Here is a 144,179-nt window from a genome sequence, read left to right as displayed (position 1 = left end):
AAGAGAGGCAGGTTGTAACAGAGGGGATTTGTGCTGCTCCTCTGCCATGATGAGTGCATGAGAACAGATAATCCTCATCTTCAGTGCATTTTTCTCAGAGTAGATATCGATATGAAAATGTTCTGACTGTCAGACAAAGGAAAAATACACTGCTGTCAGCTATTGATTGGACTTCATGATCCAAAATACAGATCAGGGGACACCATGCCAAGACTTAAGGCAAGGGCTGCTATTGCTTCATGATGCAGTGACAACTAAAAGCAGCCTTAGATGAGCTGGATAAGAGCCATCTAACCTACAGTCCCCTCTCACCTCTGAGGGACCCCTCTGAAGGAAATTCCTTTGCTTACTGTAGCCTGTGAACAATATAATTTCTAAATTCTCCTATGGAAAGAAATTCTAGGACAACGATCACATGGTGAAATCCTCTTCCTCCATGCACAGAAAGGAAATGGAAAACTGGGTTCCACAGAAATAAATTAGTTCTTACACACTGAATGTTTTTAATGCTCAGCTTTTAGGGTCCCAGCTGAAGAATCCATTACTCTGAGCTTCAAGTTCTTTGCTCTCTAGGAAAAGGGTAATGTAAGCACCAAGACACAGCACAACTTGTGGAAAGATCTCCTCAGTCTCTCAAAGATTTTCCAGTTTTTCTCACTGTCTGATAGCTCCACTGGCACAGGAAAACTGCTTTCCAGAGCTCTGGAATTATCCTTCTGTGCACACTATTGGCAGAGGAGCACTTTGGACACCCCTCCATTTATCTCTCAAGCCTTACTTACAGTGAGGTCAGTTCACCTTTGTGTGACTTTGTACAGCAAGCAGGTGTGCCATGAAAGGATCAGGGAAAATATCAGCAGTTCTTGCTAGATGCCAGCACAGAGAAGAGTTCTGATCAAGCTTATCAGTCATCACACCTTGCACAAAGTTAGGAAAATAGACACATTCTTTGAAAAGCACAGATTCATCCTCCCAATGCTAAATGTCACCCAGAGTAGAGTAAAATAGTTGATCTCTACATGAAAACTTTCTCTTGGGAATATGAGAGCTTGCCTTTAGCCTCAATCTTTGTTAAAAGGTGGAATTTCCAGGAGGAAAATTGGACATCTTTCCCATCCTTGCCTCATAAAATATGCAAGAGAATGTTGGCAATGAACCCTGCCTCAATTCGCCAACACACCATTCTTGAAGCTTAAACTTTCACTGTGCAGCAAAAAAAGTCACCATCTGATGGTAGGTTAAATCCATACTGATGCTCTCAGTGCATCAATAATTAAGCAGGACCTTCAACCACATCATTTAATATGACAAAATGTTTCTTAAGAATTTTGAAATTATCACCCCTCAAAAAAAAAAGAAAGAATCAGCAAGATTATAAAGAACCCATCATGCTCAGTGGCCTATGTTCAGAGACATAGAGCATTCCTTCCACTTACTTTAACACAGCAGTAGCACTCAATAGCTTCAGGCTGTAATTAACAGCACAAAGCTCTCTTACTGGGAGACAGGATAACAATTCAGCAAAGTATATCTATATTCTGCAGCAGGTTCCTGAGATGCTCAGGGTTTAAATAGCTTTTAAAGCAAAGCTAAAGGAAGTTGCACAAATTACAGTTAACACAGGTGAAGAGAAGGCACAGAAGCCAAGGACTAATACAGGAAATTAACACCCTTAATTAATTCTGCTGGCATAGCCTGCTAGCTCCAATCAAAAATGCTGCAGTGCAAGTTGTTCTCCACAGTTCTGGGGCTTTAGAAACATTATGTACCAAGCTACTTCTAAAGCAAATGCCATCCATTCTCTTGGAATAATACTCCAGCATTAAAAAATAGAAGCTGTAAGGATGGTCTTGGTTTTAGAGTTCGTGAAAGAGTTTAGAAAATTTTTCTGCACATGGAACCAAAAACCAAGAGAATTCAGGATTATTCTCCAAAGATCAGATTCTCATCCTTTAACCTGCAAACTCTGTGCAAGTAAAGGACAATTCCTACAGCTTTTAGTCCATTCCTAGAGACTTTTTAGGGCAACACACTGGTTAAATAAATTGTTTTGATGATGATAGCCTGCTATCAGACCTCATCTTTCCTGCGGTCTTATCTTCCATGTCTGTGTAAAAAGAAAGGGATAGGTTACAGAACAACTGTGCACTCACAGGTCTAAGTGTTTAAGGATATTTTCACTTGATCGCAAATATCTGAGTCATCCCAGGTCACCACAATTGTAGCAGACCTGCAGATCACTCCTATGAAAATTTTCTCAGATAGTGTCAGTTCACTGCATTCAAAAAACACTGCAGAAAAGAGCCTGGCTGCAACAAATAAGCTGGTCTGCATTTCTACCTTGTGCAAGTTGTCTGATGTCTGGACGCCCAGGACTAACTGGTGGATTTTTTTAAACAAAATTACCACAAAGGAAAAAGAGCAGCCTTGTAAAATTGTTCTGGTCAGGAAGTTTATAACATCTTGGATGCACTCTGTGGTGGCAGAAGTGCCCTTTCTCATTAAGTTGCACTCGTAGTACTGTGTTAGACTGAGTTACCAGGTGCTGGACTGCAGAATTATACCCAGCTCTACCATTTCCAGGTGAGAAAGGGAATCTCTCACAGTGGAAACAACTGAGCAGGATGCACAGCAAAAAGCCAAAACTGTAGATTTCCCATGAAGCAGGAAAGCCCTGCCTCCATCATTTCAGTCTTTCTCTGCCTTGGATCATCATGCCTGAAAATGATGCTAGAAAAGTTTATTATATTCAACTTGGCTATTTTTAATGCAAATTCACTTGGGAAGGAATTTTCTCCCATCGTGTGTGTGTATATCTGGTGGCTGTCACAGAGGAATCCTGTTAGCTCAGATCTGGGGCATATGTTTTTGATGCTACTAGTACTACTATCAGTAAAAATGTCACTTCTCTTGTCAGCAGCTTGATCCACAGTGAACTTTCCAACACACAGTCCCACTAACCTCCCTTTTTTCCCTGGGACTTATAATGGAGATCTCAAAGCAACTGCTGCAGAAAATTTAACATTTGTTAAATCACAATCAGTGTAATACAGAGACTACAGCATTTCTTTCTTGTATATAAATATGGATTCTTAGTATATAAATATGGATTTTGTTACTAGCTAAGTTGGAAGGAAAACCAATAAGAAAATTTTAAAACTGTGCAGCAAATCTTCTTTTACATCCCACCTGGAAAAGGTAATGGATCAATATTTAAAACAGAAGGTGACTTTTTTAAAATTTAAAATCAATGTTTACTCAAAGTGCTTGAGACTAATTAAATTACTAGTAGTAAGGAAAAAAGGTATCTTGAGAAGTCAGCTTTTCTGCAACCAATCACAATGACAAGAGTATTTTTCTGCAGTAGCTAAAAAGCAACCTATAAGATCCCTTTCTGATTTATTTCTGTTTACCATAGGTGGGTTCTCTCTACTCTCCCTCCTAATAAGGGAGTAAAAAACAAGCTCAGAACAAGCAGCAGCAGAGCCAAAACTGCTGTAACATACCCTCAGATCTCTGCGTTTGGGGCTGGCTGCAAGTTCTTTGCCTTCATTCAGATATGCAAAAGTTCTGGTGGGAAGCGTCACCTCAAAAGCGCAACAAGCTTTGAAGCAGCCAGGTCAGTGTACACCCTGGGGACTGTGGGGAGGATAATTTCCCCTGCATGGTTTCTCCAGCATGCAGTTCCACAAGATGCCAGCTCCACAGCAGAGTACAGGACAATCCTACCCTGCCCCATTCCTCTCCAAATTTCTGCTCCTACCTCTGCAGCTCAGAACTCTCAGTTTGCCAACTTGTTTTTCATGGTCCCACAAATACCAACTGTATTATTAAACTTAAAAACAGTCCTTTATTTATTCTTACACCAGTTTCACATTTGCATTATGGGTATTCATAACTTAAGATTCAAAATATATGAAACCAGGAAACCAGACTGCTGAAAGATGTGCTTACTTATCCCTACATACCTCTCCATATTAGCCATTTAACCAGTTTAAATACTCATGCTCCCAAGATGGAAGGCAGCAAAACAAAACCCTCTCCTCAGAAAAATATTACATTGAGTGTCTAATCTATTAACATTAATTATTTAAAAAAATAATCAACTTTTTTTTTTTCTTAGTGTGATTAACTACTGTTTAAATCAAAGTGAAGGCAATTCAGAAACAGTGTCCTGCATTGTCAAAAAGAGACAGGCCTGGTTTACAAGAGTAAGATTGAGGCTAAATAATAAAATACCCATTAGAGAACAAATTCAAGACTAGGATTTTTCTTATCTCCTGGTGTTAGATAAGTGACACATCAGATTACACATCTATCCCCAAAATGAAAAGGAAGTAAAAGTTTTGGAAAACTCAGCCTCAAGTTTACTGAGGCAAATGAATTATGGATCTGTAATGGTAGGGTTGTCAGAGATACATGTCAAGGGTGACATTAAAAACTTCTTTAGATAAAGCCTGGATGGGTTTGTTTGTTGACCAGCAATCCTGCAGAAGATGCAAGAGGCTGTAACAGCAGCACAAAAAATACTTGAAGAATGGTTCTGGAGAACAGTTAACACTTGAACCAACCATCATCTCCCCTGAGTTAGGTTCAGAAAATGCCAGTATTGAAAAGCTCGGCTTCTAACATTAATCTTTAAATACAGTGCTCATGCTGGAAATGTGTATACCTTGACAATCTATGGCTTCTAAAAATCTAAAAAGATTGATGGCAAGAAGACAAATGTTGCTGTGAAAAAGAGGGTCTTAATCACTTCTGCAGAATAATGATGGACTCCATCCAATTTAAAAACCTGTCTGACCAACGTGCTCTACTAAATGTGTTTTGGGGGCATAAACTAAAGAGAAGACTTTACAACAACAGAAAAAAAAACCCAAAATACAACCATATGTCAACCACTTCCCAGCAGGCACTTGAGGGTAACATGTTCACTTGGAATCTGTTTCTATATTGTGCTGCATTGCCAGGAGCTCAGCTCCACACTGACACCCTTTCTCTCCCCTAGTGGGATGAGGGAGAAGATCAAAACAGTAAAAGTGAGAACACTCCTCAGTTGAGATAAAGACAGGGTAATAGGTACCACAGCAGTAGGAAAGACCACATTTTATGTTTCATATGTTATCTTCTTACTAACACATCTCTTACTTATGCAATAGCCCAGTCCAGATTTCAAAGATTTCCAGGAACTGCAATAACCTCTGGAGAAAAATGCAATAGGGCAATGAAGTATCCCTACAAAAACTGCAATAACCTCTGGAGAAAAATGCAATAGGGCAATGAAGTATCCCTACAAAAACTTCGTTCTAGAAGTGTTGAAAACATCTTTAATAGAAGGAAATTACTCCCAAGGTGGTTTGTTTAAAACACACTATACAGCCACTCTAATTTTATATTCTTTAAGTAACAATATTGGTTTATATGAAGGAATAAAACTATCAGGAAGCTACTAGAAAAATCAAAGAGTACAGGAATTTAATTTGTATTATTGACACCATGAGAAAGCAGATTTTAAAAAAATGCTACATCCCTATCTACCTCAAATTTGTGAGGCTGAGAGAGTGACTGAATGCTAAAATCCACAGGTCACTTGGTGCTCCCTCGGTTGTGGCTGCCAATGTTGATACTATTTCTGTCCTCTGAGCAGAATAGCAGCCACAAGGTTATGGTCACTCATTTTTGGAGATAATAAAGCCAGACAATCCCTCATCTGGCCTAATTAGAATAGAGCAGAGCCCAGCCATAAGGGGTCACTGGGGAAAGCAGAGCTGCTGCCATGCAGGAAGCTGGTTCCTGCAGCAGAATGTCCCATTTGTGAGCTGGCTGCGCTCCACAGCCCTCCTGCATTCTGGCACTGCTGCCAGGACCTGCCTGGGGTGACACAAATAGAGACAACTCTCTGGGCCAGCCTCCATCAGAGGCAATTTAATTGATTTTTTTATGATGGAGCAGCACACTATAAAATTGAGAGCAGGGGGAAAGGACCATTTTAATTTCTCAGCTAGGCAGGAGAAATGACACATTTGTCCGTGTGAGGCCCATCAGTGCTGCAGCTGTGGCCAGCTCTGCCTTCCCATGTGTTTGCTAACCATGTCTTAACAAAGACATTGCTGAGGGTTTTTGTGATTGAAATCTGCTGAGGATAGGATATAAAAGGATCAGCATGAAGGTTCTGCTTCTACATTATCCTCCTGGCTTAGATCTCAGCTTTCTGGAGGCTAGGAAATGAGGATATTTTTCAAGGCAGAACACTTCTCTGCATTTCATTACTAATTTCCTACAATAAGGATAAGGAAAAGAAATAATCAAGTTGGTTTCATAGTTTCTTACAACTTTGTCTCCTACTAGCAAAGGATCAGCTTGGAGCTTAATATCTGGGCATTTGGTCAGCACCTGCCTTTACAGAGGACATATATTGCCTTGAAAATTGAAGGAACCATCAGACATAATGGTGTATAAACCAAGCTGTAATTCTCCTGGCTCATAAAAGTATAACAGAAGACCCAAACTGGATAACAATAAAGATTACAACAGGACAAAGAGTATGTCTATATCAGGAGAAAGAGCAATGCAACTCAACTCTCCCCTCTCTGTCCTCCTCAAAATATTTCAGAACTCCCCTCTGCACACTTGGTCTCCAAAAGGAAGATGAGATGAAGAGACAGCTTAGTATCCATGTCACCAAACAGTAAGCAAAGCATACCACAGCAATGCAATTTATTTTACTTCAATTACAATGGTTAAGCCTTGGTGCAACACTTACCTTGCATTTCTCTCTGCTGCAGTGCAGAGCAGCAGTGAGTGGGGGGGTCATTGGATTGACTGTCACAACTACTGCCAAATATTCATTGGTGCTGGGTGGAAAATGCAACAGCCACCAAGGGCTTCAAACCTGCCTGTTTGATACACCCTGAGTAAATCACCTGTCTGCAGTTGTTATGCTGATGGTGAGCTGATCCCAGAGCAAGGGTCACTACAGGATGGAAAACTCAAGTAGAACATCAGAAGGAGCTGAAACCCAAGTATGGAGAGTACCAAGGTGTTTTTCAGTCACTGAATTTTTATAGACTCTGGTAGCTTTGCACTTCTGCAGCCAAAAAGCACCAATTTTGAGCATAACCCTGTGCCAACATTAGCTTCTGGTCCCAACTGTTTAAGTTTGGAATAATCCTAGTGACATCAAACAAGTATTTGCTAGGAGAGTGTTTCTCTGAGAAATACTTTAAGATTTATTCAAGAGCAAAAGAATAACTTGTGAAGAAGGCTCATATGCTACCTCTAGTTCTGTGTCAGCTTGAATGTTAGACTGTCTCCAGAAGGTAACTTGGACTCAGGTCTGAAGATGGGATACAATGGGCTCTGAGTATAGGGAAGTTCACTGCACAGAATTGTAGGGAAGGAAAAGGTGTTACTGCAGAGGAGAAGTAAACATGAATTATTAAATTTTCAGTCCTCTTCTTGTTTTACAGTGAGTTTTGACCTAGGAGGTTTGGGGGAAAACATCCAGCAATCACAAATCATGAAGTGCCTGCTTTGCTCAAGTGGTCACGCTGAGCATCACAGTCTGAATGCAGCACCTTCAGCTGCAGAAATTTGAGATACTTGAAACTGTAGAGAAGATAGCTGAAGTCTGTTCCTTGTAAATCTTAGGGCACCAAATGTACTGAACTACCCAGAAGACCTGGTGCAAAATTATCAGTGAAAGAGAACTCAAAATCCTCATTGCTCTTCCCCGGTTTTTCTCTGCTCTCTTTCAAAAGAAGTCAGGACTGTACCTCCCTTCTGCACTTGAATAATGAAGGTCTTGCAGATCCTCTTTTCAGATTTTCTTGTACAGTTGCCAATGAAATAAGTCTCCAGCCATCACCCCACCAAATTCTTGTTCAAGAGAAAAAAAATTGCATTCCTCAAACAAGGAGACAAATCTTGGTGAGCAGGATTATGTGTTTCCTTTGATTCTGGGAAGGTGAAGCCAAAATATTATCTCACATTCTTCCAATACAAAAAACAGGTTTTATTTCTTTGGGATTTCACCTTTTTCATTTTTTACTATGTTGCTGGGGAAAGCTAGCAGTGAATACCCATAAGGTTGAGAGCTCCAGGAGGTGAGAGAAAAACTTCTGTGCTGCACACATAATAAACTGAGCAACTAACCCCCATTTCCACCCAACCAGGAAAGCTGTCAAGCTCCAGCAATCCCAGCTTCAGAGTAAAGTCATTTCCATATCACCTAATGAAGGATGCACAGACATGTTATTACCATTAATTTATTAAATGGGCAAGGGCACCAGCAATCATCAGCCTCATTATAACCCTGAGAGAACTTGTTGAAAATCATGGGAGGGCAGGGCAAGGGGAATTAACTGCCCACAGAAACCTCAGCTGCATACTAGGATTCTGAAGTGTCATCCTTCTAATGCTATTTGTGACCACAGTCAGATTTAATTAACTGCTTAATGCTCAAGTATTCCTGCAAGCACTTACTTTGATGGGAAGAAAAAGAAATACACGCACAAGAAAACCCCACGGTTCCCAAAACCTGACTAAACAGAACTTTTCAGAGTTGGCTAGCAGAAAATAATACCTCTATGGACATGCACAGTTTGATATGAGTTTCTTCCATACTCCTTATGCTATTAGGGGTATTCCCTATATAGGATTTCCCTATTTTTTCTCCTGTCTGTGAAATATTTTTCCAGCCTTTCACATTTGTTGCAAACCTCCAGACATGTAAAAAGCTCTTTAGATTGCTACCACACAGCCACACACATGTACACACTGCAGAGAACTGCCTATCACAACTGTCTTGTATTGGAAATTATTTTGAGCACAGACCATGGTGGGGTGGAAGGGGCCCAGCTGCCCCAGTCACTGGCTGGAGCCTGCACTTGGAGGCCACAGAGCAAATTCTTAAATGCTTACAACCTGCTGAAGGGGTTTAGCCCCTTGCTGTAGGTAACCCCTGAACAAAGGGCTGGGATGATAAGTTCAAGGACAATATTGCTTCAGGCACAATGTAACCCATTAATGGCACAGATAAATTGCTATTCCTGCACTGTTAACCCAGAGCTTTCATGCTGGTCCACAGCCTGCTAGTTATCTGACAGAAATGTGCTGCTTTCTTTCAAAGTGGTTTCCATTTTTTTTCACCAACGTCCACCCAGCACCAAGACAGATTTGTCTGTAAAGACACTCCATTAAAATAATTTTTCATTAAAGCCTGAGAACCATAACAAACCTTACCCAAATGAAAGGGTATTCCATTCTTACATCAATACATAAATTGATGAGTTGTTTCTGTCTCCAAACTCAGCTGAGGATGCAGTGACTTCTTCCAAGCCACAGGAATTTAAAACTTGGCAGCACCGTAGGGCTTTATCAACCCAAAAAAGGCTAACGCCTTCATGTCACTGGCCCTGAGGGGAATTTCACTAGGGGACATGCAAGATCTTCAGGGGTTTCCGAGCACAGCTGGGAACTGCTGTGTGAGGTGACTGCCTTTAAAGCAGAGGTGCTTTAGAGCTCAGCACACTTGAAATCAGAATCTCCAGGGAGAGGCAAGCACAACAGGGGGAGTGGAGCTGGAAGCACACTTCACTCTGGGCCCTTTGTGTTCCTGCTGTTTTTTCAGAAAGGTAAAAACTTTTACAGTCATACTCCATATGCATAGAAACATATCTGGGAGAGAGCAATAAAATAAGCCATTCTCTCTGTCACCTCCAATAATTCCTGCCAAGTATTAAAAACAGCTTCATTTTTATACTTTCTCTCTTTTCCTGCTTTCAGACTAACTCAGAGGGCACCTGGGAACTTTGACTTGGAATTACTCCTCCCTCCCTCTAATTCATCTCTCTTGAAGATTCTTACCTCTGCCATCCCAAGCCCCCCATCTCAGAGTCCTTCCCTTCCCAGGCTGCTTTCCATCAGCACATCATCCAGGAACCATGTTTTATGGATGACTCACTGAGCACTAAGGTGCTGCTGCTGCTTCCATTAATTTGCTGCCTTGGTAAATAATTTACAGCTTCTTAGCTAAAGGTACACAGCTGGAACAAGGCTGCCATCAGTGGAGTGCCACAGGTGGATTACCCACCCAAACAAATTCTCTATGCACCAGGCTTTTTTTTTTTTTCTCAGTTGTAGGCACTAGCAATTTTAAGCCCATCAGATCTCAAGTCTCACCCTTTCTGTTATTACCCTTTCTTCTGCGACAGTGCCTAGAAATCACATTTGTTGATTACTGAAATACACTGTTTCAGGCAGCACAAGTGCATTGTCATATATAATGCAAGAGTTCTATTGTCATTACATGGCAAGGGTTCCATATCACTAGAGTTTTGTACCTCCTTGATGTTTCTTGTAGGCAGTTCCTCTAGGCACTAACTCTTCCTTATCCTCACAGCAGCCAAATGAGTCTTTTATAACACTCTTCTTGTTGGCTACAGGTGTGGCCTGTTAAGATCAGGCCTGCTCCTAATCCTTAATTATTGGTTCAGCTGCAACTCTTTAGGGGATAAGATTCCATTCTATATCACCTTCATTTACCCATACTGTATCCCCCTACACAAGTGGAACAAAACATCAAGAGCACAGTGAAAAGCCAAACTCACCCCTCCGCAGCTAGTATAGAAACTAAGAATGGCAAACGAGCATGGCCTGCTCTCTCTGCCTTTTTTCTCTATCTTCTCCCACTCAGTTGCCTCCTTGCCATGCAGTACCCAGGTACTTATACACAGATATTCATAGGAAATTTCCTGAAAATATTTGTTAAAGTCAACCCTTGTCCTTATCTTACTCCTATTTCTCTCTGAATCATACTCTCCTCACCACCACAGAAGCAGGACATTTATGAAAATGCACCAGTAGGAGAAAGGCAGGGTTGAGGTAACAAACAAGGAGGCTGTGAATTTGCAGTGTGTTGGGGGAAAAAATTACCACCAGAGAAGTAGAAAAGGGAATTAAATTGTATGCCACAGCAACACCTGGAACTTGCTGAAATCAAGAGGGGATATCCCAGGAGCATCACTCCAGTGACCTACATGGCACACTCCATTCCTTTGCTCTCTTCCTTGCTAGTGGATGTTCATCAAGATGCATCCAGAAGAAACTCCTCATCTGATTTTTTTCCTAACTTGGTTTTCTCTCCTCATTTGTGTCCTTAATGCTGAAGGTGATCTTGGGGCTTAGTGTTCCCTGCTTAGCATCGTGCTGTGGACTGATACAGTGGAGATAATTGCTGGAGTATCTGCAAATGAGCGGGAAAAGCATGACCTGTCTGCTTCATCTACAGCACTTTAGCTGTAGGAAAGCATACACCTTGAGAAAACCTAAACACAGTTTTCCCTGGAAAAACCAGAAACATCAGCCCTTGGCCCCATCATGGTGCAATGCATGGGAGGTGAGTGTGCCTGCAGGCAGCAGCCCACAGCAGCCCTGCCAAAAGACTTCTCCTGTCATTGACCCGAGGTGCTGCCCATGGCCCAGCACAGCCCCAGCTCCACAGACACCCTGCCAGTCTCACCCTTCATAGGGAGCCCAACCCCAGCAGTGCTTCAGCCCAACACCAGCCACGTGTCAGCCTCCTGCTGTATGAGCCTGGATGTCTGCAATGTGTGTGCCAACATCACCACCTGAGCCAAAGCTCTCCCCAGGGAGTTACAGCATCCTCTGATGGCAGCCAGGGATGCTTGCCCAGCTCAGGGACATCCTGCTGACTGTTGATTGCTCTGAGTGCTGAGCTCTTCCATCTCCAATACCTAATTTGGTGAAACGATGCTTTACATTACATGGGAAGTTACCATGACTTATAACAAAACTACCATGAATAATGGTATTACTCTGGATTTAACCAGTGCTTTCCCCAGGATCACAGCAGGACTAACAGAAAGGAGCTGATCAGTCCAGCTCATGTGCTGGTAAAATACCCCAAGTCTTTTCTCAGCACTGTGGCAGGATGGCAGAGTCAAAGGATTGTCATCATGAGACAGTAAAGCAGCAACATTCACTGAAATTGCTAGAGCTGTAAATGTCACTGTCCTGATGGGGAAAAGTAGCAGACTCCCTGTGGACTTTGTCTCATATGGATTACATCTCATCATGAGGAACACAGGTAAGAGTGAAATCTAAATTTCTTGCACCAACTTGCACACCAAAAGTTTGAACCATGGCCTCTTAGCACTGGTTCCATTCTGAGGCATTTTCCATTTGAGTGACATCCTCCCCCCCAGCTAAGCAGGGTCTTTGACTCAGAGCAGTACAGGACTGTCACACAGGGCTCCCATGCTCCACTAGCTGTGGGGACCCCATTTGCACTCTCGAAAGAGGTATTGTTACTCTGGAAAAGGTGCCTGGATGAGCTAAAGGAGTCAGACTGAACCTGTGCCTCAACAGTGCTTTAAATGAAACTGAGATGTCACCTAAGATAAGGCTGAGCTGTAAGGGAGTTATTTCAAAATAAAAACAGCAAGGGAGCAAGGGCACCAGGGTACACACAGCACCTTGCCATGGGGCTGGCCCGTGTGAGGAGCAATGTGCAACCCTTCACTGAGATTCCTTACTGGGGGCAGAGGTGAGATTACTTTCTGGAAAGGTAATCTCTACACTAATGTTTAGAAATAATAGCACTTTGCCCTTAAATTGCATGTCCCAGCTCAGGACCAGACTCAGTGGAAATAGCTGTGTAACAGCTTTGAGGGAGGAAGCACATTTATTAATTATACAGCATGACTGGCAGGCAGTATCAAGGGTGCTACCCATGCCTTCTCTTGCAAGGCTGCTTGTGATCAGGGCTATATTTGACCAGATGCTGTGCAATTATGCAGTTTAAGAACATGTTTTAATCTGAACAAGCCTATAACTTAGATGCCCTTAAATTATTTGAGCATCTAATTCAACACAGGCACTCAACAATTGCCTTTGGCTTTCATGTACACAAGCTAAGGCTCCAAATATCTTAATACATGTGCTTTGATAAATTCAAGAAGCAGAAAGTTATCCCATGTAAGGACATTGCACAGAGAATCGATTCCAAATGAGTTCCAGGGTAAACTAGGTCAATAATGTACAGTCAGGATCACAGGCTAACTGGTGCAAGACTATGTTGTAGTCAAAAAGATAATTTTCCTACAAGTCCCTCACAGCTCAGAGGAGCAGGAATAAGGCTCAGGAGTCCTGTCTGGACAGTATTCCTCCCTCAGGCATGCAAACATCCTCTTCATCCTGAAACCAAGAGTCAGAGGGTACTTTAAGCCAAGTACAGCATGTGGAAAGACAGCCCAAAGCCTCAGGACACCAGAGGGATGTTTTACTATCTTTGCTCAGTTTTGACAAGTGTGAGTAATGTGAGCACTGGGGCATCTTCCAACCGCAGGGAAATTATTTAAAAGAAGTTCTCAATAACCACAGCATGACACATTGGGGACAGCCATGAGAAGGAGAGAGGGACAGAGCCTATCTTCAGCAGGGTAAAGACCAGGCTGTCTATACCTGGCTTTGCTGGATGACAATTACACCTGGCAAATGTGAGGATTTATTGCCTTTTAGGCAGTTGCACAGAGATGCTGATGCACCTGCTCCTGGGGCTGAGTGACAGCCAGGCTGGGGAGAGAGGCAGGCAGTTAACAGGAGCAGGAAAGCATATGATACTTGTCAGGGCCAATCTGGCTGACAACTGTGTTGTGCCAGGTCTTCCCAGGCTGGCTGGAGAGACATGAAACAGGACCCATTCTCCAGCTGCAGCCAGCCTTTGCTGGGCCCAGGGAAGGGCAGGGCAGAGGCAGATATTTGCAGCAGGGCTCAGGCAGATTGCCTGTGGGAGACACCGTGCATATCTCTGCCAGCAGCAGGGATGCGCCCTGTGCTGCCATTTCTCACCCAAACTGTAAAATTCAGAGCAATCCTGTGCTCTTTGAAATGCTAAAAGATAGCCTGGAGATGTTTTCCCTTTACAAAGGCCAAGATATGCCATTGGCACAAAGCATCAGTGCACCCAAGGCATCTGGGAAGCTGAACATCCAGCTGCACACAGCCCAGCCTGGAAGATGTGCTGCAGGAGTCCCACTTCTGCACACTGTCAGCTCTGGCAAGGCAGGCAATGTCAGTCTCTTTGGTGGCTGGTGAAGAAGCTCCATCCCAAGTGTGCTTTCATTTGCTTGCCCAAGAGATGGGAAGTTTATCCAAGACAGAGCAGGCAGTGCAAAGCCAACCTTTTGGCTGTCCCAGCTCTCAGAAGAATATGGAGTGGTGTGGACTTTTCTTACATGTACAGACCAGTCTTTCTTTAAGCTAAACTATCAGTGGTTTTCACTGTCTTCTTGGACTGCAGTTTCAGTAAAACTGAGAATTGAGACTCCCTGAGCCATAGGACTGGTTTCAAAAAGGAAGCAGGGAGAAGTTTGCTTGACTTGCCTTCTGGGTGATAGATTTTGGGCTCAAGGACTTCAACTTCTCCCCACCAGCCTGAGCATTGCAAGGTTCCTCGAGTAAAACAAAAGAAAAAAAAATATTAATCAACCTGCTAGTTCTATTGCAGCACAGCCTAATCAGAGTCCCACCACATCTCAGTCTGCATACAAATTGAAGCAGCAAAAAGCCAGGAAAGAAAAAGGAGAGGAGAGGACAGAGAGTGCCTGCAGGTCACCCTGGAGCAATGGCAGGATACAGGCCAGCTCTGTTCAGTGTAGACCACAATGCCAGTGAAAGCCCCATGCAGTTTTTAACTGTTCATTTAAAATAGCATTTGTATTCTTCCTGCTGAATACATTTCTTTCAGTACCTATAGACACATTCCCTGATACACCCCAGTAAAGCATTGTGGTACTCTGTGCCTTGCACATGGGATTGCACTTTATCAATGGGTTAACACCCATGATTTTCTTCAACAGATGCATGAAGAAAATATAGGTAAGAATTGGAATTTATATCTACCAAAAACCAGTTTGGTAGCAGTTTTTCTGACTGCTCTCAAGACAGATTTTTATCTTCCAGAATTCATGAAATTCTTTGGGATAAATGCAGTAATAATTAGGAGAGGATTAAATATGTTTATTCTGGGTTTACATTTAGGATCAGAGTGTTTTACTACAGATTCTGCAAGCAGGTAAGATCTGACCCTGAGTAGCTAATGCAGTAAAAATACAACCCAAGCAACAGTAAATCTCTGGGTTAATAATGGACAGGGAGGCCGAAAGGGACTGCACAAAAGCTGAGCTCAATTTTTGTGCAGAACCTGGATGGAGAAATAATGGATGCCCTTCCCACAGGTCTGTAGGTGTGCTCTTATTTGTTATGGCAACGTGGCAGGTGGAAAATAAAGTTGAGCCATTTCCAGAGCAGAGGTGGGCTCATTTTTATGGTCCTGCCATGCTGCTGTGATGGTCTTTGGCTGTTTTAATGGTTTTGGTTTGTATGCTACTGCAAGGTGAAAAATGTGCCACATCCTGCACCAAGAGAGAAAAATATCTGCTTTTCTCAAAATAGACTGAAGGGGGAAAAGGAAGGACACAGGGACAGCAAGAGGCCATACATATGCTCCCATAATAGCCATCAGTTGAGAAAGTCCCAGTTTATTGGCAGCTGTTTTTCTCTCCTCTCTCTTTCCAAAGCCAAAGTCTCCCATTAAACTGCCATCCTCATTCCAGAGACCCTGATCCAAACCTACTTAACAAAAAAGGAGAATTTATTTTAGTCTTGACAAATCAAGACCAGAATTCAAGTGTAACAGGAGAGATGAAACAACATTTGCAGGTGACCAAAAGAAACAGCAGTGACCTGGAGGTGGAAGATGAAGGACGTGCAGGTCACTGATTTGTCACTGGGGCTATAAAGGGAGCTCAGTATAGGGTACCTGAGGTTTGATTGTGCGCTATCTTCATTTACACTTTGACTCTTAGATGTTTAAGGCAGTACAAGAGTATTAATAATGAAAAAAATTCATTAAGGCTGTGGTTCAGCCCTGTCCTGTCAGCTCCCAGCAGGCTGAGTTGAAGGACTTCTGGCACTTTGCAGAAACCATGAGCTGGAGTTGAGGCTGTGAGTCCTGCTGATGCAAGCACAGCCCTTTCTTTCCTGTGATTCACTGTGTCCTCTTTTTCCCCAATCACCAAAGATGGTAAGACTCCTTCTAGATGAACTCCATCAGGGTACAATAAGATCCAGCAAGATCTCCCTGTATTTTACTAGGCCTTTTGCTCAACATCAAGAGGACAAAGAGAAGTGAGAGCACCACATACTGGAATTCTTAGTTTGGGGGTTTGTTGTTATATACTTTATTAGTGTTATAATTCTCATTAATGCAATAAGTAAACAAATACCTTTAAAAGCTTCATGTGTGTCTGAAATATGGAAGACTGATTTTAATTATTATCCCCTGTAGGGGTGGAAGAACAAAAGAAAGTATGGTTTAAAACATTTGTCTACTCTGGAGTGACTCATATCAGTAAAAAAGACCAAGAATAATTCATTTTTCCTTCATATACATACCTTATTTTATGTTCAAGCTTCTACTATGACTTCTCCCAAAGCTGAACAGATGTTGTTCTTTCAGCATATGGAGAAAAATGTGCTACATCTAGACCATTTTGACCCTTCACTTGTTTTCTTATTATACTCTTGTACTCTTGCATATTACTCTCTTTTTTTGTTGTTTGGTTTTTTCTCTTCTATTTGCAATGCAAGAAGCAGAACACAACCACCCAGAGATTTGAATGCAGATAGATAGAAATCCATGAGCTGTGGCTGCTGCCTAAATTAACAGCAAATGGACAGGAGTGTCTCAAAGCTCTGTCTTTCATCAGCATTTCTCATCTAAGTGCCCAAATGTCTTGAAGGGATGGTCATTTATAAATGCAACAGGTGTAATTCAAATGGGGAAAGTGAATGTATGAGAGAGGAAAAAAACCCCTGTGTTTTCCTCGCATCAATAACAACGTAATACAAGAAACCACCTGTGAAGAAAGGCATGATTAATGAAAACAAATGCAAGAAATTGGAAATATAAACAAACTATGGCAATAACACTTTAGTTTCAACAATTTTGAAGTTCAGATCCACTAGTAAAGCACAACATAAAAGCTTGTAATATATGGAATAAACGGGAGTTTGGGAGATGAAAAGATGTGCCATAAAATAAGAAGGTTTTTTAAAAGAGATGCACAATGCTTAAACAAAACAGGCAACAGTTCTACAGACACTGAGGGCAGATCTCTGCTACAAACATTTTTCTGGCAATTAATTACTTCTGTGGTTTGTAACCTAAAGTCCTATAGGACTGCATGGTGTTTCATTCTGATCCGTTGAAGGATCAGAGATTGATGGCAGCATCACTGGCAAGGCACACCCAGCCTGGGCACAGCAGGGCTCTGGGATGCCTCCATTCAGTAAAGCTTGCAGAAGGTGCTGTGAGGAACTCTGGTGTCTGGTGAATCCACATCCCAGCTCTCTGGGCTTCTTCCCAGTTCCCAGGAGCCACTGCCCTTCAGGGATGCAGGTGATCTCCAAGGCTGCAGACTTCTGCTCTGGTTTGATCTCAGGACTTCTGGTTTTTGATGAATTTTTAGCCCAATTGCACAAATTTCTGGATTAATCCTACAGGGAACTGAATATGCCCAGCTATTAGCAGACGTCTAATGAATAGTTACGTGTTCATTCAGCCTTTGGGAAGGGAGTTAACCATGAAGGGAAACAATTCCCACAGTACCTTTGGTTCAGCATATCTCAGCTGCTCTGCCCCAAGGGGATTTCTCAGGCTAAACAGAGCCTGATTGCCAGGTGTTAAACAATGCATTTTAAGAGAGAACTGTGGCAAAATACAGTTCACTGTTTATTTCTTTGATACATATTGTAAAGTCTATTTGGTAAAAGTAACAAGGACATTCACAGAAAATTCTGATGGTGAATAATTATAGTACTCTAATTTTTATTGTCATACTTATGCTATAGCAATGGACCAAAAAGTGAAATCAAGACCTTGTTGTAATGGATGCTATACAAACACAACGTGAGAGCAATGAGTCCCCGCTGTGAAAAATTTTATTCTTCACTGAAGACATGAATTCACTGACACGAGGCTCCACAGCACAATGGCTAATTAGTCAGTGCAGTAGCATTCGTTAATTAAAACGTAATAATAGACAAATCATGTACCTTAGACAGCCTCAGATAGGAATGTGTATTTTTTGCTGCCAGAGTTGAGCATTTCTTAGTACGAGTCAGTCCCCAAAGGGACCCAAAGCTATGGTTTAATTCTGAGGAGAGTACCCTCAGGGTGGTGGTAACCAGTATTTATGATAAAAAACACCCACCCTAACAATATTACTTCCTCACAGAGAGAAGTATGGGGGTAAATTTCTTCTCCCCTCCTCTCTGAGGATTGCACTTGCCTCTCCCCAAATTCAGAATCCATTACTGGATAATTTCTTACTCATTTAGAAGAAATCGGTATTCGGTTTTATCAGAAATATTTCATGGTCACAGAAAAGGCCATCCTAATTTTTTAACTTTAGAAAAGAACTCTGATTATGCCAGGTCCAAAAGTTTTGTCTTAATGAAGTTCAAAACCTTTTCTTTCTCCTGAGCAATACTGTCTTAAGTCAGTTATTCTTTTCATGACAAATCCCCAATAAACACCTTCAGTTATCCTACCTCCTGGGATAGATGCTAACAGCATTCTTAGCACATTTGTTTCCCTGCTAATATGATTCTAAGGCATCACTTTACAAGATGATCATTACACTGGTTTTCTCTGGTTGATGCTTTAAGTGTGAAAAAAATACACCAGGATATCACTCCAGATGGCTGGTCCTGACAACTTGTCAAAAACACACTCATGTGGAGTTTACATGGCCACAAAACATAACCCTATCAGCAAGGAAATCATCTGGCTGGAACAGGGGCTGGTGATTGGCTTGAAAAGATAGAGGTGCTCTTCCATTTCTTACATCAGAAGACATTTTGAAAGAACATTAACAGAATATAATTCTTGATTCTTGACATTCACTTGCATGTGGATTTTCAACTACTGTTTTAGTATAGAAACAATGAAAAAAAATCAAAGAAAAGAGGGAAAGGTAAAAGCATAAAAAATACAGCAAAGCAGAACATAAAGTAAAGCAAAGCAGAAAACCCCATAGGATCAGTTCTCAGAACCACTTAAATTGAAGAAGGAATTAAAGATTCGGTCCAACTTCTCCAGTGTTGAACTTGGAATAAAACAAAAGGTTCACTAGAGTCAGCTAAAGAGATATGTTGGTCAGCAATAGTTTTACAGTCATGCAGCTCAGCTGGGACAATGTCATCTGCAGGAAGGGACAGAGCTGGACATGAAGGACTTGGTGCACAGGGCTCGTACTCTAGGATGGTGTCAGAGGGATTTGTGCCCTTACAGGCAGAAGGACTCAAAGACTTTTGGGCAAGCCATAGGCTGCATGAAGCCTGTCCCTAGAAGAAAATCTGATTTCTTTCAACACAGCAGCTTTACTTTCCCCTTGTCCTTCGACATTTAAGAGTGGGGTTCATGACCATGCTGTCTACACACTTCTCACCATGAACAAAGGACAGGGGGATAAAAAGTCTTTTTTCATTAAGCGCCATTGTTGGAAAAAAAACATGTTCTGTTGTTGATTCCTGCAGGATTACTTGGATTGCCCAAGTGATAGCAGGGGAGGGCTTCTGAAAAGAAGATCTAGGAAAATTTCCATAACCCCTTTCCTCTTGGCTAATTCTCATGGGAGAGCTATTCTTACTTGCTTCTCTCTGGCCTATTTATTCCCATGGACAAAAATACACATGAATGTGAAAAATACGAGTGTCTTCTACATTTATGGAAAGTGGCTCCTTTCATGTGGTCCCAAAGCATTTCCTTGGATTTCAAAGGCAGTAGAACTGGTTGCTAGCATCTGCAAAGGCAGTACAAAAATAACCCTTAATTCAAGCCCAGGATGATCAGTGAGGCTTGTAACCATCATCTACGACATATTTACATCTCCTGTTGCCAATATGTTCCACAACATGAGTGACATATTTACCCATCACAATATATAAAAAAAAATCAAACAGCTTGTTTAGCTGAGCATATAAGAGGGGAGGCAGTTGATCAAAACCTACCTCACATCAAAAATTATCCCTAAAGAGGTGTGAAAGAGATACAGATAAAACTGTCAGCTCCCAGACAGTCTGTCTGCTGTAACAGGGGCTGTCAGACAGACAGGTTTAGAAACATCAATGGCAATGAATTGCAAAAGAGTTTCTGGTGTGATGGAAAACTCAGGCAACTTCTGCAGCCTGCTGCCTGTGGTCCCATGGGGTAGGAAGTGGTGTCCTTTATAATTGTTTCTCTTGAGGCACAGTAAGATCCTGTATTTTATTGAGCTGCAAATGCTCAGGACTCCTCGGGATACAGGCACATGAGTGGAAATGATGGCATTACCACAGCTCATCAAGTTGCCATCTGTCGGTGAAGACGTCGAGGCACCAGGAGTGACCTTGTGAACACTCCTAACCTACCCCTGTTAGAAGGGAAAAATGGAACATAAACCATGGTGCTTTGAGTTAATACATTTCATTTTACAGCCGAAGCAAGCGTGAATGTGTGCTCCATCAGTCACACTGGCTCTGCTGATGGAAAGGACTTGATACATTGCAGGTGGCAAATGCCTTCCATCATGTACTTTTGTCCTCAGTTTCAGTCCATCAGTCATTTATCAAAGCTGTTGTGCCCTACAATTGACAATTTTCATTCCAAAACAGGCCATGTCCAACACCTACAAAGCCACCCCTCTCTGGAGACAGCTAAGTCTGTGTATCATGCACTTTAATCTTGCACTGCACTCTGAGCACTAGTAATTCATTAATATTTAGGTTTTTAGGCAGGGCTGCCTATGCAGTTTCCAATAAAGTCCTTGGAGCAGAAGTCTACTGTTGACAAAACTGGATGTGCAGCATCACAAGTATCAGCTGCACAGGGCTTTAAGTGCAAAACATACAGCTGGCCTTGCACCACATGCACAGCAGGATGTGACAGCTTATATGGTTTTGCAAAAGTCTACCAGAGAAATTCCTATCTCATGACAAAGCTCAAAGGTTAGAGAGCTCATGCTGAGGAAACTCAGACCCACAGCTCCCACTTACCTGACAAGTGCTGTAACACTTCAACCCATGAAAGGGAGGAAGAAGACTTCTGGATTGAAGTAGTTGGTGTTCTAAATTGAACCTTAGATTAAAAATCTGGATCTACTTTTCACCCAAAGACAGCTGTCATCCTATCCCCTCTGTGCCAATATATTTTTCTATAAGGAACAAGGTCTGTATTATCACCCTAAAAAATACAACCACGCAGTCCTGGCCCTGACAGTGTTTTAGTGAATGGGAAACACCTCTCCCTGGGCAATACTGTAAAACTTGCCCTGCATTTAGAGGATTGTTTCTCCTGAAGCAAGGGGCTTTCCATGGTAAGCTGAGGAGGAATTGTCTTCAACAGGTCTGGGCTTTGCCCAAAAAGAGACCAAAGCTGCAAATTCTCTCCTTCTCTTCCTACCTTCCAGTAAGATGCATTTATTTGCATGATCATAGTCTCAAAAAACCTTGAAAAACTATAACTTGGCCCATTGCTGACAGTTCCTCACTGCTCAATGTGTACAGGTGCTCTTCTGTCTAAATCAATTACCTGGTGTCACAGCTTGGAGTTTTGATTTTGGTGCTGTTGCCTTTTTCCTGATAAAGGTTTATGTTCATCTGTGCCATATGCTGCCTTGAATTTATGCTGCTGTGTTTTGTTAAAGATCAGATTTTCCTTTGCCATTAAAGGAAAAATAGAACATTCCAAATGGACTGTGAAATAAGGTAAAGAAAAGTTTAATCATGCTAAAATCAATTCAGTGGAGTGGCTTTATTAATAGTTATTGCATTCTGCATCACATTGCTTATTAAATATTGTGTAGTTTGGAAACTGAACTATTTTGTGCTGCAGGTAGATTGTATTTTAGCAAGCGGCCAGTTCCCACTTCATGCAAGATTTAGAGAGACACGCTTTTAGTTCATTGACAGACATCACTGGAAACACAGAAATCATCTTGCTGGAGAAGATTATGGATGATTAATACAGCATCCTGCCTCTGGTACAAAGTCTGGTACCAAATTCTGAGGAGGAAAATTCTCCTCAGAGGAATTTGCAGTTGACAGCTATGCATCGTCTTATCTAACTCCTACCCATTAAATGAGGGTTTACATAATGATTCATAAACTTTTCTATTTATTTTTCACTTTTATGCATCAATTTTTGTAATTTTGAAAACTATGTAAAGAACCTATATGTTTATAATTTGCACTAGAAATTACATTAGTGTATCTTGAAGCAATGAGTTACTTAGCTTTAACAGCTTTATTGTGAGCATTGGAAATAGTAATTTATTTTTTTTCTTTAATAACTTTGGTTGCTTTTTTGTTTTGGAATAACCAAGACATCTCAGGCATAAGTCAACACCTCATTATAACTAGACTTATATAAATCAGAATAAAAAGTTCTAACCATGTGCCAAATACCATTTTTCTTTTCACTTCCCTATATCACCATCCCCAAGTGTGTCCCTTCACTCTTCTTTCTCAAAGAAGAGAGCCTAATTTTCAGCTGGTCTTGTAATATAGGAGTTTTATTTGGAAGGAGGGACATTTGGAAGTCTCAGCAGGGACTTCACAATCCTTTGTGAAGTATCAACTAAAATAGGATCAAAGCTAGGCTGGCCTTGTCTTATACATTCCTACCTGTCCACGCTTTTGATCATCTAAAGAAAGGTTGGTTTCAACCTGCCTTAATTCCTGCCCAGTGCTGAGAAATTATCACTCTATGAAAGATTACTGTAACTCTCTAGTATCTGCTTCACCCTAGAGCCAATAGAAAAAGTCATTAACTTTTATCATTTGCAACTGAGGACGATGCCTTTCAACTAAGGCAGAGGACTAGTGATGCAGATAGATATTACCTCCTGGTCCTTCTGATCACTCACCTGAAAATGCTGTCTCTTTTTTGAGCTCTTAGGTTCCTGTGTAGTAAAATATTTATTTATTTATAGGAGGAAGCGGACTCTGATAGAGAAGGATTAATCTAGGAGAAAGTCTGAATATGTAACAAATATTGCTGCAGCTTCAAAGAATGGTAAATCTATTGGCTGCTAAGAATGGTGATAATTCAGAAATATCTCTTTCTGTATTTACCTTTAGGCTCTTTCCTACCAGGAAAATCTCCAAGGGAAAAAGACTTAATGTAGCTACATTGGATGGGGGCTGTCGTTGTACATCTCTGTTAGTTAATGTCCTGTTTCCAAAGAACTTTTCCCTTCTTGGACTATTTAAACACAATTTGAGAAACGTATTCAGTGTTTCCAAAAGTAAACAAAAGGAATATCATTGCACCTCTACTTTTATTTGCACCTTTCATTTTTTCTTTGCTCTCCCTGACTTTGGTCTATTTCTCTCTCTCTCAATGCCCCTGTTCCATCTCCCCTAAGTGTCAAGAAGCACCCTGCCTGTGCTACCCTCAAGTTCTAGGAAAATAAAACAGCCTGGAAAATGAAACAGACTGTGTAAGTATTATCAGTTAAAGGAAAATTTTCATATCACTGACTCCACGATGATTCCTTGCTGAAAATTGCAGGTGACAATGTTTGGTGAGTAATTGTACAGCTAGTCAGGCTCAGTTATCACCCGAGTCTATTCAAGGCTCAGAAACCATCCACCCATCCTAAGTTACAGTACGGATTTTATTATATCATTGATCTTCATAAAATCCTGGTACCTTCCACATAAAGTTAATTGGTAATCATGAATTGTCTGGTACATGCACAATATGTCTTCACAACGAATTAAGAATGCTTCACATCTGATTTGGTTTCTTTATCTCATTACAAGCGCCAGGTCTTTAGTGAATCTGAGATAATCATGTGGCAAGGAGTGTGAGAACCATTCCTGTACAGGTAGAAAGGTTTTATCACAGAATAAAGATTTTTAAATTTACTGGATTCAGCTGGTCCATATAGTTGGTAAGGACATGACAAATTTTCCTGATCTAAAATCTAAAGCACCATACTTAGCGTCCTCCACCTCTGCCTTTATTTGTACCTCTTTTCTACTTTTCTAATTTGAACCCTCCAAAAAAAAAGTTCAAATTTGCCTAAACTGGACAAAGCATTGCCTTGTACATTTCACCTCAGTTCCCACTGCTATCTGTTCTCTTAAGACCTAGAGAGGTTTCTCCTATGGACATGTGCTTGCTATATTTGTTAATCACCTTGTACCACAGGACTCCAATGCTGAGTGTGGATTTGGACAACTTGAAACACAAATATGCAGTACAACTGAATAATAATAAAAAGAAATTAAAAAAAAAAAGAAAAAGAATAACTTGGACTACAGGTTCTGAAACTGATCAATGTCCTTTGGTTCTCAGAGTCTGGTAGCTCATGGAATGCTAATTCCAAAATCTCATGCATGAAATTAAAAGCCAAGTGAGAGAATTTTGTTGCATCAAAATGCAGGAAATGTTTCCAAAATCAGAGAAGAACTTTTGGTGTGGACATTAGGGAAGGTCTTCACTTTTCCTTAGGAAAGTTGTGAGATTCTGTTCTTAAGAAGCATTTATTAATTTACATAAATACCTTTCAGATTATGACCTGTGTAATTTATTTTACTTTCTTGCCGCCAGAAGAATGTGGTGACTTCTGCAGGTTGCATCCAGTTGGACATGTCTAAACTGCCATGAAAAGCCAAAAATGCAGTTATAGTCAAGTCTCCCTCACCATCCTATAACCCTGTCACTTCTGTGTGACACTAGAGACCAGGAATGTGTAAGCACACTATCCCTCTGAAACCCTAACACTCATCTCTTTGAATCATAAAGTTAATGTCTTTTGCCCTTCCCAAATTCTTGATAATATATTTCTCCCAAATGCAAAATTTGGACCCCAAGTTGAGAGAAAGTTGGAGACTTCATATGCAGCATGTATATTCAAAGTTTTAAATTCTTTGCTGTGGAAATTGCTCAGATCCTGCATTGATAGTTGGGTCCCAAACTATGTGATACACAGATAAATAGAAACCAGCAAGAATATTCATGGATCCAGACTCCATTATATATTGATTCAGACTCAGATTCTGACTCATGATGAGGAATTAATGCTAAAGTGTGAGATTTTTCAGAAAAGCTAAAGGATGCTGCTCCTACCCAGCGTCCCACGGGGTAATCCACTCTTATTATTAAGTACGTTAAGAGGCAGAGAAAAATGTTCCTCTTTTAATGAAGAAGAAGAGATAGTGCAAAATAGTTTACTAAATTTCAGCCATGGCATTTAAACCTATTCATGTGATTCAAACTCATTTACTTCCCCTGAAGTTTCCTGACAAGAACATATATTTCCCTGGAAATGTAGCATACTAAAGCCATTGTAAATAAATTGCATGAAAAATAGTGCTTTTATTTACATTATGATTTACCAGTCTTAGGTCCTTATCAATCTAGGCTCCCTGTATGCTTGCTATAAGGCTGAATATGAATCAATGTTTTCTCTGTGTGTTTCTTCAAAACCTTATGAAAATCACTTTCAGATCATGGGGACAGCTGTTAAACTTCATACCTGGTAGTTATTTCCTAGTAGGTGGCAGTAAGGAAATGAAACCGTATTCTAAATAGGTTTTATTGACACGCACATACAATATATACCATCAATGTTCTCTGTTGGCAATGCCTGAAAACAACAGCTTGCAATTGGATACAAGTTCAGGCTAGAATAAAATGGAGATATGGCTCATAAACCCATGGTCTTGATGGCTGATGGTCAATACAACTCCTGCAGAGTTATTTTTGCAAGTTGAGACATGCATATCCTGTACATTCCTGTATACATATCATCAGCATTTTCCCCTGAAGAGCTTTCCCTTCTCCCACCTGCACAATGGATGTGCCTTGAAACAACAGCCTCTTTTTGATTCTGACACATCTACATCTACATCTACTTTCTGCTTTGTTTCAGGGTGAAACACTGTATAAAGTAAATGGGTCTGATTATTCCAGATAAGAAATTGGTATTTCTTCACACGATATAACTGTAATTTAAAGGATGCAAATCTTAAATGGAGATATACAGGAACACAGAAAAAGGAAGCTTTAGTTTCACTAGCAAGTGTTAAGTTGTACTAAGTTCATATGAAAACAATGTGATTATTGCTGTGTTTTTAGACAAAAGAGATGGCACGCGTTTTTAGGAAGTTTCAATGCAGTGCTTGTGTAAAAAACCAATAAAGGAGAAAAATGTATGCACTAACCAAATTCAGACTCTCCTTATGCCAGGTTTAAGCAGAGAAATAAGATTCAAAATGTACCAAAAGAATTGCCATCTAAATGGGAAAGACAGAGGAAGTGTTGATATTATCTCCATAACAAGAAAATAAAAGGTAAATTGACCAAACCACAGAACTCAAAGCCAGACAGACATGAACTGAACTGAACCCTCCCGAGTGCAAGAGTAACACTGAACTGTTCCACGATGGCAAGCTGCCAAAAAGGGAGTTAAAAGACAAAGACAGAAATTCTGATTTCAGAACAATGGACTCCCTTGTTGCTGTTTTCATATGTAATTAGAGTTTCCTGTTCAATTTGCATTTGCAGATATTAACCTGAACATGTACCCATCCACCTGTTGCCCTTTGCTCCACATCCTGTTCTAGGCTACCACATATTTCAAATTTCAGACTTTCAAGACTCTGCAGGTTTTTTCAACAGCGTTGTCTTCAGCATTTTCTCTACTCACTCAAATTGCCTTATCTTGCTTAAATTATGTAGTTTTCTGCACTAAGGTAATAGATAAAACTGATCCCAAGAAATAAAATATATACAAAAACAAGAAAAATTTCCTTTCCCTTGTTTCTTGAAGTCATCCCACTTTTATGTATTGTGTTTCTGGGTATCATTAGAGCTCCCCAATGTATTCTCTAACTCTAACTGATGAGACTGTAGTGAGCAAAATCCTTCATATTTTCTTCTTTTTTAACATGCTGATTCCGAAGATGACATTGTTTGTTTGATTTATCAAGTGCAAGTAATACTTTGCAAACTCTCCAGACAGATGGCTTGCATTTGCTTCACTTCCCTACATCTCTCTTCAACCTGACATGCATGGCTTCACCAGGCACCCCAGGGGGGTCTAGCAGTCAAAACAAGGTGTTTAACAAGAGTTTTCTCATTGTGCAGTAATTAGATCCCTTTCCCTTATGATTTCCAAATATGATCGAGTTTGAGCTGGATTTTAATAGCCAATGACTGTAGGGAGATGACTGAAATAAAAGGGTCACTATGTCCCCTGAGCATGTGAAAAGAATTATACAAAAGCACATCTAAAACACAGCTTTCTGAGATGGTTAGAACAATGATGTCCACGTCTTTTGTGAAATTTGTTTGACTAAAAAAATGTGGCTTGTTTGACTGAACAATATGAAGACCAGGTAAAAAACACTTGTTCATTAAAGATTCTTTCAGGAAACTAAGACTGCAAAAGAAGAGCTATTTCTGATACATATTGGTCATAGGAAAAAAGAAAAAAGCAAAATGCCAAAAAACAATTAACACAATAAAGTAGATGTGGAAGCTCTAAAAACTCGTCATGTTCTGTGGCACTCTTTGACAAGGACATGCAAAAAAAAAGGTTTATAACTATTTTGGGGCAGGGGACATGAAAATATATCAGAATAAATGTTTCATCTGCTACTTGAGCTTAGCAAGAAACTCATATCAGATGTGTTTTTTCCAGGCCTCCACATGGGACATGCTTTCCTTGAGTCATTTCAGAAGCAAGTCACTTAATTCAAACCCATTCCCCAGGACTGTGTCTCTCAGCAGGATGAACATGTCCAGCAGATGCCACAGCCCTGGCCATAGGTTAGGCTAGACTCCATCATGTGGAGCACCACAAAAGTCTCGATTTCTTTCTGTATATTTTCCCCAGAGGAAATGGAGATTCCACCAAGAGCAAATGGATATTTAGTTCAGAGGAGGACTCCTTGGCACATATATTCCTGTCTCCAAAACACTGGCAGCTTCAAAGGAAGTTCCTTGGAGCCCTATAAATTTAAACTGGAATATAGGGGCAACTTCTGGCCAAGCCTTTGTTAATGGAAGGTGTTATGCCCTAAAGCACAAGGATTGATATCCTAAGACTTTCTTTTCCCACCTTATAAATGTGCAATGAAGGGTCTATAAGTTGTCAAAATACTACTGTTCTTCCTATCAAATTGTTCTCATGGGCAATGAGCTCATGAGTCTAATGTCAATGAGCTCCAGTGACAAATTATGTTCTACGAGAAGAACAAGTACAAAATAGATTTCCTTTTGCCAGATACAATTTTAAATGCAACCCACGCTTCAATACCCCCCCTGAAAAATTGCTTTTGTTGAGGTGTTAATTGAAACCATCCACCACACATTTATGGGACAAATAGGTTTTAAATCAGCCAGAGAAAACGACTTATTGTTATTAAACCCATAGGTTATAGCACACCTAAAATGTTCATAGCCCTAAACCCACTGCAATCTCTGTTTCAGAGGATCCTAATTTAAAAATCCAAACATTTGGGTACTATTACAGTTTGTACACAATACTAACCCCTTTGGTTGTCAGAGTTTGCCTATGGGACTTTCTCATTTTTATACAAAAGTATTGAAATCAATAATCCCTGTTGTCCAACAACATTTCCATAATTTCTAGGAAATGCTTTGATTGTTTCCTTTAGTCTTTTAAAAACCTGCATGCCAAGACTACCTGAACATGCTTTCTATGTAGATTTTTGTTTTAAAATACTCATCCAAATGCTATGTAAACAGTAACTTCTCTAATGATTGAATGAGACTCAAAAAACTTTTGTTATGTGCACCAAAATGGTGATATCTAGGCTATCTTTCTAGACAAAAAAAAGAAGAGAGGTGCTTGGCCCTAAACAAAGTGATAAATGGCATGAAAGGAGTCCTCAATTCCCTTCTGAAATACTTTATGGATTACAAAGGTGGTAAGGAACAGGAAGTGAATAGTGGGATGCAGGAAGCCAGTGGCTGAGCAGTTTGTGGCCTTCTATTTCAGATTGGCACCCTAGCCATTTGTATGTCACTGGGACACAAGTAACCCATCCTGCCTTTGCTTCAGCACTTTGAACTCTCTGTGTGCCATGTCTTGTTTGGGAGACACAAAGGAGCAGGAGAGGAGCCGGAGTGAGAGGCAGGAGGCATTGGAAGGAAAGTGGAGTACATGGCAAAGTGTTCAGTGAAACTAAGGGATTGAAAGGGAGGGAAAATGTCTCCTTAATTTCATGTGGAAAAATGCAAATGGTGAGATGAGTTAGCCTGCAAAGTATCGTGCCAGGAAAAGTGATGGGGGCATCAGAGCTTAAGACATTTAAATTACTTTGGATGAAGCACTGGGGTATGGAATATAAAGAGCAGCCGCGAGTGTGCTGCATGTAAGTTCACAGCTCATTTCCCTCTCCTCAGGGCCTAGTTCCTCACTGCCCAAGGACAGGCAGGTCCCTCCAGCCCCAGGACACCGAGTTTCCAGTGCTGTGCTGTTCCCTGACACAGCCATGGGGCTGCAGGCACACAGGGAGGATGGACAGAGGGACAGACTTGTGCTGCTGAGGTACCTCTGAGCAGTGGGCTCCTACCCCAGCAATGGCTGCTGCACTCACCAAAAGCTCTGGACAGCAGGGCCACTGCTATAGGACAGAGAGGGGAGCCTGGGGGCAGTTACACCCCTTCTGAGCCACACCTGGCTCCCTGTCACAAGGGTTTCTCTGGGCCAAACGCCCTCTGCTCGGTCCCAGGACAGACCTCAGGCATGGGAACCACACAGAGCATCTGTCTTGTGAGTCCCTCTCCTTCCCAGCAAGGGCAGAAGAGCCTACCCCTGGGCCATGGCAGCTGTCCACTTGGGAGTGAATAACCCAATGAGAACCCATAATAAGAAAATCAGGGCAGCTCTCAAGCTCTGGCTATAACCAGTCCCTACTGTTCATGACTTTGGTGATTTGGAATGGTACAGGGACGTTTGTGTTTCTCCTATCATCCCCAGGGCCACTGGCACAAGAGGATGCCAGACCCATTGATTTCTCTACCTGAAGACTTTAAACCAAATCCCTGTGGTCACTATGAAATCCTGCTTGCTGGTAAGTGCTAGGGGTTATGGTAGGTGCTGTAACATATTCCAAGAGATCTGCCTAATCTGCAGGTATAATTCTAAGACACAAATAGTTACAGATGCTTTCAGGACTCCATTAAAGCTTTATCCATCCCATTTTATTCTCAGCATCTGTGTGGTAACAGCACAGTGGAGCTTCTATCCATTACTTCTCACTTTGCAGGAAGGTAGTGGTACACCAGAAAATTAATAAATGGCTTCAAAAAACATGCTTTCCTATTCTTCCCCTGGAAAATAAAAGCAAAGCAAGAAACAGATCACAGCCTCCATAACTGAAGTAAATTACAATTGCTAGTAAATGTTCAGAAGGCAAGAGAGGGTAAATTAAGGTGATATGTGAAGTGCATACCCCAGCCCATTTTTGAGTTAAATGTGAATTGGGATGAATGCAGTTTATCATGTGGCTATTTGCTGATTAGAAGAAAATGTCTTGTGGTAATACTGAGCTGAGGGAATCCCTTTTGGGAGTCCTTACACACCAGGCAGACAGACCTGCTAAATCTGCAAAGACTGAGGAGGCCAAGCCAGCATTACAGCAGAAAAGGATCATCCCAGTTCATTCTGTGGGATGCCCTCAAACCTCCTTTGCAGGAGCAGATAATAGCAGGACTAATGTGCTTAGGATCTTGTTACTCCTTTGTTTGCAAGGGACCTGATGGTTGAGCTGGATTCCCCAAACATGAGAAACAACCCTTTTCAGGACTGAATTCACACAGCCTCTGAGCTGGTCTGTTTGACTGATGTGCATTAATGCAAGCATATGGGCACCTCAAGATCCTTTTGCTCCCGTCAGGGAAACAGAGTTCTTGACAGAAAATGTGTTTTTATGCATTTGCCATGATCATATTCTGAATGTTACATTAGATCCTGCAAAGGATGAAGGAACATGCTCCATTCTGAACAGAGGTATGTGACTGTTCTTTCAACTGACCTTCTCTTCTCCAATCTCCTCAGGCATGGCTGGTCAGAGAGCACTTCTAACCTCCACCCCCTATAGCCACAGCATGCCCTGACAAGCCCTATCTCAGCAAGGAGTTAAAATCTCTCGGTATCTGTACCTGATTCATTGTTTAGTTACTTCTGCATCCCCCAAGAATCCAGTCTTGATAGAATGGTTCCTCTCGAGCTGAGGTATTTTGTTTTCAAGAGGACTTCATTTTAAGGATGGCTATCAAAGTTTATCATCCTCACTCACCCTGCTCTACCAAGGTAAAAGTCTCCTTTCCAGTTTTGGCTCAATTGGAAGGTAAATGAAAGAAAAAAAAAGGAAAAAATCCTGAAAGTTCACATTCCCTTACAGAGAGTTCGCACTATAAAAGAGAATTCATAAACTGAGTCCAGAATTGCTCTCCAGATTGTCACACAGTGCTTCAAAACTCTTTGCAGCAATTAAAGTACTGATTCAATATCAGATATTAGAAAATGTGTTTTAATATGCTCTTTTGGAGAATAGTTCATGGTTCCCAGCACCTCCATGGAAACATTCTATTCTGAACTATTATTGTTTGATAAGCCTTGAAAAGGTGCTGCTTTTGGAGGTGTTGAGAGTTTTTTGCAACAGAGAGATAGAGAGGTGCTACAGAGCCCTGCTGACTGAAACCCCTCTCAGATGCTTTGAACCACAGACAAACTCAAATCTGTACTCACTGCTCCAGCAGAATGGCAGGAACTAAGTTTGATGTGTGCATCAATTGCCAGCAATGCACAAAGAGATCTGGATATCCTGAATCCCACATCCAATGAACTCAAAGGATGCCCCTTTCCTACATGCATTATCAGCCCCTTACATCTTTCATTATTTATTTTATGCGAACTGTCATCTTCTTCCATATGTCTTGCATGCATTTTAAACTGAGGATTCATTTTTTTTCTACTCAAGAAACCTGGGCACACCTCCAGCAGGCAGCAGCTCATGGCATGTGAATTCAGCATTGTGAGTCCAGTGGTATCTGGTATTCATAGAAAAATACTGTAATTTCTAGTTGGTTTCTGTAGAGTTTCATCAACATCAAATGACCTTGGAGCCCATCTCCCTAGCTGAACTCCACTGAAGAGCAATGCTGAGTGCACACTGTCAATAAGAGTTGAACATACCGTACAATTGATTTCAATTCATAACTCTGCTGATAGCTCTTAGGAGGTTTCCTCTCTGGTTTCGGTCACACCCGTTCTCAGCAACTGATTAATTTTCTGTTGGATGCCATGCCTTGGAGATTGGTTAGCTACTGTTGAGTGGCAGGTCATTAATCACAGGACAAAGCCAATTGATATTTTAGAGAAAATTTATGCATTGTTTTTGAATGCAGAATGAAATCATATTTCTCCAATGACTGCACCTGAATCTGTCATATCATCAATAATGATAGACTTCTGAAATGTCACTCATTGTAACAGGATTCCCTTGAGGAAGAAAAGGAAAGGGACTTAATACTACTTTTTCAAAATTACATTTTCACTTTTCTTTCTGTCAGGGATTCTAGTATCTGTTCCCACAGTGCCCTAACACACCTCCCACCAATTGCTGGAATTATCTGTGTTCCTTGCTTTATTAAAGCTCAGGCACCTGATATGGGAAAAGCTGGCTCTGTAATGTCTGACATTGTGTGTGAAAAGGGAAAATAGAAAGAAAAGTACTGAGCTTCTGAGAATTAAAGTAGCTCTTGACCCTACAGGTTCACTGATCTGTTTGGTTCACGCATTCGCGTGGGTCGAGCTGTGTAGGCAATAAGCTTCATCCCACAGTTCAGTGTTTATTTGGGGGAGCTGACTTCTTTTTTGTTTCTATCTCCAAAAAATGCAGGAAGGCAGCCCTCAAGATTGTTTTTTTCCATTTTTCTGCAGTATGGTGTAAGAAATGCTGCAGAGGGCTGACGCTGGGTGCAAACAAGCAGAGGAGAAACTTGCACCAGATGTTACAAGCCAGCCTACAGTGGGACACAGAGAGCTTCAAATTTAAACCCTTCTGCCTTTTCACCTGGAAAGGAAAACCAGAGTTTCTGACCCTAGAAGGTCTTGTAGGTCTGTGAGCTCCTCCAGGGCTGTGCATCACAGGCACATGTGAACACACTGGGCTATGAATGCTCCATGAGAACACAGCCACTTCTCAACAGTTGAGCTGTTCCTGCGAGAAAACCCAAGTAAAAAAAGGGCTACAGGGAACATGTGGGTCTGGGAAACGCTGCCAACACCCCAGAGGATGCTATTCACAGCTCTGAAGGACAGCCCTCAGACTGAAGTGATTATAGGATACAATAGGGAATCAGAAAATAATGTAATAATTATTTTTCTGTAAGTCTTCTCCCCCCCCCCTTTCTTCTCTGCTTTTTAAGCTTTGAAGTTATTTAATAACAATGCAAAATAAATTTAGTGGGAAAAGTTCTAGCATTAAATTAACTTTTCATTGCATTTTAGCATTTTTAATCCAGCAGACAAAAAAAAACATTATTTTCTTAAATTTAATTAATTTACTAAACTCCTCATAGTTCATTGAATTCAATCCTGTATCTGCGATCTTTCTAGGTCCATTAAGCTCCTGGGGTTCAACTTCCTCTCTTCTAACTCATAAAAATCTCATCAAAATGGAAATAAAATGCAATTTTGAACTTGCTAATGAAGGGAAAAAATGTTAACTTTCCAGTGCTGTTGAATTAATGGATTATCTTTACCAGCCCATTTTAAAGCAGGAAACTTTTACACTGGGGCAAACTTATGAAAGTGGGAATAATTGCACAAAGAGGCATTAGCTGTGCTGGTATTTGTCACTGCTTTACTCTGCCACTACCCAAGATATTACTACATTAAGATTTCTTTCCCCTGAGCTTGCTTTGTCTTCTACCCAAGTAAGATGGATATGAAAGTTCTTACAGCATATCACATATTGTTATTAACTGCAGAAATAGTCCTAGATATCAAATGTTCATTATGACTTCAAGAAAGCAGAGAAGAACCTGCAAAATTTTAATTCTGGGGAGTAGAAATAGATTATTGGTTTGGAGCAAGGAGTTTTGAGGATGGAAAGTGAAAGTGGATTTTAATTACTTGAAACAGTGAGAGGGGAGAGGAGGTGAGGAGACTTCTGATTTTGGTATTTTTGCAGATCGGGCGGTGCTGTATCACCAGATAAAATTTTAGTTTGCCTTCTATGTAGTCTTGCATTTTTGATCTGGTGGTATCTTCTCCTGATCTTAAATCAGGGGAGAGTTACAAACAGTTGGAGTCTGCTAAGTTCCACTCCTGAAAAATACACTTTCCATTGCCATAGGAAACAGTTTGGGGTTCTTCTAAATACCATGTTTATGAAAGAGAACTCACATCCAGAAATTAAAGAAATTGTCATATTTTTTCCTAGTAATTAGTTTTTTTAATTGACTCTCATAACCCTTTCTTTTCACCTTAGCCTGTCTGGGTTTTACCTTTCCTTGAAAAATAATTTGTATGTATTATTTGCATTTTTGTCTTGCCCCATTATTTGGTACTTTTTTACCTCCTTTTAATAATAATATTTTTCAAGATAATTTTCCATAAGAAATAGCTGGAAAAAATAAGACTTTGGAAAAAAAAGAAAAAACGTTTTTTAAGCCTGAAGTAAAAAAAAAAAAATGCATTAAAAAATTGAGAAAAGTATTGAAATAGGAAAAAAATTAAAAGTGACATGGAAACAAACTCAGAATTCCACAGGGAAAACAAAAGGAAATTTCTCAAATATTTCTAACAAAGTGCAATATACCATTATAAATAGATGTATATAGCTCAAGAAATAGCTGCTCATTTTATTAATTTTACTGTCATTACTATCATGATTATTATTACATACACAAGTGGATCATGCTCATGGACCAAGCCAGACTCCATTAATGCCTGTGCAAATCAAGTGCTACTAGTGACCAGATAAAAGGCTTTTGTATATTAGAGCACTTAATTACCATCCTCTAAACACAAAACCTGAATGACAGACGAGAGTTTCTTTAGGGAAAACACTGATTATCTCTCAGATAGACAAGGAGTTGATATGTTCGCCATCCTGAAGAAATCACAGGCTGGATGAAGGCTTGGTAGCTTGTGGATGCTCTTCTCTGAAAGAATATTCCTTTATTCAGTTCTCATAGAGAGAGATTTTAATTTTCTGCACATGGAATACAGACAATTACTGCTTCTTTTTATGACAGACCTTCAACTTCTCTCCCTACTCTGCCAATATTTCCCTACTGCCCATCAGAGCACATGAGTTTATCCAGTTATTTGCAACCTCAGTAAGGAAAAGCCATCATCCTTCCACACAATTGTTTTCAGGGCATAACTACTACCCTGCTACAAAGTTTTTCTTAGTGTCTAATGTAACACTACACCTCTTGCTATACTTTAAGGCCATTACTTCTACTCCTTTTCACAATGAATGAAGAGAGCAATTTTCTCCCTTCTGCCTTGAAGCTGACTGCTAGATGGATGCCTGCCTTTGGCTATCTCTTCCCTAGGCAATTCACACTCAGTTTCTTTCAACTTTCCTGGCAGCAGCCTTCAAGTTTTCAGCTCTTTCTAGGCTCTCAACATCTGCACCTCCTGAAATACAGTGATAAGACTCCCATTCTGGCACCCCAGAAAGCTTTCACTGAGTCCTGAGAATTATTATCTCAAACAGCCTGCAAGAAATCTTCCTAGTTTATATCCTGGAATGAGATCTGCATTATTTTCATGGTTGGAAACTGTTTGATTTATTATCCTACTCCCACTGTTGTCCTCCCTAAAATAGTACCTGGCTCACGTTTCTTCTCTATATTTACACTGTAAATTATTCCTGTGAGGCAGGGCATATTGCTCCCACTTTGTGGACTTGCATGCTATTTCCTTTTCCATTCAGGTCTCTGTCTTGGTTCTACAGAACATTTGTAGTCTTCCCTCATTCAAAAATACCCACAGCCATTTTTTTATTCCATCAACAAACTGCTAAGCGTGGTGAATAATTTCAGGGCAACAGCTTGTGGGATCCTCCCTAATAGACTCTTTTAATTAGCTACAGAGAGCAGCTCTCTCAGTATGGTTTTCCAGACTTTTATCATTCAGAACACAATACTTGAAGCTAGACTACTCTCTCCTAGACTGTTTATTCATAATTTGGTCAAGTTCTTTGAGTGAGCCAAGGCAATCTAACCCACACCTCCACTCACTTGTTGTAGCATCTCTGCTCCTGTCCCATCTCATTTAAGAGCAAGCCACCCCTCTCATATAAACTGCTCTGTAAATCTTCAGTGTCCTCATAAAATGAAGATAATGAATGATAACTTCATTATATCATTCATATAATGAATTATAATAATATAATGATATCATTCATATAATGAATGATAAATGAAGAAATGAAGATAACTCCAATGCCAACTTATTTAGATACTCTGGGCTGTTAGTTAGTCACTGGTGTTAACACCATGGTTATTAAAGGTGATGCCCAGACCATGAGCTCCACCTGAGGAATGGGTGGTTTCAGAGTTCCTAGCAGCAAGCACCTGTAGTTCATTGGCTTCCTGTTCTTACAGCTCGACATCACCATCACCTCTGCACAGGTCTGCTGAGGACTTTTATTAGGAAACCTATTTTCTGAAACACATTGACCCAGCCTAATTTTTAGTAGTCTGATGTAAATGTTCAGGCAAATATTAGATTATTTACATTCTGCCTATATTTCACATTTATCTCTCTTACCCAAAGTATTAGGAAATGGTCTAATTGGACCCAGCCTCTCCAATCTCTGTTGGTATTGTCTCTTTGCTTCTGACTCCTTCTATTTCTGTACACAAGGCAGAGAAAAAAGCAGCAGATTTTCCAGGAACAGTTCAATTAATCATGATGGATTCTTCTACCTTCACTCACAAAGAGAATGTTTTCTCATAGTTTAAGTACCTGAATGTACCTTGAACAGGACAGACGTGTGTCCTAGTCTGAGGACCATGGCAGAGTATCCCAGGCAGGTAATTTCAAAAGGAGGTGCTTCTCTCACCTGCTTTGTCTCACTGTGTTATCCCTCACCCTGTGTCTGTACAGCTTCCTTCACAATGAGTCCCAGTTTGGATTGGGACAGCAGTACAAATGACAAACAGGAGGAGGAGGAGGTAAAATAGAGTTGCCTGTGATTTAGCAAAGGTGGTACAACAAAACCCCAGGTTACTGATGGACATACAAATCTTACCTTTCCAAGCTGGTGTTGGTGAGGTTTCACCTTATCCATATCCTCATGCTTGGGCTCAGTCCCCACAGCCTGGCCCTTGGCTGAATGTGATCAGCAGTCTGGCCATATTCTTCCACCAGCATAAATGACAGACTCCTCTGCAGGACTACAGTGAGTCCCCATGGTTTCCTGCTTCTCACGTTGATTACAGACATGGGAGTGCTCTCATTCTCACGTTAAATACTGAGAGATAAATCAAATCAATCTTAATCTCTTTGCTGCCTGTCCAGAAAGGTGTGTAACCGATGGAAAGCAAATAAACCATTTGCTCCTATAATATTTTCTGAATATGCAGTTCAGCTGTGTCATTACTCAGTGTCAGTTAAAACCAAAAGTAATGGGGATGCAGAGAATCAGATGTGACACAGAGGTGAGATGGAGGAACACTTCTTCCTGGTGCACTGTGTCTGCAGCTACTGCCACCCTGGCAATATGTGCAACTTGCTTCCCTAATCCCAGCTCTTGGAATACCATGGCTATTTGGGACATTTGTTATTGTTTTTAAAGTGCTATTCAAGACTGAATGAAGAAAAAAAAATCTGGCAGCTGCTATATGAAAGCAATTTTAAGACTCAAAACTTAAAAGGGAAAGAATTATCTAAGTATTAAGTTTTTAGAAACTTTCCTATCTGATAGTGCTGAGAGGCATGGAACAATTCATTCATGATTTCAAAATAATTGTTCCAATACTATAAGTGTGAGAAGTAGTTCAGTGCCCAAACTCCCCATCCAGATAATGTGTTGCAAAAGCAGCAGTTAAAAAACAAAAAAGGCTCTACAAAGCAGCTCTAAGGATCTTTTGCTTATTGTCTCACTCTCTTTTTGATCACAAATAAATTCTTTTCGTCCCTATGGAAAGCCCATAAATACCAGGCATTCATTTCTCCACAGATTTGCTCAGAATAAGTCAGTGATACTGTTATTGCTATTCTATTCCAATTTTTTATTCTCTCCTTTCTTTTCCTGTCTTCTGTCAGAGTATAGTTTTTCTCAGAACATGAGTACTTGGGGAAATCATTAAATTTTGATAATTTACTGCCCTGAGTTTGTTGGAACTCCTATTCCTCCCTACAATCACATACACTCCTGCCGACCACTGTAATTATGTTTGCTTTATATCTTTTACTTTATTAATTGAAGAACTGTGTCAAAATTACCTCTACCCCAGTGGGTGCCATTGTTTGCTTCATGGAGATTTTATTCAGCTGTTGAATAATGTCAATTAACTTGTGCTTTAATTATTAAATGATTCACTGGTATAATTATGTGTTTTATGTCAAGCTGCTGATAAACTGATAATTCATAATGTTACTTGGACAGATAAATCTCTTTTTCTGAAGGAGATGTTTTTTGCATTTGTACTTTTGGTCATAATTAATATTCCATTGAATTTGGATGCAAGCTGTGAATACAGCTAATTTGGTTTTGCTGGCAGTTATCATGCTCTCTGCAGAAAGCAGACTTCTGTAGCTGGCACCAGGATGCCAGCATCCAGTCCTGATGCCACTGTAAAAGTGTTCCCCATTTAGTGTACCTAAAGGGAGCACTCTGGATGAGCTGCACTGCAGGGGAAGCTTCCCCTAAAATGGGGCTCCTTTAGGGCAGCTCAGGCTGAGCGCTGCCAGTCCGGAGACTCTTCAGACTCTTAATTGCTTCCCAAATTCATCTGCCATGGCTCAGAAGGTCATGAGTTTGGCACTGACTTGGGATGAGCTTCCCAGAAGTCTGTATTCCACTTATCTGACATTTCTGGGGCAGCTGACACCACAGAGGGAAGCTGCCTTCCCCTGGCCCTGCTTGCACAGCTCCCATCCTGCACCCCTCAAAGCACCACCAATGGAGCAGGGAAGGTGAAAAATTTCTCCCTTCTTGTGCACGTGTGCACAGAGAACCAATGTTCAGGCCAAAACATTACTCATGGCTCAGGGCATCATCTTCAGCAGCCCAGGGTAATCTCCCAAAATCCAGCAGACATGCTGTCCCTGCAGAGCCTGGGTCAGGTGTACCCTGTACCACAGCACCAGCTATTTATCACAAAAAGCTTTCGGTCAAGTTAATTCAAGATGTGTCTTGATGTACTGTCATTTAAAAGCAGGACTATAACTTTACATAAAATCACTCTGGCAAGTGTATAATGCTGTGTTAAAATGCATTACCTTAAATCATATCCACTTACACACGGCACTGCAATGTTTGAATACATTAAATCTCTATTGCCTCAGTCTGGCAGCCTTCACTTCAGAGAGTGAAGATTGCACATATTTCCTTGCCAATTCTCTTAACAGGCAGTATTTGTTATTGTGGCTTATATCCACATGGGATAGAGACATCCCTAGCCCCTTAATATCAAGAACTAAGGCTATACTAACTACTCATTTCCTGGGCAGGAGATCTAAAGCCTCAATAGCCAGCCCAAAAGCTGTGTCTCTTTCCTAAAAGAGTGGAAGCCAGGGGTCAAAGAATTTGCCCAAAGACAAGAGGATCTGTGACAAAACCAAAAATCAGCTAAGTTCTCCTGGGCAGCCTGCCCATGCTTTCCCCTGTGGGAAGCATCGCTGCAAATGCTTTTAGTCTCCAATATTTGGGGATAACTTTTCTTATTTGTCCTGTGAGAAGTCTTATATAAGGACAAAAAAGACAGACTGATATTGAAAAGTTTGTCACCTGAGTGAATAAACTCTTTAAATGTGATGACTACAGTTAGACATTTATTTGAACATTTAAATGGCCTCCTCTTTAAGATTTATGGCATGGCAAGGAAAGACAGAAACACAGACTGGAGAATGAAACAGAAGAGTAGTGATGCACAGCTTATCACAGCAAAATTTCCAGCTATTTCTTCAAATTGACACTGTGGTGGTTTAACAGCAGCCAAACTCCAAATAAGCCCCTCCCCTTCCCCAGAACCCCTCTGGTAAGAGAGGGACAGAGGCAAAACTTGTGGGTTGAGATAATTTACTGACAGAAAACAGCAGTGGAATTAGAGACATACATGGACAGCAGCAAAATTAATAATAAAAATTTACCAAAGAAAAGGTGCTTTACAAACAAAAGGTGTTCACCACCTCCACTTCATTCCATGTTGGCAATGGGACAAAGGCAGGGTGGTGGCTGTTCCCTGCAGTGCTCTCCCCTTCCTTGAGCCCAAGGTAATGGAAAACAAGGATGGACAAAGCTCCAAAACTGAGATCATCTGCATCTCACTGCTGCTTCTGACCACTCTGCTCCACTGTGCTGGGCTTGGGCACTTTCCTGAGGGATGGGAAGGGACAGGCAGCAGCAAGAGAGGAGCAGGGTCCTTTAGGCTGGTCCCAGCAACCTCCTCAAGAAAGAGAGGCATTACAGCCTCTCATAGCTCTAAATCAACATCTGAAACTGATTACATCCAGCATTTCAGTTCTGAAAATGTGTATCATCTCAGAAAATGCACAAATGAAAGACTTTCACTATCCCAAAAAAATTTGTCTAAAATATTTCAAGGGGAACTAATTATCAAAAGCCTCTACCAACTTCAGACCAATCAAGGTGTTTGTGTGGAAAACAAAATCTTGGCTCCCTGAAAACATTTCCTTTCCAATTCTGTTGGAGGTCAAGACTGAAAACACTTAGAAATGAATAAGGTGGGCAGAGCTGATGGGAGCAAAGAGGTTGCCCTCATAGATGCATGAACAGCTCTTTCCTGTTTAAACAAATTTCTGATACAAATTGAAATGTTTGACCTGATTAAGTTCCTTCTGCTTGACACCTCCCAGTTGTGCTGTGTGCTGGGGGACTGTGCAAGGTGAGTTTTGTTCATGAAAGTAAACAAAAGCTCTTTCACTCAGGCAGAGCTCCTAAACCTGTGGGCTGATGGTTCCTGGGACCTTTGGATCTATGACTATGATCAGACAAATGTGCTAAAATTGGAAGTTGTACGGCCTGGCCCAGAGCAAGGAGCAAAGCTTGTTGGTTGTACAATGTGACTGACTCAATGCTGCTGCAGGAACATTAATACCTCACGGGTTTTGTGTTTCTTGGCTGTTTTTAATGTTAACTCGTCAGTCTTAATGGAAGTGTGATGAACTCTTTGCTAGACTGCATTTGCAATGCTGTGCTACTAAATCTTTATTTCACACCTTATTACAGTCCTTGCTGCATGAATCTGCCCAAAGTCATGAAGCACAAAGTGGTATTATTGTGGAGACAGTACAGCTTAACAAAAATGGCCTGAATAGTAGGGCTGATGGTGGGTGCATTACAATATGTGCTTTAAACAAACAAACAAACAAAAAAAAAAAAAAAAAAAAAAAAAACCAAAAAAAAACCAAACCCCACTGACTTGTTCTTGTGCATATTGGCATTTCCAAAAGGCATTCTCAAGTGCATCAGAGCTTGATTTCCCACATCAATAACCAATGCACAACTTTGGGTATAGGTTTCCATACAATTGCATTAAATATTTTGTGTTCTTATTGGAAGATTTTCCCACTCTCCTCACGAAATATGAAAGCTCTGTATATCATATTCAGGCACAAAATATTTTCAATTGGAAATTCTGAGTTTCCAAATGCCTGAGATACCAGGAAACTCCACAGAAGGAATCCATGGGTCCCTTCCAGGTCAGTATATTCCATGATCCTATGATTCCATGAATCTGGTGGAGCTGGCACTGTGGCAATGCAGGACTAATCCCATGGAATAGTTTAGAAATGGCCAAGGTATAGCATAGAGCTGAAGAGAATTGACAGAGGATGGCATGTCACACTCATTAGCAATGTGTCATAAATATGGTAATTTCTGAAATGCCTCCTTTTTGCCCCATGGGATGGTAGATTGTGAATGAAAATCAGCCCTCATGTTCAATTAAAATTTCAAAGAAATACCATTGGGTATTGCTGGTGCAAAAATGAATTTTTAGTTAAAAAGTATAAAACATGAAGGAAAAAATAAATTAAATAATCTCTCATAAGGATAGAAATGTGGCCTCTGTTCATTTAGTTATTTGGGAAGAGAAGAATTCATCACCAGGTTTTTGTGTTGCCCTTCTTTTTAAAACTAAATCTTTCTTAAGATGTAGATTCAAACATAATTCACTGCAGGTAAAAATGAGTTCTGAAAAATGAATGTAGTCTTGAAATAGAATTGTTGAAACTTCTATTGAGGGAAAAGCAGCCATTACTTGAGGCAAGTTCTATTCTTTCTGTGTAGAAATAAGCACAAGCAATTTGTGGATAATTTCTACTTTTTTTATTTCTGAGACTTCTGTATATCCAGCCAGCATGAATTTTAACAGATCTGATCCACATTCAGAAAAATCCAGGCAGTTTCATAATATTTTTGCAAATCAGCTCTACCCTGGATCTGTAGTAAGAATCACACTGTTGGGAGATGTTGAACAGAAATATGGGATTCATACTGTCTAGCTATTCAATTTACACACAGTAAATCCAGCTGAAAGCTCTAGATAGATTACACATGCTCCAGATAATCAGGACAAAATGATGGAAATTGTTTGGTAGCATTTCCAATTTAGAACTAGAGATTCTAGCAGCCCATGGTAGAGGTTATTTGTGATTTTTGGCATTTTCTGTAAAACCCTCATTTCTGGCCATTGAGTCACTTCTTATCAGAAAGAGAGATGAAAAATAAAATCTTGAAAACTAAAGAAAGTTTTAAAAGATGACAAACACACTCTATAAATGAAATCTGATTTTTAAGTCACAAATTATCTTTTACTGTTTTGAGTTGGTAAAGCCCTGCATCCTTGCCCCTGATTTTATACAGTCTGCATGGTTGTTTTACAGGTAAGAGCTAGCATTAAATGTTTTTTAAATCTGCAGAAAGTCCTGGATTTTTAGTGTTTAAAAAATCACTGTGGTGATGGATGAGTGGGCCATCTACAGGTGAAGAGATCAAAGTTCCACGATAATTGCAATTTAGCAACAGAGGACAAAACAGAGGCACAGGAAACTTTGTGAAATGAGAATAAAGGGAAACATATTAAAGGAGCTAGTTAATATCTAGTTTCCTGGGTTTCTAATGAGTCAGCTTGGTGCAGGATGATGAATTACCTGCCAGCTTTGACTCTGCAGATAGAGCGGCATCACGCCGAAGTGATATCCATCCATGACAGGGAAGAGAGAAGGTGGTTCTTCTTAGGAAGCAGTTTATTGCTACTTTCAAAAGCAGTGGTGCTGTGGATATAAACCTGGGAAAGCTGATTTGCATTTCACTATTGCAAAGACAACCCTCCTTTTCAAGCTTTGAAACAGTTATAAAGCAGTGACTTTGAACTGACACATCAAGGACACTATTGCAAGATATCTCCATTACTAGTTCTGGAAAGAACAATGGCATGGGACCTTGAGGGGAGGCAGGATTTGGGTGCAAGCAAAGCTGTGTTATGCTGTGACATAGGCCATGCAAATCCCATCAGTGTGGTTTTTCTCCTGTGTTGATAGCAAGCACAAACCTTCCATGTTGCATTTCCATTCACTTTAAATAGCTGCTTGATGCTTCTCAGAGGCAAAAGCCACAATGAGGAGGCCTCTGGGCAATTACCTATGAAATTGATATCCTCAGAGGTTTGCTCCCAGTCACTCACTAAAGTCAGAGGTCCAGATATAACCGCAAGCACGTTTCCAGTCACCAAAATTCACAAAGCAATAACAAACCTCCTGTACATGTTGCTGTTCCAAAAACTCAGCATTAATATGACAGACCCAGATTCTAGCTCCTGTTGGTACAAATGTCACAAACACTACTTTGCTTTCATTGTATTCATAACCTGGCCCTTCCCTCGTATTTCTCCCTACATTCCCTAACCTTGTATTCATTTTTACAGTTGAATACCTTCGGAGTGAATGCTCTTTTTTTATTAATATTTTTTCTCTAGCATTTCTCCAAGGACTGCCCTGAGAAAGAGCGAGGACTGAAATATTTATGTATGCCGATGAAACCGTTCTTCTAGTTGCTGTTAATTTTGTTTGTTTCCATTTCTACTATCCTCTCTCCCAAAATGACATGGACAATCATCAAGCTTAATAATATTCATCTCTCTCAATCTTAATAAAACTCCATATGTTAGCACATTTAATCCTTCTAATACCTTTAATGCATCTGACCCTGTCTGTTCAACCTGGGTGTGAGCAGATTCTGGTTTTGGACTTATGAGTGTCTTTGATAAATTTACACTCTAGATATTTAAAAATACTCCCCTCCCATAGTAAACATCCTGGTGATTAGTCTGCAAATAGAATTAAGTTATTCTCAGCAGCTGGTGTTGGGCAAAAGGCAGAGATGTGCATATCAGGATGAGTCCACTTTTTATTTTGATATAATCTGATCACGAACTTGCCCACATATAGCAGGAAGTAATGTGTGTCTCCCACGATTTTGCTTGGGCTAATTATGCTCTTAGGCTTTGTCAGGACACTTGATGTCAAAGGTTTGACAACTTTGCTCTCTTCCCTACGAAACAACACAAAGGGATGCTGGAATTGTCTGAAGGTTTTCCCTTGTGTTTGTTCAGGCAAAGTTCAAATTCTCACATAATTAAATCTTTCTGAACACAGAAGGGCTGAGTGAGTGCTACTTTTCATGATGTCTTTCAGAGACATTGAAAAGTTCAATCCTAATATCCAGCATCTGTGAGCTCTGGAGATGTTCTGGAGTGGTGCATGGCTGGCAGCCATGGGGTACCAGAGAAAGCATCCAGGAGTTTCTTATCCTTGAATTCATCCTGTAGACCCAGAAACCAACACAATGAAATTTGCTGCATGAGAAGAAAGCTTTGTGACATTACAGCAGATGCTGCTCTAAGCAGGAAGTTGGACTGGATGACCCCCTGAGATTCCCTCCAGCTTGAAACATCCTTTCACACTAAAGCTCATCTCTGGGCATTTGTAGGGAAAATGTAAGGGATTAGCTAATGCATTTTGAGCACTCCTATTTTGACAATTCCCATACATAAGCACACACATATGCAGAATATCTAAGCAGTGCTGTCAGCAAACAGCTAGAATGGAACTTGGTCAAGTGCTCAAGCAAAATGGCACACAATGGGAAAAGAAGAAAAACTGAAAGTGTTGTGAAAGAGAGATTGTGGCAAAGCAATTGGGATTCTTGCCTTGCAAGAGACAAGTGGTCAAGAATATGGGAGGAGGCTGGAAGATATTAGATAAGAGGTTGTAGCAGAAGATCAAAGCTTATTTTGTGCCCACCTGTTCTGGAGCAGCATAAATGTCTCTGTGTAAAGGAGATGTTAAAATGGCTGCTTAGGCATTTTAGTCTTGCAAGGGTTTCTTCAGGCATAATGATAACTTCTACCAAAAACCTGCCCACATGTCATCTTTCCCTTTTCCAAGTATGGGAAAGCCTGTCCTGGACAGACACATGTGATGTCATGGCTTTGGAAATGAAGCAAAATTTTCCATTGCCTATTGGGAACTAATTTATACTTTCCTGGCTTTGTGGTCTACACTCAGGCTTGCCAAGGACCTTTCTTTTGCTGTTAAGGGGGTTTGCAGGCATTTGTTTCCTTTACATTTGTTTAAATGAGCAGGGAGTATAAAGTGGTTTTAAGTGCAGAATAGCTGCAAGACCATCTCCATTTTTGTACAAGACATGTTTTTTGTCCATTTTCTGTGTATGGGTTTCAGGCACATCCAGCTTGATCAGGGTGCTGAACCACCAGGAGGCCATGGTACCCACCTCTGTCAATTTTGTATTCAAGAGGCACAAATATTAACTAAGTTTTCACGATCAAATCTGTTTCTTTGTCTTAAACAAGTTCCAGATAGGTTTGAAATTGGATCAATTTTCACCAAAAAGAGGAGAAGATGGAGAAGAACTTACCAGAAAGCAGTATATCAGCTGTGGGTTGTTTGGGACAGAATAACTGACAGCCCAGAAGGCTTTTTAAATTAAAACCCATTTTCTGAAAACAGATTTTGCATGCTATGTGTTAAATAAATTCAAATTGGATAAAAACAACACCATCTCCAGATTATTTTTTCTTCTTTGTGCAATTTATTAAGCTGTAAACCCTAAACATCTTAATAAAAATACAGAAGTACAAAAAACCCTCTGTGTGGCTCATCTTTTATTCAGGAGCATTGCTAAATAAGAGGCATCTCCTTTAGGGCAAAAAAATGCCACTTCTATTTCATACTGTACTTATTTCTCTAATGTCTCCTAAATGATTATTTGCCAAAAAGCATCTTACAGGACCATCATTTCTCTGTCTACCTCCTGGCACAAAGGCTGTTTCTGCTTCTCAGCAATAAGAGATCTGCTGCCTCTTCCCATCTTTTCTTTGTGTGTGTGTGTGTATGTGTGTGCATGTGTGCTGGCAAATTCAATCTGCATTATAAACAGCAATTCTACATGCCAAGCAAGATGCTCTGCAACCTTAGCCCTGTGCTCTTTCAGAGCAGCATCCCCAGAGGAGAGGCTTTACAGGTTATTCCTAGCACACACAGAAGTGGCAACAGATATCCCTGTTCCTTCCCATGTATTATTCATAAGGCTGCAGATTTGTCATGATAATTCACTGGGTAAATCACAGACTCCTCTCACTGGGGCCCAGAGTCTGTGGACCTGGAGGAGAATAGCAAGTTATGGACATTGCATTTTATGTGTGTCCAAGTTTTAAGTATTACCCCAAGTTGAAGGGAATGTGCACTTGAGTTTCTCTCCTTAAAGACAACACAAATGAAAATGAAAAGAGACTCTGCATGTCAAGGAGAATTTATTCTGAATTTTTAATTTGAATAATCATCTGTTGGAAAACAAACTGAAAATCATGAAGATGTCAGAGGAAATAGTAGGTGATAACTTTCCTTTATTATTGGACTAGGATGTAGCTCAGTCTGGAAAGGAAGTGCATCAGATCCCATTTTCAGTTTACCAAATCATCAAGAATTGACTTTTCCAAAGACTGAGGTGCCTTTGAACCGAGCATCTAAATTCCTTGTGATCTCTTGAACTTCCTTAGCCACAGTAAATGGAAATATACTTTTAAAACTTCAATTGTTCAGGAAAATATAAGGGATAGTATACATAAAAATAATGAAAACAGCATGCAAAAGGAAAAGGAAAGCATACATATATGTAAGAAACATACATACACATGAAATTTAGTGACATTATGAAATCAATGCACCTCCAGTGCTATCAGGTCTTGACCCCTAACCATTTACATTTGTTTTATGCCCTGTGACATTAGAGACAGTAATCAATGGTGTGAATGTATTAGTTCTCTGTTCATCTCCTGGATGCCACGTGCAGTTTCAGTCACCTGTTTGAAAGGGTCACAGAGAAGAAACAGAGAGGAAGAGTGGAGCTACACAGATACTCGGTGGTTTGAAGTAGCTTCTTCAGAAAGCAAAATTAATAACCTGTCTCTTCAGCCTGGGAAAAGATGAGTCAGGAGAATGCAGCAGAGTTCTATAAAATCATCAGTGGCACAGCCAAGACCAATAGCAAGTTATGTATTTGGTATTTCCCAGCACATGACAACCAAGGAAACAGTCAGGCAGTGGGTTCAGAGCAAACAGAAAAAAGAGCTTTCTCAGTCAGATGTATTTGTGTGTGAATCTCTTTGAGGTGAAGATGTAAATAGATTCAAAAAGAAAATAGGCAAATTCAGGGAGGAGAGGCCCATCAGGAGCTATTGAGACTGCTGATCAGCTGAATTCTACAGCTCAAAAACTCTTATACCACACTTTCATGGATGTTGAATAGGTGTATCAGAGGAAGGCATCTGTATTCTAGTGCAAGAATTAAGGAGATTCAAATTAAACTAGAAGGAAATAAGCTCAAAACAAATGTGTAGTTCCTCTAGGAATGAGCTATCAGGCTGTGAAACTAAGGATGTTAGAGATGAAAACAGTTTAATTGGATTCAAGGGGAGAAGAGAAAAAAACTAATGAAAGGCAAGTCGATGGAGGAAGCCACGTATTAATAAATGCTTGAATAATATTCAGTGTAATTGCTACACAAACTCACTCTGCTCTTACTCACTCCTGCTACCCCCACTACTGAAAACAAACCTTGCAGGCTGTGACCCCCAGGAGCTGCTCAGATGCTTGGAGTGGCCACAGGTCTGCAGTGCAGTGAGCTGGGCTGGGTGGTTTGATTTGGTACTGAAAGGGTTTAAGAGGAGTTATATTCAGTTAAGGGGAGTTATATTCAGTGGTCAACCCACTGCACATTCCCCCTGTAAGTCAGTTCTCTGCATACATAACACACCTGCTTGTTGCTCTTGGGCATCAACAAACCCTTCAAAGAATTGAGGCACAGAGCTCCTGCAGAGCTAAAAAAATGGCAGTTTATTTAAGAATTAAATGCATCACAAAGGTAAGTTATTAAGAAGATATATTCTCTATGCAGCTTAGGATCAGATCCATAAAAATATTTGGCCTCCTAACTCTCACTGACCTCAGTAGTTAGGAATCAAATTTTGTCTGTAGCATGCTCTGGCCAACTAGGAGGAAAATAATGATCTGGTAAATAGTAAAAGCAATAAATATATATAAAAGAGAATGATCAATTCTTTTTTGTCAGACTTGGTCAGATGCTACTAAATGAAGATTTCATTGTGCTGCCTAGCAGTGAATATTCCAGGAACAGAAAGCTCAGGACTGACAGGCAATGCTCTAATTCTTCACCCCACACAACCTCTCCAACAAGCGAGACAGTGAAGCACAAAGGAATTCACTAAAAGTCTGTAATGTAGCACTACTATTAAGTAACAAGAAAAGCAAAAGGAAATATGGGTGAAGATATTCTTGCATCTGTGGTCAGGTTTCCATCCTGGGCTCTGCTGGGAAAACCATCCAGCCAGATCCCTTGGGGCTGGCCATCACAAGGCGTAGAGTTGGTCATGGCTCCTCCCATAATTCTGCTTTGCTGAATTCTGCTTTGGACTGGAGTTCCAGTCCACATTGTGGGCATTTTGGCATCTGCCAAATCCCAGCCTGAGGATTTATCAACCCCTGCAGAACAGATGGTCCCACAGATGGTCTTTGCTGCCCCAGATCAATGAGCTGGCACTCATCATCTTTTCCAAGAACAGGGTTTTCTCCTCAGATTCTTCACAGGGGGGATAGTGCAGGAGGTGTTTGCTCTATAGTGCCCACAGCAGCTTGTCTGTGACAGTAACCTGGATGCATTTCCTGGCTGAGAAGTAGATGTTATCTTTCACATTCACAAAGTCTACATATTCACCAGGGAAATCTTTGCCCTCAGGCTCTGAAATTATTCTGATTCCAAATATTTGGAAGAGTGGGGTGATATCCCACCATCTCCCACTCACAAAAAATCAAAGATATCTTGTTTATTTAATACTTGTGAGCTGAGATAAAACTAAGACAAAAGTTCAAAAGTTTATAACATTACACTGAAATACCCTAACCTTAAATATTTCTTCTGAGTTGTAGCATTCTTTGTAATTTTTCTCACTCTCACATTCAGATGCTCTTGTGAAATGGAAACATTGCCTTCTGGTTTCCCAGATAGTCATGGTCTCACTTATGAAGCACAGTGTCTTCCAACACTTGTGTGTTTTCAAGGGAAGTGAGTATATTTTAAAAGCACATGTGACATCTGTGGAGGGGAGAAAGTTAGTTCTGCAGTTCACTAATCCAAACAGCAGCTCTTCTGTGCACAAAAGTTTTGTGGTTTTTTTTTCCCCTAGCCAAATTGCCATGCCCTGTATATATTTTCAGGTGTAAAATCTGCAAAAGGTAATTACTTTCCAAGAGTTCTATCAAGGCTCAGGCACTCTCCTCAGCACATAAATCTGAGGCAGTCACTAATCTCTCCAAACTGAAGGAGGCTGCTTGAAGAAATATAAAAACTCTGAATTTAGCCTTCCCTTATTTAAACTAAACACCTGCAATTTCCTCACAGAGGCAATGAGTCCCACATAAATGGTTTGTAATGCAGTTCTGAATCAAGCCCTTAAGGATTATTAAAGTAATCCATCTTAATTACAGTGAAAATCTCTTACTGGTCTTACATAATAATGCTTCTTTTATAATTTCCACTTAGGTCTGCTTTCTTCCTTCTCATGTTTCTCTCCTTATCCTACAGTATTTTTTCTTAACTGTCTTTTAACAGAATTATCCAATACCTTTGAAAAGTGAGAGAATGTTCTTTGGGTGACAGTGTGACCATGTATTTAAGGCAGAAGTCTAAGGAAAAAAAAACTTTATGTTTTTATCCTAGTTATGTCTTCAGCCAAGCCTTTATAAGCAACTTTCTGGTCACCTTTGCAGTCCCAGCCAAGACCAGAGATTAATGAAGTGAGATACCATAAAGGCTCATCTCTACACAGTCTAAATACTTCTGCCTACCCATCCTATGCCTTGCATTCCCTGTGCTATTGGTGGTAACAAGCTATGGCTTCCTCAAAGGGAGGATGTAACTCTTAAAGGATAGTTGATGCAATAAAACCCCAGAAGAGTTTTGTGTTAGAAGAGCAATTAGAGGTACAGGTGTATCAGTGTTATGATAAAGTGCATGAAGACATGAATTCCAAGTGTCTCTATCAACACCAAATTTTTATTTCCCCTTCATATTCGAGTGGGGTTTTGTATTCTGAACAAAAATAGCTGAGATGCTGCTTTGGTTTGGTGTTTAGGAAGTGACATGCTTGCACCCCAGCTTCAAAACCTATGCATTAAATGCTTTCTTAAGGCAACAAGCCTGCACCCAGAGGCATCCTCATTTTGGAAACACAGGCTGACACTGAGACAGGAGCAGATGTGAAGTTTTCAATCAAGCAGTTTTGAATGCAGAATTCTTTGGTGAGCTATGCTTCAATTCTCCTGTTTATAAAATTATCAGAAAAAAAACTCCTTTGACACTCTGAATAATTTTTAGCCACACACTTCTTTTGAAACCTCTTTTCTTTTCCTCTGGCTCAACCAGAGCACAGCACAACTAAGTGACTTGCTACCAATCTCCAGCTCTGTCATCTCAGAATTTATCTTTTAATTGCTAGTTGAGTCCTAAAATCTTGCATAAATCTCAATTTTCTAGCTTTTATTCCTCTATATTTCCTCTATTTCTCTATAGATCCAGTAAAAGACTTGCCTTTAGTCCTGCTAATGCAGAAGAATAGGATAAGGCACAGCAGAGCCTCTCCCAGCCCAAAGGTATTTCTTGCTCAGGGACCTCACTGCTGGCAATACTGAGTATGCAGCATCAGTCACAGCACAAAAGCTTCAGTCCCTGAGTTGTTCAACAGACATGGGCTACTTAACTTTAAAAAATACAAAATAATTAAATAATAATATGCAAAACTGTGAGGTCTGTTTTTGTTTTTACACTTGGATAAAATAATGAGCAAGAAATTTTAATGCTCACAGACAGCTCAGCTGACCACAAAGGAATCTGCTCCTTGTCAATTCAAGCAACCTCAGGAAATATCCCTTACTTCCAGTCAATTGCAACATTTGCATTTTTTATATTAATTTCTCTTATAATTCAAGCAAAGTCATCCACTATCTCTTTACCATGTACAGCAGAGACCTGAATGAAAATAATTTTCAGATAAAGAGACTTCTTTCCCCATTTTTTCTCTTTTGAGGGTGTTGTTGATGTGCTGTATAGAAAATACATTATAATCTCCTTTCTATGCACATGATGCTTTGGAAAATAGGAACACAAAACTAATACCCTTGGGTGAGCTGATCTGCGTACTGTTACACATAAATGTCTACCTTGCAAAATTTCTGGGCGTATTACAGTCAATATTAGTATGGAGACTTCAAGTTTAGATGTCTTGCCTCATCTATATGGGAAAGGGAAACCTAGTCTGTGGCAAACCCAGTTACAGATCAACATATCCAAGATTAAAATTTAATTGAGGCAATTATTCTTCTTTTCCTCTCCCACGGAAGAAAAGGTTAAGCTAAATTTAAATAAGCCATGTTGATCTCTACATTATTCATTCAGTTGCTGATATATCACTGTCTTGATAATTTATGGGTTCTAAAAACTACCTAGATGTTCACCGCCCATCCCAACATCTTGGGGAATCATCAATTAAGATATCCCTTGGTTCCAAATCCATTTCAACTGTCAAAGATTTGTAGGAATTGATCAAAATTACAATTCAATCATTTTTTCAGATGGAGCTCTCTGATCTCACAGCATGGTGTCACCTTTCCTTCCTGTGGTGATGTGGATGTCTCCAAGCACAGACTTCTCAAATTAAAAGCCCACTATTAATTCTAGAAGTGATTTAATACTGCTGCCTTTGTAAATCTACCCTTTTATGTCAGCTTTACATAAAATCTCCTTTCTTTAGGATTGTATGACATTTTCTCTTTTTTTAAAGTGCATTTTAAGCAGTATTTTCAGAAATGAGAAAGGAACACAGCAAATAAGCACTATTTTCAAAATAGTGAGACCCATGAGACCCATGTTCTGCACTGCATTTTGTCCTGGTGAAATCACTTTGGAGCTGCTTTGGTAATCTTTGCAGCCTAAAATAGGGAATCAGAATATCTGTATGGAAGAGTCAGCATGAAGGGCAGCCACACTGCCCAGGCTGTCTCTGAGTTCAGTGAATAGAAAGGTGAGTTCTCCTTGGCATTTCACCCAACTTAAGGTGTTTATAAAGTAGGGGAAGATAAACTGTCTTCCTGACAGAATTTACATCTCTCCTTTGACAGCAAAGGGAACATAGACAGGGATCTTGGACCAGAAGAACAGTCCAATGTGGACTCCTTAGTAGCAAAAATACATAAGATAGTTTATAAAGTTGATGCTGTAACATTTACAGCAAGCAAAACTACATTAAGTAGAGAACAACAGTTCCTCAAACAAATGAAAGAATAATATTTTTAAGGTGACTTCAGCAGCTGGTAATTCAAGATCAATTGCCTTACAATGATACTGGGACTTCCAAGGACTCCCTTCGTAGACCTATCTGAATTATATTCTGCTTTTTGTTGTAAGATCTAAGTAATGAGAATAACTAAGTCCCTCTTTCAAGACTGACCTTGGCACTGGGAAAATGTTTCATCTTCTTGAACTGTACTTCTCCAAACCTAGATTTTTGTCACTGCCTTATCATGCACTCTCACATTGAAAAGGGATTCCTTACTGCACTGCTCACAATTTCACAACTACCAGAATAGCCAAATTTGTCTTCTATGCACTCCTCTGAATGCCATTGCTAAAACACAAAATAGAAAGAGAACAATTAGAGAGGTAACACATCTACTCAGCATAAGGCAGTCATAATAATTTAATTCCTCTATCACATACCCTTCTATTAAATGATTGTTAAAGTCCATGATTCAACACAGATACCTAAATTTCATCAATAGGAGTTCTAGAGGGGGTATAAGAGAGAGTGGAGAGACAGAGGAAGGTAATTTTGGAAGAGTGTGGGGAACTCCTCTAGTAGGTCTTAATAACAGATCAAGTTCTGTAAACCACCTTCCATTGCTGCTGCTTTCTCAGCTATCAAACAGCATAGGCAGGAACAGCCTTTAAAGACAAAAATGTGGAGACCAAATATATAAATGATGGAAAGCAGCACTGAAGCCATCATGAGCTCATTGTCATTTTCAGATGCTCAAGAACAAAAGCCAAAGTAAATGGCTTAACAGTGCAAGTCATCTAATGACTTACCAGTAGTTTGCAATTACTTCCCAGTGTAAATTATTTACACCAGTAAGTGAGAAGCAATGGGAAGCAATGGTTCTGAGCTCTGTCAATTATTTACACCAGTTGTTTAGCCACAAGACTACCCAGACACCACTAACAGAGCTCAGATTAATTATTTCCCACTGTTGATGGATCTTCAGGCTAGAAATTAGAAAGGCAGCTGTCCCTGAAGGACCTAAAAGGCAAGGAGAGAAAGAGAAGTGTCCACACCCACCAAGACTGAGGTGTTGTCTGCTCTCAGCTAAGAGAGGACTCACTGGAAAGAAAGCACAGGCTCAGCCCTGCCACATTCCAGAAAGGGATTCAATTTTGACACCATCCATGAGGTCTGACTTGCTGGAAGGGGAGGACACTGCTATCAGGATGGGCAGCTTTTCCTTCCAGCAGTCAAAAGGATAAGTCCAGTATGGGTTTCAGAGATGGTCACTGCATGGAGGAGGGAGCAAGGGAGGGAAGCAGGAAAAGGGACTTGCTGTGATTGTGCCACATGCAGAATTGCAAAGGCATACTCTCAAGGGCAAAGAGTATCTCTTCTGCTCTCTGCCCTGATTTGCAAAAAACTTCAGTTATACTCACACAGAGAAACCCTGGATCACAACATGTTCAGCTACTCTGCTGTGTTCAAGGTGTTAATAAATAATTGACAGCAGCTCCCAGAACAGACAATGTCACTTTGGGTCCCTGTCAAGTAGAAGATATTTGGGAAGTTTTTGTTTGTGTTCTTTTTTGTGTTTGATTCGATTTTCTCCCTTCCTTCTCCCTCCAGTTGCCCTAAAGCTACAAGAATAATATAAGATCTGTCTCATCCAGTCTCTGTGACAGGTACAGCTCTGCATGCCATGGCCCTGAGGAAGCAAGAGGTCCCTGAGTCTCCTGCAGCTAGCTGGCAAGTCTGAATTAACTTCATCTCCATTGGCAGGCATTTCAGACCTAAGATAGAATTGCTGCTCAGTAGGATCCAGGCTGCCCTTTTCCTCATCCTCCTTGGTAATTCATGGGCTCTATTTTCCTACTTACTCTGTGCTGCAGGATTTGGAGGTGGTAGTAAGGGAACATGAGAGCCGAGTCAGCACTGGCATACAGGATCCTAGTGCAATTTGGCACCATTCCACTTCCTGTGAATGGCAACATCTTGTGAACTGCTCAGATGGTTAAAAAATCTGATCCCAGATCCCTCCTTCCGGTTCTCCTTTGCTCATTTGTTCACAGCAGCAAAGGATGTAGTAAAGGTGCTGTGAGTTGAGACAACCACTTACTGGGAACAGGATGGTACTGGTACAAAATGAAGAATGTCAACTTGTTCTCTAATGGCAAAAAGGGCTCCATAATGGTGCAGTCTAATACTATCCTTGTTTTCAAGCTCCTGTGGTTACATCTATGCCCTTGAGCAGTACTGCAATGGTAGAAATCACACAGAATCACAGAATCATAGACCATCTTGAGCTGGAGCTGACCCACAATGATCATGGAAGTCCAACTCCTGTTCCTGACCACTCCAAAAATCACACCCCATGACTGAGAGTGTTATCCAAATGCCTCTTGAACTCATGCAGGTGTGATGCCATGACCACTTCCCTGGGCAGCCTGTTTCAGTGCCCACAAACAGTAGCACAGGATAATGATGGGTGCCTCAGCCACTACCCCACCATATGTCCAAGGGCTGCCCATCTGAACACCCAGGGACACTTCATCTGTCCCTCAAATTGTTACAGCTCCTGTCACCTGAGTGAAGTGTCTCTGGCAGGTGCCATGGTGCTGTTCAAGACACTAGAGAAGGAGATGGTACTTAGTGCTTCACATCAAACATCAATTTCCCCAAACTGGGGCATTTGGAATGTCTGGAGACCCCTGGAAGGCACAGCCAAAAGCAAAACCAAAGGTGAGTGCAGTCAGGCATCTGGTCCTGACTCCTGAGCCCCTTCAGCTGAGGCTGATTCTCTCAGAGGCTTCCAGAGCCATAATGAGACTGTTGCTAAGCTGAGAACTGCAGGTGCATGTCCCTTGTTATTTCAGGCTCTCTCTGCAGTGAGGGCACTGTGTTTGGGGAAAGCTCAGGTGCAGAGGGGGTCACTGCTTGCTGCTGACAGAGCTGCTCTGGTTTTTCAGTCTCCATTTGCTAATGGAATTTGAGACCCAAAAAGACACGGGTAGTTGTTCATTAAAGTCATCTCTTCTCTCGACTTGTTTATTTCCATTTTTAAAAGGCCACCTTCATAACTCAGAGCAGTCTGCCTGCCTTGCTATTACTAAAGAGGATTTCAAGCAGGCTTAGACTTTATCCTATTTTCAGACTAATAGATCCTCAATTTCAAAACACCACTCTGCACTCTACAGGACACAGGGGAAAATTGCAGCAAGAGGATGCTCTAGGAAAGAAAGATTCTTATTTTCCAGAAGCATAAATACCCAGCACACAGGCTAGAACTCTTGGCTTTTCTCAACTTAGATCGAGATGGTTTTTTTTTTGAAAATTTATTATTGCATCTTTGGTACCAAGAGCAGCTTCTTGGCCCCCTTTTTGTTGTTTTGGGGGGTTTGAGTTGCTGGGCTTTGTTTCTCCCAGGCAACCAGATATCTGCCTACATCTTTTGCCCCTGGCTCTGATTTAATGTTGTCTTTGCCGGTCAAATTTAGCACCTGCTCATTCCAAGAATACTGAAAGGTGTGGGAAAGCAGATTTGAGTTGTAGTGTGTATTTTGTCTCTGCATGGCTCCTGTCAAGGATGCCAGGTAGTTACACTGTCTGATTCCCTTGGTGTCTTTTGCAACCGACTAAGAGAAGAAAACCACTAATAGGGAAGAGCTTCAACTCAGATTTTACTTTTTGTTTCTTTTCTCCTCAACCATTCCACAGCATGAGGTGCTGCTGGTTTCAGAAGAAAATGGCCCAGGTCCTTGGTAACATGAGGACAAGTCTAAATGAGAAGTAATGCAAATCATCTCCTGTGTGTTCTTGTTAACCTGTGAAGAAGAGCAGAGGGGCTGCTCATCCTGCATGCATGCTTTGTTGGGGAGAAGTTGGTTCACAGCTGTGAAAGCACTGGATAAAGTGCTTTGGTATGAAAGTGACAACAGTAGGAAAGCACTGGATAAAACAAACAATCCCTTCCCTGCCATGCAGCCCTGGGGTTTTCAGCACACTCAGTGGAAATTTCCTGAGCCAAAGATTTTATGCCTGTCTCTGTGCCCAGCCTTGGATGGAAAAATGTGTCCAACTGTTTGAGGATGTTGACCCATTACTAATTGGTAAAACTTATAGTGGAAATAATTACTGTTCTACAGCTGAGCTGTGTTATTCTGTACCTTTGTTCTACCCCTGTTGCTTGACTATTCCACTGGATACTCTTGTGTGTTGGTGAATTCCCTGTTCTGCTTCACTCTTCCCATTATTTCTCATAGATCTGTCAAAAGTCCAACTTTTTTCACCTCAGTTCTGTGTTTTGATCTTTCCTTTCAGATCCAGACAGCTGGAAAGGGTCTGGCTCTCCCCACAATAGAAATAGGCAGAGAATTTCCCCTTGGGAGGAAAGGATTTTTCCAAAGGAAGAACAAAATTCAACCTCAGAGACAAAAGATCACAGTGTGGGAGGACACATCAGAAAAATGGGATCCCTTTGGCTGGGTTAGGACGTGGCAGGTGCCCTTCTGGGAGGCTCCCTCCCCACAGCACTGTCCCAGGCATCTCAGGCTCTCCCTGTACAGTAGCAATAGCTGTCAGCTCTGTGAAAAGGTGACTCCTGTAGCCAGGACAGCCTTCTTGGAAAGTGTGTGGTTCTTTACGTAGAAATAATGCAAGTTAAATTCAGACTAAAGTGGGCAGTTTGTGTGAAAAGAGGGAGCGCTCCTAATTCTGGGGCAAAAATGTACTTGCCTGGGGATGCTGTTAAGAGGGGCTTATAGAAAAAGATGGAAAGTGACTTTTGGCATGGGCAGGTAGTGGTAAAACAAGGGGTAACAGTTTTAAACCAAAAGATCAGATATTTAGATTAGATGTGAGGAAGAAATTGTTTACTCAGAGGGTGGTGAGGCAGTGGCACAGGGTGCCCAGAGAGGCTGTGGATGCCCCATCCCTGGACATGTTCAAGGCCAGGTTAGATAGAGCTCTGAGCAACCTGGTCTAGTGGGAGGATCCCTGCCTGTGGCGTGGAGTTTGGAACTAGATGATCTTTAAGGCTCCTTCCAACCAAGACCATTCTATGATTCCATGACTCTGTGCTGTCATGGAAGGTGTTAGGGAACTTGCACTGTTGGGCAAACTCCTACAGACACCTTCCATGGAAGGATCAATCACAAATACTGTTTTTTTTCTTTAAATATTTTTCCTTCAATGCAGTACTGGCTAATTTCTTACAACACATCCAGGTATTTTTCATATATTTGTTGCATGGCACTTTGGTCCCAGTCCATCTCTAATAAGCACATGAGAGAACAAGCTTTCAGTTTCCTGCTTTACAGTCACTATAAGGAAACATTAGGGAAACTCATAAGTCACTATAAGGAAACTCATAATTCAGCCTTCATGTACAGCAAAGTTCTGATGAGATTTAATGAAATTCTAAGTTCTCTTTATGTACATACTGGGAATCAATGGCAAGGTTGTGAATTCATTTGCTGAGGGACATTTGCAATCCCTTCCCACAAAATAAAAGCAGAACATATCATGCTTCTTTTGGTAGGAGACTGATGCTTACTTCAGCAAAAAGTGAATAAGTAAGATGAAAAATCTATTATTTATTTCTTTTGGACGTCTTGCAGTGTTTAATGTATATGTTATCTATTATATATTTTAGGCATCACAGTTAATGCCAGAGAAATGTATACACACCTGAAATTCCTAAACAGGCAGGTATTAACCCTAAGGTGGTTAGAGAAAGTTCTTGTTCACCTCTCAAAATCTGTTTTGAGCATGAAGATCACAGACCTGAAATGTTTGATCAGCCATGATCAGTATAGGTGTGGAATGCATTTTGGAAAGCGTTTTTTGCTGGATGTCCCTCTGTTACATGCTTTACAAAACCTACCTACTGGAAAAGAGGTTTGGAGCTTTGAAGGTTTGGTTTTGCTAAAAGAATTTTGGCAAAGAAGTTAAAATAAGAGCAGTTCCTCTCTTCTTTCAGATGTTTTCACATCATGGAATCCCATGCAGGGATGGAGGGGTGGAGGCAGAGTCTAGACATGCTACTGATCCTGAGTAAATGGCCTGAATCATGCAAAGATATGAAGAGACACTTTTTGCTCATTGGATAAAGTTAGATAAATGCCAGCTTCTTGCTGAAGGGGTTCCACCAATCATCCATAAATGAACCCTCCTCATCTGGAGGGACTTCTTTGCTCCCATTGTAATTTTTGAACTTCAATGTGTTCTGAAATCACAGCAGCATAAAACCAGCAGAGTAGAATGATATCCTAGGTCTGCTTTGCCCTCATCTCCTTCCCATGAAAGTAAATTAATAAGAAATTTGTCTTATCCCTCCAAGCATTCAGGGGCAAAGCACGACATTAGAACAAGAAGGATGATAAATTACCAAAAGATCTGCAAACCATGTTTGTGAAGATTGAAAAAGATGGTGTTACTTGATGTTATCTGCTAACCTCACGATCTGTGTTTAGTGCATGCTTGGGCCTTTCCATGGAGGAATTTTACTAGTTCCCTATCTATAATGGATTTCTTCAACATTAATTTGATCCTCCACCCACATTCTGCATTCCAAATATATTTCATTAGCACTCCATCTCTAATAATTTCAAGGAAATATATTTCAAGGAAATAAGTGATCACCGCTTGTTCAAAACTGACTCAGTGAGAGTGAAATTCAGCAGCAATTTTCTTGAAAGTTGCTAAGATGTTCAGCATCAGGGTTTTTTTTTCCTGACAGGAATATAGTGCTTGAGTGATAGGAGAGCAAAAGGTCTATTTGCTGCATGGTCCAAGTGACAGGTTCTAAGTGAGAAGAGGTGGAAGGTGAAGTTGATGTTAATGAAGTATATCTGGTGGTAATGTGACCTCGGAGCCCATGCTCTTGTCTGACATGACAGCTGAGGGAAATCTTCATCTCCATCCTGCTGCTGAGAGAAGGACTCACAGAGAGAGGGTGTCTTTGGTGAGCACAGAAACACCCCACACCACCCAGGCCAAGGGGCCTCTCTTGGCTGTCTCCCCTCGGGGGGATGCTCTGTGCTCTTCAGAGCAATATGATTTTGCCTGTGCTGAAGGCAAACAGCACAACATGAAGCCACCCCAGCCTCAATTCCCACTTGGATCCCTGCTGGGGGAGCAGAGCCCATAGAGGAGGTAGCACAGAAGCAGTGTGGATGTCTGGAGGAATAATACAGTGGAACAGCACTGCAAGAGAGGGAACACACCTTACCCAACCTCAGGTGATGGTGGGAGAGCACAAGAGAGCAGAGCCCTGACCTCAGCCCCTGGGCAGGGATGGGCAATCCCACTGGCAGGGGCAAGGAGAGAATTTTCAGCTCCAAAAGAACCACTGGATTTCCCAGTGCTGCAGAGCTGGAAGAAGCCTTTTTATCCAAGGCCAATTCAGCCTGCTCAGAAAAGGTTCAGCGTGGTGCAATTGCCTGTGTCACTGGCAGGCTGATGGGTCTGTGTGTTCATTCAGGGCTGCCAAGCCAGCCATGTTCCAGAGAGGAGAGATTTGCAGAAAAGCAGGGATTTAACATCACATTAAGAAGCTATTTACTGAAACTATGAGACACTGACTGAAACTTGGCATGAAGCAGAACTGACTGCATCTCATCCCCTAAATGCTCCGACTAATAACGGTGTTTATCTGTTGAGTACAATGCAAATTTTTCATGCAGGGCACAGCAGAGGCCTCAAGTACAGCATGTTCTGCAGCAAACTCCAGCTATTTCAAGGCTTCAGATTTGTGAAGCAGTTTGCTGAAAATGCAATGAGATATTCCTCTTAATCAAAGTCTGAAAATCTTTTTTTTACTTTGGCCCAAACCTTTCTGAGAAGCATAAACAAAGATAGTGAGAATGATAAAGGGTCAGATTTATTGTGATTACTGTTATTGCTTCAATCATCATTACTGTTATTATTTCCCTCTACCCAAGATACCCACTCAAACTAAAGCATCATATTTGAATGTTATCACCCTCGTCAGTATTTTAGAGGTTCCCATTAATGATGGCTTTGGAAGGATGTTTATCCCACAATAAAACCAATTTCTAATTGACATCATGCTGATTTAATATTCCCTCTGGCCTTCTGCCCCCTGGGATCCCAGTGTGCTGCCAATGGTTCTGTGTTCCAGATTTTCTTCAGCTCCTGTCACATTTCTCAGTTCCATGTTGGTTCTTCAATCAAGTTTAAACATACACCACACTACTCCACTCCACTGTTCCTTCTTTTCCCCTGCCACATCTCCTAGGATGTATTACAAGGCAAACTTCTACTGGAAAAAAAAGGATTATAATTTTAAAATCTTGCTTTTTCAACTCTATATGATATGTGTTTCTTACTTAACCTTTCTCAAAATAGAGTTTCAATAGTCCACACAGGCTACAGAAGAGGAAGGCTAGTGCCTCATCTGTTTGCTTTTCCAGACCCACATCCAGACAGGATTACCAAAATGGACACAGGAACTTCAGCCCATGCCCCAGCCCAGCTTTCCCTGACCTTTCTCTCTCCACTGGGGATAAGTATTGCAGACAAGGTCCAAAAGAGAGACCATTTTCCATATAATTATACTTTAGCAGGCTAAGGAAATGCCAAAAATATCTTAGAAATTCCTCCACCTGTTTTTCAGGTAATATTTTCTAGTTTGCTCAGTTGAAAATTCCGTTTTCCAGTTGTTTTGGTTTGGCTTGGTTTCTTTTTAAACATATTGCTTCTGCCTGAAATATAAATGCTGATTGGTTTAATTAACTTCCTCAATAAAGAGACAAAAACAACAATAACAAATAAATAGCACAAACAGCCCAAAATTGAGGCATCAGTCAATTAGGCTAAATTATTTCACATCACAGACTTCTGACTTGTCTGGTTTCCCTTGATATTTTTGAATTCAATACATTTTCTTCCAACTTGCAAGCTTAAATGATCACATAGTGCCCGATGAAATACCCTCCAGAGCGGATGATACTGCAAAGTGCTGAGCACTTAGATGAATAATTTGTGGGTTTCTTCAGGGCAGTATGGACTGTGAATTCCCAAAGAATCTAAACAATTTCCTTGTACCCTTCATCATCTTTTAAATGTCATATTTAAAAAACCAAGGGCTGATCAGAATTGGTCTCTGCCAGCCTTGAAATACCTTTTATGGGTTAGATCTTGTCCATGCAATTAGCTAAACTGCAGTTTAGGCAACTGCACTTTGCAAACCCAAATTTCTCATACTCCCAGCTATATCCTCTCAGTTTTCCATTTCCTCCATTACCTCCTTTGCCTCATGAAAGATGAAGGAAAAAGAAAAGTGCAAACTCCATCAATGCTTTCAGCCTCAAAGTAAGAAGCTGAGATGGTGAGATTTTTTTTTTTTTTTTTTTTTTCCTGCAGCAAACATCTCGGAAAGAAATGTCATTTGCAACATTCTGGCTCAGCTTGACTCTGAGCTCTGTGTGTTTGTGCTGCCAGAGAGAGCAGCCCATGCCCCCACAGCCATCAGCCACGCTCCTCCAGTGCCTGGCAGCCCAAACTTGAGGTGCTTGACAAAAAATTCACTGTGGCATTGTAGCAGCTCACACAAGCACAAACTGACCTCGAGGCAGTCTGAACCAGCATTTCATCCTGGTTTTCTGACACTTCTTTCTTCTCCCACAAAAAATAAAGTCTACGTTTTCCTATGGAAAATGAAACGCCCATTTATAATACTGTAAATGTTCACTAATAAACTGTAGGGGAAAAAAGAAATCCTGAAGTCTCAGAAGAGCTACCCTGCTGCAATATCTGACACTCTGCTAATGGTTAATGGTCCTCACAATAAATCAGTCCTCATTTCTTTAAGTGAGCTTTTCTTTTTGTCACTTTAAAACAAAATAGGGTTGGGCATTTATCATTTAAAAAGGCTTTAAAGCACTTTGGAGGGTAACATAAAAGAATGCTATTTCTCCTGAAAAAAGGACCTTAATTTTTAAGAATGCAGTAGCTACATCAGATTTAAATCAGAAAGCTTGCAGGACTCTAATTGAATATGATTCTGTGTGAGTGCATTTTCTGTGCTGAAGGAGAGGTGGTATTTTCTATTAGGCAAATTGTATGGTATGTGTTACACTGTGGGTATGATGAATCAGAAGGAGATTTAATTTTCCCATGGAAAATGTCATTAAAGAAATCATTGCCATTCTGAGGCACTGTAACATTTTATTGAAAAAACAATTCAGAGTTTTGCTTTCATTTGGATTCTTTTTTTTCAAGTACATCTTCAGATTAGTGTAGAAACATGACACATAAGATGAAAAATGTTTACAGTCAAATTTTCTGTCAAAAATAGTTTAGATGGGGTATTTTTCAAAAGAAATTTTGCCTCGGTGCCTTTCAAGTTATGCATCTTATTTGGAGAATACATTAGTCTCTTCACTGCACACTGTGCACATGCTTAGATAACTGTTGAGAACAGTCAGTACATATCACAAGATAAGTGAAGAAAAACATTTTTATAATTATGTTTTATTACATTAAAATTTAAGAGGACTTTAAAAAATGAGCATAACATTAAATAAGCATGTAATTAAATAATCATAAGAACAGAAAACTAAGGAAAATTCACTCTCTTTTGTTGCATTTTCCTCTTGTAATACAATATTTTCCTTTTTATATTTTATAAATACAGTAAAGCTTGCTGTATTTTGGAAATATGCATGTGTTTTCATTTGTTAAATGTATTGTTTATGCAGGTGAAATTTAAATTAGGATGTGGGATGACTTTTCAAAGCGCAAAAAATGTATTCTGTTCACCACAATTGTCCAGCAAAAGTGTAAGGGAAAGTGATGCATCTCTTGTCTTGCTTTGCTTTGCCTTTTTTGCCCCAGGTACAAAGGGAAAGGAACTGTTAGCACAACTCTGCTGATAAATTCCTAACCTGTCCTCTGTCTTATACAGTAAAAAAAAAATTAAATAAAGCAAAATTTCTTTCTGCTTCTGTTGAAATGACAATACTCTCAGTGACTTTGATAGGTGCTGACAGGGCACTAAATAAAGAAACATGCACTAATTCATGGGATTTCAAATACCAGATTTGCTAGCAGAGCCTTGCTCCTAGGAAGGACTGGTCTCCAAAGAGCACCTTTGGAGTGCACCTACCAGTGCAGAACAGAAAATAATTACATGTACAGACAGCAGCCCCACCTCCTTCCTTGCCTGGTCACTGGAGCCAGCAGGACACCTTGCCATGGGTTCATTTCCTTTTGCTCACCCCACAGAGGCAGCAGGGAGTTCCCCAGCTGAGCCAAGGGAAGCCCAGGCTGGAGTCAGTGCCTCCTGTACATCTCCCCTTGAGTGGCTGGGGTCCACCTCAGCCTCCACAGATAATGGCAAAGTTTCCAGTGTGGGTATTTCACTCCCTCTCTTGACAAAACTATCTCTAAACCCACTGCTTCGGACCCCATCCCACTGCAGGCAAGTGGAGCCACAGCAAACATTTGCTGTTCACCAGCAGTCCCACCACCAGTGCCCAAAATATGTATTTTTCATTTTCTGCTCCTCTTCTCCTCACTCTTTCCAAATGACCCCTGAGCCTCTGCAGTTCCTTCCTACCTCACTCAGTGGAAGTGTCCTCTGCTGCAATCATCTGACAGCTGATTTTCTAAATGTTCCTTGGCATTCAGATGCATTCACAGATGTAATTGTTGATAGCAATCAGCTTTAAATCCAGCCTTTGCCTTGGCAGATCATTAGACTGTGAATAAAACACAGAGAAATATACCTGGCTTTCTGATCAGTGGTAGGTATGCTGATGACTTTCATGTGAGGCATGAATTGTAAGTGTGACAGGACTCATTACCTATAAATCACTGCTTGGATTGTGGTTAACTTTCCGTGGTAACAAAGATAAAACACACTCTCCCCCTCATTAGCTGGGCACTGAAAAAACACTGCAGGGATTTTTCTGCTGCACAGAAAACATCTGCCTAGATTCAGATTCAGGAGATCTTTCACAGCAGCATTTCACCCAGGTGAAGTCACACATGTGAGAGCAAGGTCTGTCACACACAGCAGAGCAGGGTCTGTGCCCTGCCCTGGGCACAGGTCAGAGCAGCCACCTTCACACACCCAAATCCAAAAAGTCCCAAAACCCAAAAGCAAAGCTTTCCCCTGCAACAAGCCTCTAAGTCAGAGGTCCCCAATCAGGTGGGTTTTCTTATCCATTTTTTAGTCTTCTGTGTTTTCATTTGCTTAAGAGTCTTCAGTTCACACATGCTCTGCAGAAGCTCAGCCCATCTGTGCACTTTTCTCTCTGGCTTCATCACTGTCTCATCTGCTGCAACACATCACCTGTAAATCTCTACAGCCCTAGTGGACTCCCTCTTTCTGCTTCTCTCCTTTCAATTTTCCTCTGGTGCCCAGGAAATATTGGACAGAACCACTTTTCTGCTCAGCTTTTTATCAGTGTTGTGCTGCGTTTCCCTTACCATTTCTCTTTCCATGTGGGAGAGCAGTAAAATCCTTGGGGCAGGGACTGCAAGTTGGCAATGACATGATCCTGTGGCTGTGGGATAAATGCATTGGTGATCCTTGAGAGAAATCCAGACATGTTCTTGCTGTACAAGAATATCTGCACCCATTTGCATTCATGAATTCATAAAATTAGACAACCTGAACACTTCTAAGTGTTGTCTCCCCAAAAATTAATCTTTAGGGAGCCACATCTCAGAAAATCTACACAAAACAAAGGGCTTTTTTTAAAGGAAAAATGGCAGAGGATCTGAAGAACCAAAGAAAAGGCTGAATAAGAAAAGGTTGTGAAATAAATTTTCCTGATGTAATAGTTCATTCATGTCATGTCTGGATCACTTTCTTTTACAGTTTGGGGTATTTTTATAGATAATATTGTTTATTTAAAAAATCGAGGAATGTAATTATTGCTAGGCATATAGAGCACAAAAAAACCCACTGTGCAAATTAGAGGTAAATGACACATCCTGTCATAGAGACCTGAAAAACCCCATGAACCCTTTTTCTGCCTCTGTGCCCTTGTACGAGGCAGTAACTAGAGGGCAATTTGGAAAATGGAAGATAAGTGCTTGTTGGCCTCCAGGTCTGGCAAGTTGTTTTTCTATCAGCAAAAAACCAAGAGCAAGAGAGCATTTGCTGAGACCAAGTGTGAGGAAGGAGGAACAGAGAGGTGAAAGGAGACAAATCACTTCCTATTGTGGCTGGCAGCAGAAAAATCTGCTGCTGCACACTGGCAAGGCACAGTTGCTTTCTCCAAATAATCTTATCATGTTTTCACAAGGTATTAATCAGCATTCACATTCCTCCAGGTAGGCAAATTGCACTTCCCATGTTTATCATGCGGATACACAAGTTACTGAATGACAGAGATTGTCTCAGATTCTTACAGGAAGTTAGCAATAGGTTTATAAAACTCTTTCTGAAATGGAAGGACCTATACCTTCATTAGCTTTTGCTGATTCACATATAAACCTAAGAGCTCTCCTACTTGGCTGTGAACACTACACTGCTTGGTCCTGAGCACACTTATTTCCAGAGCCAGTGGTGATTCCCAAGAGTCCTGATTTCTTTGCTCTTAGCAGATTCAGGGACCTCCATCTTCTAGGCTGCCATCTCTCAAGGTACTCAAGGTACATATGTGGTACATCTCTCAAAGTCTCAAGGTACCTTGACTCTTTATTTTCAACTTTATTATAACTCCGTTTCTAAGTTTGTCTTTGCCACTTTTTATATCTTCTTTGACTGTACCATATTACTGGTCATGCTGGCAACTATATTGTGAAACAAAACTGGTAATTTTTTTAATGACCAATAATTTAGAAAGAAGACCTAAGGGTGGATGAAAGGCAAGCCAACATATCGAGAACTATCAAGAGAATCCATGTCATGCAGACGAAACCTAACAATAGTTTTCCTGGTTGCAACTGTGCTGATGTCCCTCTCCTTCCTTAATCACACACATTTACCTTGTATTGATGCTGGGATGATTTGTTGCTGTGGGTTTCAGCTGAATTTCAAGAAGAAATATATTAAAACAAAATGAATAGCATTGTGTAAGTTCAGGGTGAGTATTTATTTCTGGTGTGTTGCATTTCTTTTCTGCTGTGCTGTCAGATTGTCTGCAGGGCAGCAGCACCCAGCATAGCAGGTGAATCACTGCACTTCATTCCACAGCATGATTTATACTTCTTCTGTTTTGGTCATGCTGCTGCTGCCTCTTGTATTTATTGCTCTTTTTTCAGGCATTACACTTAAGACTGGGATCTTGATCCTCTGTGCTCTCACAGCTTGTAACACCATTTGTGCCTACCAGGGTAGCAAGTCACTGGATTGGAATGGCTGATTTATAGCTAATTTGTACACCATGGTGTGTTTTATATAGAGGCAGAGTAGGCAGCTGTCTACAGTGGTGTATTATTAAGGGCTACAAGACCAAAGCCTGTAGCAAGGCTGAAGGAAGGAGAACATCTGGGACACCCAAGAACAGCTGTGCAATGTTGGATATCTTGGACTTCTCCTTCCATGAGGGTCTGCAGGTCAGGATAGAACTTATATACTAGCACTTATATACTACAACCTACACACAAACTTGGTTTTCAATGTCCTATGAAAGTTCTCCAATGGAAATTCTGGGAAACTTCTGACATTTCTACTGGCCTTTCCACAATACTTATTATTGTTTTGTTCCAGTTCTATGTTTAAGAGTATGGTGCCTGCCTTTACCCAGTCTGGGCTTGACCAAAGAGGTTTTATCCAGTCCAACATTTCATCATGTCATGTTGGTGGCATTTCCAACAGGCTGCCACTGATGCATGAATAACCTCCATTAATCTCTTGAGAGATAATGAAGGAGATGGCATCAGATCCATGCAAAGTGCAAAAGCAGTCAAAAGTATCCTGAAACATCAGGGGGGATAAGCATCACTCTTTTCATGACCTTGAAACCTGAGAAATTCCCAATTCGACTGAAAATGGATAAGAGAGATTTTGCTTTTTAGTCATCCAGAAAGTGAAAATCCATTTGACAGGTGTCACAACATCCTGACTGCTGGATAACCCCCAAGGACCACAGGCAATCCATTTACTTGGCACCTTGATACTGCAGGTATCAATCCCAGCCAAAAAGAAACCCCACACCAGTATTCCTGCTCAAGGTCCAGTGTAGAGGACAAGCAAGGTGACAGAAGGTGGCCGTGTCCCTGAGTTAGCTCTGCAGCTGGAAACACCCAGATGGTCACTCCAGGATTCTAAATGGTGAGTAAGTCAACACTGGAAAAATGCCTCCAGTGTTTTCCTAACAGGCTTCTCTCTCCTTGAGCTGCTTCAAAGGCATTCATATCCTGACCTTTCCTGTAGTGACAGTGAACAAAGTAACACCCAAATAGTTTTGGTTTGGGGTTTTTTCCCCAGTTCTATGCGACAAAAGTGCTGAAAATCCAGAACTTTCTAATAGGCTGGACATTTTAAATTTTATGGGTCACTGCAGGTCCAGCCACAACACTTGTGTTCAGTTTCAAAGAGAATTCCTGGGAAATAATAACTGTCAATCATATTCAGGTCAACTTCTCTATGCTGCCTTGTTCACTGAATGTCATCTTGAAACTTTCATTCCTCCAGAGCATCCTTGAGTCAACCACTGCCACTGAGTTGCTAAGGTATAAAACTGGCAGAAAGTAAACAATAAAAAATCATTAGGAGAAGCAGCAAGGCATGAGAATAAGCTTTCGCAACAGAGTATTCCAAATACCAGGAATAATAGTTAGAAACATAGATTTTTACTACTTAAGCACATTAAAAAACTGAACAGCTTTCCTCTATTACTACATTTACTCCCTGCTGCATGTCCTAAAATTGTACATTTGTACAATTAAAAATCTCCTGTTTCCTGCTCATGCTGCTTCTTGCCCAGAATGATTTCCATGCTCCTGAGAAATCCTCCCATTTTCACAACTTCTTACAGAGTTCCCAGCAAACATAGAAAAGCTCCCTGCTGTGCTTTGTATCTGGTCACCCTTTAGCTCTGTTTCTTTTGGGCACCAGACACTCCGCATTCCACATTGCTCATTTTCCACATTTTGTACTTTTTTCCTTGATTTCCCTCTCACTTGTTACAATTTGACCCCTCTGTTCAAGAAAAAATAACACATTTTACCCCCAAATTGACGCTGAGTAAGTTTGTGATGGAAGTGAAATAAAGTCCCTCTTTCTGCTTGCAACACCCTATGCTTTCATTAACACAACCTCTGGACAGCATTTCCCTCTTTTTGTGACTCAGTCATTTCCAGTTTATCATTCTTTCTATAAATTTTAGCTCCCCTGTCCTTCTCAGTGGCTCTGCTGCCTCTTCAGGGTGATTATGAACTCAGTGGTGGACTACCAAGTACTTAAAAGCCATTAAAAAGATGTGCTGCACTTTATCTTTGGCTCAGGATAAGTTGGGGTATCTATTCTTTATTGGCATTATTTCTCCTTTCTTTTTTTTCCCAGTTTCCAGCAGTGGCTTGCAACAATAGCAATGATAACAATGAAGCAGCTGAAAATGTTGCTGTTATTTTGATTTAATGAGCCCTCTATTCTGTAAAAGAGTCAATACTTCCCAAAAATAACATCAATGCTTCCTGTAAGATGACAGGAGGGAGTGGAAAATTTTGTGTGAGTAGCAGAGTCCTTTTTCAGTCACCATTCATCCTTGAAGACTGATGGTAGGAAAAAGCTCCTGTGTTTCTTGATGCCTGGTAAACCAAGCACAGGGAGTTAATGATTATGAAAGCTTCTGCAGTAGCAGAGCAGGATCTTTTATCTGAAAACAAGGATTTGCACTATGATGAAAACATGTTTTCACAACAAACAGGATGGAATTGTGTCTCTCCATTCATGCAGGTGCCCATGACAAAAACAAAAAACAATCTCTCTGCAAAGAGGAACTGACCACAATAAGTACATGTGTGTCAGGAATACTGCAGCTGCCTTAGAGATGGGCAGTTTGATGATTACACACCTCTTCCCCATCACTATGAAAGACCTGGCTTCTCTATGTGTTCATTACAAGCTGATCCTGCCTCATCTATTAAACAGACACAAAGATCTTCACAGTCTTGTAGATATAATCACATATGATGAAGATGACAATCTCTTTCAAAAATATGTTCCATCCTTAAAAAATCAATGTCTAGTACTGAAGAATCCAATGTAACCTTTGGTAGTTAAGTTCAATGGCTATTTTCCCTAACAATTAGTAAAATAATTTATTTCTTGTCTGAAAGTTAAGGGTTAATCATGAATCCTGTATCTGGTCAGGGACATTTTCAAGTAATGACAATTTATTCTTTGCAAACTTTTTTTTTCATATTTTTGAAAACTTAAGATTTATAAAGGAGAATTTTAATGAATGCTTTAGAGAACTGCTAGAAAAGATAAACAGTCTAAAACAGAAAAGCTAAATCTAGCAAAAGGAAAAAGATAGAAATTATTTATGTGAAAACAAAAATGCAGGACAAATGTAGAAATCATTTCTAAAAAAATTATGATCCTCTAAATTAAGATGTCTCCAGTCAACAGAATCAAGCATTTGAGTCCTATGCTCTAGAGTCCTAAATTTCCACCCTTTTTCTGCTGGACAGAAATGCCATCTCTCCCCATACTTCCAATGACCTTGTGTTTAATTATTGCTGTGGCTCCTTTCCAGCCACATTTCTCAGTGTAAAACCCTGCACAAGTTCCCCACAGACCTTGTGCCACTGCTGACTGCCCCATACAGAATCACAGACATGGAGCCATGTCCCAAATGCTCTGGGCTTCTGGCTTAGGTGACTGAGCTCAGTCCCTGTCCCACATGCCAACACCACTGAATATTAACTTCTAGAGGTTCAACCTGCAGCTGAACCCAACATGGGCACTTACAGTTCTCCAGTGCCTGGAGTGCCATTTGAGACATCCACCAGGGCAGCAAGAGATGGCTCAGCACCTCTAGGAAAGCCTTCCAGTTCTGGGTAAGAGTGGTGAATGAGGCACATTGAACACAGCACTGGATTGAAATACCCACACTACCCCTTGTGTGTCCTGGAGATAAGTCCAGTAAAGCTCAAACAGTTTATTTATTAGAGACCTAAATTGTACCAAGACAGAGAGGAAAAAGAAGATAGGATCAAATGAAATGCAATTTAAAAAAACCCAGAAAATCGGCATATATAGTGTCTTCAAAAATGGTCTGTGAGGAAGTGAGTTGCACGGCAAATACCCAAAACATGCCGAAATGAAGCTGGCAGAAGTTGCAAAAGCAGGGGAAAAAGTCGAGGAGGAAGACACAACTTGGAGGGGAAGATAGGAGGGCCATGGCATGGATACTTAAAAAAAAACTTTAAAAAAATTTCCCAAAGTCAAGCCCATAAAAAGGCAGGCCATATGCCATCAAGTGCAGGGACATGCACCAAAGCTTGCCCAAATTGATCCCCGCTGAAGGCCAAAACAGATAAGAAGGACTTACAAACGCTCTGGAATGGAGGTACCATCAAAGGAACTGCAATTGGAGGAGAAAAAAAAAAAATTTTGGAAATTTTGTGACTACGAGGAAATGGACCGGGATTCTATCCAGCACAGTGCAAAGGATCAAAATATGCCGAAATGAAGCTCGCTGAAGTTGCAAAAGCAGGGGAAAAAGTCGAGGAGGAAGACACAACTTGGAGGGGAAGATAGGAGGGACATGGCATGGATACTTAAAAAAAAATTTTTTTAAAAATTTCCCAAAGTCAAGCCCATAAAAAGGCAGGCCATATGCCATCAAGTGCAGGGACATGCACCAAAGCTTGCCCAAATTGATCCCCGCTGAAGGCCAAAACAGATAAGAAGGACTTACAAACGCTCTGGAATGGAGATACAATCAAAGGAACTGCAATTGGAGGAGAAAAAATAAAAATTTTGGAAATTTTGTGACTACGAGGAAATGGACCGGGATTCTATCCAGCGCAGTGCAAAGGACCAAAACAGGCCAAAAATAAGTTCGCAGATGCTGCAAAAGCAGGGGAAAAAGTTGAGGGGGAAGACACAACTTGGAGGGGAAGATAGGAGGGACATGGCATGGATACTTAAAAAAAAATTTTTTTAAAAATTTCCCAAAGTCAAGCCCATAAAAAGGCAGGCCATATGCCATCAAGTGCAGGGACATGCACCAAAGCTTGCCCAAATTGATCCCCGCTGAAGGCCAAAACAGATAAGAAGGACTTACAAACGCTCTGGAATGGAGGTACCATCAAAGGAACTAAAGGAACTGCAATTGGAGGAGAAAAAAAAAAATTTTTGGAAATTTTGTGACTACAAGGAAATGGACCGGGATTCTATCCAGCACAGTGCAAAGGACCAAAACAGGCCAAAAATAAGTTCGCAGATGCTGCAAAAGCAGGAAAAAAAAGCCACGGCGGAAGACTCAGCTTGGAGGGGAAGATATGAGGGACATGCTCTGGATCATCAAAAAAAGAAAAAAAATGTTTGCAAAGTCAAAGCCATGCAAAGGCATGGCATGCCATCAAGTGCAGGGACATGCACCAAAGATTCCCCTATTGGTCCCCATTGAAATCGCAAGATTCGGTTTCCCTTCCCGAAAGGAAATGAAATTTCCTTTCGGGAAGGGAAAGGGAATCTTGCGACCCCAAAAAGAAAGCCTTGCAAACACTCTGGAAAGGAGATAGGATCAAATGAAATGCAATTGAAAAAAATCCAGAAAATCGGCAGATTAAGTGTCTTCAAAAAATGGTCTGTGAGGAAGTGAGTGTCAGTGCAAAGGATCAAAACGTGCCAAAATGAAGCTCGCAGAAGTTGCAAAAGCAGGGGAAAAAGTCGAGGAGGAAGACACAACTTGGAGGGGAAGATAGGAGGGCCATGGCATGGATACTTAAAAAAAAAATTTAAAAAAATTTCCCAAAGTCAAGCCCATAAAAAGGCAGGCCATATGCCATCAAGTGCAGGGACATGCACCAAAGCTTGCCCAAATTGATCCCCGCTGAAGGCCAAAACAGATAAGAAGGACTTACAAACGCTCTGGAATGGAGGTACCATCAAAGGAACTGCAATTGGAGGAGAAAAAAAAAAAATTTGGAAATTTTGTGACTACGAGGAAATGGACCGGGATTCTATCCAGCACAGTGCAAAGGACCAAAACAGGCCGAAAATAAGTTCGCAGATGCTGCAAAAGCAGGCAAAAAAAGCCACGGCGGAAGACTCAGCTTGGAGGGGAAGATATGAGGGACATGCTGTGGATCATCAAAAAAAGAAAAAAAAATGTTTGCAAAGTCAAAGCCATGCAAAGGCATGGCATGCCATCAAGTGCAGGGACATGCACCAAAGATTCCCCTATTGGTCCCCATTGAAATCGCAAGATTCCGTTTCCCTTCCCGAAAGGAAATCTTTCGACCCCAAAAAGAAAGCCTTGCAAACACTCTGGAAAGGAGATAGGATGAAATGAAATGCAATTGAAAAAAATTCCAAATTCAGAACCTTTGTTTTTTCACAGGTGCTGCACTAGCTTTAAAAAAGCCAGATTATCATGCAGAAATCTCTAACAGCATTTATCCTCACTGTTGATTACACTTAACAAACTTTCCATCATATCACTTAATTCCCCCCTGCCTCCTTCCGAATCTAAAATTTGAATGTCACCTACAAGAACACCCTTCTGAAACTTTTCCTCAGATAGCGTCAGGAACAGAATTATTGACCTTGGATCTGAAAAACAGAGAATGAAGAATCTAGTCCTCTTCTATGTTTGCTATGAATAGTAATCAACAGCTTCAAGAACTGAAAATTTTTTAATGAAACTGGTTTTCCAGAATATTCAGCCTGCCTCCCAGTCTAACTAGTAAAGCATTATAGCAGTTTGGTTTATTGGTTGTCCAGGGCATACTAACATTTTATCCTAATAAACACAGATACTAAAATCAACATATAATTAATAGATGAGCCACCACAGCTCTGAACAACTTAGTTTTTACATCATAAACAGGCTGTAATCATATGGAGCTTTACATAAGAAAGCTGATATTATTCCTCAATGGCTTTTCACTTTTTGGCTTTTGTTTACAGCCATCTCAGGCAAGCTACCACATGGTAGCATCCCAAGACAGAGCCCCTACAGTAAAGCCATTCAAATCTATTGAAATCAAATGTTAATTTTTCATTGATGCCTGTGTTTATTGCTTTTGCATTCAGGTTTTTCTGTGCTTCTTTATCTGCCTTAGAGAGATGGTGTTTTGACAACAGATGTTTTCTGAGCTCATCTCAGTGCTGCACATTCCCACTTGGATCCCTGCTTGTCTCTTTGCCGGGCTGTCCAATTTGTGCTTTTGTAAAGTATTCATCTCTGGAAGCATCAATTACTCTGGAAATCATTAGAAATGGAACAAACACACAGGGTTTTGTTGATGACTAAAAGCAACCTTCCTCTTTACTCTGAACAAGGTGTTGGCAACCATTGGGCTCAGAGGACAGAATTAATCTTTTGTGCTGTAAGACTGCCAGATGCCAATGACCTTTATGGAAGCAGAAACATATGAAAATATGACCTCAGAGGAGAGATTGAAAGAATTAGCATTGTTTAGTCTACAAGGAAGTAATGAGATACATGACAATAAGACCAAAAGAAGGGAAAGGTGACTTCAGTGAGCAATTTATTCTCCAAGAGCCACTCCAGTTAGGTGTTATATTTGAATGGGTATATTGAGCAATTTGATATATATCATAGCGGGGAGGGTATGTTTGTAAAGAGAATATAATCTTTTTGTGATGTGATGTGATGTGATGTGATATAATGCATTTCTCAGTCCCCTTGCATTTTGCAGCTGAAGGATGTGATCCTAGCCAGGAACTGCTAAATCTTGGCAGATTCACAGCACAAGACAAGCTCTACCTCAGCAAGTGCTTCACATTATCTAGGTTTATCTTTCCTGTTGAACCTCCTTTGTAAACAGAGAGGGGTAGAAAATAGATTCCCTGTCACACAGCTGAATCCAGTTCCTGTCACCTTCCAGCTGGATTCCGACTTGGGAAAACAGGAAGAAAACTTTTATCATTGAAATTGAGCTGGGTCCAAAGCGAGCTGGTGCCCTGGTGACATTTGAGTAGCAGTGATATTTTTTTTGTTGTTTTCAAGTATGACTTTGAAGCAGCAAGATTCAGTGCTCCACATCTCTTATTGATCTTGGCTGCTGAATGTTTTATGACAGGGAGTCGCCCTGCGTGAATTTGGAATAGAAGATCAATGGGCTGCTTAAGATGTCGTGCTGTTTAGACGACTGACATGGTTCTTTCCAACACCACTGCCACTCCCAACACTTTTCTTTCAACATCCCATTCCAACCCTGAACTTTTTCCAGGTGTATCTCTTTACACCTGGAAAGTTTCACCTGTGGTGTTATTACCTGTCTGATGTACACCCTAAGAGACTGGACACAATTTGCCTATGACTTTTCCTGTTATCAACATAATTAGCACTAGGACAGAGTCTGCAGGAAGGAAAAAAGCCTGCTTCCCTTGCACCCTCAAAGTTTCCATTCCAAGGACAGACTCCTAAAAAATTTTTTTTACATCATGTCTTATTTTCCTTCCAAGGAAATATGGGTTTATGCCTAATGCTTATTTGGGGACATTCTTAAGGATTTCACTAGACTAGGGTGCTCTAAAGCAAATACTCTTGAGCTCACAGGGACAGCTGGGCAGTTTCTCAGACTACACTCCTTCAGCTCTTCTGGGTCTGGGAACAAATGAACTGTAACCCAGTCACAGAATAACTCCCTCCTTATGGATTGGAAATGCAGTTTCCTTCTGCCTGTCTCCCATCTCTGAGCTCAGAAGTTAAAAGAGAGACATGAAAGGAGCACCAGTGGTGAGGTGGAAACCCTTTCACTGAGAACTGGACACAGATCAATGTATTTCATAGACACTAACACCTCACATGCTCAGTATCTGATGCAGCTCACTCCACAGAGTGCTCACCCCAATTAAGAAGTGTTTGCTCCACAATTTTCTTGGCTGTGGCACAGCTTTAAAGAGGCAAGAGCTGCTGTCCCTCCTGGAGGTCTGGGATAAGCAAAGTATCATCATGAGCCCTCCCAGTGGCAAGGTGACCTGTAAAGCCACAGTTCTAAGGCTTCTCAGCATCACTGAGCCCCAGCTTTGCCATTTCTGCTACTCATGATCAAGCTCAACTGCACTACTTCACCTGTCAGGGAAGGAAAAAGTAATTCTGTGTCACTGCCTTGAGTCAGTTCAGGTTCTGGAATTACTCATCAGATTAGACTTCAAGGGAGAAATAGAACTCTGACCATGAACTCTTCTGCCCCCTCCTGCTTACTCAGAAGAATAAATTTTGATTCAAAAGCTATATTTGAATTTTTGAGCAGTGAATAAATATCCTAATGAATATTCTAATTAACTTTTTAAGAAGTGTTGGCCCCAAAATATCTTATTCTATTATGTTACTTACATTTATAGCAGAGAAGAGATTAATCAAAGAGCTCAGTTCCTATCCCAGGTGACTGACCACCATCTTAGTGACTCTTATGCTAATTAGCTGCTATCTAATAGACAGGAAAATGTGATCAGTCTTATGTTAAGGATAGAACCCACAAAACTGAAATCAAACATTTTGTGCTGTCACAAGCCACATATTTGCCCTTTATGAAAAGTGTTGATTTTCTTTAGAATTCCTTTCCATTAAAAATGTCTCAAGTTTTCTACACGTTAAAAACTACAAAATTTTGCTTGTTGTCTTTATGACTGCCAAAAGTGACTTTATGACTGCAGAATCCCCATTTTCTAGGGGATTCTGCTTGAGCAGGGAGGCTGGACTAGATGACCTTCAGTGCTCCCTTCCAACCTTACCCATTCTGTGGTTCTGTGATTCTGTGAATTTTGAGGTTTTCAGTTGGAAAAATTAATAAAGTCATTCTCATCAAACCTTTTACACACTAAAATATTTCTATATAGTTTTATTTTACACCTTTTAATAATCAGTAATCTCAACAGTATACTTTTTTTATTATCCATTTATTGCCAATTAAGCAGTGGGTGACTGGGCCCTGCAGAAATTCCAGGGGCAGAGCAATCTTCAGCAATCTGATCAGCATGGCCAGATTATAATAGAAACTAAATAGGGATCATAGAGTCACTAAAAAGTCTTCTACCTTGGTGCTAATCTGAAATCCAGATGTGATTCTCAAAGACCAGCGATCTGACACTTTTCGTGACTATGAGGATGTCTAGGGTCCTCTCATGGGCCAAATACCTCTCCCAGGCCTGAAAAAGTAGAAAGAGGTTATGTGAAGAGAAACACATGGCATTTTCACCCCCTTTTACTACACTGTATTTTTTTTTTTCAGGCAAGCAGCTGAACTGGCATTGATAGTTGAAGGAGGGCTTACTCTGAAGGAGGAGCAGAAACCCTGAGAGTTTGCAATGATCTGATTGCCATTCCATTTTGTTACAGCAATCACACTGGTGTCCTATATGAGCTGTGTAAAACTTCACATCTCATCTGAAAAATCTTTGCACTTATTTAAAGTTCTTAGCACGACTTGATTACGAATTCTTGTAACAGACACAGGCAACACATTGCTAGGCATCAGATAAAGTATAAGAGCATCCTTGAGACTCTCCCTTGGATTTGCTGCTCTTCAAGTAATTACCTTTTGCTTGCATGGATGCTTGAAGCTTAGTGTAATCCAAGCTGATAGGAACTGGCAGTGAGAGCACAGAAGAGGCCCCCCCAGATGGAGAAACATAAACCAGGCACGAACTCCACACGCCTCTCGTTAGATGTTAATTGTCCTCAATTGCAGTACAATGTTTTCTGAGCTGACTGGTTCTCAAATGAAATCTTTCAAAGCTCCCCTTTGGAAGGGAGCTAAGTTGTCTCCTGCTGGGTATAATTCTAACAGAGACTGTGTTCCCCTTCTCTACAAAGAGATTTGACCAATCTCCCTCCCGGAGCCAGAGATGGTCTGACACCACGATTCTGCTCTCCCGCACAGAGATGCTTTGATAATCCTTGATGTTGCTGCAAGGCTCTAAATGCTTCAGTCTTTTAATCTCTCTTTAGGGGCTTTGTCCAGATCCTCTGCATGTAAAGAGCAATTGACATACTCAGGCAAATATTTATAATGTCATACTTTGCAGCAGGGCTGAGATTTCCCAAAGCATCTCTCTGAGATGAATGACCAATATCTATAACTGTTAATGTGAATCAATAGCCTCAATACCCTACAGGGCTTCACAGATAACCACTGCAGTCCTCTGACATATAAGAGTTCCCTGGGTTTTTTCTCTTTCTCTACCTATTAGTTAGAATGTCAAGCAAGTTTAAGTCACAGAGCAAGTGTTTTTCCTGATCAAAGAATAATTTTAAATTAGAGAAATCACAGAAAACTTCTGAACATACAAAAATATGTCTACTTCAGCGAATTTTTGATTTTTCCTTTTAAAATTATTTTTGCATTTAGAAAGAGAATAGTAGTAAGTGACAGAAGGTAACAGTGGAGCTCCACAAGGATCTGTGCTAGCAAAAGCTCTCTTCTGATAAACATATTCGCAAATTGTGTAGTGAAGCAGACAAGTATGTCTCAACAATATTTCAGTGTTTCCACTGAAAAAAAATTATATTCAAGTCTACTGAAGTCTAATTAGTCTTGCTGTTCTTAAACTGCATCTGGCTCTTCATTTTTCTTATTTCACTTTTCTTATAAAAAAAATTATTTTGCCTGGGCTATAGCTCAGTCCAGCTTTAGCTGACCTACAGTGATTAGAGTGCACAACTGTGTAACATAATCACAAAAGGATTGAGGAGAATTCACATGAAGCTTTATTTGTAACAATAAAAGTGACAGCAAATTCAATCAGTGAACCTCAAAAAGGGGATCTAAAAAATCCGTCTGTGATTTAAAGAAATGTCAAAGTGAATATTTTCCAACCCAGCAGATTTCTTGTTTGAGCATTCAAACTCAATATGGTAATAACTAGTTAATTGGTGAAATAAATCTTGTCTGTGCTTGATCTGTCCTTACCACATACCGGTAGACAGACTAATGATTTAGGCTGTCCATCAGTTTTATGTTCATCCCTGGATGTGAATGTGAGGGTTCACTATGGATGGTAAATTAATCTAGTCCTGGGGGCAGGGTTGAATTTTGCGTTAATAAGATTGTATATCCTAAATCTTCCACCATGGCTCCGTGATCTGAGGTTCACAATGTCCACATACAAGAGCATTCCCCTCCAGAATTTTCTACTTTCAGATTTTCATCCTGGTATTACCTGTCAGCTTAGCAGAAATTGTGATTTTAATTGGGAATAACATTGTTAGTAGCCTACAATGTGCACTGCTGAAATTATTTGTACAACCTGACTGCCACATACAGTTAAGGAGAGCCACACAAAAATTAAATCCCCCAATCATCCCACTCCCATACTATTTGGTAACAAGCAATGATTTAGGAAAAATTCCTTTGTGAAAGTTTTTGTTCAGTGCTGTATTGTGTCATCATTTATGAAGCAACAAACTTTTCTTCCCTGGGAGTCAGATGTGATTTAGCAGAAGGGCTATTTATCCCTTAATCTCAATTCTTTCCAGCTCCTCCTTTGTTCATTAGTCCTTTTATCATGTCTTTTCTGTACTTAAAACTGAAAATTCATAAAGCACAGGATTCTGTTTTAACTTGCATATCACATTTGCCATAGACAAGAGATGATAAGATATGCTGCAAATTTTTACTTTTGAATGTTGATGAGTCTTCAACATTCAACATGAGAAGGATCTTCCAAATTATCTGAGAAGGTTTTTCTAAACTATCACGACTTTTGTTAAATTTCTTTTTCTGTGTGTTGTCTTTGTTGTATCTTTATTTAAAGAGATTGATCTCTGTTAGCCAATATTAAAAAAAAAAAAAAGAAAACAAACTCTAATACAATAAAATAGAAAGGAAAAAAGAAGTGTAACACAAATTAATAATTAGGTTCAGATCACTGGAGAAAAATTGTTCAGCTGTCCCATGAAAAAATAGCTATATTCTATCTCCTAGGACACCAATATAATCCCTCTGAAACTGGAACTGGTAGGGTAGTTTACCTTAGAATTATTAATTCACAGTGTGGTTGTTCTGATTTTAATTTAATTAATTTAATTTTATTTTATTCTTGCACCATGATAAATCTAGAAGAATTAAGTGGTTTTGCACTTACATAACTGAGATGAAAACTTACCTCCCTATAGCTATTACCATCTAATACCAGTCTTGCTTCTCAAGCCTCCTTGTAGTTCTATTTTTAATGGGATTAGAGAATAAAAATTCCAAGCTACTTGTACAAAAGTGAAAGGAGGTTTTACCCAGTGAATTTTGCACTGCAATTTCTACTGGCCTCTAGTCCAGTCTGTTCTGTCTCTAATCCTGATCCATAATCTGCTAAACCATACCTGATAACCATAAACTGGTTCATCATCCATCCCAGGCAAAACTCCCTGTATTCCCAGCACATTCCCATGTAAAAGGGCCACTGCCCCTGCTCACTCCCCAAGCACGTTTGCAGCACTGCAGGTCTCCTTTAAGACAAGGAGGGACAGTCCATGGGGAAAAATGTTTAAACAGAAAATTCTTGTACGGGGAGGAAAAGGACAAATAAATAATGTGACTATCAATAGTCTCTTTTGGTTCTCTGGATTCTACAAAATGTTTGACCCCAATGTCTTCATTTTTTTTAAATTTTATACTTTTTTTTAATTTAAAATTTTGTGGCTGTGAGTGTACCCACTGCTGTACCTCACGGTACCACAAGCTCCAAAATATTCAACACCACCAGGCTTTATTGAACCAGGCTGTTCTTCACAGTCTAAGGATGACTTTGTGGACTAGTATGTGCTGGATTTATTGGAATCTGAGATAATTTTTCAAGAAATCATGAGTCTCCATGTCAGAGATCTGACCTGGAAAATCTCTAGAGCATGACATCAGCAGTTATCTGCCTGTAATATTTTACTTTTTGCAGTAGTATACAAACCTGTCATATTTCTATGGGATGAAGCTCTCAATAAAAGGAAGCAGGTTCAATCATAAAGTAAGGGAAAGCACTTTTAAGAACAATATTTACATAATAGGTTAGAAGAAAGTAAACAATACCTAGACATGATAGACAGTTCAGATTTGAAGTTAAACCAGCTGCAAAGGGACATGTCATCACTCAGGGATTTTTATGCCTCTGTATTTAATTCTCTATTTGAATTGGCAGCCATTCTAGGAAAGCTCCCACTGCCCATCCTTACATACATGCTCTGTGACTAAATAAAATATTTTCTGTTGCCATGACTACTGGGTCCTTTTTATATTTGTCCTCCCATTTGCATCCACAAGCAACAAATTATGCTGACCAATTAAATACCAAATAATAGAGGGGAAAGTAGGAAAACAAGGGCTCCATGTGTCCTCATCTCTAGCTATTTAAATGCTGAGGGGCTACCGAGAAGAAGAGGACTTTCAAGTTTAGAGGTTTCTAACTTAACTCATTAAAGAAGCCACAGAGATTTCAGAGCAGCAGGATGTGTGAAGGGCTTTCGATGCACGATGCCATCTTAGCTCACAAAGTACCTGGAGAAGTGCAGCAGCTTCAAGTGGCTTTAACTCTTGCAGTCAGATAATCTTGGATTGTTACACTATCCCCATCCCCCTGGCTCAAGCTCATTATGTAAATTAGCTCATTTCACAACGGATCAGGTCTCTATATCCTTGTTTGAGCCAAAGCTGTCAAACCCCAAAAAGACTGATCATTAATAATTTTCATCATAAAAGTCTACTTTTCATCTGGATAACTGAGCTGGCCAAGAAAGTATGATTTAAAAGAACCTACTATTTTTTAAATCAAATGCAGAGACAAATTCAGGAATAAGTTTTCTCTGAAGAAGTTAATGCAAAGATAACACTTCTGAGATGTTTAGGATACAACTATTAGGGTCAATGTCTGTTTTTCAGGATAATACTGACCAATATGTTTAAGATCTATGTCATATCATATATATTGTTTATATACCTCATAAGTTATATCTCATGCAGTGCCTGAGAGCCATTTCATGTCTTGGCACTGAATGCCAGAGCAACCCACAGGAGCTGAAGGAAATCAATACAAAAGGGCAAGGAATTATCCCCAAGTGCTGTGCTTTCTGCATTCTCCACATGTCCCTGGTATTGAAGGAAGTTTCCCATAATGCAGAAGTCATTGCAGTATGTTTCTCTCATCTGGCCTTTGTTTCTGAGGGAAGTCTACCAATACAGCAGCAAAATTCATCCTCAAGTTTCTGTGGTGAAATGAGTCTTTTACTGCCACAGTCTCACAGCTGACTCATGCAGCACAATCAAACCCCAAAGCAATTAAGCTGCTTTGGCCTTAGTAAGGCAGTTTAAGAGACAGATCCATTTCAGCACAATTCAAACAGCACAAAGAAAAGCTTTTATTATCCTGATTTATTGAGTTTTTCCATTTCTCTTTTATTTAAGTCCAATGTCCTGCATTCAATTTAATGACAATGATTCTGTAAAGCATTAAAACACCCTATGACTATTAAAGGAACATTTATTGAGGTCTAATAAGAGACAAATCAACTTTTCATTTAAGTGCCTCAAAAATAACACCAGCAATAAATGGCTGATTATATATTTAATGACACTGTAACTTATACTGTACCAGCAGAAAAAGTTTTTGCATTTCCAATTTAACACTATTGCATATCATCATCATTAGGGAAAATGTTTATTGTTATTCTAATTGGAAGCAGCAAGTTAAAATACATCTTCATTTAAAAGCAAATAATGCTGCTCAAATGCTTAATAAGTATATATAACTCTTGGCCATAATGCAGGGCTCATTTCAGAAAAGGCTGCTCCAAGTGGAAAAATATGGCCCAGATTCTGACTTCAGACTTGTATATAGTTGCACATACAGAAGAAATGATGACAAGAATATTTCCAGTGGTAGAATCCAACTTTTCTCCTTAGTCTTGGAAAAAACTACATTTTCAGAGTGTCTCATTAATCAAGGTGATTGTTGAAACTGTTCTTGTGTTTTCAGTCTAATTCTATGTTCCTTTTTTTTTTTATTTCTCCACTGTGTAACTTTCTTACACTTTGCAAACAAGACAAAGTTACAAAACTTCTTTTTGCTAATCTGCCAAAAATTCAAGAGACTAAGAAAGGCAACCATAGAAAGAAACCTTTATAGTTCATTCAGTTGTGAAGGAAAGAAATAAGCTGTCAATCTCTGTCCCCCAAAATAAAGGAAAATTGAAAACATTTTCAGGGGAAGTTAAAATTTTGAAATATTATCTTCTATTAAACTAAAAAATGAAGCATGAAGAGATTTAGTAGCTGGAAGCAAAAAATGTCAACAGAAAGAAGCAGTTTAAAATCTTACTCTGTTGTCTTGACTTCATTCTGACCTAAGTGACTAACATGTCTTATTTTAGAGAACATGGGATTATTTCTCTGTATCACATTTCTAGCTCAGTTTGTCCCTACAATTAGGTCCTTAAACTCAATGCCCTGCAATACCAAGAACCAATGCAATAGAAATTTCATCCAGAGGTGTCTTTCTGGCACCCCCTCACACACCTTCCCTGGCATCTCATGAGAAACCAGACTTTTAGGAAAAAAAACCAAATACACAATTATTGAGCAGTATAGGGAAGAGAGAGATGTACAGGCTATACCTTATTTATAAGAAATTTTCTTATGAATCAGACCCCAGGGCTATTTGATGTCCATCACAGTGCTGTGCAGGACACAGATGCATTTCCCACTGCTCAGGTCCTTCTGTGGATTCAAACTTCATGGAGGTTTCTCCTGGGGAAGTACTTCCAGCTCAGGTCTAAGGGCTCTCTAAGTATTTTAATTTTTCATGACAGTTGTCTTCTGTTCCTTCATTTGTGCTTTTCTTGCAAAGATATAGTAATGGACAGGTGTGGGGATGGCAGCCACTCCTTGCAAACAGCACAGACACAACTGTCTGTGGTCATCTCTGCTATTGTGAGGGCAACTAACTAACTAACTAACTAACTAACTAACTAACTAACCCCTCACTGCTGCTGGTTTGCAGTTCTTGCATTTGTTCTCTTCACTCCCTTTCATTTCAAGAAACTTCAGAGTAAATTTATTTTATATAATCTGCAACTGGCTCTGAGGAAAGGTAGACCTTTGCCTATGATTCACTGACAAGCTTATTTTCTTTCCTAAGAATTGATTTAACTATCAAAGCAAAGGCTAAGACAGTTATTGAACCAGTTAAATGATTTAAAAATAGGGGACTGAATGTTTGAACCATCAACAGGCATCAGCACTGAGATTAAGCCTGCAAGAAGGCAAGGACTTTCTTCAATTTTCAAAAAAAGCCTATGTGAAGTTATTTACACTTGAGACAAAGATTAAAGATGCTGTGAAATTTACTGTCCCTGCACTCAACTGGGGAGCAGGGCAGAGAGGAGTCTTGGTACGAATGCTGCCACTTCTGACACCCTGTTAGCTTGCTAGTATGAAATACATTCAGACAGTGCAGGAATATTTGTAAAGCTTATTGGGAAGGATATCAAATCATTCTGTTGTTTATTCAGTGAAGCTTAAGCACATCACCCTTGAGGTTATTCTGTGTCTTGCTTACACATCTTGACTTCCCCACACCTTTCCTTTGCAAAATGTCTCCATTAAAAGACTTCAATTTACCTTCAATGTTCAAACAACTTTACACCATTTCACTCTGCAGTAATGTAAATTATTCAATTCATGGCTAAGATTCAAAGCCATAAAAGTAGACATTTGTAGTTTTCTACAGTCTGCATTTGTTGCAGAAAGATATATTTATAGAGTCTCGGGAAATTAAACAGGCAGTGGTCCATGTGATTCCCGCTGTCCTAGTGATCACATTTTATTTGCTGTCGACCTCCTATACTGTCCTTTTTCATTCCTGTCATTCACCTGTTGCATTCTCTTAATCTGTCAACCTGAAAATTTACAGGGCCAAAAATTTTTGTTTTCATGATTCTATATCATAATGAAGCCACTAGCAGCATCCACTTGTATATATCCATGTTCTGCAGTTAAAGAACACATATATTATTATCCTTTTCTCAACTAAATTTTCAGGAATTACAAGTCTAAATTTTCAGGAATTACAGTTGATTTAGAAGGCCTGGTATCTGAATGCCTTCATGAGCTATTGTAAAAGATCCTGATCACCAAAGGAAGGAAAGACCAAACACTGGTCTTTAACACATTTGGGTTAAAAAAAGAGAGACATTTTAGAGACTGCAAGCTGAATGTTTTGCTTTAGAAATAAGGCATCTAAAAGCACACCTGCTCCAGACATTTCAAGCTTGAGCTCTGCCTTATTTCAGAATAATCCTCTTTTCCATACAGAGCATTACAGTAAAACTAAAATGCAATCAACAGAAAGACAGATAGCATTTAATATAAAAGATGGTACATCACAATATGTAGTACACTGAAGCAAATTCAAATATTAATTTAAGATGGATCTATTAGTGTCAGGGGGGAGGGGGAAGTGGGAGTGTTTCTGGTTATTTGTTAACACTGCCTTACTTCCCAATGGTGATATACCCTGTATTGATGAGATTACAGAAACACCATCCCTTGCTTGATTTCAGATAACCACATCCACTTCCCATAAAAGCACATAATTAACTGAGGAGAGAATACTTCTTAATTAAAACTGTCTGTAATTAATCAAACACTGGTTTGCAAGGTTTGCAGAATACTCCTGGTTTTCTCTCACTTCCCGGCTTGCTCAGAGGAAGCTCCAGTGCCCCATGCACTGGTGTCATGGCACAGGAGGTGCTCACCTTGCCAGCACAGTCAGGGTGGCTTCATTTGCAGCCTGGGATAACAAACTCTCTGAGTTCTTCTCACCAGTAGACAGCAAGCAAGGAAGAGACAGCAGAAGCCATGAAAAATACTGCATTCTCAGTATTGAGGGTTATTCTTGCCTTTTCCTGTCTTTCTGAAACCACATGGGAAACAATCACTGAGGCTGTTTCTCCAAAAGGACAGAGCTCTGGGCCTGCCTCCTCACTAGGTGCAGATGCTCCTGGGGGCATCTGCAGCAGGCAGAACAGGGGAGGTCTGTGCAAATGCACATGTGTGGGATCTCAGCACCTCAGGATGGAGGTGCAGAGTGGCCGAGAACACCCTTGGGGGGCTCGGGAGTCCTGGAATGTTGCCAGAAGTGTCTGGTGGCTGGACTTTGATCTGACACAGGAGACGACACCTGTATGAGGACTGGGAAGGTTTCAGTGGGTGAATTGTGAAGGGATAAGTTAATTAGAGTGTAAAACACAGGGTTTAGGATTTCTGTACAGGGGGATCTAAAGAAGTAAGATGGAGGAATTGGGGCGTGTCCTGTTCTTCTTCTTCTTCTTCTTCTTGGCCTCCATCTTCTGTGGTGATGGTGGCACTTGGGGATTGGTTATTACTAGAAGTGCACCGGTTAATAAGGGTAGAAGGTATTGGGGAAAAATGATAAATATTGTACACGTAACTTTGGGTATAAAGATAAGTGACCGCCCCGGGGGCTTGCAGAGTGTGCCCATGGCTGGCTTGCTGTGCAGACCTCTGTTGGGCTGAAAGAAAATCTTTTAGATAAACAATTAATAAACATCGAGACCGAGACAAGATCAGAAGTCTCTCCTCGTCCTTTGAAGCGTTGGCTCTTCAAGGCCATCCCTGGGCCTTTCCAGGCCACCTAAACAGCCGAGAAACTGAGCAAGTGGCATCCCTGAGCTATCTCCGGACATAAATCAGTAAAGAGAAACATGGAAAGTGGCACACATGAGCCTGGAAAAGAAGCCTAGAAGACACTCTGGGCAGAATGGCATGGGAAAGGGGAGCAGTTCATAAACCACCTCTGCTCTGGGGCTGGGCCAGGGCAGGCCTGTCCTTGATGAGCCCCAGCAGCCCCTGTGCTCTCATGCATGGCTCTCAGGTGCCCAGGCCTGCACGGTGCCACAGCTAAAGCACAGCACAGGGGCAGGGAGGCTGCTCGGCCGTCCCAGGGGGAACACTCAGCACCAGCAATTCCACATCTAAGGGCTCTGAAGATGCCCTTGTGGGAATCAAAAAGAAAGATCAAAGGCAGGCCTGAACAAGGAATAGCACTCTCTGAAGTTACTACTTTCATTGTTACTTTTGTGCTTCATAGACTAGTACATCACAGGGTTTTTTTCATTCCTTCTTTTTTTTTTTCTTGGTGATGTACTTTCATCTTATTTGATGGATCTTCCCCTAGTTGTTCCACTTCTTTTATCTCTTGAAACACAGCTCAGGGCTACATTGTTTTCCCCTGTTAAGGTGGTATCATGAACCTTCCTGCTGTAACATGGCACGACCCCACACTGACAGCTCCTGAGAACAAAGCCCTGCTCTAACTGTGAGCTCAGTCTCCAGGGCTCCACACCTGCAGAGTTCAGTTGGCCTTGCTGAGGACTTACACCTTTCTGGGGGAACAAGGAGAGGGTGAGAAGCTGCTGAGAGGGAGAGACAGAGAATACCCTGAGCTGAAGTTGAGTATGTGTCATAGCACTCTTTAATTCCACTTTAAATGTGGTCTCTGAGCTCAGTAAGGGCACTTACTATTAGCTGGTAGTTGAGGTACTGGTACCTTCAGGAGTAACGGTGGTATAAGGACTAGAACAGAATAAAATAACAATATATTCACTGAAAGAACAGGAAAAAAGAATTACATTTGTCCAGAGACAGAGAATTGATCCCAAATAAACTATTTCTGAAGGAAGATGCTGAAATATTCCAGAAGAAAAAATTATTAAAATATGTATATATATATACACATATACATCACATATGTAAAATAATATAACCTTACCCATTAAGACATGGAAAAACACATTGCCCTGGAAAATAGTTCAGGAGAATGCTAACGCTGTGTGTCATCATGGAGTGGTGTTTGCAGTGTAGGCACTGTCCTGGGACAAGTTCCCAAGACCTGGCTGGCTATGGCAGGAAAATGAAGTTGCAAATTGGCATTGCAAAAGGCATCTGCCAGTTCCAGACTCCAGAGATGCAAGAAATGGGGACATTGAACTCCTTCAGAGTTCCTACTTCCTTTTTAGAAAGTGTTATTGCTGAGTTTACTCCATACCTAGTCAAGGTGTCATTCTGCTTTTCTTTTGCCCTCTTTCTCTATCTGTATTTCTCTGCTCTCCCAGTGCATGAGATTGTTTTTCCCATGCACATAGACAAACTTCACATTTCTCTTGAGGGGAAGGTCATAGGTTTGGTAATCACTGTTTTCCCTCTACTGTGGAAGAAGGTCCAAGGATTTTTGGCCAACAATAGGATCCTATGTGCCTACGGGTAGAAATCCTTGAACTACAATACAGGTACAATATGACTGTTAGCTCCTTTTTTATACATGGTGAACAGAGGCACAGGAGAGTAAGAGTGAGAGCCATGAGCAGAAGATCCCACAGCCTGGGCCATATAATGCAGCACTGTGGATTCTTCCCTCTTCAAAGAAAAAAACCCAGCCCTCTGGAGGGAGCTGAACCTTTCCTGTAGCAGTCAGTGGCTGTCACTGCCAAAAATATCATTCCTCATGCTCCCTTGAGCAGCATCTTTTCAGTCCTGCTTCTAACTATTGAGAAGCAAAGCACTGGCCCAGCCTGCCAGGGAGGAGATATCCCCATTTTGTCAAAGAGCCCTTTAGAAATGTCACAAATGTTTGGTTTCTGTATTAACACCTTTAGGAAAAAAGGGCCTTCATCGACAGGCCAACACCTTGTGCATTTTTGAGCACTCAGTCATAAAATAACATCTGTCCACAAGAAGAGCATGTGAGGGCCATTTTAATGACATTTTCTAATCTAAAGGGAGCTTGCACCATCTGTCTTGCTGACAGGTTTGCTGAGGAGACATCCATGGGTTACACGCCTACACTTGTGGATCCAATCCACAAATGGGATAGTTGTCTCTTATGCCAAGGGTGCTCACTACTTAAACTGAAGATAAAACAGAGATTATCCACATCTGTAATCATAGTTTCAAACAGCCACCAAAGGTTTCCCCCAAAGGTGCCTGTGTTCCAGGTTCATGAGCTTTATATTTCCAGTACATGAAGAGCCGAAAGTCAATACAATGTACAGCAACAGAGGGGTAGAGCCTTATGAGAGTGTGAGGCATCCCTTCTGTGTTTCCACCAAGATTTTCTTCTTCAGTTCATAAGAAGCAGTGGTGTCCATGATGATTTTCTTGCACATGGTTTAAGTGGTGTTTTGTTCAATAGAAGACACTGCCCAATTCTTGCATCCCACATGTAAATGGAAGTGTCTACAGACACACTTCTTGACTTTTTACAGAAAAAGACTCATCTGCATCACCAATTCAGAAATTCTATCTTTATTTCATTCGCCCTTCTCCATGTCCAGCTGGCTGTGATGATGAAGACCCCCAGCACAGTGCCTCTCTCCCTCCTGAGAGTTCAAATGGATCTCAAAGCAATGTCTCCACTGTAGAGGCAAATATTCTCTTGGCTTCACCATTTACTTCCAGAAACAGAAGAATCCTCAGGAGGAGGAACCAATGCCTTTACTGCAAGTGATACCATTCAAGCTTTCTGCAGGGAGCCAAATTGGAGTAAAATGATTACATTGAAGAGTACCTCAGAGAAAGTGGATGGAGTAATGCAAGAGAAATGAAGACTGAAAGCAGAAGCTGACATTTCATCTTGCATTATAGCCCATGGGACAGAAGGCACAAATACAGTAAATTATCTAAGAGTCTCTTCCTACTAGAATGAATGACTTCAAAGGCTCTAGCAATACAATGAAATAAATGAAAGATTCCCCCTTTCTGTCTTTAGAGGACTGAGTAATAACTTACATGCTTCTTTGTACAGCAATGCTTTAGTCAATATTTATACAACAATGCAGTAAAGCAGCTTCAAATTTGTTCCCTGTGTGATAATAAATAAAGACGGTATTCAGATTTCTAGTTGCCTTTAAAACTGTCCAATCTTCTATTTTTGTGTTATTTCAGCCCGAATAATTTAGAAAGCTTGCCCCAAAAATTTAAGGTCTCAAAACATCCGGATAGGAAATCTGAGAAGCAAAAAAAAAAATTACATTTGTGTGATGTAACAAAATATAGCACATTCGGACACTGTATTAAGACAGGTCAAAATTCAGGGACAAATCAAACTTCATGTCCCTGTAGCTGGTTATGTGTAATAAGTAAGAAGGTGTTGATTGCAGTTGCTACTGTGGCAAAAGTTTCCAGTCCTTCATTCTTTCTGAGAGCCTTGAATTCAGCAGTTTCAAGAAAATCCCAGTGTCTCTTCTGCCTTTCTTCTCAGTTCTCAGTTTGTGCTACAGCAGTGGGTTACATTTGGATATGATTGTCATGGCTGTGGAAACAGAAAAGCACAGAGCTCCTTTATTTTACTTCATCAGTTTTTTCCTGTTCTTCAGTTATGTCATAAATTCATTCCTCCATGCTTCTGAATCATTGACTTAATCTGTAATCTCCAGTGTTTGAACTTCTGGAATAACACACACATTAATCTGCTCTGAAAGGTATCCTTAGCAAGATTAATATTGTAATACAGTGTACTGTTTCCTTCATCATTACATCTTATCTAGCATTCACCTCAGGTCTTCCACCTCCTTTTTTTTTTGCCCATGAAACCTCAGTAGTGAACAACCACAAATTTCATTCTTCTCCCCTCTCCAAACCACTCATTAAATCTCATTGCATCCCTCAGTAGTGAATAGAACCAGTCACACCCGTACAAAAGGATTTCTTATGTTTCTATTCTTTGACAGAAACAGATAAATCCATTCTATTTCTCTTCTGAAACCTAAATTACATTTAAAACTAAGGGAAGAAATCAATAAAAGTCAGCAACCCAACTTGGAAAGGCTGAAGTTGGACAAACTTCAGACCAATCCTGCAGAGCTACCACATGCAGGACAGCCTGGGATCAGGGCACTGTAATCCAAATCAATCTTGATTTACAGGAGCTGGCTATTAGACCATGAAGCATCAGCCCATCCTATCACAACAGCATGGTTTTCCACCTCACCAGCTGTGCTGCTGACCTTCAGACCAGGCATGCCACCACATTAGCTGAGGAACTACATTATCAATCACTGCAATAATAATTGCAGTAGTCAGTGACACTCTCCCTGACTTTATTTAGATTCATTGCTGGTGGATCTGTGTGACCCAGGGTCTCCTTCCCCAATGAACATATCACCACTATTATCTTTCCTTCGTTCATCCATGAGCTTGATTAATATACACATTTCTTTGAAAAATTCTTTTTAAAAAGCCAGAAAAATAAGATTTTTGCCTTGCTCTGCTCAAGATAGCTAGTTCCTTCTGGGCAGATAATGGACAATTAAAACCCCCCAGCATGAGTTAACCTTTACCAAAGCAATGGGTGTGTAGCAGCCTCCAGCAGGAAGCAGCTGCAGCAGCAAGGCAACAGCCACCCTCCTCTGTGCAGCTGCTCCTCGCCCTGTCCCATCATTCACCCTCTGTCTGAGCTGAGCATCTTTGGCTCCAGCATCTGAGATGCCCAGGTACCATCTGGACCCCAGTGACAGCAGCCCAGAGAGGACTGATCTGTTAGTCAGTGTCCTCACACCTTTAAATCCTTCCTTCATCTCCCCAACCTGGTAACTCAGGTTTACTTTACTTCTCTAAGAACTATTGATTTTTAAAAACATGATGTTTCCACCTGCTTGACAGAGTGAAGGTGACAGCAGAGAGAGGAGAGCAGAAATGGGAACAGTTTACAGCCTAACCCAAAGTGCATCAAACTTAAAAGAAAGTAACCCATTTTCTCCAGCAGGTCCTGCCTAAGGGCTGAGAGGCACAAAGGGTTCTGGTAGCCATGAGTTATTTTTACCTTACCTTGTACGGCATCCAGCTGGACCTTCTGTCATATCTCAAGAAAACCGTAAGCAGCTGAGATTGTAGGGGACTCTGAGAATTCAGAATCCTCTACAGCCATGAGAGAAAAGAAATCATAGCACACCTAAAATGAGGTTAAAGACAGCCACAGGCCACAGGTAGAAAATGGAGCCAGGATCTAAAATCTGTGTGTGTCAAGATGCATAAATCAGTCCCCCCTTCCACCACTCACCACTTGGAGTTCATCTAAAATCAGAATAGATTCTCTCTCAGCTCTGCTCCAGCATCTGCTCTGTGACATTTGTGCTCTTGAGCCTCAATTTTCCTGCATAGTGAAGATTTTAACCAGATGTTTCCCTGAATGGTTTCTTTAGGCTGGTTGCCCTTTAGGACAAAAGTTGGCTCTTACTTTGGAATACAGAAAATACTTTTGCTTCGGATCTATTCCTGATAAAGGCTTCTAGGTTCTTACTGTAGTAACATTTGGTGAAGGAAAAATGTTGGATAATTTTTCTCACTCCCTACTGGTTGACTGCTAGTCCACTACAAGACACTTGCCAAAAATAATATGAGGAAAATCATAGAATTTTAGAGTCTAGGCAAACACTTCCCCAGGTTTGACTTTCCCTTTCTCACCTGGGCAAACTAATATCCTCAGTCAGGTCTAGGTCATGGTGTGCTGATGAGTGCCATGTTGTACAAGAAAGCTTCATCAGCACATTCAATCAAGATGTAATTGCAGGACCCATTAAATTGCAGATAGCTCCTGCACTCTGCTTTCAAGATGGTAATGATACCTCTTGTTTTGCTTTTCTGCTCTCATTTTGGTAATGAATTAAGGCTTGTGGAAGCATTCTACTTCACAGACAGATGATGAGGCAGAACAGAGACTCTGTAGTGAAAGGAGGCACCAAAGATTTAAAAGAAAAGTGCACAATTTGAGGCTTTTTAGGGGTTTTAATTATGAAAAAGGATTATAAATCGAATTTATTCCCTAAGAGAAACATCCTTCACTTACTTGTTTATGGATCAGTTACAGAAAACCCATCATGCCACCTTGGAATACTCTGAGAACAGGAAATAAGTAGAAGGACAGGTCAAGAGATGAAAAGAATGAGAAAAACTAGAGGCAGTGAGTAACCCCACTGTTCATTGTTATCAGCAACTTGAAAGATCCATGCTTGTTAATTTGAAATCTGTCCTGTTAAACTCTGAGCACGTAGCTCAATGACACTGTGTCCTAATTATAAGTCTTCCCAAAGTTGTTAGACCTGGATGGTGCTTGTCAGTGTTTCTGAAAGTAGAAGGAATATTTCTAAAGGAAATAGGGCTCTTCTTGGTTTGATTCTTTTTCAGCTGCAAGGGACAAGGTGCAATTTTAATTGTCTTTTAGCTTGATTAGGTCAGGGATAGAGAAAAGATGTAAATGCCATTTGCACATGTCTTTTTTTGTACAGTAAAATGCCAGGATCAGCAGATTAGAATCTACCCTGACCCTGCCACACATTTTCCAGTTACTGGGGCACAACCTTCCCTTTCTTTGTCCTGCAGTGAGAAGATTGTTAAATTTGAGGAAGCTATCTAGGGCAATAATTCCAGTCAGCAGATTATTTCCTTGAGGAAACTTAGAACCTGAAAATAAGAGCAGGCTACAAAATGGAAATTGTTCTGTGGTATTTCTGTGTTCTGTTATGTCTCCTCAGACTTCTTTATTTTTTTTAACAATTATATTTTTCTTCCAAACATTTAAAGATTCTTGAATTTTGGAGTGGCATATAGAAAAACAGAATAAATGGGTACTACTGTCTATCTAAAATGCACTCAGCACTTCCATAGCAAGGTGCTGTTAATTTTGTGCTCACAGCGTCTTTGGTTCAGAGAATTAGCAGTTACTGCTGTTTGCAGGAAATCCTGGAGAATGCACAGTGGCAACAAGAGTATCACACTGATATGCTGTGCCTGATTGTACAAATTCAGCCTGTTTCACCTTCCCAAAGAACAAAGAAACAAGTTTACAAATCAGTTAGAAATCCTAACTGTAATGTTCAAATTAATTGGTACTATAATATAAATTAATCAACAACCATATATGCAGTAAAGTTACTTGACAGCTTCTGGCCCAAACTGTGAAAATTTCATGTTGAGGTTCCCTCACAATCCCCTGAACACTTTAAACATGGGCAGTAAGAAGTAAAAAGTGGTTTTGCCATGGCTGCCTAAAATACCCCACTTCTGTAATCAGGCATCAGTGCTTGGAGCAAAGGGAGCATCTCAGTCTCATCACCCATGGGGCCAATGGTCCTTCCTTCAAGACAAGCAAATATGGATCAGACTGGGATTTAGTGGCTTTGGGCTTGTAGGCTTCAGGACTTTTGGTAATAGAAATGTTTAGAGAGCAAATCTAGCTAAAAAATCTGTTCATATGAGGGCTCAAATGTGGGACCTTGCTGGGGGGTTCCAGGACCTCAGGGTGATGGGATGGGTCTGGTTGCTGAGCCTCTGTCCTGGCAGGAACCTCCTGGTGGCACAGGAGAAGCACAGAGTCATCAGCACAGAGCTGAGGAATGCAGGAAGCTTTGTTCACAGCACTCAGCACATGGGCACATTCTGTCAGCCCCCACCCCACCAAAATTGCTGCGGCATGGTAGCTCAAATCAGGAGATTGATCAGCATATAACAGAATAAATATTTTAATCTGTAAAAACAATGGGGTCAAACTTCTTACTGACAATATGGTGATCACTGTGATTTCTGCAAGCTGACAAATTACACCGAGGCTTTGAAACTGGTAATTAACCATTTATTACTGGAACAGGGGAACAAAGAGGAAGACCAAATTGAATCTTAACTAGGTTCATTGTCTCAGCATTAAACACAATTACAACTGCTTTACTGGACACCTTCAATTTTCACCATCATTAAATAGACACATATTTCAACCACTTATTGACTACAGCCTAAAATGAGACCTTAAGGAAAAGACTTCTCCAGAACCAGATCTGTGTTTCCCTAGAGAGCAAATTCACCCATCCAGGCTGAGGCAGCCACACAGTCCCAAGCCAAACTGGAGGCAATTAGTCCCTTCTCCATTTGGAATTCAGCCTGGTTGGGGTTGCTCAGCTCTCCCCTTTCCCACACAGTGTGGTTTGATTATTAAATATATTTCCAATGCCTTTGCCATAATATGGATCCTGCTACATCAGTGTCACATGAAAGTGATAAATCTAGGATGTAAAGGATCACAGTCTTTCTCTAAAAGTTTAAGAGATTTAGAAGATTATGAGGACTCCCTGGGACATCAGTGGCAGAGCAACATCATGACCTTCCCCACTTCAGGCCCACATGTGCCAAGCCAGTGGTTCAGATGTCAAATCTCAAGCTCCAGAGAGCCAGAGCTGATGGATGAATGCTGGTGAGCCACACCTGGGCAGTGAGGGTGTGAGCCTCCTGCCTGGTGTCTGAGACTACACATCTGCAAAATACTGAAGAGTAGAGCCTGTTCCTGCTACAATCCTCTGCAGTCACTAGAATCATAATCATTGAAATAATAATATGTAAAATAATATCATTTTCATTTATGTACATCTTACTTTGGCAAAACAGTCACAAAGTTACTGAAAGTTAGAGCCTCTGTGTCCATCTCTGTATCTGCTTAACTTTGAGCATGAAATTTAAATGCATTTAAGGTTCTAGAGCATATGCTTAAAATTAAATATGCTAAATTTTGCTAAAGCCACAGAACAACCTAAAATTAACACATACAGAAAATGTAAGTGCAATGGAGCAAATAACAACAACAAAAGGAAAAAAATTCCATTCATTATTACCATGCTGAACTGAAACACATTGTGATAGATGTAACAAAGAACCCAGGGGACTTCATGGCATCCTACAGCAGAACGTGACCTAGGAAGAACCTGTTGTGCTCGTGTCCTCTCACTTTTTGGAGAGCAGAGTTGTTGTTACAAAGCTGAGCCAGAATACAGGGACCTCAATTCTAGCCTTGACTTTGATGCTGCTCCACAGGAAAACTTGGGTAAGCTCCTTGTTGAGTCCTGCATCAGTTTGCACATCTGTAAAATACTGAACACCTTTACAGAGCTCTTTTGATATATAGAAATTAAATAATGAGCATGGCTGATCACCTCTCCATTTCTCTACTGTGTAGAGGACATCAGTGGAGACAAATCTAAATTTGTCTCATGACCAAAATAACTGCATTAAGAGGCTGATTGGATGAATTGCCACCAAAACGTCACAAGGCAGCTCTTCTTGACTCCAGCACAATGACACCCTTGTGCAGGTCTGCTGCTTTCAAACAGCCCCATAGCAGACAGCTCTTACATGGTGTTCCTGCACATCACCCCATGACAGCCCTCCCCAGTGGCCCACTTCCATGGGCACTCAGTTCCCAAACCCTTTTCTCAATAAATCAGTGTTGAAGTTATTTTTTCATCTATTTTGAAACTAAGGTCAAATAAACTTTAATTGGCTTTGTCCTCCCATTAAATTCATCAGCAGTAGACTCTGGAGGGTGGAAATACAGGCCCCAGGTGCCTCACACAGACTTTTTGTCTGCATAGGAAATTAATTCAGGTCAGATCCTCATTTCCCCAGCAGCTTGTTGTGCTGAGATCCAAGACTGCAGGTTAAGCCCACCAGTACGTACATCCAGGAGACAGTTTACGCTCCCGTTGCCTTTTTGATAGGAGGGCTGACAATTTCACAGATTTTTTCACTTGCATCTGTCTCATCCTCTTTTCCCTTATTACCCCCTGCAGAGAAGTAAATGAATTTCAGGCACTGAGGGTCTTCACCGGTCAAACGCACTTAAACTGCCGGAGCCTGCTCAGCAGCTGACAAGTTTGCATTGCTACAAACTTGACTTGTGACACCTGCCCGGCAGGAGAGCCATTGGTCTTCAGCAGCAAAATTGACCTTGGAAAGTCCAGGCTGGTCTCCTACTGTGAGAAACACAGCAGAGATGCTGTAGGGGATCCTGCCACGCAAGTAAACACAGGGCAGGTTCAATTCAGAGTGTGTGGTTTCTGCAGCACCCAGCTGAAAGAGCCTTGCTAAGCTTGGAGCGCAGTTCCTGAGCAATCCATGGGGGAAAACAATGAGCATTTTTTCCCTCCCAATATGAGTGCAAATCAACTGATGATAAAAATGTTATCGATGATTATGATTATGGAAAAGTACAAAGCTTTTTGGGAAAGCAGTACAAAAAGTAGAAAACTTTTTGGGAAAGCACTTTAGGGTCAAACATCAGTCCAGTCCCATTCTATTCTATATTAATGACCTGGCTGAAGGAGAAGTTGTGCTACTTATTGAATTTGCAGTGATATTGGGCTGGAAGGAGCTGCCCGCACTTTGGAGGAATGGATCACTGTCAAAATTCTCATGCAATTAGTGGAGAAATAGAGGCAGAAAAATAACTCAAAGACAATGAAAAACTTTGGGCTTCTGTTGGAGCAGTCACAACTGGATCTTCAAGTTAGCTTGGATCACAAAACTAAATTCAATAATGTCATACAGAAAAAAAAATAAACCTTATTCTGAGATAAATACATAAGGGGAAGGTCACAGGAAAGACAGAAAAGGGAGGAGTAATTTCTTCTTTCTGGTATGAAAGCAAAGGGTGGTGCATCATGTCCAATCTGGAACATCTTTAAAAGAAAACAAAATGTGAACTGAGTGAAGAAAGTGCAAATAAGAACATAAGAGCAATCAGTGGACTTGAAAACATGAGCTGGGAGGAAAATCTGAAAGAGTTTTCCCAGCTGAGTGAGGAGATGCACAACAATCTTCAAATAAAAGTTGTGTAGAAAGGAGAAGATTGTTGGCTTAAATTATGACAAGCATGATTTCTAGGCTCAATTCAGTAATAAACATAGATGTTTGCAGCCATTTCAAATGTTTTGGGGCATGTGATACACTTCTAGGAGGCTGTAAACTTGATACAGGTACTCCAGCAGACCAAGCCTTTCTGGAGAGATATCTGGGGATGGGCTGGCAAGAGGAACAGCCTTTGAGCACAGTACCAATTGCTGGCTTCCCAAAGCCTCTGCCAGACAGAGGAGACATCCCTAAATTAGTTAGTGTTCTTCCTCTCTCTTACACACAGGTAAGAAGGATTTACTGGGAAACAAGTAAAGCCTGTGCCCCTGAAGCCTGGAGGTGGGTCACCAGGCATGGTCACCCAGCCATCGACTCTGGAATGCTCAGAGCATCTCCAGTAGGCATTAACATGGATGCAAGTGTGCAAGATGTGACTCTGCAGTGCAAGAATTTCCCCCACAGCTGACACAGAATGGTTTGGGTTGGAAGGGAACTTGAGGATCTCATTCCAGCCCCCTTGCCATGGGCAGGGACACCTTCCACTGGGCCAGGCTGCCCAGGCCCCATCCAGCCCAGCTTTGAGCACTGCCAGGGATGGTGAGTAAACCCAGCTTCGAGGAGGGGCTGCAGGGCCATGGGGACTGCTGTGAGGGGAACACTACAAATGTGTTCCTTACTCATTGGATGGCTGCAGTTTGAGGATGAGAAATCAATATATAGAAAAAGAGAACTGGATAGGACAGTTAAGGACAGTTTCTGCATAGAGGGAGCAGAAGCATGAACAGGGCATGCCAACCTACCCTAAAATTCCCTTTTCCTGTTCCAACATTTCTTTAGTTTTTTGTGTTAACTCTTTTTCTTCCTCCTCCACTCTGGCCTACAAGAGGAACAAAATAATTTAAATACAACTTTAAAAGAATATTTGCCTTGAGCTGAAAAAAAAGAGAAAATTCATTCTGCTTGTAGAAGAAAAAGGAGAAGTACTCCACTTTAGGTGGCCTTAGTTCAAAACTAAGCATTGCTTGTGCTGTTATAGGACTACATTTCTTTCTCTGCATTCTCATAATTCAGGCCAAAACTTTGATGAGGAAAGGGAAAAAGAAAGAATTTATTCGAACCTCAGAGGCATGCCAACACCTCTGGATTACCACAGGCTTTTGTGGTCTGTGAAGCTCTGGAGAGGTAGTTTGTAAAAGCCCAATAGGAGTGCCTGGCAAGCAGGAATGGCTGGGGAGGGTGTTGGTGGCTCAACAGGTGGGACAGCCTCAACAGGAGACATCAGGGAGGGGTAGAAAGGTGTCATGCAGAGATTGTTCAACATAAGGTTACAGACAACAGCTGCCGGTGGTTAAAAAAACTGTTAAAAACCCAACCTTCCTTATGCCTCTAACACAGCAATACATTTCCTTTAAAAACAAGAATAGGCTGGCTCATTTCCTTCTCACTGCCAGGAGCCCCATGTTGTGTGTGGTTCCTGGAGCTGGCTTTGGTCCCCCAACACCCTGCTGGCTGAGCGATGCTGCCTCCTTTTGTGGGGATGCCTTCAGTCTCATGTGGATGGAAAGCCCTGAGGGGAAAAAGGGACTGAAACAGAGGCAGAAATTCAATTTTGTGCAGCCCCTCAGAGGCTGCCTGTAATCAACAATAAGCCTGGTGATGGACTCTGCAAAGAGCTTCACTTGTTGCAGAAGCAGCAAACATTTCTCGAGGAGCAAATATCACAAAATATCAGAATAAAAGGCCCTTCCATCAGGTTGCACAGTCAGCATGTCCACCACTGTTCGTGTAAAAAGGTGGCTTAATTTTTCCTCTGTTTCTTCACTATCCAATTGGTACATAAAACCCTCCAGCAATTCTGTTTCTAAGGTATTATTTAGTAACTCTGGCATGAAATGCTGAGAGGAAAAGTGCCTAGATTAGCTGAAGTAGCATCTGAGACTGAAAAGGCATCCAGATCTTCTGTATATTTAATGTTTCAATCAGAAATACAGTCTCCATGCTTCAATTTAAAGACAGAGAAGCTCTAATCTTTGCAATGTGGCCTGGAGTTCACAGTACCAAAAAAATAAAAAAAGGGAATGAGTTGGGGAGACTATCATAACCACTTAATTAGCTGCTAGATCAGCCACTGTAGCAGAGCGGGATTTATTTGTGAGATAAATGGGTTTTCTGTCTTACAGTTTTATGATTCTCATCATGAGATAAAACAAGTAAAATAACTCAGAGTAAAATATCAAATAGGTTTTACACAATGGGTGGTTTCCTATGCTCTTACCATTTTCACTTGTCTCTACCCACTCTCCTATTTAGTGGAAGCTCAGCACTTTTCAAAACTTTTCACCTCTGATAACAAAACTAAAAACTCATCACAGAAATATTTGTGTAATAAAAACGTCTAGTGAGTTTTCATGTTTCTGACATGAGTGGTGGGTCTCACTTGTATACTGAGGAAATATTTGTGCCTGATAAACTGGCTTCCTTTACACTGTAGGAAGTACAAGAAGAAAGCTGGAATGGAGACCCTAGCACCTGAATTTCCCCCCTGTCATTGTTATGAGGTAGCAGGAGGTGGCTGTGCTGTGATTGCCTCAGAGACAGGCTCCAAGCCGTGGCCACCCCCTGCACTTTGCATGTCTGAGCTGGCACCTGATGCTGCAGCCCTTCATCCATCACAGCCAGAGCCAGAGCAAAGCTGTGATCCAGGTGCACTTCCCACCTGATTAGCCTCATGTGAGATGTCACCTGCTACCCCCATGGTGTGAATGTCATCCTTTAAAGGCACGTATGGAAAGGCCAGCCTGTCCTGTAAATTTCCTGCAGCCTTTCTGCCTCCCTGAATGTTTTGGTTACTGCACTGTGTTTTTCTCTGCATGGTGCAACTGTTCTGCTCTCCTCAGATGCTGCAGCTGTATCAGTAAGTTCTACAATCTTTCTGAGCTGGGTTCATTTCTTTGTTGTAATCTTCACTTCAAAAGAAAAATAAGTATCCTAAAGAATATTTTGGGCAGAGCTAACAAAATATTGGAAAATCTCAAATGAGATTTCAGAGACCTGATGAATATTTTCTTCAGTCACAGACTTGAGGGTCTGTTATACATTTACTCAGCAAAAGCTCTTATATCTTTCAGTACTCTTGGTCCTTCAGACTGAGCAATAAAGCTAGAAACATCTTCTCTACCTTCATCTAATTTGCAGCTGTTGTCTTGGATGTTAATCCAAGACACTTGATCTGTTGTCCTGACTTTATAGTCATTATTTCTATCAACACTCTCACCATTTTCTAAGCCTATCTTTTGAAAATTCTCAAGAAATTCCTTGCTGGCAAGACATGATTAAGCAGGGGACAGTGCTGGTAATTTAGGAAATCTATACTTCTATCTGCAGCAGCTAAGTTTGGACCTCAAATAATTAAGAAATTATAGAACCCTCTGAAATGCACAGAATTCTTCAAGCTCCCATCAGTTTGTTCTCAGCTGGAAGTAAGCCTGTTTCTAGCAGAAATCTCATTAACTACATGATTTTTAAAATCTCAGATTTGTAAGTCTGCATTTGTGAGAGATCCCTGACTGCCCAGGGAAAAGCAGCAGTTAAAGAATCACTTTGTTTCTCTCTGGACTCTGGGGTGTGTTTTGGAGCAGGCTGGGGTAGATGAAAACTTTGATGAACACGAGGGTGCTGCAAGCCCGACTCAGCAGGTACGAGCACAGGCAGCAAATGACAGCTGTTAATACAGCACTGGCTGTTAAAATCTAAATGAGCCTGAATGCCATTCTTTGAAATGAATCTATTTCCTTTTCCCCAAAGTGTAAAAGGTCCCTGTGCCCAAAGAAAAGGAGGGACACTGTCACTGTCAGAAGATGGCTGTAGGGAAGGCTTTTGCCTCATCTTCCCTTTCTATTAATCAAGCAGTTTTTATGGAGAGGTCAGGAAAGGCTGGGGATACAGCTCCTTCACTGCAGGGAGACAGCAGGGCAACACAGCTCTTGATGGAAAAAAGGCACACTGTGTTGTCTGAAAGAATTTGTGGGTTTGTAATTTTTTGCCTTATTATTGTTTGTAATTTACAAAAGCCCAAAGCATTTCAGTGGCTTTTTTTGCTCAGCGAGTTTCTGTATTCCACTTCAAAGTAAACTGGCTTTTCCAAATTTCTCTTAATAAAAATCTTCAAAGTAGGTCTAAGAAAAGAAACTCGAATACTGAAATATCTTTCAAAATAATATGTTTTGCTGGGTTTTTTTCTGGAAGAGATTTGGTTTTAAATCCTGTTAGAAGTGAAATTGAGTCTTGTGTATGTTTTGGGAGATGGAAGGCAATGTTCCTCCTGGGTACCAGTAGAGAAACTTACGCAGCTCCAAAATAATTCTATTTGGCCTCTTTCCCCAGAAACTTTTGAAAGGACAGTTGTAACTCTGAACATGTGTTCACATGAGCATGAGCAGAAGGGGACCTTTTTTGGAAGGGAATTTCTCTCTTCCATGCCTGCCTGGGAATCACACAGCCAGACATAAAATGCTGTAGTGATGCCTGGCGGTGTTCAGGACCAGCTACAAGAATTGTATTGTCATTGCACCACGAGTGATTGGTGGATGTTGTGCACTCACACAAATGAAAGTTGGGACATGGATTATTTAAAGGGCCCCTCACAACTGAGATATCTGACTTGATCCTTCTGCACATGAATCTCCTTTTCTTTTTGCTTCCTCCTGCCGGTGTGCCTGACAAAAATGAACACAAAAATAAATTCCCAAGAGACAAGAATACAGCATCCTCTCCATGTCTGCTAAAGATGAGCATACGGTTTTATTCTGCACCTTTAAACCTGCTTCACACTCTCAGTCTGCCTCCACAGACCCTAACCCACTTTCTGAAGGGTTCTATAAACTTAAACTCGTTTCTTTATTGCTGAAGAAATTGTGAAGTTGCAAAAAAAAAACCACAAAAAGCCAGAGAATTCAAAGGTGAGGCCAACACACCTCTGGTTCACTTAGAGCCAGATGTTGCAGAGATGAAGGGTGGGTGCCTGTGAGGATTTTGCTGTGCTTGTGCTGTTGTCACCTTGCTCCCTCTGTATCCCACATTTATGGCTCCTCCTTTCAGCAGCTCTGTGTGTTACTGCAAAACTCTGTCCCCCCTCAGCCCCTGCATGTTCTATTTGCTGTTGTAAGCATCACTTTTCCAAAGTGCAATCTTTAGGAAGGGCCCCTTCGCCACACACACATATTTTTCTACTCTTAAAAAACCAGAGGTATTCCCCCCAGCCAGTTTGAAATTCCTCTCTCACACACAACAGAGGTGAGGAAATGCTCTTTTTTTTCTTGGCTTTGCCACAAATCAGTGGAAGTGGTTATTGCTGCCTGACAGGGCAATTGAATGAAGATGTTTTTGAGAGTGGCACTATAAGGGACATTGACCATTGATATAAACTACTCCTTAATAACTTTCTCTTGGTTCCCTTATCAAAACTGTGCCAAACAGCAAAGATCTCACATTACAACCAAAAATCAGCAAGGGGGATAAGGCTGTATTTCAGTTCTCCTGGTAACCACAGCTAAAGAGAGAAGTGTGATAGAATAATGAGGTTAGGGATCTAAGTGATTTTTAAGATAGGACCTGTGCTATTAAGCTAGCTCAGATACAAAATTAAAGAGCAATCATACTGGAAATCATACTTCTTATGCTGAAGGACTGCACAAATTAGCAGACACACTTAGACCTGTAAATAATTTGCTGGCAAATTGCTGTGAAGGTGGCTTTCTTAGAGGGGCATGATAGGCTTTGTTATAATAAAGACAACTAAAAAAGGCTGTGGTATAATGACCTGAGATGGGATAAACAAAATGAGGCTTCATTCTTGATACTCTTTGTTTTACCTACAAGGGATGATTACAGCCTATATCCTGTAGGAATGCAGGGTTTATGACTCCTGCTATCAGTCTGAAGGCCCAGACTCTGGGTGTCACCCCAACAATAAATTCTGAAAACATCACTTATCTTCAGCCAAATTTGACAGAGGACCAGAGCTCTCAAATGCACACCTTTCATATTCCATGAAAACCTGGACCATCAAAAGAAAAGAGTCTGTGTTCTTTACCTATGAAAACTCAGCAGGATGAACATGTCCTTTCCTAATCACCAGCAAGCTCAGCCACAAGTCCCAAAGCTGTGCAAATAAGGTTTCAGTCATTGTGCTGCTCTCAGCAGTATTTGTTTGTCTAAACAAGCATATGTGATGAGACATTCTGTAGGAGTCTTGGGGGCTGGGTGACATTCATGAGCAATCAGCTTCTCGATGAAGCTGGAATGTTTGGGCCTATGATTAAGGTGGACAATCAGGGAACAGAAAGTGAAATTTCATCAGCATGTCAGCGTGCGTGCTCACGGGGCAAGACAGGCACTTCATTTTCACCTCTATATTCTGTCTCTGTATCCAGAAAATGGACACAGTCATTCAAGCAGAAAGAAGAATTTGCAATAAATGATGTATTTGACTTTGTTCCCTCTGACTTACAAAAAGGGAGACCACAGTTTTCACTTCTGAATCGGTTTAGTGTGTATCCTCCAGGATGCCTCCTTTGGTCACCCTGTCACCTTCTAACAGTTCCTACAAGAGGGAGGGAAATGAAAAAAATGTTTCACCCAGAATGATTTGAGCAATTAAAGTCGAGTTTGTCTATTGTAAGACCCATGCCCAACCACTGACATTCCATAGACAGAAGGAGGTAACTCTGAACCCCAAAATACCTGGTTCAAACAGGAGATTCTATTTGTGTCTCCAATACACTTGTTTAGAGATTATTTCACACATTGCCATAAGCAATTTAATTAAATTTCAGATAATAATCAAAAATAGATAGAGATGCCAATAATTATTTAATTAATTCCACATTAATATTACATGCTGATTAAATGCCTAACACTGTCTCTTGATTTACCATGTTAACAAGCAATGTGAGTATAATCAGGTTAGTTATGAAACTTCAGGCCCATCTAGCATTCTGCACAGACAGTCTTGCTTTCTCTTTACCAAATCACTCTGGGATCAAACTAGCCAGTGATACAATGACACATCATCAGTGTTATTATGCTGAAACAGAAAATTGCCTTTTGATGTTACATTCAGCTATTTAAGATATATTTCAAAATTTAAAGGATGCATCTTCATTTATGCTTTTTATGCATCAATTTTTTTATCTGGTTCTGCAGTGTATTAGACAATAAGGAATCTCTAAAGTTTAGACTGGAAATAAACATGAGATTGCTGAAAATCACCTATAGCAAAGGAGCCTGATTTACTCTGTTAACTGATCCTTTGGCCAGCCTGGTTTCCTTTGTTTCTGTTGAGCAGCTGAAGAGGCAGAGACTTGGTTACTCCACACCTTGACTTTCAGCACTACAGCCCCACTCCTTTTTTTGTCAACCAGTGCCACAGCTGTGATGATTTCTGCTCAATTCCTGGAAAAGTTTCCTCCTGCAAGCAGCAGACTCGACCTACCAGTGCAAAGGAGGTATGGCACAAGAAAACACCTCCACAAATCAGGCTGTTGACTAATCTCAGTGCACCAGGCAGCACAAATGCTGGCTGCTTCAGAGCAGGGAGGAAGTCTAAATTTTATTGGTAATGAAGGTGGGCAGAGAAGAATAAATACTGTCAGAGCTTGCTAATTATGAAAAGAGATGGATGGCTGTTGTAAATCAGTGTGCTGTGGGGAGAGAGTCTTGAGACAGATTAAGTTATTATTCATACTGGGGCTGTTCAAATAAATCAATGGAAATTCCATCAGCAGCTGGTTCCATTTTTGTTTCGCTTCCTGATTTATGGGTTATGCCTTTGGTCTTCTTATCAGAATCCTTTTCTGCTTTATTCCTAACAGGTATGTGTAATCTAATCTGAAGCCACTAGATATTTTCTTGTGCAAAAATATTTTCATAAACAGCCTAGTAACAGGAGAATTCACAGGGCAAGGTGCTTTTTATGTTTCAAATCCTTCAAAGTAGTTTATTGCACTGCTCTTTACTTATGTTCCTCACCAGAAAATTAAGGATTAAAATAGTAATTTATGCCATGTTCTTTAGCCTAGTCTTCCAATGAAACAGTATCAATGCAGTCACTACATTGGCTGTGCTACTTGGCCCTTCCACAGCAGATTGTTTACATTTTTTCACCAGTTTAAAGCAAATTTAGGGAAGGATAAACATCCCAGGAGTACTGAATTCCTAGTGGGATGAAAATAGGCTGTAGGGTAGAAGATCCCACATGTCCTTATGAGGAAAGTATAGTGTCTCCAGCACAGGTACATTATGAAGAGTGTGAAATCTAAGTGGAAAACAACCAAGGACCCAGCCCCTGACCCAGCCCCCATTTGTAAGTTTACTTGCTTGCTTGCTTATTTAGATGACAATTTCTCTGAAATGGTGTTGCTCTCTCTGTGTTGATGTTCAGCATCTCCTGTGTCACAAGAGTCCCTATGCCCTGCCAAAGATGAATCAATAAATGCCCCGGGGCATGTGGTCAGGAAGACCACTTTGCACCTCACCTTTAACCTCTGCTTCTATTTATTGTTATGTGACCCTATTTACCCCACCAGCAATGTCTCAGGGTATAAATACAGATAACACTGTGAAGTCTCAGTGAGTAGTTGCATCTGCAATTTACTAGTATTTCTAACAATGGGCAGATTCAGGGGGCAAAAACATGGATTGTAGTCAACAGGTGAATGCCCAAGCAATGGCTGGACAGCACAACAGCACATGGAAAGGAGAAGTATTTCAAGGATGAGGTGAACTGTTTGAGAGAGGGCAACCAGCCACCTTTATTGAACAGACAGGCCTAAGCTGATGGTAATGGGGCACAGACTCCTTTGAATAATAAGAGCAAGTTCATGGGCTGGGCAATGACTTCAAGCAATGAGAGAAATTATTAAAGGCCACCTGACATCTACAGAGATCTGGATTATCATCAAGCAGGTGACTGATGAATCTGTACTTAACTGGGCTGAGTTTTACCTGCTCTCCACAGCTTAAAATCACCTCTGGCTACACTGTAGGAGCAATGATGCAGACAATAGTAAAACTGGATGGAAAACATTTAGCTTTCCCTGTCTCCTTACTTGCTTGACAGAGCCATTCATACTATTCAAAGAACCTGCTATATCATTTGTGCTGCTACTAAGTGCCCACTTGCTTTGCATTTGTAAAAAATTGTTTTCAACATTTTGGCAGCCTGGCATAGTGTGTTTAGATGTCCTGATCCCAGCAGAGTGTTTGCAAATCCAGTAATTGCATATCATTACCTCCTTTTGTTGCTGATGCTGTTGCCTGTGCCTTCATTTACCTGTGGCTCTGGACCACTCACTGTTAGAGAGGGCTATCTTTAATGCTCTTCTCTCCAATGGTTTGTTTGAAGCAGCATGCATACATCTTAGAGTCCTGCAAGCAAAGCAGCATGCCAGAGAGCTTAATTAAAGAGGAAATAAAAAAAGAAGCCTTTCCCCAGCGAGCTGGGGGAGTTGCATACTGCTGAAGCTGATGGGACGAGATTGATTGTCTGATGTTAACATACAGAAAAAGGGAATTTGTGACAGAGGTGGGAGAGCTGTATTTCATTAGGGACAGCACCATTGAAAAGGACATTCACTCATAATCTACTCAGGTTTTGTTTTTTTTATTATTTCAGTATCCAGCAGTGTTTTAAGGTAATTCCCATCCTACCTCCTGCTGTAAGCTTGGAAGTAAAAGAAGCCAGCTTTATACATCAAAGCTACACTAATAGCCCCTTTTCTGTCCCATGAACCATCAGCATGGGACCAGCAATACTGACAGGTCATGGCTGTGCTATTTCCATCAAACATCAGACCTGTGCTGGAAATGATGGCAGTATCTCATCCAATTAGTCTAGAAAAGGCACTGGGATATGTCCTCCAGGTGATTACTTCTGACAGCCAGGTCCACCATTTTCCATTTCCTGTTTTCTGGAAGTGCCTACTGCAGGATTAGTAGTCACTATTTCAGAGCCTTCAGGACTCTTTGCTCTCTTTAAAGGCACAAAGCAGTTTCCTGTGGGATTTTTAAATGGTTGTTCAAGATAGTTTGTAATCAGCCAATGACAATAGAGGCAAGTCTGTGGGAGTTTTTCTTTCTCTCCAAAGCAGCAGCAAAGCACTTCATAAGCACCTCATTTTTGCTGAACAGAATGCCATCATGCATCTCCAATAAATGCTAAAAATCATTCCTGAACCCGCTGGAGCCTGTGCTGTTAAGGCAGAGGCTGCACACCCAGGGAGGGCTGGCTGTACAAGCCAGTTGTGCCAGAGGATTGGTCGCTGTGCCCACATCAAGAAGCAGCTGACAGCAGAGATCCCTGTTGGCATCCTTATCTGGGATCATTCACAATGATTCTCTTGAAAGGAGATTCTCTCTTTTGCAAGCTTCCTTATTCCAACCTCAGCTTTTTGGGAAGTCACCCCAAGAGTGTGAGGCTCTGCTCCATTTTCCTTGCTGGTCAGCCATGCGAAAGGGACAGTGAGGGTTTAGGTGAACCTAAAAGGAACCTGGGACCTCTGGGTGTGCTCCAAGGACAATTGCACTGCCATATAGAGAGTCTCTGTCTTCCAATGTGGTACTTGCCTGACAAGCTCCATGCTCCTCTGTCTCTGCAGCAAACTTACAGGATTGAGGCTGTACAGCTCAGGGCCTGTCCTGCAAGGACACCCACACTGTAAGGACACCCCATTACCAAGATGCACAAAATGGGCTGGCAGCCTAAACCCCAGCTGAGCTCAGGCTGTCTCCAAGAGAAGTTTGGAGGCACAGTAACCCAGTTCTTGCTGCACTGTGCTCTCAAAGCTGAGGAGAACTTTGGTGACTGGACTTCCACACAGCCACAAGCACCAGCACAAAGACTGTACCTGAGGAGAATGACAGTATCACACAGCAGCCTTTTAGATATAGTTGTATATAACTCATTCTTCTTCCTAGGAGGAAGAAGAATAGGCTGTGCCTCAGAGGACGGTGGCTAATCATTTTCCTTAGATGACAGTGTTTGCTGACCATAACATACAAAGAAATATTCAGATGGGTCCTCTTTCTGCCAGAAATTCCATGTCTCTGCCCAAGGTTACTTTCCTGCTCTGTTTACCCAAATCCTCACCTTAATGGTGCATAAATTAGAATTAAGTCCTTTTCTTGACATGAGGCACCAAAGGGAAAATCTCTCCTTTTCCTCACCATGTCCTACAGGGATGTTTCCCCATACCCATGTGTTGGCACACAACCCAGATAATGATACAGAAACTTCACCTCCAGCCCACTATGGCCCTGTGGATTAACAGTCCATGTGTTTTTTCTCTTGTTTCCATCAGCTAATCAAGAATCTCTGGTTTTGTACCATTTCACGAATATCAGTCCTTTCCCTGGGATCATTTCAGCTGCATAATAATGGCCTGTAAGTGCCATTCCCAATATTCAGTTGACCTTCAAGGTAAATTGTGTTTTGCATTTGTCTTACACACTTTCATAGAAACTTAATCCACTGTCTAACATAAATGATCATTTCCAAAGAACATAATGGCTCTGAGTGCAGACAATAACTGGCTGCAATTTGCTTCATGAGCAATTTTATTTACATCGACAGCAGAAGAGCTAAATTGAAAGGTCTGCTCTTTGACTGTGGCTGTATTTTTGCCAACACCAAAAGTATATTCAGCTTCAAGAAATCAATTCACCTTTGATTTAGCCTTCTGTATTATTAACACAAGAATAATACAGAATATAGATTTCCTGCCCAAATGAAATGAATGAACGTCTGTTTTCACGCCAAGGCAAGCACCACCCAAATTATTGAGAAAAAGCCATTTGATGGGGGCCAGTGCACCTCTCAGAAGGGCTGGGGTTGGGGTTCACACAGATGGAGCCAGCTGCAGATAACTTCTATAAAGGCTGCTCAGGTGCCTGTGGTGCCTTGTTGCGGGGCTACTGGGTCATCTTCTTTGCATGCCTCAGAGCCGGCTGCCGCATGGACTGTGAGTGTCACAGCAAATCTTAAATGTGCTGGAGCACATTACCTGGAACAGGTTCAGTGTGACACAGCCATGATGCCCAGCGTTGGGAAGGAATTATCACACTTGCTGCCTTTCAAAATGCTGGAGGTCACTTTTCCAGAGCAATGCAAGTAAAGCCACTAGGCTGGATGGTGTAAGCAGGTTACTCAAGAGGATGAATACATGTCTGATATGGAGATGGGGTAGGATGTCCCAGGCACACAGTTCTTTAAATTCTTAAAAGAGAGGGAAATAGTCTTGCTGCCAAATACACTCACATTTTTAGAAAATATTCTTCTTTACATATTCTTGTTTTTTGTTCCCCTAATCAAAAGGATAAATCATGGAATGCTGCACAGAGATTAAGGGAGGAAGTTGCTCATTCTATTTGCACAAAAATACTGCATGGGAAGCCCCAGGTACCCCCAGTCCCAAAGAACCTGCAAATTATGTAGGAAGTGCACAGCATGTAGATGGGAATAGTCATAAAAGCTTTGTGGATTATCCAAAAAGGAAGAGCATGGTGTTCGTTTTATGAATGACAAGTGGAAGCCAAGAAAGGCTAAATGAGTTATCCAGTCTTTAGGTAAGTATGTCATAAAGCATTCTAGCTGCTAATCTGATATATTACAAGGAGTCCTTTGCTGTGCATCAGAAGCCTGTAATGGTGGGGGTGTGGAATTTAGGAGCCATTCCAGTATATTCCCACTGAACAGGTGGTAGAGATGAAGGAATCATGTAGCAATTTAAATTTTGCTGCACTGAAAGTCTATGAAGAAATAAGTCCAGACAAAGTCTATGAAGAAATAAGTCCAGACAAAGTCAGTCTAAACGAGACAGGACAATTTTGCCAGATGACACCATTGCTAGCAAAGCACTAAAGAAATATTAAGTGCTTCCAGGTCAGAAAAAAGCAACTTTCATTGTGAAGGCTGAGAAAGGCTGTCTCAAGTGCCCTAGCAGCCTCTTGGACTGTCACCAGGAAGACTTAAGACTTTGCAAGTACTCTTTGACCTCCGTCAAGGGGAGTGATTGAGAGCTGGAGGCAGTGGTGTGAAGGTGACACAGAGGAAAGCAGGAGAGGAAGCTTGCAGCAGCAGTGACATTTCCACATACAGTCATGGGCTGATGTACAGCCTTACTTACTGGTGACTCTTGTGTTCTGGAAAAGAACAGTAGAAATAACTGTTAATAAAAATAAATATACCTTAATTCAATATTGGCCTAATAAAAAAAAAGTATAGGAAAAATATGTTATTGAGTTTCTTTTTCTTTTTCCTCCAGAAAGTATATAAATAGTCACAAAAGTGTCAGTAGAAGAGAGGGAGGTGAGGGAATAAAAATGAAGCATCTGGCGATCACAGGAAGTTTATAACCAGAACTCCAAGACTTTCTGTGGTTATCTTGAAGGCTGGTTTGCACCATGGCATGGAATACAACCCAGAGAGGCCCCAGAGCCAGTGGCAGCAAGAGGCAGCCTGTCAGACTGTCCATAGCCCCATGCTAACACAAGGCTGAGTCAGAGCATGCTGTTAGAGCAAAAGTCAGCTCAGCAATCCACTGCCCTCAGACACAAGCAGGTACAGTACAGGGGGAAAGGAAGCAAGAAAGAGCCTTGGAAAAGGGGGAGGAGGTAGTGGGGCAAGAGCTTAGGAGCATCCCCATCATGTCAGAAGCCACTCAGCTGTTTGCCTGGGAAGGTGACAGGGAGCAGAACCAGGGGATTGGCTGGGTGGGCACAGTGCAGGGTCACCAGCTCTGGGGCTGCAGCTCGTGCCAGGATAGCAAGGCTGGAGCAGCTCCTTCTCTGCTGTGGGATGGGAGTGCCAAGGGGAAGATCCCCAGGGCTTAAAGGCAGAGCACCATCCCATCAGGTGTTTTTTCCTTCCCAAGTCACATGAGCCCTCTCTGGAGTTAGCAGTGCAGGCAAGCAGCACACAGTCCCGGCAGTCCTTCCCCATCTGGGTTTTAGCATGGAATGCTAAGTCACTACCTGCTTTATTTCTAAAGTCAGTTATTCATTTCACTACCCACACCCCTTCAGATTTATTTCAGAATAAACATTTTACAATCATAACCTTCTCTTTTTCTAATGTGGTTAAAATTTTCTTTCTAAACCAAAAAGGTAAACATTGGCTGGCTTCTCTAATAACCATTTCCATTATTATTCTTTAGATCAGCTGTATTGTCAGTTAGCCACTCTTGTGATGTGAGGATCCTGACAGCAAGAGTAGGAGAGATTTGCAACAAATTACTCCAATTTAAAAGCAGAAAAGCACAGCAGGAGCAAGCAGTGTCCATATTATTGAAGCCCACTTCAGTTCAGTCCAGGATGGTAATCACAGCTCCACAGAGGGAAGGAAGATGTGTGTCCTACCATTATAATGGGGCATTATGCTGTCAGACACTGAATAGGTATTACCATAGAGGGACTTTTCCTTCATCAAGCCTTCAGTTTAAAGGGCTCTGCTGTATCAAGAAGCGCTGTTCATATCTCAGCAATGCTGCATGACTTAGGCATTAGATGATATCAAATCCATTAAGGAGTATAGTTTAATAATTTGCATCCTTTCACTTCACCTTGTATTTATTGCCACAGTATGCAATAAATGCAAGGCATTTCATGGCTAATAAGATTCACAAAGATTGAAGATGGTTTTGTTTTGCTGGTTTCACACAGTTCATAATGGGACACACTGCACAGCGTGAGGTTCACAGAGCTGGGCTCGTTCCAGGAGGAAAACTGTAAATGTGTGATAGGTTTATAATCTGTGAGACACAGCTCAAGTACCCTGCTTTCACCAAATGGGTCCTGGAAAACTTTCCTTTTATTGCTGTGCAGGCACACACTGACACATACAGTTTATTAAGTAATTTTGCATCTTGTTAAATTTCATTAAAATGAGGGAACCAGAAAAATTTCTGTGTCTGCAGAAGGTTTAATCAGTGCTGCATCTTGGCCTATCCACCAGCAAAGGAGAGTTGCATCCCAAAAATGCTAAAAATAAAAAACTGTTGCAGTAAAGTATTTCTCAGTTCTGTTTCCATCTCCTCACTACTACTTATTTGTACAACATACAGTGTTTTTTGAGCCTCAGTTGAAGAGCTTTAAATGAGTGAGGATGAAGGAATAGGAGGACAGCTGTCTCCTTCACACAGACCTGCCTGAGCAGTGCAACTTCAGAGGAAAAAGGACTGGCAGACAAATCCTGCTTGTTTCCCTGCTCCATAGTTACCTCTGAGTAACTACTGGCATCAGCAGTGTTATTCACAATTTTGCACCCATCTGACTGGAGTGCAGCATGAATTATTTCTGATCACTCCCTGCTGAGCTGGATTTGGTCAGGTGTCCATCAGGAGAAAGCCTCCATCCCACTGGAGCCATCAGCATCTCTGTTTCAAGCCAACTTCTGGCAAAAGCAACCCGGAGCAGGTGGCCAGGGGGTCCCTCTGAGAGGGCAATATCTGCAGGTCAGCTGCAGCTGCCGTGGCCATTCCAGGAGCTGCAAAGCTGGGGGTGCTCCTCCTCAGCCAAGTCATGCAATAAATACATTCAGAGGGCTGTTTTGCCACCTGTTCCTATTTCCTCACCTTCAGCAGTGACATTCAAAAGAAGTTTGCCGTTTCCCCACAAAAATCCTTAATAAATACTCCACTGAGTTTTGCTGCCTGTAAATGGAACATTGTAAAATGTTGACACAGAAGCCCAGACCAACAGGGAGAACAGGAGGTGTGTGTTCCTGTACTGCACTTTGCCCTCCAACCAAGCATGGCTGGGGCTGGATTTTCGCCCTCCCTCCTTGGTGGGAATTTTAAAAGAGAAAGGGCAGTTGCAAGGTTTCTGCTGAGCTTCCAGTCTCCTGAAATGTCTAAGCCAAAAAACAAAAACAACCAGTCAATCATAAAATAGTGGGGATGCTCAAGGTGAAGAAGCCCCTTCAGCTATTGTGGCCATCTTCCCTGAAAATCCAGCCAGCAGGTTTGACTTTTGCATTTAAACATTTCCTCAGCATAACAAGGCCCAAAGTCTGATACCAGAGAGACAGAAAGCAGACAGAAATCTCCACAGTAAACCACTGCAGCAGGTACTTCCCTCCACTGTTATGCTGAGCCAGATCACAAGAAAGGTGAATACAGCTCCATCCATCCATCCATCCATCCATCCATCCATCCATCCATCCATCCATCCATCCATCCCTCCATCCAACCCTCCATCCATTTCCAGCTGCCAGAAACCAAGCCAAACAAGGTAGATACATTTTCCTAAGAAAATATCCCATCCAATTAGGAAGTTCAGTAGCTTCCTAATTCTTTCTGGTTGTATCTGATTGCTGTTTCTCAGGAGAGCCCGTCCAGGCAGAGCTGTTTGCCTCAGCACTCAAAGCCTTTCCTATTTGCAGTTATTTCAGTGGCTGCACCTTCATGACAGGGTTGATAAATTCAATTCTGACTGCAGAGGGACTGGGTGACAGCTGAAAACAAAAAGTACAAGCAATCCTGACAGTGCCTCACTTCAAAGAAAAGAAAAGGCAAGGTAGGAAAATGTTCTTGAGGCAATCTGGTGAAAAGGAGCTGCTGCTGAGCCCCTGCATTCACTGGGGTTTCCAAAGGTCACTCCTGTCCTCCCTCCTTCTTCAGCCTCTCATAGATCATCTGTGGTTCAGACAGCCCAGGCTTTATTTGGCTCCCCACCCATCTGAGCAAAACTTGATTATATATGTATTTTCCTTTTGAGGACATTTCCCCTCCTTATTCCCTTTGTTACATCTTCTCCCTTTCATGTCAAGATGGATCAAAGTGTTCCACCTTCATGGGCAGCTCTTATACCAGGAATTTGTGTATCCAACCCCACCAGAACACCATAAACATCACTGAAATCTCTCCTTGCTGGCCTGCCCTAACAGTGACCTGTATTATTGTATCCTGCAACCAAGGTTAATGAGAACAGTAGCATGCAAAGCAACACTATTGCTTATTTGCTATTAATACCAGCAAGACAGCAATATTTAGCTATCACAAAATGGAAAATAGAAAAATGGCTATTACCTTGCTCCTGATAACTCTCCTACTCACACCTTTTCATAGCCAACCCAGCTGCTGCTTTAGAGCAAGTCCAAACCTTAGTGGAAAAACAGTATCTATAAAAACATTGCAGCTTGTAGGAAAATTTCATTTCAGAGAACTCTGTGGAGCCCTGGGATCCTCTTGCATTGTTACACACACAAAAAACGAGCATCAAACTGAGTGCTAATGTACATGTTAATACAGGGTTGCTGTAGAACAAAGGTGTGAAATGTTCCTGCTCTGCCCTGCTGCAGTGCTGCATCCAGGTTTGGAAACCATTCTTTGAGAAAGATATAATCTAGCTAACTGCAAATAATTATGAGCAGGACAGAAAGGGTCAGCAGATATCTAGAAAGTCTGACTTAATTTGGAAAGACTAAAAGAAATGAAGTGATTTAAGTCTCCAATGATTGAAAAAGAGGGGCATTAGAAAAGGAAATTTTACATGCACTGAAGGTAGCAGCAGAGTGAGTCATAAATAAATAAATGCATGTCTGCTGTAGATATAAGAAGGCATTGGCTTAAAAGCAGGCAGGGAGGATTTAAGTGAGACATCAGGAGAAAAGCTGGCAAGGCCCAAAATAAACTAAAACCTTGGCTAAACCTGATTCTGCCCTGAGCATGCATCTGGGTGAGGTGATGTGTGACTGTCCCTTCCTCCTGCAATTTTTCTACAGAAGTTGGTTCTCCTTGGATGAAGTTATGTCCTAGAAACATTTTTCCATCCACATTTCCAGCACAAGTTACATTATTCTTTGGCAGCACCAAAAGAGACTGCCCAATTTAATAGCACTTCTTTCTGCTTTCATAGGCTGGAATTTCAAGGAAATCCTAAAGTTGCCCAACTTCCTTAGACTTTCAATGAGATTTGAAACTTTGGGTGCTCCTGATTTTGTGTTTGTTAAAATAAAATGCCAATTTCAGTGATAAAGGGATTAATATTAACAGCATCCTATCTAAGTAACAGAGCAGTGAGCAGGCTGCCCTCTGCTCTGGTTGATTTTTTTATCACAGGTGTGACTCAGTGACTAGGAGAGGTCAAGGAGGGCCTTCCTCTGCCCTGCTCTGTGTCCAGGAATGCTTGGGAGCATACCTAGCTGCCCAGCCCCTTGGAAAAACAGGAAAGCACAGAGTTGGACACTGCAAAGTGAATAGATTCCATTTTGTAGCTGTCTTTGTGGTTTATCGTGACTGAAAAAGGTGTAAATTTTTCACATTAATACAAATATCTTGGGAAAGAGATTGAGAGTGGTATACAAACTATAATACAAACTTTTCTGTATTATAACATAAAGCAGCAGGCTATGTTTTAGACCACTTGTCCCTGAAATATTCTCCTCTTTAATAAACTGTGTCATTTGTTTTCTGCCATTCAAAACCATCTAGAGGCATCCTCTTATGCTGAAAGAGACCTCCCTGTGCTCTTCACACAAAAAAGGTAATTGGCCTAAAGTGCAAAGAGAGAGCTGCCTAAATGAAACCTCCTTTCTGGTTTGCATAGATAGGCAGGAGAAAATGGGATGGCTTTGGGGTTGAGATCTCTTGCAGAGAAAAGAAGTTTCTGGAAGGTCACTCCCAGCAGGACTGAGATGCATTAGAATAGCATGGCATTCAAGCACCACTGCTTATTTCCAAGGAGAGTGGCAATTTCACTTTGGTTGTCCTGGGAGATAATAACCTCTTTAAAATAGAATATTTCCCACTCATCGGTAGGGTACCACATGGCTTCAAGGAAAATGGGCAAGCCCAAAGCAGAGGGCATCTCAGCGCTATACCACCAGCAAAGGGACACAAGACCCACTGAGATGAAGAGAAGCTTTATTGCTTCTTGGCAATGCATTGTGCTCCTTCTCAGCTCTGTAGCCATAGTGATCTGAGCCTGGCCCTACATTTGGCCCTCTGGTCTTTCTTTGGGGATCCAAGGTGAAAATCATTTAGCTATCCAGTTATACATGTCATCTTACTTGAGACCTTATTTCTGTAGCAATCAAGCTACTAAAACTGTCTATACTATTAATGTATTACTGTTAATACCCTGTTTCCAGGATCAAGCAGAGCTGCATCTGGGTTTCTGCAGGAATAAGACATCCTCCATTGTTTTCCAAATATCCCGTTAAAACCCTCCAGGTATCTGAAGATTTTTACCCAATTACTTCACTCTGTAAGAGGGGCAAGATGCAAGGAGACAGAGAGGGTAGGAGAATATAGGAGAGCAGTGAGAGAACTGACAGAGCAAGGAACACTGTGCAAAATCCAGGCACACCACCAGCCCCACTCGTGCAATCTGTAGCACTGTTGGTCACAGAAAGCCAATTAGAGTTCCTCAGCACAGCACCTATTCATGAGCCCAAATACTTTCTTTTGTTCAAGCACTGTCAACAGAGAACTTTACTGTGAGCTGTCCAAATATTCCATGATTAAGATGAATTAGAAAGTGGAAAAGCAACTGTAGCAAGAAGAAGTAAGAAGGAAGCAATTGTGCAGAATACTAAATTCCTTCCTCAAGCTTTAAGTCTAAATGGACAGATCTGTGTACTTTCTCCCCTGTTAGCTTTTTTCTTCCTCTTCTTTTTTCCCTTCTCTTTCCTTTGGTGACAGAAGAGTGAAAAGGACACAAATCACTAACTACTAAACTGAAGCACACATCTTTCCCCCCCCTTGCTACTCTTCACGGAGCCCTTTAATCTCAAATAAATTCTCCCTATTTCCTGTCTGGAACATCGATTTAAACCACAGGAGTTGGAAGTGGCAGGAAACAAGCAAACAGGGGAAATGTGATTCTGACACCTGGAGCTTGAAGGCATAAGAAAGTAGAAGCCCTTTCTCTTGGAGAAAGCAGAGATTCCAATGGTTTTCAGCCTTGGAAGTAACCATAAGTATTCTGCAAGAGATAAGCATGTGAACGGGTATCTTCCTTAGCCTAGATCTTCTGTCTTCTCACTTGGGATCCATTGGCATGTTGAGATGTTCTGCTGTGTCAGACTCATATCCAGGAGCAGCTTTTTTTTTTTTTATTACCTGCCCCTGCATCTTCCAAGCACAGTGAAAATTGAACTACTAAATGGCAGCAACAAGCTCACACAGTCACACTTTTCCCTTCTTAGATGACTTTTCAGTGTCACAGCGTCCTCAGCCCCCAAAAATTGCTGAGAAATTCTTCTTCTCTAGCTGTGTTTGTGCTCTTGTCTCCTGGGACTGCTGCTCCCCACAAACAGCAGAACAGAAGATAAAAGAGACAAGAGAAATACTTTGGGTGTGATTCTGGGAACAGAGCCCACAGACGGCACAAGCCCACAGCTCTCTCCTTGAGCATTATTTGGGTGATCATGGGACTTTTGGAACAGCTTCCCACTCTGCCCAGGAATGTGGGCAGATGAAGGTTGGTCTTCTGGCTTAAATCAGAAGGGATTGCTCAGCTTGAACCAAGGAACTACAAACTCTAAGTGATGCTAAGGCAGAAGCTGAAGTGGATACTTAAAAGGATTCTGTCCATATTTTGGTGCTTACTTGATCTTCCAATCATCCTTTAGGATGATCCTAAATCCCAGGGGAGTCCATAGGCCTTTCCTAAAATGTTTTGCTAGATGTGACTGAACTGTATTAGAGCATAAGGAGAGTTTTAGTAGTGGGGTTTCTGTTTACAAGAGAAAGGGCAATTCTGGAGTTGGCCTAGACAGCAGAATAGGTTTCGTTCATTTGTCATATGCAATAATATTATTTAGTTTAATTTAATTTATAAATCAGATTGTTTAGTAGAACTTTATTTCCTCTTGTTTATAGGAGGTTCAGGCTTTTTCTCCCTCTGGTGGATTTCTACTCCTGTGATGCAGGACACATCTTTACTCTTTGCCTGATAAAAGGTCTTCATCTGAAACATGAAATGGGCCATTAGTCTTTAAAAAGGACCATAAGATGTGTCTTTAAGGATAAAAGACTGTAAGGAAAGGCTTTCTAGGGCAAAGTGAATCTTTGAGTGTGGTTTTGCTGCACATTTCTTGGTGAAGGTGAAAGGGGAAATGGGAATGCAACAGCCCATTTTGCTGGCAAACAAGTTGGAGTCTAGAAAGCTGCTCAGTCTCTTCCACTCTGGGAAAAAAAAACAAAAAACAAACTTGCCCAGTTCAGTCCCAGCAGCCTCCTTTCCCAGAGATCTCCTGTGATCAGATTCAGCCATTCAGAAACACTGAGAAGTAGTGGCTGTACGGGAAGATCAATAATGGAAAACATTCAGGATGCAGCCACCCCTGGCCCCGAGGTTCATCATTGAACAAAGGTAGCCATGTTCCTCATTACAAACAAGATTGATGTATTTAGCTCACCCTGCAGCTCTCCTTAATCAGCTATCTAATTTTAGGCCCTTGCTTTCAGGCTGGGAAAGGGAAGAAGGAGGGAGGTTATTGACAGAGTTCTTAAAATACTGTAGCAAAAACCTACACTTATTAATCATTCTGTATCTGATTTATACCCAGAAGATATAATCTGCTCTTCCCTCCCTCAGCTCCTTTATTCCTCACAGGATTCACATTGCAAAGAGTGCAAAAAAAAAAACCAAATGGAAAAAAAAATCATAATGTTTCACATTGTAGTTAGGTTCTCTGTGTGGGATATCTCATTGCTTAACCCTTTCATAGCTTCTTGGTTACCACTGTGAGAGCCTCAGCTCTCAAGCACTATTGGTCTGCCCTATTGTCAGTGACAAACCCAGCACCTTTCCATCCTTTGGGCTGATTTCAGCTCATTTGGTGAGGGAATTTTTTGACAGCAAAGAGCCAGATGATCCTTATGGGTCCCTTTCAATTCAGAATATTTTATGATTCTGTGTTGGGTAACTCCTGCTGTGAAACCCATGAATTGCAGTCCCAGAAAGAATGAGAAAATTCTGACTCCTGTAGGCTGGTGATATATTTCTATGTCTCTCTGGAAGAACAATGTCAATAAAAAGTTATTACAACTCTTTCTTTTCCTATAAAACCTAGTCAATAAGATATTACTGTGGTGTCTTGTTTTAAAGAAAAGCCTGGCAGCCAAAACCACACAGAGAAATAAGAAGGAGACTTGGAGGAATCCCCTAAACACAGAAGGTCTGTGTTTATCTCCCAAGTGTGTCTGAGGGAGCAGTTCAGGATCTGAATGTCATAAAGATGGACTTGATGCACAGCCTGGGTGATCCTATGGTCCTTCACAGCAGCACAAGCTATGGAAGCACAACAGCACCTCCCAGACTGAGCCCTGCTGCAGCTCTTCCCCATGTGGGTCACAGGCAAGATCCTCACAGACTGAAAATCACTGAACTGGATTATACTTCAGTGGCGGATTTCATTATTTCTAAGTCAAAATTTACCTAACTTGATCTTTTATTTACTGCAGATCATTCAGGTTTGTGCTGAGGAGCTCATGCAATTTGGGCTGAAATACAAACAGCAAGTAGAGCTGCAAGAAATGTGTTGCATATGTTCTACTGCTTGCAAAATCTGTCAAGGATTACCTGTTTGGTGGGTGTCCCATCACCCCTCTGCCTGTGTCACACCCTTTTTCCATGCCTTGGCATACCTGAATGCCTAGTGAATAGATCTGCTTTAACAGCAGTGCAAATCCCACGGTTTGACAGCTGTAAAAAAGACCATCATCCAAAGATCTAATTTGTGATATCTGGTGTGTGCCCAGCAAAAATTGGTCCTCATTCAAAATTGATTTACACTGTCTGTGTTGCAAAAACCCTTCCAATGAGGATGAGTCTGTTGCACCTCTCATCACTAACATAAGATGGATCTCCAGTTAATGCTTCTTTGACCACACGTCCACTTTTTTTACCATGATAAACCTTTTTTTACCATGGTAAACCTAAACACATCAACATTTTTTGTGAGTACCAGCAAGAATCTGTTCAATTTGTATCAGCAACCACAGTCCCAGAAGATTTTGTTTATTGAAAGAATATTGATAGTATTGAAGATAGAAAGAATATTGAAAGATATTGAAGGAATACCAAAATAGATGAAGTTTGTCACATCACACTAGAAGTACTCTACTAAATCATCAGTCTCTGGATCAAGCAAAGCTTTTGGAAAAGGGTGGAAGAGGAAGCATAAAAATTTAATTTAAATTTACCGTCCAAGGTGTATTTACAGATCCGTGGTTTGTGTAGATACTATAGGTACCACAGAGAGACAAAGTGATGCAGGAAGGAGTAGGCTGGGAAGGGGCAAGCTAATCCAGGTGACAAACTGGTGGGACTGCTCTTTCCCTTACACAGTCCAAATGAAATATGTGCATTTCCCAGAGCAGTAGAGAAAAAACCTTATCAGTCTGATGTTCACTAACCTCATTACTGTATAACTGATGGCAGAAAGAAGCAGGGATGGGCTAGTTACAGCTAGTCCATTAATCAGGTCCCTGGTGAAGCATCTCAGCTAGAGTTAAAATTAACGTTGGAAAATTAATGGGGATTTCACAAAGGAAACCGCAAAGCATATGGTGTCAGCTAATGGAGAGGCTGCACGGCTCAAGCCTCGTGTCTTCCTGAAATCTAATTAGACCCTAATGGAAGGAAGACCAAGTGAAGGCTCTTAATTGAAAATTACACTTCCAGTTCAATCAAAGCCTGCTTCCGTGTTGCTATTAACGGCCTCTTAAAAATAGCTGGATTCTACAGTGACCTTGCATACAAAGTGTTCACTTACTGAGACTAGCTCTATAGATAATCAATGGATGCCTGAGTGATGGATTTGGACCCATTCTGTAATAATTTATGACTAGTGTGTATTGACCTGGTTACTGGGATGTTGTCTGTATGAATGAATATATGGCTTAATTTAATAGGAGCTGTCCTGAAAGAACAAACAAGCAGGTAAAAATGTCTCAAGGCAAGCCACTCCTTGGCAAACACTCAGAAGTGTTATGAGATAATTCACAGACAGGAAACTGCCTGGAAAAATTAATGTATTATAAAAAGGAAACGTTTTTCCAAATAAAGAATGTTTGTTCTCCAGGTGGTTAATAAAGGGCCAGCTTCACCTAACTTTGGACATGTAACGAAAGTACACATTTAGTGAGGGAAGGTACTCAAGTGCAATTGCTGTAGGCTCTGTCTGTACCCTCTGGGCCATTGCAGAGCACCAAACAATTTATCTAAATGCCACTGGAAACCAGAGGACAGAGATAGCAAGCTGCCTTCAGAGTATCTCCATCAGGAGCAGCAGGAATTATATGACTGTTACACTTTAAAGATCCAGGCTAGAATTTGCTCAGCAGGGAATACTTGGTAAAAGCAAGGTCAGAAGTAGTGGCATAATCTCAGACCTTCAAAACTGAAGACTTTCCAACTATTTTCCAGAGTGCTCAGCCCCATTCCAAAACTTTTCACGTCAAGGCAGCTGCAGGCAACTCTCCAAAACTGTGTGAACCATAGCACTTTCTCCTCTTGTACCCAGCCCAGAAGTACATCTCCTGTCTGTAGATGAGCTCTGTGAATCATCCTCCAAATCTCTTTCCTTGGGTTTAGCAGTACAGCAAGTTTGCCCTCTATTTCCCTTCCTACAGCACAGATCACCTGTGTCAACATTCGCTCAGCCCTAGCACTCCCATGCTCTGCCACTCCATTGCTCTGTCTTGCAGGCCTGGGGACCTCTTTGCAGCTTCCACAACTTCTACCAGTTTAGTTTTTATGGCTTGGTTTGCTTTTAGTCTCAGCAGTGGCTGCTGTGCTTCTTCTCATATCAACCAATGATTCTGATGCACCCTATGAAATTTTGCTCTCCTGAAACAGTCTACACTATCTGAAAAGCAACAATTCTTCCTGCATTGGGATTTTCTCCCCAAAACTGTAACTGAAGTCCTGTGTAACTCACTCATATTTCTTTCTACTGTTCTGACTCTGGCACAGCATTGGATAAAAGCTCAATGTCACTGGTTGCCTCCAATGTGGATTCTCCCTTCAGGATGCTCCTGTCCCTCTCTTTCTCTGGGTCTTGAGGCAGACAGGCCATGGCAGGAGGTGTGTGAGCAATGATTTGTTCATGGTTTGTCTGACACTGACTCATGACTCAATTTGGTTGGCTCGGGCTTGGAATGGAGTGGAATTGGTGTGATTTTTGCATCAGTTGAGAAAGTAAAATTAACTCGGAGATAAGCAAATTCCAAACAGATGTAAGGGAACATTTTAAGCCATGTTTGTGGCTGTTAAAGCACTAAAAAAACAAAGGAAGTAATGATTCCTCCATCTCTTCATATCCTTAAAAGTTGGGGTTACAGAAACTTGATTCACTGGATTTCTTTTTTCCCTAATATAATTTCCAGGCAAAAACTAGATAATTCCACTCCTCTGAGTTATTTACTCTTCTTTCTGTCTAGTCCATCTCTGCTATTGCTTCTTCTGAAAATATGTTCTGGTTCATCTCATATTCTTTGATTTCCATGTATCTCCTTCATCTGCATGTCTAGACATTGCCATGTGCAGCTAATTCCAAATACATAATTTCCTTTTTATTCAAGTGAATTCATAACTACATGTGAGCATTTCCATATCTCTGTTGGTGGGAAGATCTGCCTATCCAGTGGTAAAATCCCTTCAGAAGTGTTTTTATTCTCCAAGATGTCTGGGTTTTTTCCTGTCTAGCATTTCAACAGTTTCCCACATTTCACAGAAAAAAAAAATTCTATTTGAGATAAGATTTAAATGGTAAATTCTCTATGTTGTTTTAGTGCTCTAGGTTTGTGGCAAGAAAGAAGAGCTTTGATCTATTTCAGCATTTGAGGAGAAAGCAGGAAAAATTCTGCAGCCTGAGTTGAAGAGGATGCTGGAAAGTATGCTCTAATGATCTTTAAAATCCATGTCTCTGTTAATTAATCCACTGAAAAAAACCTCTGATTTCCTAAGCTTTGTTGTAAGACCATTTCTAAGCTTCATAAAATTGACCCAAGCAATGTATAATATGTCAAGAAGATGGGATTGGGCATGAAACTTGGTAACTCAGATGTACCCCTCAATCCAGTTCTGAGCTACCACCACCAGGTTTCAGCCTGTCTCATCACCCTGCCAAGGGAGCTCCTTTTTCAGGGGCAAGGTACTCTCCATCTCCATTCACAGAACCAACACCACACTGGGATCCAGTGGGAGCAAATGCCTCTAACTAAGCACAGTAGAACTCCTTGAGGTTTTCTGTGTTTTCATAGGGCCCACAAAATTTGGCTTCACTCCTTTCTGAAGTCAATTTTCACACTTTTTTTCCTTCTGCAAAATGGAAGCTATGGAAGTGATTTCTTTTGTAAAATACATGAAGTTGTTTTTGTGGATGATATGGAATGATAGATGCTTCAAAAGAAACCATTTCCATATCATCTGCAAAGAAAGATTGGAAAAAATGAGAAAAACAGCTAAAAAACAAGAATCAGAGCAAGGCTTTCACAAGAGCTAATCTTACTTCAACAATCCCAAACCCACCCTCCAAAATACCCTAATCATCTGCTTTTGCCACTGCCTCTGTGAGCAGAGGGAGCTTTTTCTTCATTTTAATTGTCCTGATTCCTTTTTAATTATACCCCTTCCTCTGTTCTGCTCAGTGATATCAAATACTAGAAGAAGACTTTGGATTGCAGCCTAATATATTTTGGCTGAATCAAAACTCATGAGATTCAAGTTTCTTTTCCTACTCACAGACATAAAAAACCTTTCTTATTTAATGAAGTTTCATCAGAGGCCTCTTACAATATGGGCAGCTGCTTGTTCACACAATTTGGTTTTGCAAAGGTTCACTGCCTCTCTGAGGTTAACTTCTTTTCACTGCCTCAAAAAGTAAAACCCAAGTCTTTGGACTAATTTCTTACAAGACAGAGCTCCTCAGATTGAAAATTAACATTTTTGTCTATTGTCAGTTGATAAACTGGGAGTGAAATTACAGCTCTGCAATGGGTGGAAGAGTTTTTCAAATCAATTGTGTTGCACATTGCACATCTGAAAATTAAAGCAGGCAAAGTGGCCATAATGCTTTGATTCTGGAGTGTGGGAAATCTAAGTGGATGACAACACTTATCCACTCAAATCTAATAATTGTCTGACACTATGAGCTATGAATTTAACAACTGAAAAGCATTTTTGCTAAGAAAAATAAACAAACATAAGTAAGGGTAAATAGCTTCATACATATAAAGTTAATCTTTTTCTTCCAATGTTTGATTTTTGTTTTTTGTCTCCAGACTTTGAAGTTGGATCCAAAATGGCTTGTTGTAAAGTTGCTTAGTACTAACACAAGAATGAAATGACAGCTGGATCCCAGAATCTCCATCTGGACATATTTGATGATGCCTGGGACCCTGATATCTCATGCACTCAGAAAATCAAACCTAATGGTTTAAAACTAGGTTTCTCCCACAAAGCTTTACAAATCCCACATTTCACACATCCCACTAAGTTTTATTTCCTTTCTTTCAGCTGCTCCTGAAGACACTAAGCACAAAAAGCCTTGAACAGTGGAAAGAACAGATGCTCAGCAGGGAAGAAAGGTCCCAGCCTTTCCACTGCCACAGTCATATCTCTGCTGTAAATCTCATCTCTGCAAGAAACAAGAATTATCTCAGAGTCCCACAAGACCAAGAACAATTTCAAAGTTTTTTGGAGAGTGCCAGGTATGTGTTTTCAGTCTGCTTTCCCCCAAAAGGGATGTGGGGTGATTGAAGCAATAAAAAGCAAGGTGAAGCTCATAAGAAGCATGCCTCTTCTCATGCTACTCTTTCCCACAGCAAGCAAAGGAAAAAGCAGAACTCACAAGGCAGATATTACAGAACTTAACACATAACTCAAGGGCATTCAGCTAGGATCCTAGAAATTCAGGTAGGATCCTAAAAACTCATGGCTGAAAGGAGCCTGATAGTGCTTGCTCCATCCCCTTAACTGAGTGGACAGAATAGACACAGTTCATATCCTGTGAGAGGTTTGTCCTATTCATCCTTAAATATTTTCATGCCAGAAATGTGCAATCTTTTAATTTTATCCATCCCAGTACTCATCTGTGCTTCCAGGTACAATGTCCAAGGACAAGAAACTAGAACATAGTGTATATCACAAATAGTTGCAAGTTTTAGTCATGCAATGCTGTACCTCAGCAAATGCAGTTTTCAGGAAGACTAACTCAATGTAATTAATTACTAGACCAATTCATAAAGCTAAAAAAAACAAATAAAAAAAAAAAAAAAGAGGCAAGCTTTCATGCATAAAAAGCCCCTCACATCCTTTCAAGTTGTTATTCACCATCTGTGTTCAGACCCTCAAAATACCTGTGCAACTCCAGCACCTATACCCAGCAGGAGATTGGTGAGACTCAAACTCCTGAATCTCCTGGATTATTCTGAAAATGCTTTTTTTTATTAACAGATTCTTACTTTATGTGAAGTGAAATCACAATTTCCACTTCTCCCATCATCTTTTCCAGGAGCTGTCCTTGTATAACAGCACTCAGTAAAAGATCCTCCTCCACCAAAATAGTCTCTGTCTTACATATGTCTCTCTCATGCATGGATAAATTAAAAAGCTGCTGCTCATTTTTTTCTGAGGGAGTTAAAATTCACAGAGGCCCACTATGCAGAAGCTTTACAGGGATTGAAGAACACAAGCAGCAGGGAGACATTTAGGCCTCTTCCTTCTTTTTAATCTAAAAATTGTTTGCAATTACAAAACAGGGACTAGACACTTCACAGTATTTCTGGCAACATTTTGATTCATTTTAGCCTATGGCAATGTCTACATATACCTCAAAATGCAGAAAAACTTTCTGAGAAGAGATTCATCCAAATCACATTTGTAAATGGAGTAATCCATGCTTGACCTACATACAAACCATTTTGAGCTTCACCACTGAGATTCAAAGTGGCACCTGTCAGTTAACAACAAAATCTCCTTATTACTTGAGCAGGAGAAAGAAATTCAATTTGATTTGCAAGTTCACTAAGGATACATCTATATTGCCGGGCTGTAGAGGGAGAAGTGAGTGACATTTTCCTGATGTGAGTGTCCATGTCAACTGGCTGGCATTTGCAGGCTGAATCCTGGGAAAAGCTAACCCTGAGCTCCAGCAAAGTAAAGCAGCAGTCAAGTAGGGCAGCAAAATGAGGGGCAGGAAAGTCACATTCTGAGGTGTGGAAAAGATGGAGTAGACACAATTCTGGCCTGTCTCAGGGAGGAGGTCTCTTGGGTGGCCCTCTCTAGACACAATTCTGGCCTGTCTCAGGGAGGAGGTCTCTTGGGTGGCCCTCTCTAGACACAATTCTGGCCTGTCTCAAGGAGAGGTCTCTTGGGTGGCACTCTCTCGACACAATTCTGGCCTGTCTCAAGGAGAGGTCTCTTGGGTGGCACTCTCTAGACACAATTCTGGCCTGTCTCAGGGAGGAGGTCTCTTGGGTGGCACTCTCAACCAGAAGGATCACGTGGAACAGCCTCCCCAGCCTCAGCACACTCCTGCCCTGTCCCAGCCAGCAAAAAGCCCAGCAAGCGACAGGCCATGGCCATGCATAGAGCAACCTTCCAGCTCTGGTGGCCCCTGTCCCCAATTCTGAGAAAAAGGGAATGCCTGGAACAAGTTCTTGCTGTCACTGGTATTCAAGGGAACCTATTTAAAACCATCAAAGGTGCCTTCTCTTGGCCTGGTCACACTTCCCAGCTGTGGGGCTGGCAAGGAAACAACATTTTGCAGCTAAGACACAGAATGCAAGATTTAGCTAGGCATGTGTTATGGAGTACCCTCATGGTATACTGGCTGCGCCTGCTTCAACAACTAGGGAAACTGAGTTATAGACTCTAAACTCATTAAAAAGCAAGTTGAACTTTTCATTGCAAGTTTTAGAGAGCTCTTACTGTTCTACCACTTGGCATCCTGGGAAATGTAGTTGAACTCATTTCTCTTAGGAGAAAACAAGGTTTGAACTACAGCTGCCTGGAGGTACCACAGACATATTGCTGACTTATAAAAAAATCAGTCTTTGTGGTACTCCCATTTTTATCAAAAACTATTTTTCCCCAGCAAACTGTACATTTATTTTTTAAAAGCTAATTTTTAAGCAGAAAAATTGACTGACCATTTTTTCTAGTGCCTGAGTCTACTCTTGCTTTGGGAGACAGAACTTCAAATTACTGTGTGTTCCACAGTCTGCCAATGGGAACAAAACCTTGCACATTGCCTCTTTCACAGTATGGAGAATATGAGTCATTCCCCACTATAATGCTGGTAAACAGCAAAGCAAAAAGCTATCACAAAAACTGAAACACTCTGAGGGCTTAAATCAAAAATATTAGTCAGACCAAGGTTGGGTTGATGAGTTAAAATGGAATTCCTTATTATTTCAGCTTTCTTTCCGTAAAATGAAACAGAAAAAAGAGAAAGAGATTTGACAGTGGAGGAATTTCTTGTCACGTTGAGTCTGCAGGGCCAAGAAACCTCTGTGCTCTTCAGCAAATGAGATCAGAGGAGAGGAGTCCTTATTTTCTTTGCAGGGAAATGGCTTACCTTGAGCACCTCCACAGACAGCTGCCCTCCCTCAAACACACCCACAAAGTCCTCCAAAACAGTGTGGTCTTTAAAACCTGCTGAGTATCAGGTACCCCCACATAAAACTACAGACCAGGCTGAGTCAGCGAGGCAGGAATTGGTGTGTATGAACAAGAGCTCACTTATTTACCCTCCAGTTGCAACATCAAATCACAACCCATTTTCATCAGACAGCTGTCCATGCTTTTGTGAAAATTAAGACCTGGCCATCAGCTCCTGCTTTTTAGGGGCAGGCATGACTCAGTAGATTTGTTTCACATGTCTCCCTCAATTTCATTCATATACTTAAATTGCCCCCCTTCAGTCCTCCCACCTGAGAGACAAGCTGTCAACCTTCAGAGCTGAGATGGCCAAGGTAAAAGCTACAGTCTTCCTTTCAGTAATTATCCAGGAAACAATACTTGGCTTACACTCTCTTCCACTCAGCAGGTTGGTACAAAAACAATCCCACAAACAGACTGCCGTGAGATAACAAGAATGAAACACAGAACAGTTCTAGTAATTAAGAGCTATGACTGCCTGCACTTGTGATGATTTTCTATCACTGGGAGACCTGGAATCAAGACTGGTCAGCTTTTCCAGTCAAGCTGTTGATGAAACAAGAGTCAATACAGTGAAGCAGTCTGGTCTACCAAACACAATATCAGAACAGATAGTTACAGCAGGGGGGGTTTGACCTTCTGAATTAAGAAACAGTCACACCAGAAGACTAAAAGACATAAAACAATCTGGAAATCACCCCCTTAGAGCACACATGCTCTGACAACATTAGCTCCAGGTCTTTCCATCTGCTCAGTCTTCCAAGCTGTTACTCCCAGTGTGGACATCATTTCCCTGTGCCCATGTTAATGGCAAACCTCTCCAAGCTGACTAATCTAGATCCACAAACCACAGGCCAGCCCAGCTGGAGCCAAAGCCTCCACTCCAGCACAGCTGTCTGATGTGATGCTCCCAGCAGAGGCTGATCTCACCGCACTGCTGTGTCTACCACCAAATGACAAACTGGTTCCCAGTAATTCCTTATGCTCCACTTGTATTTGAAACCCAAATGTTCCCAGCCCAAAGAGGAAAGTTTGGAGTGAGAGATGAGATTCTGCCTGAGAAGGAAGCATCAGCTCCCTCCAGGGCTTTGTGGCTCTGATTACCCAAAGGGAGACAGTCATTGATACCAGCTGTCAGTGAGCTTGCTGCCTCATTCATTTTTTTGTAGTTGTTCCAGTGGCTTCCTGTACCAATTTCTCTGGAACAGTCTAAAGCTGACTTCAGATGAAATCCCAGAAAGCCCAGAGACACCCCCCTTTCAAAGAGCCATCCACCAATTGTAGGCATTAATAGCTTCATAGAATGGTTCAGAAGGGAACTTAAAGATGATCTTGTTCCAAACCCCCTGCCACAGGCAGTGACACCCTCCACCAGAGCAGGAAGCCCAGGCTGCTCACACACACACCCAGTGCCTACCACAATACTTGCCATATTGTGGCTGGCCAGAAATTTTTTCTCAGTGAATGGGGGACAAGAATTGTGGCCTATTTTACTTGCAGTTTCCATATTTTCCTTGCTGTTTTGGTACAGCACTTTCATTCACTGCCAAGAAGATCCCTGCCCAAGCACTCGGATCACGCTGCCTTGGACGTACATCCCTCCAACACAAAACCCAAGTTGTAATTACCAAGCAGGCAATGCACTTCAGAGAGACAGCAAAGCCCAGTCCTGCTGAGCCCAGCTGTGGATATGGTGTTGTTTGGGACTCTTTTCTATATTCATATCTATAACAAACCAGGACATCTTCCTTTCTCACTTCAGAGACGACTCCAACAAGAATTACTGGGACAGGTTTTGGCTTGGCATGAGCCAGGGGATGATCACATTGTGAGCACACCTGCTTACTGGTAACAAACAGCACCACACTGCAGAGCATGAAGCTGCCATAGTTTAGTACTTACACATCCTTTGGCGTGATTTTCCTCCATGACGCTCCATCCCAGGGTGCCTGTGAATGCAGATCCATTTCATCGTTGGAGGAAGTTTCCAATTCCTGTTCTTTATGAAGCTGTTTATTTAGTAGTCTCACACTAAGTTATCACAGGGAATTGTGTTTGCACAGGGAAAAAACAAAAAAGCAAAATATGAGCCAGTTTCCTTTATTGCTGAAATCAACCTTAGCACTAATGACAGGAAGTTTTCTCTTCTTTCCAGACCCACTACAGTAGAAATAAGATGAACAGCAGCTCCTACAACATCACCCTAGGAAACCACTCAAGGTGGCTATTATTTTTATCTTTTAAAAGCTTAATTGACATAATTATTAAGTAGGTAAATACAGCAATTATGAATTCACAAAAGCACTCAGGTTATCATATCCTATTGGCTTACGCAACTATATTTTCAGTGACCTCACTGTAATGCAAATTCATACCAGAATTTTACTTAACCTGAAAAACAAAACAAAGCTGGAAGTCAAAAAAACCCCTACTTTTATGGGAGTGCATTAACTGTTTTAAATATCAAAGCATTTTTTCTTTCAACTTATTATTTATTTCAACTCATTCCAAGGAAAACAAATTGACGTATCAATTTTATTGTTACGGAGCCTACTCAGCAAAAAAATACAGAGGATCACAGAAATGTTGGTGGGATGGGACCTCTGGAGGTCACCTAGTGCTACCTACTGCTGAGCACATAAACTGTGTCCCCCAGAATGCCTGTTCTGACTCTGGTGCATGCCTACCAAAGAGCAAGTAAGGGCAAACTCAGTCTCCATGCTCAGGAGGAGGATCCCTGGGGAGGACAGAGCTGAACTCAGGCAGCAGGACGTGCCTGTGAGCTGCCCTCAGTGTATCAACCTCTTCTGTGCCAGACTAATCTGGCTCACTGTCCTGAAATGGTTTGTGAGAGCTGATAGGAGCAATCTTTTTCCACATCAGCAGAGATTCCCCAAAGCCAGGAAATATTCCATTTTTTAGACACCAGGTCCCCAAAAAAATAATAAAAAATATGCTTGAGACATTCTTGTTGATTTGATCCACACATGCCATAGCAGCTGTGTGTAGGCACACCATGCCTCTCAGATCATTGGAAACTAATTAAGGGCTTTCTTCACCATGTGGATAATTATTATTATTCAAAATGAATTGATTCATTAAAGAATTTGGCTCAGACACAGTAAGTCCCTTACTCCTGGGTAAGGAGGCTGTTGTATAGCTCAGCCTTGGCTTCTGATCCTTTCCACTAGAGTTTCAGTGTCTGATTATCCTCAGGTTGCATCCTTATGAATTCTTGCTCTTAGACAAAGCTGTGCTAGAGAAGATAGACCAAAAGTGGGGTTTCTAGAGGGAACAGCAGCAATTATGTCTAATTTTTCAAAAGCTTTCTACATTCAAGGAATGTAGTGCTGAAAATTCCAAGGGATTGTCATGTCATCTTGCCCAATTCCCTGCATAATGCAAATGAGATAGAGATAATTCCATCTAGTATAAAGTGCCATCAAAGCACACTGCCCAAAAGGCAGCTTGCCCTGATTTGACAACTTCAAAAAAGACCAAATCCATACAAGACTGAAAAATTCCCCTCTGTCATTTCAGAGAAAGATGGGAGATGTAGACTGAATTCTGCTTCAATTATTTGCTTGTCACACTTCAGTGCTGCTCAGTTTAGCCAAGGGATTTGGCTAATTTCTTCCAGGAGGAGGAAGTCAAGGTCCACAGATGATTTATTTGCAAATATCCATAAAATTAACTGCCTCTAAGTAAGGGATGACTTGGGCAACCCTTTGTGTCTATCTCCTTTTGTCCCTGTAAGAGGAGCTAATTTGGCTTCTTTCTCATTTTTACTGACATACAAGCACTAGAAATTAGACTAAATGAAGAGCTGGATAAGACCTGTATGATTCCATCACCATCACTCACCTTTTGACCACCTGCATCTTGGACCCACACCAGTCACCTTTACACCTATTTTAACACAGAAGTGTCACAAGTTTTTCATCCAGACAGCAGCCTCACCTTACAGGTAACCAGCTAGGAGTCCCAAGAAGTGTCCACATCTTCAGTTCTGAAGAGCAGTCATTCATACCAATGAGCTCAAGAACACAACATTCAGTTCCTTTACCTTTTGCACATCCTAGCAAAATGCTTCATTCCTGAAGGTACACATTTCCTCAATTAAACATGAAAGCTGTTCAAGCCCAAAGATGACCCTTAATTATGGCTTTGAATGCACTTGTTAGAATTACCTCCTTGCTCATCTTGGGAAAGTATAATAAGAAGTAACATGATAATATGCAGTGCTGTAGTTTTGGAGTAATTGCCTAGTATGCATGAACTCTGTGAGGCCTTTTCCAATTACATTTGTAGCTTGCTAATGTTTGGGGATTTTCCAGGATAAATTATGTTAATTGTGTTCCTTGGATCTGTTTTCCACAAAAAGCCCAATAAACAGCAAGAAGAGGGAGGGAGAGAATTAAGTGGCAGAGTTAATTAGATTAGGCTTGTGCTGTAGTGTAGCAGGAAGATTCCACTAAATCCTATAATAGGCCCTAATGAGGATTTTATCATGCTTGTTAAACAGGTCATTTAGTTGTGTGACGGGGCCGCTGAGTGCAATGCAAAAACTGGTTAATAAAAAAAAAAAGTATTTTAATTGCACACACAGGCAAAGCAGTGTCAAAAGAATCCAGCCAAATGGAATAGCCTCCAACCAAACACGGGAAAAGCTTTGCAGTTCCTGAAGTGGTGAACATGTACTGTGATTAGGCCACTTAATTTTCCTTGACTGGCATAAAAATTAATGCTTCATGAGTGATTCACACTAGGGAACTTTAATAATCCAGATTTATCAAAATAGAAATTAGATTTTTCTTCTTTATTTGCTGTCTTGTTTTGTTGTTTGCTTTTTTTTACAGTGTACAAAAATGAATGTAGATCTGATTGTTGTTGAACCATCTGTACCTGTCCCTCTTGTTAGTGTTTGTAGAAATATCCATAACAGAGCCACTGACTGTTCTCATTAAGCTCTTGCCAGGGATGGGGTGAGACAATCCTAGCATTTTGTTTTCAGGCAGCAGACACCACACAGAAAAATGAGAGTCCTGGGAAATGCACCCCATAGAGAATTCTTCCTTTTCACTTTAATTTTTCATTCAAAGACAAAGGTCCTGGATGTCCTGCTTAGTACTGGGCACAAGAAACTATATATGCCCTGAATTTGCCAGGGGGGTGTTTTTCTGTTCTCTCACCCCGGAGACCAACTAAAAAAGACTAACCTTAACCCTGCAGACACACTTTGAGGCTATGTTTAATAAACAAGAAGCAAATCTAGACCATCAGCAAAAATTATGAAGGATACCATTTGATCCCCCTGCTTGTCAAGGTTCACTCATTCAAAATGAGACTCATGATAGGAGCTTAAAGGTCTCCTGTCTCCTGGAAGCCTATGAATGGTTGTTCTCTACAAGCTGCTTTCTTGGGTGATATGTGGCCTGCATGTCTTCAGAGGCAGAGTACATCTCATCCCTATGAGCTGGTAATTCAGCCCCAAGCTCACATAAACAATAAGGGAAGATATCTCTTTTGTCTAGCTCTAGCCTTTGATTATTCTTCCAGTTCTCCCAGAGATGTTCTCATGTGCTCATGACTTCCTTCAGCATTCAGCTCAAGCAGCACAACAACTCCCCAGCTGGCTGCCAGCCTCTCAGGGCTGCATCTCTGACACTTCCTTCCTTGTACTTGAAAGCATCCATTTGTTTTCCCAAATGCGGTCAGGGTTTGATTTATATCAATCTCCACGGCGTGTGGCAGGGACCAGGTGGTGACTGAGCAGAAAACCATCGTGCTCCCAACCAGTCCAGCAAGGGACAGCCATTACCCGAGCAGCCCTGGTGACACAGCAGCCGCTGCGCCCCCAGCACAGCTTGGTGGCACCCCAGAGGCACCAGCACAGGACAGCAGGTCATCCATAAACGCCTCTTCCAGCACCCCATGCTCTGTGCCTCAACAACCAAACATCTGCTGGGGAAAATGAGCACAAGAAGTTCAGCTCTTCCCTGCTTATTCATTCTGCACCAGCGATTTTTCAGCTTCTTTCGGTTTGCAGGGGTCTAATGGCAGCATGTGAGCCCCTGCAGGGATTCAAGCCAATCAACTGCTAATCAACTTCATTTTCTTAGTTCCCATTTCAGGAATGTTCTGTATGTTCTAGGAGACTCAGAACTAGCTACAGGTGGAATATTGTTGTCCTGCTCACTTTCTAATAACATAACAAGTAAAATAAAAGAAAAATACCTGTCCAATAAGACATGACAACACCAGCCCACACACACTATTGGCACTGTAACTGTACATGTGTCTGAGCTTGTTTAAAATCTAAGTTTTATCTGTGACAAATACAATCCTTATAAAGCAGCTACTAGAATTTGCTAAATTTATGGCAGCTACTTTATCTTCCTTCTTGAGTCCTTCTTACAACAATCCTGTGCACCAGAAGCTCCCCAAAACTATGTAAACATTAAGCAGCTTTCACTGCTTTGCAAGATTTATATCATTATTGTATTAAGTTCATATGTCTCATTGTATTATCCTTTTTGTATGCTTAGTCTGTAAACACTGAATTCCCTTCTCTGTGTTTCTCCAGCACTTGACACAATGGAGCCTGATCTATATCTGGATTTCCTTCACACTACGAACATGAAAACGTTAAAATGATGTTATCTTTAGAAGTAGTTGCATTGTGGGCCACTCTGGGGCATCTGAAGCTCTTACAGATAAAGTGACTCCTGGATAAATAAACTAGCACTGCAGTTTGACTTCCTTGCTTCTTTTTCTTGAGTTTTCAGAGCTACATTCAGCCAGATTACTATGGGCCAATCCTCCTGTCCATCAAGATATCTGAAAAACCATGTCTATTAATGTATAAGGTGATCCCTGTTGCTCACAGCCAGGGTCCAATGTGCAACCTGTCAGTGATCCTGGAGCAAAAAGCTCCAGCTCCTTCCTGCTCACAGTCTATTTCCTCAGAGTCACATCAGTGAGCACAGGGGTGCTGAAGACCTGGGTGGGATAGCAGGTTAAAATCACATTGGAGGTCAAAGTCACAGCAATGCCAAGCAGATAAGTAGGCCAATGTGCTCTGAAAAGAGAATTGAGAGATTCTTACATTCACCAGGGCCTGCTGAAATGGTTAAAGCCAAGCACAGGCTCTGTTGCCATATCAATAACCGTGCTACATCTGTCATACTACAAGATACAACTGCTTGTCATGGCTGGATAGCATTTTGCCCTTAATGTTTCATTGCATTTCACATTGCAAAACTCAGTCTTCTACTCCCAGCTTGCAGAATTAAGTTCACTTTACTGAATCATTTTGCCAAGGAAAGACTTCTTCATCTACTCATCAAAATTATCAGCCTATGGGTGCACCCACATCTATGACAACATCCCTCAAATACACAGCTGTGACTAATAACACAGGAAAGACCAGGAAACACAAACTAACTACAAAGAACATTCAAACAGTGGATGCCAAACTGCTTAGAAGACAAGGGAGAAGATTTGGTAGTGGTATTCAAATAAGTCACCCAGGGAGAGAAAGCCTCTTGACTTTAGAACTACCTCTGCTTTGAAAAGGAGGCTGTTCACCCAACAGCTGCCCAGCTCTGTGCTCTAACATCCCCTTGAACTCATTAGAGCAAAACCAGTGGGTGTAAACTTCAGCAATGGAGATTTAAATTAGATAGAAGAATTAAGAGCTAGGAAGCTGAGGCAAGTGTGATGACTCTTGCAGAAGGGTTTTATGAACCATGTCAAAAAACATCATCCTGGAACAGCCTCTGGGGTGGAGGGATAGGATTAGATGATCTATTGAGTCTCTGCTATACATCTGATATCTGTGATTTGACATGTTTCCTAACAAAAGCTGGACAAGTAGGATGTACATTAAAGGAGTGTGTTGCTTCACAGCAGAGCAGACTTCCCTTCCAATCAATGAGGCTCCCAGCGAGCAAAGTGCTGAAATAAACTCAAAATATTTTAATTGGCAACTTCCTTTGTTTAAACAATAAAGAAGTCATATGGGTCACTTCTCTTGTGGAGCAGCACAGACTTTCTGTCAGGCACAGGCAAGACTTGTATAACAACAAGATGGAAAATGCTGGCTTTATGTTCTCTGCTATTATACTTGTGACCTGGACTTCTCCCTGTTCTTCCTTTTTTTTCTCTCTCTCTCTCTTATTTTTTTCCTCCTAATGCCAAGCCCTGAAAACATCCCAACCTGCCAAGTTCTCTTCCTACACACAGCTGAAGCTGCTAATTGCAATCCCATCAGTAAAATGCAGACCTGCCCCTCATCTCCCCTGTACCATTCCTGTCTTTCCCTTGTGTTAATGAAGTGTCTCATGCTGCAGAGGGAGTGGTTTATAGACCCAGCTTTCACCAAGATACTTACAATGCTATGCTCACAGCAAGGAATTAGAGCCAAAGCTCTCAGAAAATCAAAGGAAGAAAGAACTACCCACTGTTTTATAACCTGGGCAGGCAGTGGGCTGCAAGTACAAAGTGTCTGGGGATGGCTCTGTTGCATGGATTTCTCTGGACGTCGCTGTCTCCCCTGAGACTGTTTGTTTGCTTAGCCCCTGATGCAGCATAGCCAGTCCACACTCCAAGATTCATCTCTTTGCTTTTTGTCAAAAGGTCAAGAACACTCTGTGGATACAGCATGGCTTTTTCTGAAGAGGCAGAAGAAATGTGCTTCCTGGAAAGGGCAAAATCCTTTGGCATGGGAGTGCTGCTGTACAGGGAGCTGACCTGCCTTTCAGCTCTGTTGCTGGAGGCTGGGGAAGCTACACTTGTGAGACCCAGCAAACTGAGTGAGCTCCCTGACATGGCACAACAGCCTGATGACACTCTTTGCTTCTCCAGACTTCAAGTTCCTGTGGTTTGGGGGTGCAAATGTTATTTTTTCTCCTGGCTGTTGAGTTGGTTTGGAAGTCTATTTTTCCAATAAGAAGTTGTACCAAATTAATCTTAAAACAGTGACTTGAATTAAACTGACTTGGGGCACTCTCTAAAATTCCCCCCAAAAGAGGTCATCAACATGTAAGGGGAACAACTGCTCTTAGCCTGTCTTGAAAATCCAGTGGTGATGGAGGATGGATGTCTCACAGCAGCATTAGTTTTAGCTACAAGGAACCAGAATTGCTTCCAGACTCTTTTGCCCTCTCAGTCTCACACAGGGAGTCACCTATGAGAGGAAGAGGAGGGATAATTCCCAGGGATGAATACGTTTTGGATATGCCATGACAGCTCCCTATCTTTATGCTTGGTACTGGCTCCCAGGATCCTTGTCTGTCTCTGCTGATCCTGTCTGCCCCTGCACCTTCTACACAAGTCCAGAGTTCGTACAATATTTGGGCCCAAGGCACTGCATCCCCTCAGTCAGAGTATTCATTTAAATACATAACTGGTGGAACTAAAATAAACCAAATTCTGAGGCCCCAGGTGCTCTGGAGATTAATACATGGCTATATTTATGTTAGCACCTGATTTCTCCAGAGATGGAAAACTGGCTCTCATCCCTGTCACAGCTGCCTCTGCTTTCTGCAGGGAGGATTGAAAGGGCCAAACCTCAAATAGGATGTCTAGATCCAGGCTTGCAAACGAAGCAAAACCAACAAACATATGAGATTTTGAAAAAAAATTAATAAAAATAGAGGAATACTTAATACTTGCCATTTGCTTTCTGTTGTGAAAGGTTAATTTCTAAGTCTTATCTCCAGCTATGAAAGCTGAAAGTTATTCAGTCATCCCAAGGTTCACAGTTCAGCTGCTTCCTAAGCACCTGTGAAAGGAGGCAAAGTAAAAGGTCATGTGTGCTGCACAGTAGCCACACATGCAGAATTTCAAAGCACCTCTTCAGTCTCCATAGGAAATGCTTAGAAATCAACAAATTGCAACTGTTTGGAAATGCTTTTTCTTTCTAAAGCTGTGAGCACCTAATCTATCCTTGTACTCTTACATCCATCTATGTGCATGTTTCTGGCAAATCCTTCTCAGGCTGAAAGTTTTAAAATCTAAGTGGTTGAATGTAACGGAGTTTTAAAATCTAACTGGTTGAATGTAACAGAACTTTGCGCTGAAAGTGGTCCCAGCCATGGAGAGAAAGAGGCAGAATCCTTGGATGCATCCAGGCTGGTGGGGAAAGAATGAATCTTTGCCTTGTGAACACCAGGTGCTAAATGCAGTATAAGAAAAGTGCTCCCAGCCCAAAAAAGCTTTTGATTCTCACTTTCTGTTGGTGTGAATGAGATGTATGTCTCACCTGCCTTAGGCAGACCCTCAGTGCTGAATGTGGGCAGCTATTTCCCCACAAACATTTCTGCCATCACATCTCAGCGAGGGCTCATCTGCTGTCCATATTGCTCAGCTGCATCTGAGAGAACAGAGCTTCACACAGCTCTGCTCTCCAGAGGTGAACCACTATTAATATATCCCATTGCTGTTAAAAACATTAATAAAAGAAAGAACACACACATACAGAGAACTCAAGGAATTCATCATAATAATGGACAGCCCCTGAAGCACTGTAAATTCAAGCATATGAATTTCAACATCTTCAGGGGTTTTAATGGCATTTTTCCCTTCTGGTATCTAAGTGTTATGAAACTCTGGGCAAGTCAGTGAACCAGGGACTGAAACTGATTTGAAATAAAAGCAAAATGACTCAGGGGTTTAATTGTCCAGGCTGGGCAAAGTGAAAAAAAGTAAATAAGCACTTTGTTATACATGATGGAAAACAAATTGGAGCAAGTTCAATGCTGCAAACTTTCTTCAGGCAAAATTTTCATCAGTTTCACTGGCAGGGGCAGATATGAGTTCCCAGAGTGGGACTCAGTGACTGGAAATCATCAAAAGCTCACAGAGCCACAGGGCATTTTTGAACATCAAACTGGAAACAGCCAGAAAGTGGGTGATTTTCAGAGCATTTCACCTGTATAAATTTGGGGTTTTTAGAATATCTCCACCAGGGCAATAAAAAGTTTGATGTTGAAGTTGTGCTCCCTCAAATAACATGTAGAGTGGTGTGTGATGTGAAGAATTCTGAATTTAGCACCCTACAGTGGGTTGAATTATTTTCATAAAGCACTTCCTTCATGAAAGAAAAGACTCTGCTTTTTTTCTTTTAATTACAGGTGATATTTTTCACAGGAAAACTTTGTTTCCACTTGATGATCTATTTTTTTTTAGTCAAGAAGAGTCAAATAAGAGGATTTTAGCTTTGCGCTGACATTTCAAAAATGCCAAGAACATCAACATTTGTTCAGATCATTGGTGTCACTATTCATCAATCTGATAGTTCAGAACTGGGATTTTCCCGAGCAAAAGCATTCAACAAAAATTTGATTTTTATCACATCCCAAAAACACGTTTTCAAAAACTTCTCCCAACCTCCAGATGAAATGACAGCATCCACCACTGGCTGGCCCTGTGTCTCAGAAGTCCCCAGAGTGCCTGGAAGGGGACACCTCTCCAAGGCGTGTGTGTGACAGCAGAGCAGACACTACACAACAGTCCACAGCAGTCAAGGAGGCATAAAGGCCTCCAAAACCAAGGGGAAACTGAAGGAAGAGTAAGGAAGCAATTCCCAGTGTTAAACTGGGCAGGCAGAGGAGCTGGAAATTCACCTGGCTTCCCCATCCAACAGCTTCTCTCCCTTCTCCAAGTGGCTGCACCAAGGACGAGGTACATGATTTCCCCCAGGCCCCTTCATGTGGCCAGGCTGAAAGCTCCTCTGGAATTGGCAGCACTGCTAAAATCTAATCAGGTGCTTCTGTGCAACAGACCCAGAAGCAATTGCAATCAAGGCAATTGCTGCGTCTGATTACACATGAAAACCCTCGTGCCGTAAGTGTTTTGCAGTGCTTAATAAAATGTGCTGGTCTTGCCTCAAATTGCATCAGGCAGGGCTGGCTTGGAGTTTTTTTTAATATTAAGAATTATGTGAACAGAAAGAAAGAGGAAGAATAGGATGGAATTTGAAAAAGCAACCAGTGAAAGCAAGGTAAAAGAGGCCAAAAATACACTAATTCCCTCATCACAGTGAAATGAGATCTTCAGGATGAACTTCACAGAAATCCCAGCAATCCCAGGAGAGAATTTGGCCAGGTGCCCATAGCTCCTTTGCTGGCCATGACAAACAGTCACACTGGTTAATCAAAGGCAGTGGTCTAATTCCCTAGAGAACAGTTTGGGTTTAACACACCCAGAATCTTGGGTTTGGGGGCACACACAGAAACACCCCTGAACAAAGGCACTACACCAGCCAAAACAAACAAAACCCACAGTATTTGTACCACTTCTGGCTGAGTTTCTGTCTTTCCCAATTTTCTAGCAATCTTCACAAAAACAGGATGAAAAATCTTAACTCTGAATTTTCCTTGTTTACCCATCACTTAGAAGTCATGGATTTTGCAGTTGGTACATCAGCACAGCCCATCCTATGTTCCCTAAAGTCTTGATTTAAAGTGAGCCAATGGAGACAGAAACTGCATGTTTGTGATAACACTGGAGAAGTCTTGCCTAGTCTAAGTGGAAATTCACCATTTCACAGGCCCTGTAAGTCACACATCTCCTCCTCCAGCAAGTCCCACCATGTCTCCATCTCCCACACGTGCAGTGCAGCACCACCATCATCCCAGTTGGTGTTCTCAGACCTGTTGTGACCATCAAAGTGCCATCCTTTAGCTCTTTGGGCACCCACTTCTATATCTGTGCAGCTCAGGCTTGCTGCCTGGGCCAAGCATCTCCAGCAGTATATGGTTTCTCCTGAGCTCAAAGGAAGTATCTGCCAGACACACAGAGCTTCAGCCATTTCCAGACAGTCCCAGAGTGAGGGAAGCCCCAAAGAGCCTGTTTGAATATTTGAGAGAAACAAAGAGTGATGGAGAAGAGGGATTAATGAACAAAATGACAGCCACATGCATTTTCTTTTATAACATAAATTGTCCCACTGTGAATTATGGTCTAATCATGGCAGAGGAATTTATATTCCTGCAATAATGAGTAAAAGCTTGAAGCTGCCACAAATCCTGGAGCAATAGGCCACTCATCCCTGCTGCACTAAATTTCAGCTATGAAATCCAAAACTTCATAAAGAAGAGATACTCCCCCCGAACACTCCAGCAAAGGCAAAAAGGGAGCAAGGAGCTGCAGTGGGAGAAGAAAGCTCCAGGTCAACAGCGATTCCCACACACACCCAACCTCTGCCAATTGCAGCAGAGACTTGGCTCTGCTTCCTGGTTTTCAGCAAGGGGGCCATTGGAGCTGATGAATTCATAACCTCTGAAAGTCAAACCCATTCCCTGCGATCGCTGGTCAGGGTTTGGCAGAAGTGCTGAAGAAATCTCTGGCTTGAAAGGGAGCTGCAGCTCCAAGCTGGGACTTAGAGACACCAGTGCACATCATCTTCCCTTGAGGAAAGACTGAGCTCAGCAGCCAAATTCCAGGGCAGAAAATTGTATCCTAGCACAACTGAAGAAATTAAAGTCATAAAATGTTTTGTGATACAATAAAGAAAACTGACAACAGGGAATCATTAAAAACATTATTATTTTAAAATAAGGCCAAGATAACCAATAGCGAGAAGCACTATCTTCCTCTTACAATGACTTGGCCTCCAAGAGTGAGAGAAAATCTGAATGCTCTACTCTTCCATGTAATTCCATAGGTTCACCATATCCAACTTGTCCCTTTGGATTCCTTGCAGAGGCCCCTGTGCCCCCCTTCAAAGTTCACCAAGATGCTGCAGGGCGCTTCAGGGGTTTTGGAGTGGCTGTTGAAGTCCATTCCAACCCCAGAGCAAAGGCACCAGGAGGGTTAATGCATCCTGAGTGCTGGAAAAAGCACTGCTTAAAACATTCAGCAGAAGGATGAGGCTGTGCAAGCCTGCTCAGAGACTCACGTCAGGAATTAAGCCTGCAGTGCTCATTAATAATAATGGGAACTAAATGCTGTATTGCATGTGTCGTGATGGGAACAGACTCCTTCTGGTACAGCATGGGGCTGTCCTAAACAGATGATTTAATTAGTATGTTACAAGTATTGATTGTGGGAATAAATATGAATTCAACAAATATTGCTAATGAGCTTCTCAACCCAGCAGTATGTCTTCCACGCAAACCAGAAGCAGTTGCTAATTTAATAAATGCCATATCCCAATACTGACAGGAAAACCACTCTTAATGGCAAGACCAAAAATAATCTCTGCTTCCCTCAAATCTGTGTTTCAAGTCAACATTTACAACTGGCCTTTCCATATTCTCATTTTACTGTGTAGGCTTCTCTTTTAAAAGATGTTACTTTTTTTAGGAAGCAGAATGTCCATGTGAGGATTGGGAACAGGCTTCCTGAGAGGGGCCCAGGAGGTAGGTCTCTACTAATCATTGGACTAAAACCAAATATCTACATAATATTCTTTTTGTTCTGGTCTTTTCCTGCATAGAGTTGCTGTGAGCCTGCACAGACTCCTCTGCTAGATATGAAGACCTGTTCAGACCCTTCATTAAAATAATGTGGTCAGAGAAGTCTTTCTGCAACTCCTCCATTTCATGCTTGTATTTTCCTTTCTTTCTGTGCTTATTCTCATTCTGCTTCTCATTTAAAGTCTTTGGGGGACTGAACTCTACTGGCTGCTCACTTGTGCTGGTGCACCACAGAGGAATCAGCAGAATTTTAGCCATCATTCTCCAAAATCTGGCAATGAAGTGCCCAACAGGACTCCCAGTTGGTCCACAGAATACAAGCAGTACCAGGTCCAACTGCAAGTCATCCTCATCAGTGAGCCAGACCTGTCCCACATAACCCTACATCTCTTGATTCAGATTTCTTCCTCCTGATGACTCATTGCACTACTAGATTTTTGCATCCATCGTGACTCAGCCATTTGAGTAGCTCCAAATTGGGAAGAAGGGAAGGATTTTCTCCAATGAATTTGACCTTCACTTAATAGCTATTCATAAGTGTATATATATGAACAAAAATTTTCACCTGAATTGCCTGCATTTTTGCAAGAGAGATTCCCAGTCTTGTATATATGGTCATTAACTGATGCTTTCCCATCTGCTCTTTGCAGGGAATATGCAGGCTTGTTGATAATATTAGCTGTGGTAGTCAAGGGAAAAATCTCTGACTGCTGTGCATTAGCTTGGCTTTCCTCTGTTCTGGCAAGTTTGACTTATCATTAAACATCCCAGAAATGCCAGCTCTAAAAATCATTTCTACTTTGATGTTATTTTCCACCTCTGAGAAATTGCTGCTCTCTTTTGGGGATTTGATTTTTATTAGAAACTTTTTTAAAGGCCAAAAAGCAAGAAATGCATCAACAAAATCAAATGACTCCATCTCCAACTCAAGAAGAGAGCCAAAACCCTTCCACATTTCAGCCACTTTTTTGATGCACATTTTCCAATCCATCTCACTCTCTCCCTTCTTTATTACATATATAAATATATATAAAAGGAAA

Source organism: Ammospiza caudacuta, chromosome 8, assembly GCF_027887145.1.
Source record: "Ammospiza caudacuta isolate bAmmCau1 chromosome 8, bAmmCau1.pri, whole genome shotgun sequence".
Lineage (NCBI taxonomy): Eukaryota > Metazoa > Chordata > Aves > Passeriformes > Passerellidae > Ammospiza > Ammospiza caudacuta.
The sequence above is the reverse complement of the archived record's forward strand: the minus strand, read 5'-3'. Positions refer to the sequence as shown.